Below are 144,179 nucleotides of genomic sequence, written 5' to 3'. Positions count from 1 at the left end.
AAAATAGGGATACCTCAGAAGCAAGGGATCCCAGCCCCACACCAGGCCCTCCAGACCAGGGTTCCAGAGCCAGGAAGATAAGTCCTCATAACTTCTAGCTGCAAAAACCAGTGGGAGTTGGGGCAGCAGAAGAAACTGTGGTATTCTTAGAAGTCTCCTCTTAAAGGGTCCACAATAGACTTAGGACTTACTCAGACCCACTCCCTCTGGGATCCAGCACTGGGGCAGCAGTTTGAAAACACCAGTGGCATACAAGAAGAAACTGAAGGGTCTGACATCAGGGTGGGTGCCAGGGGACAGCTTCCTCCCACACAAAACTCCAGATGCCAGACAGCGACCATTGTCCCTTTTCTGAGCCCTCCCCAACATAGATCCACAGAGCAGCAACACCATATCTAAGATTCCATCAATCTGGTTCACATAGGTTGCCCTGCGCAGGTCACTACCTAAGGCTCTGCCCACTTTTCTACATTAGGCCATGCTACTGAGAGTGTCAAAGCAGCTCTACCTAATACACAGAAACAAACACAGGGAGCTGCCAAAATGAGGAGACAAGGAAATATGGTCCAAATGAAAGAACAGGTCAAAATGCAAAAAAAAGAACTAAACAAAGTTGAGATAAGCAATCTATCAGATGCAGAATTCAGAACACTGGTTATTAAGATGCTCAAGAAACTCACTGGGTACTTCAATAGCATAAAAAAGACCCAGGCAGAAATAAAGGATACATTAAGTGAAATAAAGAAAGATTTACAGGTAATCAACAATGGAGTGGATGAAGCCAAGCATCAAATCAATGATTTAGAACATAAGGAAGAAAATAAATTCAGAACAGCAAGAAAGAAAATAATTTAAAAATGAGGAAAGGTTAAGGAGCATCTGAGACAGCTTCAAACATACCAACATTCAAATCATAGGGTTGTTGGAAGGAGAAGGGAAGGAGAAGAGAAAGAGCAAGAAATTGAAAACTTATTTGAAAAAATAATGAAGGAAAAATTATCTGATTTGGTGAAGGAAATAGACATACAAGTCCAGGAAGCACAGAGAGTCCCAAACAAGATAGATCCAAAGAGGACCACACCATGACACATCATAATTAAAATGTCAAAGGTACAAGATAAAGAGAGAATCTTAAAAGCAGCAAGAGAAAAGGAGAGGTTACCTACAAAGGAGTTCCCATCAGACTGTCAGCTGATTTCTCAAAAGGAACTTTGCAAGCAAGGAGGGACTGGCAAGAAGTATGCAAAGTGATGAAAAGCAAGGACCAACAGCAAAGATTACTCTATCCAGCAAAGCTATCATTTAGAATGGGAGGGCAGGTAAAGTACTTCCTAGACAAGGTAAAGCTAAAGAAGTTCATCACCATCAATCCATTATTATATGAAATGTTAAAGGGATTTAAGAAAAAGATCAAAACTATGAACATTAAAATGGCAATAAGTTCACAATTATCAACAATTGAATCTAAAAAATAAACTGAGCAGACAAGTGAAACAGAAACAGAGTCATAGATATGGAGATCATTTGGATGGTTACCAGTTGGGAAGGGGAAGGGGGAGAATGAGGGAAAAGATGCAGGGATTAAGAAGTACAAATGGGTAGTTACAGAATAGGCAGGGAGATGTTAAGAACAATATAGGAAATGGAGACACCAAAGAATTTACATGCACAACCCATGGACATGAACTAAGGGTGGAGGGATTGCCAGAGGGAACGGGGGGTGCTGGGCGGAGGGGAGCAAAGGGGGAAAATTGGGACAACTGTAATAGCATAATCAACAAAATATATTTTTAAAAAGAGAGAACACTCCTCCTTGATTTCAAAATCCATCAAAGCCCTGGCCAGTGGCTCAGTTGGTTGGAGCATAGTCCTGTACACCAGAAAGGTTTTGGATTCAATCCCTGGTCAGCGCACATATGGGAGACAACCAATCTATCTCTCTCTCTCTATCTCCCCCATCCTTCCCTTTCTCTCTCGCTGAAATCAATAGACGTATCCTCGGGTGAGGCTTAAAAAAAACTTATCATGAAGCTGCACCATCAAGACCAAAAAGTGCTGGCATTAGAGAGACATAGGCTGTGATAGTCAATTTTATGTGTCAGCTTGGCTAAGCTAAGATGCTAAGACAATGGAAAAAGAATAGTCTTCAACAAGTTGTGCTGGGACAACTATGTACATAGTCAAAAGAATGAAATTGCACCCCTACCTCATACCATATGGAAAAATTGAACTCAAATCAATCAAGGACCTAAATGTAAGCTAAAAATATAAAGCTCTTAGAAATTTTTTTTAATGTAAATTTTGTGACTTTAAATTAGACAACGGTTTCTTAGATCTGACATCAGGAACACAAGCAACAAAAGAAAAAAATAGGTAAATTGACCATCAGAATTAAAAGCTGCTATATTTCAAAGAACACTTTGAAGAAAGACAAGCCATAGGATGAGAGAAAATACTTACAAGTTACATACTAAAAAAGGTCTAGTAACCTAAATATATAGTGAATACAGCTCAACAATAAAAAATAATTACCCAATTTAAAATTGGACAAAAGGACTGCAGCTTCAACCTGAGTCTCGGCTTCTCGCCTTTCTCCCTGAGCAACATGAGCTTCAGCACACGCTCCAGCTTCTCCACAAACTACCGGAGCCTGGGCTCCGTGCAGTCTTCCAGTCACCGGGTCCGGCCGGCCAGCAGCGGGGCCAGCGTCTATGCAGGCGCCGGGGGCTCGGGCTCCCGGATCTCGGTGTCCCACTCCACCAGCGTGCAGGGCAACTGGGGATCCGGGGGCCTGGCTGCAGGGATGTACGGAGGTCTGGCAGGCACAGGGGGCATCCAGAACGAGAAGGAGGCTATACAATGCCTGAATGACCGTCTGGCTTCCTACCTGGAGAGGGTGAGAAGCCTGGAGGTTGAGAATCGGAGACTGGAGAGCAAAATTCCGGAACACCTAGAGAGGAAGGGACCCCAGGTTAGAGACTGGGCGCATTATTTCAAGATGATCGAGGACTTGAGGGCTCAGATCTTTGCAAATTCTGTGGACAATGCCCGCATCGTTCTGCAGATTCACAGTGCCCGTCTTGCTGCTGATGACTTCAGAGTCAAGTACGAGATGGAGCTTGCCATGCACCAGTATGTGGAGAATGACATCAATGGGCTCCGAAAGGTCATTGATGACACCAACATCACTTGGCTGCAGCTGGAGACGGAGATTGAGACTCTCAAGGAAGAGCTGCTCTTCATGAAGAAGAACCATGAGGAGGAAGTAAATGGTCCACAAAACCAGATTGCCAACTCCGGGCTGACTGTGGAGTTGGATGCCCCCAAATCTCAGGACCTCAGCAAAATCATGGCGGACATCCGGGCCCAGTATGACGGTCTGGCTCGGAAGAACCGAGAGGAGCTAGACAAGTCCTGGTCCCATCAGACTGAGGAGAGCACCACAGTGGTCACCTCGCAGACCGCGGAGATAGGAGCTGCTGAGATGACACTCACGGAGCTCAGATATACAGTTCAATCCTTGGAGATCAACCCGGACTTGATGAGAAATCTAAAGTCCAGCTGGGATAACAGCCTGAGGGAGGTGGAGACGCGCTATGCCATGCAGATGGAGCAGCTCAACAGGCTCCTGCAGCACCTGGAGTCAGAGCTGACCCAGACCCAGGCAGAGGGGCAGCGCCAGGCCCAGGAGTATGAGGCCCTGCTGAACATCAAGGTCAAGCTGGAGGCTGAGATTGCCACCTACCACCGACTACTGGAAGAAGGGGAGGACTTCGATCTCGTTGACGCCCTAGACAACAGCCACTCCTTACAAACCATCCAAAAGACCACCACCTGCAGGATTGTGGATGGCAAAGTGGTGTCTGAGGTCAACGACACCAAAGTTTTGAGACGTTAAAGGCAGCAGAAGTAGGGGATCTTTTTGCGGGGCAGGAGGCCAATAAAAAGTTCAGAGTTCAAAAATAAATAAATAAATAAATAAATAAATAAATAAATAAATAAATAAAATTGGACAAAAGATTTGAATAAACACTTCTCCAAAAAAGATATTCAAATGGATAATAAGCACATGAAACGATGCTTGACATTTTTAGTCATTAGGGAAAGGGCTGTCAAAACCTCAATGAAATACCACTTTACACTGAGTAGAATGGCTTAAGTTAGAAAAAAAGACAAGAACAAGTGTTTGTGAGGATATGGATAAATTGAAACCATCAGGCATTGTCGGTGAAAATGTAAAATGTAGTGTCAATTTGAAAACAGTGTGGCAGTTTCTCAAAGTTTAAACAGAGTTAGCATGGCACCCAGAAATTCTACTCCTCAGTATATAACCAAGAGAAATTGAAAACCTATGTCCACATAAAAACTTGTACACAAATGTTTGCAGTAGTATTATTCGTAATTACCAAATGGAAACAATACAAATGTTTATCAAATGACAGACAAATAGATAAACAAAATGCAGCACACCTTTGCAATGGACTATTATTATTCAGCCATAAAAAGAAATGAAATACTGAAACATGTACAGCACAAATAACTTTGAAACATTATGCTAAATGAAACAAGCCAGACACTGCAGGCCTATATAGTATGATTCCATTTATGTAAAATGTCTGAGATAGGCAAATCCATTGTAACAGAAAGATGAGTGGTTTCTAGGGACTTTGGGGAGGGAAGTATGAGGAGTGATAGCTAATGGGTATAGGGGTTTCTTCTGGGGTTAATGAAAATACTTTGCAATTAGTCACAATGGTTGCACAATTCAAAATATAATAAAATCTACTGAATTGTATACTTTAAAGGGTAAATTTTATGGTATGTAAGTTATATCTCAACAGAAGAATAACCTTACTATAAGTAAGGTTACTATAAGTAGCTCTTACTATAAGTAGCTCTTCATGCTTTTATTAAGATTGACATGTAAAACACACAGTGGTTCCTATGGGGATATCCTATGAACTTTCTTTTTTCTAAGGGTATAATTATCACCAGATTTTTTTTTTAAGATTTTATTTATTTTTATATATAGAGAGAGAAACATCAATGTGTGGTCGACTTTTGCATGCTCCCAGCTGGGGACCTTCCCCACAACTGAGACTTGTGCCCTGACTGAAAATCAAATTGGCAAACCTTTGGTTTGCAGGCCAGCACTCAATCGACTGAGCCACACCAGCCAGGGCACCAGGTTTTTAAAAAATATAGAACTGTCCAGACACGTACGTGATACAGAGCTAAGAAATTTCCAAACTTCACTGTATAATACAGAACATTTTTGACTCTAGGGCAGTGGAAACATCTGCCCATAAGATAACTTTGACCTGATAAAAGTATACCATTGAAGGTCCAAGATGCATTCGCTGATACTTTCTTAAGCATCTACCATGTGCTGTGCACTTTATATATGTAGTGTCATTTAATACTCAAAATAACCCTCTAAAGCTGTTATTACCACATTCTACCAATGAGAAACCTAAAGATCAACAAGTTAAAAGGCTGCCTCCTGTTGCTCTTTAGTAGAAAGTGACGATGGCTGAGCCAAGATTCAAAACCTCCAAAGCTCAGGCTGTTTTTCCAGTGAAACACTGACTTCTCAGAGATGGCCCATGGATGTGGTCACTTCCACTCCACCCCATACACTTGCGGAGCTGGGATCACTAGAGGCGTGGTGGATGCCTGCTGATACTAGACACCAGAGACAAAGGTAGAAAAGCCAGACTGGGCCATCTTCTCCTTAAGATAGAGCACTTCTTTCTTGAAAAGCGTGCTCTTTTACAATCCCACATAATGAAGTTTTCTGTGTGTGCTTTATCCAGGACCAGCATTTCTTAAGGAATCATAACACATAACAAAACTTTTCTTATTTATCATTGACTCAGCTAGTCAGTGTCAGGCTGTGGACTCAGTCTTGGGAATATAAATACGAATATGATACATATGAATAAGACTTTTCAAGGAGCCCAACCTGGTGGTGAAGAAAGATAAGAAAAGAGACAGCTATGATTCAGTATGGTACATGCCAGGGTAGAGTTTGATGGGGGAGCAGTGATAGATATGTCTTAACACTGGGATGTTGGTCCAGGAAAGGTCTCACGAAGATTATCTCAGTAGAATCTTAACACATTAAGCGCCCAGCCTGTTTTGTCTTTCTTTCTGTTTAGCTCCCATATCTGATTTCACCAATAGCTGGTGGCCAGAGATCTGGGTAAGGTTGTGATAAGACTGCATGTTTATCGTCAGATATATTTCTTGTATGTATTTATCGCAATCTGTACTCTGTATTCTTTTAGAAATGCTTTCTAAATACTTTAGAAAAGTGTCCTGTCAGTCACCAGTGACTGACATGGTCCAAACGGAAAGTACAGTGCCAGTCACCGGTGACTGACATGGTGCTTCACATGTTAAGGATGAGCAGGAATTACTAGGAATCTAGCTATGCATAGAAGGAGAGGTTAGTTCAGAAGAGGGAGGGAAGAAGATGAAGGTGTTCAAGACTGCAGGAACATGTGCAGAGTGATGGAGCTCATTGTATTTCTCTCACACCAGCTAAAAACTACATCTACAGGCTATTGAGTCTGTCACAGCAATAATTATCCTCCATTCTTATTAACGGAACCTCATTTTTGTGATAATGAACAGCCAGGCTCTAGGAGGTGAATCGTGGCTGTTCTAAACCAATCATGACAATGGCCTTCTTCTTTGACAGGCATTCATCTTCCCAGCCTCTCTTAGAGGTTGGGGTGATCACATGAACCAGTTCTGGCCCAATATGTGCAGTGAGAAGTTTCTCCTTTTCTGAAAGAAGAGGCAGAAGTGGCTAGCAACACATGAAATGACAAGCAAAAGTGGAAAAAGTAACATACTATGAATGAGGGAAAGAAAATATAGAAATATCCTATGTCCTTGATGCCTCTCAGAAGTTGTCGTAATCACAAAATCTGCCCATGTAAGACCTCTTGTCATAGAATAAAATAATAAGTCTTCATTATTGGGTTTGCTGTAAGTAGCAATCAAGAACTCTTCCAAAGAAAACAAAGAAGCAAAATTTCTCCCTACCCATTTTTTAAAATCCCCCCATCAACAACTTTTCTTAATTTGGTGCATGAAATTCATCTCTGATTGACCACTCCTGAGAGAGGCTGAGCTCTGTGGGTATTCTTCTCAACATCCACTCATTTCCAACTCCATTTGCTCTGGGACGTTACAAGAAGAACATGGCCATCCTGCCTTGACAGGTTTGTGATAATGTAGCACCCATGGCAGCCATCATATGGTACAAGGTCCCTCGATAGATAGATAACAAATGGCTGTGGTGAAGATGGCCCATGATCCTGGGGCCTTGCACATGTCAGGTTGTAATTACCAGAAAGAGTTCAGCTTTTGCTCCTGGCAGAGGACCTTGTTTATCTTTGTCATTGGCACTATTGCTTCCATTGCTGGGCCAAAAGCTTATTAGCCACTGAAAGTTGGCAGAGGCACGCAGACCAGAGCAGCTGACTGTGACATGAGGAACTGATACTCTTGCAGCCTTAAGAGTGTCTCCGTTGCAGCTTTCCATGGGTCGTATTTGTGATGACCCATCTCTAACAAGGGGCAACTGACTAGATTTAGTCATCTGTGCCAAATCCGTCTCCAGCCCAAAAGTCAGAAATAATTTGATACCAGACTTGGATGTTTTCTGTCACTTTTTTTCTTTCCACCTCAATGTAAGAAAAATGCACAAGAAAATCAGCCCCAACTGACTTTTATCCCTGAGTGGAAGCCACCTAGTTTGTGTTCATCAGTAAAACTTCTGAGAAACGGCAGGCTTATGAAAATACAGATACTTTTTCTTATGAGTAACAGAGACTTGGTTATGTGTAATCTTTAGGAAATTGTAAGCTCATCAAGGGTAGAAGCAAGGCTTTTTATTTTAGTACCTGCCCATAATTCAGTGTCCCCTCCTCATAGCTTTAATTTGTGCTGATTTTTGTCCTTACTCCCTGACTCTTCTCCCTTGCCTCCCTCATCTCCACTTCTCGGATCATTTCTTCTCTTGGAGGTCTTATGTTCCTATACATAGAGATTTTTCTAGTTTATCTAGGTTTCTCCAGTTCTGCATCTCCACCCACGACCCTCTAGTACAACAAAGGCTGGCCAGCCAAGTAGTGCAAACAGGGTTTCTCTTTAACAGTCCAGGGCAGGGAAAGTCTATGAACATGTCTCCATGTAGTTCCTGTAAATCGCGATACTGATCGATTTACTGCCTCACTTAAAAACTTCCTGCATTTCTCTTTGACTGCCACGTGAGTTCCATCCCCTTCACCTGACATTTAGAGTGTTCCTTGACCAAGACCACACTTCCTTAAAAACAGGGTTTCCCAATAATGGCAGTTATTGACATCTGGGACTTGATAGGTATTGTTGTGGCAAACTGTCACGTGCATTGTAGAACATTCAGCAGTTTCTCTGGCTTCTACCCACTAGATGCCAGTAGTATTCCCCATTCAGTTATGAAAACCAAAAATATCTCCAGGCATTGCCAAATGTCCCCTCAGTGAAAACACTGCATTTGAAGCTTTATTACTCCCCACACTTAGACTGTACTCTCTATATATCCTGCACACTCTGAATTGTCTCATCTTTGTACCTTTGCTGATGTTGTCTCTTTTGTTTGGGAAGCCCTGTCTTTAATCACTCACCCCATCAACCTAAAGATTCAAATTATCTTTTTTTTTTTTAATTTATTCATTTATTTGTATCTTTCTTTATTTTGTTTTTTATTTTATTTTATTTTATTAGAGAGAGAGGAAAGGAGAAAGAGAGGAAGAGAAACATCAATGTGTGGTTGCCTTTCACTTGCGGCCCCAACTGGGGACCTGACATGCAACGTAGTAATGTGCCCTGACTGGGAATCGAACCAGCGACACTTGGCTCACAGGCTGACGCCCAATCCACTGAGCCACAGCAGCCAGGGCCTCAAATTATCTTTTAAGATCAAAGTTGTTGCTCCATAAAATATTACTTGATTTTTTCTCATTGGAAGTTTTAAGGGTTTTTCCTTTGAATTCCCCATAAAATTTTGTTGCTACCTCTCAGTACTCCATTTCCATTTGACTCCTTGAGCATAGTAACTATTTTGCAGGTAATTCGACAAGTGAGTGTTTGCCAAATAAATGTATGAAAGCATCTTTTGTGGAGAAGAATTTAGAACATGAGGGTAGACCATAATGTTCTCTCCCCTTAGTGAAGGAGGTCACAGGGGGGATCATTCTGATGTCACTGAAAATATATTGTAATAGATATGATGATTCAATAGATCTGGCCCTACTCAAAAGAATTTCAAGAAACAAATAAGCTGATCTTGATTATTCCCTCCTCACAACCCACCTGGTCGGTGCGCTAGACCACTCACATTACTACTAAGTGACTAAAAGAGCTTAGGCTACTCCCCTCCTCCACTGAATCCCTAGAAATCTATAGTCCCAGCTTTATCTGACCAAACCCACTCCCGCAGCCATTAGCACTCACACTTGGGCAGCCTGTCTGCCACACTAAGTCACATCAGCAACGGTATAAAAATTAGGCTTCACCTATATAGGCTTGAACTTTTCCCTAAGTCATTTCTCCCCTCTAGAGGCAGAGCAACTAGAAACTCGTGGATTCCAATAAGCCTTGAAGTTGTCATGGTGACTGACCCAGTGCAGTTTGGAGAACTGTCCTTACAGCCAACCCACCACCAAAGGAGTCCTTCACCAAAGAGTAGACCTCAGAGTGAAATTCATTTCAAGTATTTCTACACTGCCACCTTGAGTTCACTGAGAATATTGTGTCCTCCTTCCTCTTGTCACTGAACAGACAGGCTAGTTGTGTGATTGACCATTTTCTGTGCTTAAATGACAGGCATTGCGGTAGGCTCAAGAAACAGAGACCTGTCCTTATCATAACACTTCAGTCACTCAGGCTATCCTGGCCACCAGGTGAACCTGTCCATGGAAACATTTGCTGTCTCGTTGCTTGATGGCGTATCCTGGACATACCATGATGCTGTCTTTAAAAGATAAGCTTAGAACTAAAAGTTCAGAATAAAATGGAATTAGAAAAAAAAAATAATCCTTTTCAGAATCTCTATTCCCATGAGAATGAGTAGGATTAAAACTTTAAAAAAAATAACTTTTATTGATTGATTTTGGAGAGACACTGATTTGATTCTGGAGAAACACTGATTTGTTATTCCATGGATTTATGCATTCATTGGTTGATTCATGTATGTGCCTTGAACTTGCAACCTTGATGTATCAGGGCAACACTCTAACCAACTGAATGGGCAGAGCCAGGCTCAAACTTTCAAAACCAAATATAAGAATAGTGACCAAGGAGTGTGTGTGTGTGTGTGTGTGTGTGTGTGTGTGTGTGTGTGTCTATAAAAGACAGATAAAATATGCTATTGCTTAATTTCTCTCTGACTTCTAAAACAATTTCATATCGCTGAAGTTACTACTTTGTTATATCACATCACAGAATGAGATTTTATTTACATTTCAATAGCATCTTTAAACACAAAGTCTGTTTAAAATTTTTTCACTGTTTGTAATCCTGGAATAAGGTTTTCTGCCTGAGCTTGTACTGGGTGACTGGTTTAAAAATCTAGAGGATCTTTTTTTCCCTCTCCTCCTTTTTATTTTGTTTTGGTTTTTTTCTGTTGTTGTTTGTTTTTTTTAGAGTGGGAGTGTTTTTCTTAAATATCTGTTATATTACAACTAAAATTAATTAAGTTTATCTTGGAAAGTGGTATAAAAAAAAAAAACACCAGTTTTCTCATTCCAATTAGGTGATTTATTGCCCTCTAGTGGTGTGATATGCTAAATAGTGATTCCAGAATAAATTTGAATTCCTTCACTCAATAATTTATTTACTACTCTGTGCCATGCATAGTTCTAGGCTCTCCATTTACAGGAGCAAAGAAGATAAGTCTGAATCCTAACTTCAAGGAGCATACATTGTAATGGGGGAAAACAGAAAGTTAAAGTTTAAGAAAAATCTTAGCGGTGCTTGCTCTAAAGTAAATTAAAATAGGGTGCTATGGTCAGGAATGATTGAGTAGCTCCTTTAGATTGGGGTGTCTAGAATGGCCTCCTTAAGATCGTGATATTTATCTCTTGAGCTGAATGTGAAGACAGCCGCCACATGAAGGTCAGGAGATAGAGTAAACCAGGCAGAGTCAATAGCTAGAATGAGAATCTTAGGACAGAAATTAGCTGGGGTATTTAAGGGACAGAAGGATGGTCAGAGTGGCTGTAGCCTGGTTGATGGAGAGAATGGTACGAGATAAAGGTGGGAAGAAAGGTCATGGACAGATCATATAGGGCCTTAATAAACTAAAGGAAAGAAAGCTGAAGGACACCAAGCGTGGAATTACATAATTTGATTCACACTCTTTACAAAGTCACTCTGGTTCCTGTATGGAGCATAAATTGTAAGTGAGCAAAGGAGGAAGCTGGGAGACCAGAGAGGAGATTGTTATATTAACCCCCACATGAGAAGTGATGGCGGCCTGCTCTAGGATTGCAGTGGTGGAAATGGGCAAAAATGACATTTTGGATACGTTTTAAAGGTAGAATCACAGGGCTTATTGGATGGCTTGGATGTAGGTGGTGAGGGAAAGTGAGGACTTGAGAATGACATCTCAGTTCTTAAATCATTAACCGAGTGGGAGGACATGTATGCACCAAGACAAGACGAGACGGCTGCCTGAGGATTAGGTTTGGGAAGCAAATCAGGTCATGACCTTCAGGGCCTGGATACAAAACACAGTCCACCTTTTTAAAGAATGGTATCATTTATACAATGATATCAGGGAAATGAATATAAATAGTTAAGTTTCAAGCGATATGAGAGAGCTACAGAGTTTATCAAAGGAAATTGGGGAGAATAGCTCCCAGACTGCATTGTGAGGCAACACAAACAGGCAGGGAAAGAGAAGTTAGTGTGGGGCCAAGAGTCAATGGCTTCAAGACCTTCTTTGGGGAGCTCCTCTTCCAGATCCTTCTCTGTGTTTGGGGGACTGCCACGTGTAGCATGAGAGAGTGTTGCAAGAGTCCCAGGACACTCGAAGTGAAACAACCGGAAGAAAAACTAGTCCACCCCCCACCACACACACAGTTAAAGGAAAAAATATTTATTTTTAGAGAGAAGGACAGGGAGGTAGTGAGAAACACCGATGTAAGAGAAACACTGACTAGTTCCCTCTCATATGCACCCCTTCCAGGGACCCAACCTGCGATCCAGGCATGTGCCCTGACCAGAAATCAAACTGGCGACCTTTTGCTTTGTGGGGCAACACCCAACCAACTGAGCCACACCGGTCAGGGTTTTTATTTTCTTGATTAACTAAAGCTGTTGGAGGCAAAGGCAAGGGGTGGAGAGCTCACCAGCATTTGTGGTACTCCTGCAATATGCCAGACACTGTATGAAGAACTTCATGTATTTCACCTCATCAGCTGGTTGAACAATTTTACAAAGAACAGTATATAAATTCCCTTTTATATCCTATATATAAACTAAGAAAACTGAGGCCCTGGGTAGCCAAATGTCTTGAAGATGGCTACTAGCAGAGATGAAAACATCAATCTTGAGTTCCAATGCTCTAGAATCCATGCAATAATGTTATAAAAGGAAATTTTTGAGTATGTGAAGAGGAAAATGAAACTTATCTGAGTAAATATTCTTAAGAGTTGAACATTCCATCCTTACACCCAAACACATGGGGGCAAGCCAGAATATGATGTTTCTGAAAAGCAGCCAAGCAGATTTTCCTGGAAAGGCCAGAACTAGACTTGGGAATAATCATGGTGGTGGTGACCTAGCTACCATTGACTAAGTTCTGTCCATGTTCCAATATTTCAAACACACTCTCTTGCTCAATCCTTGAAGCAAATTGGCAATATGCTATTATCTCCATTTTACTGATGAAACTAAGACATAGAGAAATTAAGTAATTTGCCCAAGGTCACATCTCTAATGACTCAGGGAAGAAGTTTGGAAATGAATACAGATCTATCTTCCCTCTAAGATCACGTCACCCTTTTAACAGCTCTTCTTCTCTTGGGTCCCAATGCAATGGCTCCCACAGGCCTGCCCTCATTTGCAATGCTAAAAATATAAGGACATGGGATCACTGCTGGGGCAAGGTTTGGCCACCACTGAGCATCACACAAAGTATAAAATCTTATCTAACATTGTATTATGACTCTACAGGGAAAAAGAAAGGAGTAAATGTGAGCCAGCACAGGGTCTGTCTGTGAAGCTAGGAGCTCTGAGTTGGAGGAATTCTCTTTCTTCTGGTAGACAGTGGGTATCTCTACAGGCTTAGAGAAGGCTCCTGGGTTGTCCTGGGGAGCCAATTATACCCAGTTTAGTTAGTGGAGTTGGAGGCTGTGAATCTGCGAACAGAAAGCAGGTGAGGGTGTAGGCCTTTTCCGAACAGAAGTCTCTACGGATTGTAAGATAGAGCCTATGGCTCACCTAAGAGCCAGTTGACATAATCCAGATATACCAGAGTGACTGACTCTTGTTGCAGTTCTGTAATTTAGGAATCAAATTAGACTGCATTAGCCAGAGACACCAAGAACTAAGTTCAAGCCTGAGTATGTTGTACCCTCTGGGCTCTGCAGTCATGTTGCTGGTTACATATGCTGAGACTACTGAGATGTATCAGATCCAAAAATGAGTGGTTGCTGCCATATGTCCAGATGAGTTAATGTGCAGAACTCTCCCATCTCATGAAATTGGATGAACACATTTCATCCTCCTGCGATGTTCAGTCACAAGGATATTTTTAGCCTAACTATGCACTCCCCTTTGTGAGGATTTGCAGATCTGAAAATTGTATGTCTGCTGACCTCCCTGGGTACCTCTACTGTTTATCCTGACTGCCACATTGTTCACTGTATCCAAATGGTGTCTAAGTCTGGTCTTTCCATCAATCCAAGTTTTCCATTGACATTTGTTCACATAGTCACCGTGCACATGAGAGGCAGAGGTGGCAGTAATGACATTAGGAATGAAGGAACCCTAACAAAGATGAAGGGATCAAGATGATATCAGTGTTGGATTAATCAGATGAGCCTCTGTGGTTTGAGATAGCTATGGGATTGGGATGTGTAATAGGAAGAAACATGTGTGAAGCATGTCCCTCTGTTCCCTTGAATCTGGCCCACAAACTAAAAATGGAGCAAAGCTTTTTTCCCCCACATAAGTGTAAACTAGACATGCCTTGCTATTGTTTACGGCCCAGGCGATAATCATTGAGCCAATAGAGGGAGCTGATGAAGCATAGATGGAACTTCTGGACACAGAGTCATTGCAAAGAAATTCCCAATTACTTGAAAAGGGCTTAAAGTAACCTTATTGCAGGAAATTTGGGGGTGCTGTAGAAAAGAGGCAAAAGCACAACAGAAACATTGCTAACAAGATTCTGTTGGTAAGTTGTGATTATGCCAATATTTAAATGATTCATTAAAATGAATAACATGAATGACAAAACTTCTTGGCTATCATCTAGGTGACTAGGAGACAAAAAAAAAAAAAAAAAAAAAAAAAAAAGAAGAAGAAGAAGCCCCTTTCCCTGTTTTAATTGGCCACACTAAATGAGAATTTATGGATTTATTAAATCCCTGGATTTACCAATACTGAGAGGTGTGAAAGTTTAAAACAGTGCAGGCTCTCAGAAACAATAGAAATAGAACTTTTAATTGAAGAAACAGTGAGTGCACCTGCCCATTGCTCCCCTTTTGAAAGACAATTTTCTAGTATTGATCATTAAAAAGGACACCAAAATAATTTGAAGATCAGAAATTCCAAAACTGTCCTGGATAACACTCAAAAGATATTTATAAATTGGAGGGGTCACTCACAAAATGTTATTGATTAGCTAGAAATGGCCTAGTAAGGAATATACAAAAGAAAGTGAATTGGTTGCAGCCCTGGAGCCAAAACTGTCTTCATTGTACAATCCACCTCCGGCAATAGGGATTTATTAGTGTACAAGTATATGAATTCAAAAGAACATGGCCACAATCAGGTTTGGCTTACTGAGCACTGCCCAGTTAACTCAGAAGGGTAATAGAAGGTTGTGATCATACACTTAGTCACCAGAAAGATTCAAGTAGAAGACAACTATAAGTCTGCTCAGAGGGCTAAGGAGAAAGTGTTTTGGTTGACTCTTCCTACCTCTCAACATGAGAAACTCTCATATTACTGTGTATTTTCAGTAGCAATGAGTTTCTATGAAATCTTGGGTTAGAACTTCTTTTGCCTTGTGAGTATTAAAAATATACAACTTTAGGGACAAGATTTATAGGAAAAGCTATGAGCTTCTTGATCTCAAATATGGGTTGCTCGCGTTGATGCCTACTTGTTATATAAGGATGAGAAAGATGGTAATGATTGAAACATCAAGATAGATCTATGGGTGAGGGTTTTAAAGGTGATAACCAGGGTCCACAAGATGAGTGAGCACTGGAGGACCATGAGCTATGAGACATTGGAGTCTATCATGACACGTCCCTTTGACAACATCTAAAATGACTTATGTCTCCCAGGATTGCTCAGGTGGCCAATAACATAAGAAAAATCTATCTTTGTTCAAAGGACCAAGACCAAAGAAGTGTAAGCCATTACACACTGACAGGTTGACTATATTGAGACTTTATCTATAGTACCAGGTAGTTTTAAGTTATATTGCCTGCTATGAACACTTTTTTTTTCCTGGCTTAAAGTTCATCCACCCTCAGCACAGTCTACAATTAATGGACTGAAATTATATACTTCCATTAATTCTGACCCTCAATTGCTGTATTGGCAGATAAGAGAACACATTCTATAGAATAAAGAAGGTATGAATGGCCAAGAAATACAATACAAAGTAGTCTTTTCATTTGCACATTCCTCCCAAAATAGCAGCATGACTATAAATTAGAATATGGGCAACTGAAGCAGTTGTTGCACAAAGTGACGCCAGGGATGGGTCGGCTGGCTTTTCAGACAAGGAGAGTGAGGAATGAAGCATGCTGGGCTGCGAGAGCGGGCCATTAGCTGAGTGTATTTCCCAGGCATGGCATCAAAAATGAGGTGAAGGAAACAATTATTGGTTCATACCTACTGTATGCTTTTGGGGAGGGGGCGTATTTTATAATCAAGTCTCATTAATCTGGGAGGGTTTTTCTGGCACCCTCATATTACCACCATGTGCTGCTGTATCTATTCTGGCGACTTTTATTATTATTACCACCAGTAATAATAATAATAACAAACATTTAGATAGTGGTTTTTTTTATATGCTTGGCACTATTCTAACACTTTTCATGTCTCTTTGTATTAAATATGAGATTAATTGACTGTGGGAAGTCACTAATTTTCAGAGAAAATTGGCTCCTTTCCTCAGAGGTGATAGAAAAAATGCCTTTAAACACCTCTTGTGAGTGGAAGAGAGGGAGGAAATAAGTAAGGGAGGAGTATGTGGAGTGTAGTGAGGTGCTGGTGAAGATGCTTTGGTAGATTACAGAAACGTCAGCTTAAAGAAGCTGAGGCCAGGTAGGAGATGCACTGGCTCAGGGCACTGAAAGTAGAAAGAGAATAACTCAAAACCACCTAGGTGAGGAAATGAACACCAGGTAGACTCTTTCCTCACATTTTGTCTTCTCCCTGAGTGGCAGCTTCATTCTCCCCAACCACAAATCAAGTTTCTCCTTGGGGCTAGAACCATGTCTTTGGACAATTCCTGGGCTCACACCTTCCCAACTTTGCCATCCAAAAAGGAGAGGGTTTCTTGGCCTCAGGTCCAGTTTCAAGAATCCCAGACAGGGACTGTGACTGGCCCAGATTGGGTCATGGGCTCGCAGGCTAAAACAAACTCTAGAACCAGGAGAATGGAGTGCAATGATTGGGAACCCCCCTTCCCCACCAGACGCACCTAGGTGGTTGGGTGTGGGGGATGGTGTTCGGGGAGCAAAGGGTTCCACCTGGACGAGGATGGCATGCCTGCCAGACATACCAGCTGATGTGCATTGTAAAGTGACTGCAAGGAAATGCCAGACAGGTAAAGTTTATACCCAGCACCCTTCCTGCTTTCTTTGCTTCTCTCACCCTCAGGAATCAGTCCCAATGCTCGGCATACAGCCTACTGCCATCCAGAGACCAGGAAAGGGAGCACATTCTTTCTCATCTTCCTTAGTGCCCTTCCTGAAGACTATGCCTTCTCCTGCAAACTTGACTCATGGGATTTTTACTTTGTGAAATGACAGCAAATCAGAGAAAGTAAGATTCCATTTTTATGAATGGCCATACATTTTCTCTTAACTGTCCACAAAGAGAGATTTTCATGGGCAAGATAGGCAGAACTTGCAGCCTTGCATATTAAACCAACTACCTGTGCCTACTCATCTTTTAACAAGAACAAACTAACCATGGTCTCTGCTGCTTACCTCAGGGACTATGGGATAGCAGTGAAACCTTGGAGAAGCTCTGTTCTGCTGCAGAACTTGCTGGAAATCCTGAGATACAGTGGAATTATTGGTTGGCCCTTACACACTGGAACCATGCGTGTGTGTGTGTGTGTGAGAGAGAGAGAGAGAGAGAGAGAGAGAGAGAGAGAGAGAGAGAGAATGGAAGAGAGGAATGAGAGAATCTTGCATTGAGTTTGGGGTGGCTGTCCTCATGTCCTCTTGAATTAAGGAGCTCACAGCAGAGCAGTACTAATTTTCTTTAGCTTATCTGCTTCATCTGCTTTGCGGGGGGAGGGGTGGTGGCTCTTTATAATACCAATAATGTTAATGATAACAATAATAGCTAATATCTGTGTGTCTGTGTCCCATCAGTTCTGATACAAAACTGTTCTTCATTCACTGTTCACATAAATAAAAACACATTTATCAAGCATTTGCCATGATGTTGAGATGTGAAAGAAAGAGGGAGGACAGGAGAGAGCTATGCAGACAAATAAAGGTGTAATAGAGGTAGGCACTGGGCGTGGCCATACATTTCCTCTTAACTGGCAACATATTCTTGCCTCTTTAGGCAAAGACAGAACTAAGTGGTGGGGTTTTTCATTGACACTCAGAACCTGAAGTATCATGGAAGGTAGCTTTCATCTGTGTGGTATTAACTTCGGTCAAAAGATGGCAGCAAATTTCAGCTGGTTCTTCAGAAGTCACTTAAAAGCTAGGGAAGTCCATGGCTGTTCACATCTTTTAAAGGTTAATGTGTAAAATTACCTTGGTGATTACACATGGACATTTTTAAAATATTAAAATATTGTTAGTTCAATGTAAGCCAAGTTACAATATTAAAATAACATTAATTTATTCGTTAATTTGCAAATAAAAATATCCATCCCTGGCTGGTGTTGCTCAATGGCTTGAGTGTGGCCTGTGAGCCAAAAGGTTGCCAGTTTGGTTCTCATCAGGGCACATGCCTGGGTTGCGGGCCAGGTCCCCAGTTGGGGCATGAAAGATGCAATCAATCAATCAATGTATCTCTCACACATTGATATTTCTCTTCCTTTCTTTCTCCTTCCCTTCCCCTCTCTCTAAAAATAAATAAATAAAATCTTTTTAAAAATTACTTTCCAGTGTTTGAGAACCTGCTGGAACCTAGCATTGTGCTGAGGGCTGATGTCAGCCAAACAGACACAATCCCAGCTGTCATTGAACAGAGCCCTGCGTGAGACAGATATTAAAAAGATAAGCAGAAATGAATTTATAATTATTTATAGAATTACTCATAGAATGGAAGTGTGATGAGATCAGGGATTTTTGTTGAGTTAGTTCCCTGATGGGCCTCAAGTGCCTAGAGCAGTGCCTGGCAGAGAGTAGGTGCTCACTAAAGGGTTATTGACTGAATGAGGAAGTTAATTACAAATCTGAGACACATGTACAGAAAGCATGAGTCTGTGTGAGCATCTAACAAAGGAATATGACCTGCATTTGAGAAAATGATGCTTGAGAGGAGGCATGAAGGGTAAGTAGGAGGTAACTGTGCAGTTGTGTGTGTGTGTGTGTGTGTGTGTGTGTATTGGGGGTGAGGAGTCCCCAGACACAGAAGACCATGAGTAGAGGCCCAGTAATGGTGGTAGTTGCAGGGGGAGGGAGCAGAAGGAGGGATTGGGAGTGTGGCTTATTGCAGGGAAGGAACAGTCAGTGTGGCACAGCACAGAGAGGGAGGGGTGTTATGGTGATGCACAGTCGAATCAGATGAGTGGTTTGAAGGGCCTTGGGTGTAAAGAATTAACAAAAGAGAGGAATCAAAGTGGATTTGAGAAGAACTGGTAGGAGGCTATTTTCCCCAAGTTCAGATGAGAGCTGACAGCAGCTTGGGCTGGGGAGACGCTGATGGAGTGGAGGGATGCTGTCAAAGTCACTAGGTACTCCACAGGCAAAACCAGTAGGGCCTGGTGACATATAGGCTCTAGAGGGTGATAAGAGCGGTTCCAAGGATGACTTACAGATTCCCGACTTGTGCAATTGGAGGTGTGGTTGATAGGACATCCTGGAGGAAAGCAAGTTTGTGGGGAGAGAGGAGATCCTGAGTTCAGGCTGGCACATTGGGAATTTGGGACATCCTAATAGACATATGAATTTAAGGATCAGAGCTGAGATAGGTCAGGGTAGAAATGGATTTGAAGGTATTGGCATGTAGGTGACATCTGAAGGAGAGAGTATGATTGAACCCACTTAGGGAGAGAATGTAGGGGAAAAAATGGGGTGCCTAAGACTAGGCTTGAGGAGTTTCCACACTGAATGGCCAGGTGGAGAAGGATAGACTTGCAAACAAGAGAGAAGGCTTAGCCGGAGAAGAAAGGAGAAAAACCAGGAAAGAGTGTGTGGGCCTGAGGGACAGAATTCTCCAGAGGCCAGAAGACGGACCTCTGCCTGCGCCCTGAGACAGGTCTGCATCTTCCTCCACCACCAGTCTTTCCCTGTGGTATGCCCAGGCATTCATTTAGGTATCAATTTAACAGTGGCTCCTATGAGGCCCAACACAGACATCCTTGGCTCCTGGTAGAGCCAGGCCCTAGGATATAATAATCTTAGAGCCACCGGAATCTTAGGTCAGGGCAAACAGAAGTAAGGAATAGTGGCGTGGGCAGCAACTCCAGTTAATTAGTGAAAGAAATTAATGGGAGACTTATTGACAGATACAAAAGGAAAGACTGCTGGACCAAGAGTCAGGAAACCTGAGATCCAATCCTAGTTCCCCCACTGGCTGCTTTGCCAGCTTGGGGGATCTCTGTCACCAGGCTTGATTTCAGTGTTGGCATCATTACACTTCAGAGAAGGGGACTGTGGGTGGGTTGGGTAGGTGGGGAAAGGGACATGAGAAAGGGAAGATAGTACGCCCCCTGCATACCTCATGGGATTCTTATAAAGATCTTAGAAAATCAACTGTGCAAGCATGCTTTGGAAACCATACAGCATCAGATATGTTTCTTTATGGCATAAGGAATGTTTTATTAGTCACATAAAACAGAACCATATAATTTCTGAAGCTGGAGTATTTCCAGGCATTTATTCCTAAAAAGCTGTGTGAATGCCTTTTTATCCCTTTTTAGCCTGCTGCCAGCTCCTTATTCTTTTCTAACTAAAAATAAAAAGCAAAACAAACAACCCTCTCCCCGCCCCCCCCCCCCAAAAAAGGAAAAAGAAAAAATCCCTTCTAAAATCTATTACTGATGCAAGGAAAAGACAAATACAGAATTTTAACAAAATGGATTCCAGACCACCCAAGCTAATGGATTTCAGGCCAAATAGTGAAAACAAAAGGATTACCACTAAATCCTCAAATCAGTTGTAAAAGCCGAGAAGGGAGAGGCCTCATCCAGCCATTACCTGGAAACCCTGCCTGCGTGTGCCAGCTATTTGGTGACCTCCTTTGGGAGGACCACCTGGTGCCTGGCTTTTAAATCAGCTCTCTTTGGAGCAGTGCTGGTGGCACTGGCCCTGGCAGGGCAAAGCCCTTTCTTTCTTCCTTTCTCCCTTCCTTCCCTCCCTTCCTCCCTCCCTTCCTCCCTCCCTCCCTCCCTTCCTTCCTTCCTTCCTTCCTTCTTTCCTTCCTTCCTTCCTTCCTTCCTTCCTTCCTTCCTTCCTTCCTTCCTTCCTTCCTTCCTTTCTTTCCTTTCTTTCTTTCTTAGATTGTATTTATTTATTTTCAGAGAGGGGAAAGAAGGGAGAAAGAGAGGGAGAGAAACAGGATGTGCAAGAGAAACAGTGATTGGCCACCCCTCCTACTCCCCCAACCAGGGACCCAGCCCACAGCCCAGACATGTGCCCTGACTGGGAATGGAACCGGCAACCCCTCAGTCCGCAGGCTGGTGCCCAATCCATGGAGCCACACCAGCCAGGGTGCAAAGCCCTTTCTTAGGGTGGGGAATGATCTCTAGAGCAGCATCATGTCAGCCAAAATCAACACTACCTGGGAACCGGAACCAGGCCCCAGCACCTCCGATCAGAAACCCTGCGTTCGAACTGCTCTGGCAAGGATTCAAGCTTTCCTTTCCTCCATATAATCTGGACTTGAGAGGTTAGACATCTCATTCATTTCCTTAAATTCTGCTTTAAAAGTACCTGGAGTCCAGAGGCTAACAAATCATGACGCAAATAAACCTTCAGTTTCAGGGCTTTTCAGTTGAGGGGCCCCTTCTCAGGCCCGGTACCTCAGTTTAGCTTCGTAATTTGGTACCCTTCTTAAAGACCCAAAACCCACTGTACCCCTGCCCTGAACTAGCAAAGACACGCTAGATATGAGAATTACCGAAACTGTAACTGGGTTGCATTTAATGGCTTCAATCCACACTTCGTGGCCCATTTTACTCCAGGTTTTTAAGGTATATTTTTATAAACTGGATTCCCAAGTTCTCCAGGATTTGGGGATCATTCTTTCTTCTAATCAAGAAAAAAGAACGGAGCCCCCTTTCATGTAAATGTGGGGAATCCAGCCTGCTTCCCCCCTTTCTAACGTTTCTTGGGAGCAGGATAGAGGAGGTGGCTTGCTTTTGTCACCTGTCAGGCTGAATTTCTCCTCCTGGCCATCTCTACTTCATCCCCTCCTCTCAATACTTCTGTGAGAACTCAGCCCCTCCTCCTTCAGGCCCCAAAGCCTCCTTACAGAAGACTGTTGCTTAAGGTCACAGATTTCTGCAGAAAGGCAGAAGTAAATTACGCAGCAGCAGGAAAATCTAAATCCAATACCCGACATGTTTCTTCAAGGTCATTCTCTCCAGGGAGGGGGATCTGCCTCTGCCGCCCCGGGACCTGTTCTCACACGGAAAATGAGCTCTTCTCGGGTCTCTCTGTCCCTCAGGGACCCCACACTTCCTCCCTCCAGAGACACTGTGGGAAAACTCGTTTACTTCATTACACAGACTAAATTATCTCCCTCGATTTTAATCTCCCCTTCCCAGTTCAGGTCTAGGGAGCTTTTCCTTTCACAGCCAGAAACAGCAAGTCAGTGGTGAATCTCATCATGACTCTTGAAAACAGAAGGAGTACTCACCGTTCTGTGCCTTTCCCTGCTACCTTAAATATAAAATGTTCTTTCCATTATATTCAAGGTGGAGTTTTTAACAGAGGTCCAGTATTTGAGGTTATGCAGTATAACACATCCCTTCCTGGGTTTACATTTGGAACTATTAGTTAGCACACTGGCCTTTACATTCTGGTAACTTCGTGAAGTCATTCACCACAGGTGGTCTTTTCACGCCGCTCCCCCTCCCCACGCACCCTCCTTTACTGCTCACACAACTATTTTCCCCTCTGATAGTAAACTAAGAATATCTCGCAGTTCAACGTTTTGGCAAGTTGTTGGCAATTTTAAACGCATCTGGACTTTGGACTTGTGGAAAAACAAGCAACGTTGATATGTCATGGAAACTCATTTTTTTTGTCTCTGACGTTCACTGAGAAAAAGGTGGCTGCTAACCAGTACTGTCAGTCGACCATTGGTTGCTTGCCTTCTCAGGCTTTGAGAAGCAGATCGGTGTCAAACCTCCACAAGGTTAGAAATATGATTGTCATACAAAAATATAGTGAGCACATACTAAAGACCTACTTATCTCATTAATGAGGACCAAAACTGGTTCAGAGGAATATAGGAGAAACAGATGTACTTGCAGTTGCTGAAAGAAACCACAGTGGAACAAATGACTGAATTACACACACAATTGGTTAGTGTCACACAGGGCAATAAAACGTAAAACCTTTGGGCTATACTCTTCTTTACCAGGCAATAATAATTAATGTCTTTGTGGACAAGACCCATTTGTATTGCTATCAGTTAAGAATCACTGGTATTGCTTTAAGGTTACTACAATTTAGCATTTACAAATCACTAGTAAATAAAAAGTCATGCAAAGCTACATATCACACCCCTAGGGAATTAAGTAATCATTAGGTGGGCTCATTGGACATTGCTCCAGTGCGATATAGCAAGGGTGTACAGTCAGCCTTTTCCATATTTCCAAGTTTTGAATTTTTTTTTTTCTTTAACATTAGAAAACAACTGCCCTGGTTGGTGTGGCTCAGTGGATTAAGTGCTGGCCCATGAACAGGGGAGTCGCTGGTTCGATTCCCAGTCAGACCTCATGTCTGGGTTGCAGGCGGGGTCCCCAGGTGGGGGCGCGTGAGAGGCAACCACACATAGGTGTTTCTCTTCCTGTCTTTCTCCCTCCCTTCCCCTTCTCTAAAAATAAATAAATAAAATCTTTTTAAAAAGAAAAAAGAAGAATTGTGTCTTCTCCTCAACTTTTCTAGGTATACCAATCACTTAAAAATTCTTTGCTCAACAATGGTGTCTATGATAAAGCCTGTTTTAGAGAATAATATGTGTAACACAGTTCTGAGTTTTAAACCTTCCCTAACCCTATGAAATACTTATTTAGAATAGTCTATAAATGGGTTATATGTGAGGTATTTATGTACATGCAGGAAGTAGAATAGCCCTGGCCGTGACACCTAGCATTACCAGATACTGGACTGGAGGTATTATAATTATGCTTTCGTCAGAGAAACAAAGACACAGTGACAATTCCTCTCCATTAACTTTGACGTATTAAACTAAAGTTATAAACCTTAAGAAGAGTTGAAACAATAGATTCTATTGTGTGATGCGCATGTTTTTAAACATATTGAAGGGAGGAAAGTGTAAACCGTGCTGACCTTCTGACCGCTCATCTTCTGATGGTCAGTCGATCACTATAAAGCGAGTGCACAGTCCTGAAAGGGCGAATGGGAGCTGTGCTCACTGCAGCGGTGCCAGTTGCTTCCCAGGGGACCTCCTGGGATGCTGCCCTGTGATGTGGAGACATGGAAGGTGTGTCCAGTTGTTCCTGCATATTAGCACTACATGAAAGAGGTTATTCAGAGATAAGGAACCATAGGCAGGAGGTAGTTGTGCTGTGGAAGCATTTAGGTAACAAACAGCCCAAGTGTCCATCTGCAGCATCCCAGCCTTGGCTCCGGAGTTTCAACTTCCAGCTCTAATCCTACTGAATTCCCACCGCTCCCCTTTGGCAGAGCTATCATGGAAATTCTTTCTGCAGCTGTTGGGGAGGCCCGTCGCAATCAGGGGAGAGTAACAATGACAGCACTGAGCTACCACAAATCCAAAACGTAATTCCACAATCACTGAGGATAAGTAGGATGAGAAAAATTTGAAATCTACTGACAATCCCCAAACTTAAATGTTGATTAGGCTGCAATTAACCCCATGTTCCAAGAGGGCCATAGATTAGGCCAATAATCAGCAATATTTTAAGGTCAAGTTTATTCTCCATTTATTTTCCTTGCTTATTCTCGTTGAGCAACAAACATGGAAAAAAGGCCAAAGGGTTTGACTGGGGGCTGGGGGTGGGGAAGTAAGTATCTCTGAGTTTTACAAAATTGCATAATGTGTCTATTTATATAATTTGGAATGTACTGGCATCACACAGAAAATACTGCTTTTTGTATTTTTTTTATTGTGGTAAAGCACATATAACAAAGTCTACCACTTAACTATTTTTAAGTGTACAGTTCAGTTGCAGTAGGTACATTCACAATGATGTACAGCCATCTCCCCCATCCATCTCCAGAAGTGTTTCATCACCCCAAACAGAAACTCCGACCCAATAAACAAGAACTCCCCCTCACTCCTCCCCCAGCCTCGGGCGACCACCATCCTACTTTCTGCCTCTAAGAATTCAACTATTCTATGTCCCTTATGTATGGTAGAATCATACAATGCATGTCCTTTTGTGTCTAGTTTATTTCATTTACCATAATTTTTCAAGGTTCAGTTGTGCTTTGTTTTTAAACAAGTTTACTTTTAATACTTCATTTGTGAGTCTCAGAATAATTTAGTAGTATCTTGTGATATGATATACTATATTGCAAACTCAAAATCTCCGGTTTGCCTTATGAAACAGCTGGCAGTTGTGCTCTGTTACTTTCTTTTTTAATTAAATTTTTTTTAATTCTTAAAATGTTTATAACTTATATTTTTTATCAGTTACTCTTTTTTTAAGCTAGATATTGACTCTGTAAAATATGAACAGGGAAAAAGAACAGTTAAGAATCCTTACCAAGTGATTAATCTTGGCTGCAAGTGTGACTGGCAATTCAGTAATGAAATGATATCTTCTCCTCATACCTAGACTGAAAAAATATCAACAACAATATGTTCTGTTCATTGCTCTTCCCTGTGAGCTCAGTAAGATGGGACCATGACTGATGCCACTTGTTAGATGATAATGAAATGCAATCAGTGTCCAGCAGACCCAGCAGAAATACTCCGAGACACAAGAAAAATATTCCCAGATGGTAGTCTCCATTTTTCAAACTAAAAAAGCCAATTGCCTGTCCACTTCGTGCCCAGAAAACTGCCTTTTCTAGATAGAGACTCACGCGTGGATTTCATGTCCAATGAACCAGTGTATGTATTCACCAGGCAATCAGAGCTTCTTTCATTCCAGGCCTCCACTCACTCACACGGTGCCTCAAATAATGAATTGGGGAAGGGGAGGGAATGGACTGAGGGAACAATATAATGGGAAAATAAGATCAAATATGATTGGGTAGTAACCCCAACCTAGTTCATCCCAGCTATACGCCAATTATAGTCAGTAGCTCCCAGGTGTACCACAAAACAACCGTAACAAAAAAGTAAATTCTTCCTTAGGATAAGCTTGTCATGAGCAGTTCCAGTTGTACCTAAAAAAAGCCTCAAATTGTGTGAAGCTTAAAACACAAACACATGCAAATACATACACAAGACCAAAATGAGATGGTGAAGAGAATAAATTAGCACCAGCTGCAACCCAATTAAGCAAATTCCACTAGGGAAAGCTTACTTATAATTTACCTAAACAGAACTTCTTCCTTTTTATTGAAATTCACTGCTTATTAATTTTTCTTATGAAAATGATGACAAAGAGTAAACAAGAGTATTATCACTTCACTCTTTCAATCAAAAGAATGCTTGCCCTGTCTTGTGTGGCTCAGTTGGTTGGAGTGTTGTCCCATAACCAAAGAGTTAAGGGTTCAATTCCAGTCAGGGCATATGCCTGGGTTGTGGATTTGATCCACAGTCTGGGTACCTATGATTACAATTCCTAGTCTGGGAGCGAGCGAGGGGGTGGCCAGTCAGTGTTTCTCTCTTGCATTGATGTTTCTCTCCTTTCCTTTCTCCCTTGGTGGCTGGGGTGGGGTGGGGGTGCTTTAGAAGTATATTTTTAGTCAAATCTTTATATTTGTAACATTTAAAAATCTGTGAAATGTAAAAAATCAAAGTTACACATGCACATAGTTAAGAGTCCAAGTTTATGGTGAAAAACAGTAATTTCCAACCCTGCTTATCTCCTCAGAGGCTACAATTTTCAAGTCTTTTGGCTATTTCTTCTGGTATTTGTCTGTATTTCTAGATAATATGCTTGTACTGTGATTTCTGTATTTATAAATTTTTAATTTATCTGTTGACTTCCTATATGATGAAGATTTTGCGATCTTTTATCATGAGTCCTACTACTACCAACTCCCCTCCCTCCCCCAACTCCCAGCGTAATTATATTGAGGGTGAGGAGTGAGAAGAGAGTGCAGAAAGCCTGAGGTCTATTCTACTGTGTATGGTGAAGGGCCTATAGATAAGCAAAGAAAAAAAAATAAAACAATAGCAAGTTCTCACACACATAGTGCTTGCTTTGTGCTGGGCACGTTTCAGAGCACATTAGATACATTAACTCATTGAACCCTCACAGCAATCCTATAAAGTAGGTACTGTGATGATCCCCATTTTACAGATGACAAAACTAAAACACACAGAGTTTAAGTAACTAAGAGATGCTAAGTGTCATTTGGATCGCTAAACTACATCGAAGATTACAGATGTGACAGCTCTTTGAAACGTCAGAAGCACTAGATGGCTGCAAAGGAGACCATGGTAATGTTGGTGAGGACGGTGTTGACCATCCTGGGCACATATACAGGTGGCCAGGAACCAGAGCAGGAGGGGCAGGCATGCAAACGCTGGTCCCACTTCTGTGGGGAGAGGATGGATCTGCCATCTGGGGGGAGGTCCCTCTTTAAGTCAAAGAGTATGAATTTAGGTAGCAAAATGAATATTTGGAATGAAAAAAGAAATCAAAGCAAATTAAGTGTCTAAAATAGTGACAAATACCAAATATTACAACATCCAGAAAAAGAACACAACATATTTATTAACAGCCTGACATCCTCTCTAGTTCTTTGTTTCCTGTTTTAGCTGCATGCTCTTTGATCGCCTCTACCTATAGCAACAATTTTGTAATTTTGTTTGCTAAAGAGAGCCTAGAAAGCAAATTCATTCTTCCCTTTACTGTGATAGATAAAAACGTGTTTTCAATATTTACAGTTTAGCACTTCATTTCAGTTTTACAACTTGTTATTGGAAATATCATGTGAATTTTAGGATGTTGTTCATTTGAGAAAATCTCTAGTCTATAGATCTTTCATTCTAAGCTGACAATTTCAGGCCATTTCCAGTGTTATTGTGTTGTGACTGTCTTACCTATGTTGGAATTGAGACATTCATAAAGCAATGACTAGAAAGGGACCCAAAGTGTGGAGACTTCCAGTTCACTGCCTCTGAGGGCGGAGACCCCAAGGCCTTAAGCCCCTGACCTCTGCTGCACAGGCCGTCACCTCACGCTCTGATATTGCAGCTCAGTTCTAGTGACAGCGTCTGTTGTTTCTCCAAGAAGCTGGCAGTTCTGGTTTCCCCTCCCAGGTTGAAAACAGAAGTGCATTGAGACGATGGCCCTGCGATCCCGGAGGCCAATGCTGGTACCACTGGCAGCAGCATCACAGGGACAGGAGACTCGGGCAGCCCCTGGAGCTAAAGCCATGCCTTATGCCAGGAAAAGGGCTAGGGCTTGATGGGCAGAAACTATGTTGAACATGATCATGAGAAGACTTGCTGGACTGTGCATGAGCTGAAAGGAAAATATACATTTCATCATTCAAACCAAACACCTGAAACATCCCACCAAAATAAAGACAGAAGCCAACATTTGAACAAATTTCATTGTAAATCCACAGAAAGAACAAAGTGCGGTTGCTAACTCAAGTAGCAGTCAGGAGACCTGGGTTTCGCTGCCTGTTCTAGTCTGCAGTGAATAAGCCATTCCAGTCCCGGCCTACAGTTCTTTACTGGAAATGGGAGAGCTGGAATGGATCACCAACTAGGTCCCTCTCAGGGCCCTGGACTAACCTGACAAGAGTGTAAATGGGAATCCCCACCTCTCCTCTGCTAAACCAAATAGGCAATTAGTACAGTGGGAACCCAGCTCTGGCCAAGTTTTCTACGTGCACCTCAGAGCAGCCAAGGTCAGGCACCGGTCTGGGAATTGAAAAGGAAAATCCTAGAGAGGGCAGCATAAACCATTCTATAAAAGCAGAATAGTTTCCACCGTCACCAGGAGTTTTGGAAGTTGTACGGATTCATGGATTCGTGAAACCTTGGTGCCACTGCTTTCCTCTTCTTCCTCTTTCTCCTCCTTCTCCCCCACCCCCTCCTTCTAATTACTATAAACTGCAGGGAGGTTTGTCACTTTCTGAATACTGTTCATGTCAGCATCTTAGCTGTGGGCTTTTCCAGTGAAAATCTTAGGAAATAAGCTATTAGGCCACTGCTTCTCCGACCAATGGAAAAACTATACTTTAATGATGCACAGTGGCATCGCTCACGTTGGAGCACCCTTGCTCGAAGCAGGGAAGAACCTTCTCTTCTGAAAAGGTGAGGTTGGTTGTTTTTAAAACCTAGAATGCAGCACTTTTTCTTTGTTCAATATATTTTTCTTATTTAAAAAATCACTATTGATATCCCTGATGGTAAAAGTAACACATGTCTGTAATAAAAATTACAAAGTGTATGCCATGAAACAGTAAAGGTCCCTATAACTCCAAATATAAACTCTGCTCAGTTTATATTCTTCCAGATATTTTTTTAGTGAATGTTATTATAGATCTTCATAGTACATATAAGTTGAAATAAGAACATACACAATGTGCCTTTTCTTTTTTTTTGACCTTGGCTCTTAATAGTGGACCTTTTTCTATGTCAACACATGTAGAGCTGCCTCCCTTTTGACACCACCACAGTATCCCATTGTACGGAAGTATCGTGATTGTTTAATCTGCTCTTGATATGCATTTGGGGGGTTTCCAATATTTCTGAATAGGAACAGTAATGAATAAAATTCTTGTGTAATGATCTTAGTGCACATCTGCAAGTGTTTCTGCAAGAGAAATTCCTGGAAAGGGAATTGCTGGGTCAAGGACGATGCGTGTCTTAATTTGAACAGATCCTGCCAAACTGTCTTCTAAAAGGATTGAGCCAAATTATATCCATCACCACTACTCCACAAATTAACCTGCCTTTTCCACTCATACTTTTGCTAACACTGTACTCCCAAACTTTTAAAGCTTTACCAATCGGACAAAGGAAGATGTCTTCTTGTTTAAATTTTTCTCATTTGGATTTATTGTTGTATAAAATACAAAAATATTATATAAGAAATCACTAATAATAAGCCCCTAAGTTAAAAACAAATGAATAAATGAATAAAGCAGTCATGAAAAAAATTAGTTCAGTATTTTAAGCTTTCTCTAAGTATCTTAAACCTTTTCTAAGTTGAGGCACCTGAATGAATGAATCACCAAATGAAAGTGCAGGTGCCTGAGGGAGCAGACGACTGTCAGGGCCAGCATGGGCCCATGACAGTGTTCCAGGCCTAGGAGGGTCCAGATTGATGATGTGCTCTGGGTCTGCCACCTTCCGAGTTTTTTTCACTCCTTTTCTGCCTCCCTATCCCCTTCTACCCCCAACTCCCAGAATGCTTGTGTCTCTCATCACCCCTTTCTACTCTCACCTCAGTCACATCACAATGAGGTCAATTTTTCTATTCTTCAGCCCACATCCTGACATACAGGGGTTCTGGAGCACTGCCTGCACTGTTTCCCATGAGCCTGCTCATCCAGAATAGAACTAGAACTATACCCAGAGAGGCAGGCTGGGAAGAGTGTCCGGCAGCACATCTCACCAAGAGCATGAGGGGAAGATGTCTCTACTATCCCTTCTTTTGAATTTAAACAGAACTCCAAATGCTATGTCTATTCCTTCCATCAGTGGACACAGCTGGTCTTTTAATGTGCTCAGCTAGAAGGGCAAATGGCCTTTCCTCCAGAGAACCAGAGCTGCCCATTTCTGTTGGCAACAGCATTTGCCTTGGAAATGGTGGCCCCATTTTGAAGGAAGGCTATCTGTTTGTATTCTAGTGTTTTCCCCTAGTTGAAAGAGAAATGCATGAACAGCATAAAAAAATTTAGGAAGGATGAGAAGACCTAATGAATAATAAGCTTCTCTCTGCCCTGAACTCCCGTCTGGCTACACTTGTTAATAATTTCTGGTCTATGCTTCCAGTAATTTTCAATGTATATTCATGTATCAGTGGTTTTTACATAAGGAAGCATCTCGTGCACACTGTTGTGTACCTTGTTTTTTCACCTAAGGTATAATGTGGGTTATTCCAAATCTTCACATCTGCACGTACCTCAGTATCCTGTGGTGGCTTTGCTCCATTTTATGTCACCAGTGCTCTGCTGCAGTCCGGTCCATCGTCGGGTGCTGTAGACACTCACAGCCCTTTGTGCCTGTGCTAGTCTATGGGCAGAATCTACTTCTAAAATGGAATTGCTGTGTCATAGGATCTTTGCTTTTTCAACTTGGCTCAATAGTACACAATTGCTTTCCAAAGAAATGTTCCCATTTCCCATTCCCACCAGCAGTATATATAGGGGCTTCTCCTCATTCTCTTAAGAGAAGCACTTTAAGGATTAGCAATCCCCATTTACTGAGATCTTTGTGAATCACACCAACTCTGGCCATTTTACCCGTTTTGTCTCTGAAGGAGGGGGTGGTCCCAAAACCACTTAAGTGCTCATTCTGAAGAATTTTTCAGCACATGCTCCTATTCTAAAGCTTAAACTTGACCTCCTCCCCCACCAAGTCACTACAGAACCATTTCCCATGACCCCTAAATATCCACTGCTGTAACTGAGCCACTGGTTGCCCAAGGGGGAAATGGCCACATACACTACCTTTGATAATAATGCTGCATTCAAGTTCTATGGAACTTCTCCACCAAAGCATTACTACCATTTCAATGCACATTATCTCCTTTACCTGCATAGCCTCTTACCGAGGTGGGGAAGGTGTTTTGAAACTGGAGATACAAAGAGAGGTCATCTTGATGTCCTCTGCAGTGGCCATGAAACAAGATGTGCCAAGGTCCCTGAATAAACCAAGGTGGACCCGAGGAAACTAGATAATGGGACTTGAGAAAAATCCACTAGGTGATATTTCTCTTTTAGTCTTTTTAAAGGTTGACCTTTAAAAACACAGTGTCAGGGAGAAAGTGGGCTACTGGGATGCCAGACCTCCTTTCAGTGGGTGGGAGTGAGGTTGGCAGATGGTCACACGCTCTGGTCTGGCCCACCATAAGCCTAGGCACAGCTAGGGGTACCAGGGTCCATGCTCTTTCAACCTATGGATAAAAGAGTATAGCATTGTGAGGATGGTTACGGAGGGAGAGCAGGTGGCCATGGGAAGGACAAATTTGGCAGTTTTAACCCTGTCACCATCTGGGCAGGCACATGATTCTAGTCTTTTTCTGCCTCCCTATCCCCCTCTACCTCCGAACTCCCAGAATATTTGTGTTAAAGGCATTTTTTCTAGGTCAGTTTACACTGTGAATTCTAAAGAGTCCTAAGTCAATTCAAGTAGTGAGTGGTCATTTGGGTAAGACACCCACAGGTCTGTGAGGGAATGTGTACCTTGGACAGGGCCCCATTTATTCAGGAGGGAGATGTGACCATGGGAGGCCTGGTTCTGCATTCCCACGAGTGACAGGAGAGCTGGCTGCATGGAGCCCTCCTGTGCAGGGAACTACAGACATAGCTTACTCTTTGGAAGGATTCACCAGCTCACCTGGATGTCCCAGGGCTGAGCCCAACCATGAAATCTCAGAGCCCCGTCATGCTACTGAGGCCACCGTTCCCAAGGAGAACCAACCCCTGGCAGAGGAACCCCCCTGAGTCGGTTCTGAAGTTTTCACACTGTCCAAAGCTTCTTAACCTGAAACTACATGACATCTTCAATACCAGTCAAATCACTTGAACTTCTCCAGGCCTCCAGGAGGGGACCAGGCCAGGGAAAGAAAGAAGGGAGGGAGTTAACAATTATTTTACCTCCATTCTGTGCCTTCAGCTATGCTAGGAGCACATTTTGTATTTGTTCCTCCTTTTTAAGTAGCAGCACCATCCTTCCCAGGTTGACATGGGACCAACCCCTCAACTATCCCATCAACAACCTCACCAAGACCTTTATTGTGCCTCAGCAAACACTCCTTCCTTCTCCACCCACTCTTAGTGCTAGGGGTCACGTGAGTCTGGAGCTGCTGAGAAATGATCAGAGTGGAAAGAGAGAACACAGATTTCCAATGACATCTTTTGAGTGCCTCAGTGTTGCTGTGCCTGAAAGCAAAAAGCTCCCTGGCTTTTTAGTTGCATGAGCTAATGAAGCCCTTGCCTATACTATTTTGATTAATGCAGTAAAAAGCTGGAATTGAAACCCAGCTTTGTGTGACTCCAAAACCAATGCTGTTTCCACTACACAGAACAGCTTCCCCAAAAAGCAGCACTCACTGCGCCAGCATTTCCTAAGGTCCACACTCTCAACCCCCAGTTGCACGCTCTAGAGTGAGGAACGAGCCCAATGCAGCCATGGGGCTGAGGATACTTCTAGCACTGGCCTTTTGCAAAAGTCACCCCTCCACTACAGACACACATACTCACACCTACTTATCCCTCTGAGGGCTGGTGGCTAGAAAAAGCTTTCCTTGGTATCCGGTCCCCAATCCTACTTTGGGCTTTGGGGCTCTGCTGCAACCTATCCAAGCTGGGTGGTGGTGCGGGCCTTCAGAGGTGCCAGCTGACATCTTACTGGAACACCAAGCACTCCTGCACGGGCTGGGGCGAGGAGGGAGCTGCAGCAATTTGTTGTCACAGTGTTCCTGGGAAAACAATACCAGGAGATTGATTATCTTAGTGTGTTTGGGCTGCCATACAAAATACCTTAGGCTAGGTGACTTAAACGACAAAAATTTATTTTTTCACAGTTCTGGAGCCTGGGAAGTCCAAAATCAAGGTGCCGGCAAGGTAGGTTTTATTCTGAGGTCTCTTTTCTTGGCTTATAGGTATCTGCCATCTCTCTGTGTGCTCATGTGGTCTTTTCTTGTGTGTGAGGACAGAGAGAGAAATGGGGGAAAGGGAGGGAGGGTTAAGGAAGAAGGGGAAGGGAGAGAAGGAGCTAGAGCTCTCTGATGCTCTCTCTTCTTATAAGCTTACTAATTCTATTGAATCAGGGACCTATGCTTATGACCTCATTTAACCTTAATTACTTCCATGAAGGCCCTGTTGTCAAATATGGTCACATTGGGGTTAGAGCTACAACCTATGAATTTGTGGGGGGGGGGGTACAAACACTCAGTGAAAGGAGATGTGGAGGAAATACAGGACTGGATATGCAGGAGAAGTTGCGGGCAGTTGCGGTTTTTTCCCAGAGCCCAGGCTTAGGCACTTTGCGAAGCTTAGGATAGATATCCTCTGGAGCTGTGCTTCTTTGCCACCTCATTACAAGACAAAATGTTGGGTTTTACTTTTTTGTTTTGGCAACGATGTATGTCAGACTTCCTGTTTCAAGATAAATCCACATGTTATGATTGTGGTTTCCCAATTGGGAAAACTAAATTAGTTGACTGAAAATGAAAAATAGGAAAATTAAACAAGCAAATTCTCCAAACATATTGGGCCATTTTAAAACCCAGGTTAACATTGATTTATTGTTTTAATAAGATTCCAGTGTAGAGAAAAAACTGGCCTGCAACATAAATAAATGTGGGGAATGTGTTTATTTGGCTGCAATATACAGGAGCAACAGGGCAAATAACTCCACATTTTCTGCATTATTTTTTATTTTTAAAATCATTGGGCCATAAACCATTATTATTTTCCAACCTAAGACCAATGTCCACAGAATAATATAAATGATAGTTAATGTTCTGAGTTTTCTCCTCACTAAAAATGACCCATGAAGGCACCAGCTCACATCTCTTCAGCCAGGATAGTCCCACAGCTGACGGAGAAGCTGTGTTCACAAGAGGCCAAGTGGAGGGACAGATGGACCTGCCCTCTACCCAAGCCCCAGTCCAAGCCAGGACCACCCTGCAGCACATAGATGTCACTATAGGGCTAGGCTTTAGGAGTGGCACCCCTCCTTCCTCATTGAGTCAAGTGTACCTCAAGTTCAGGAGTGTGGTCAGTTGCCCCCTGGCCTTTCTGGCCACCCACATGCAGAACTGTGGTCAAGGGGTTTGGGGCCTCTCATTGAATACTCTGGAAGAGATGGTCATGTGTACTTCTACCTGACCACAAGGCCAGAGGAAAAGTACTCCAAAGTCAGAGCCAAAGTCCAGACATTGCATGGCTAACCCACAGCCTCAAAAATCACATGGTCATCTCTGACTCTGACAACACAGAGGTCAGAGACATAGGGTCATTTCCAAGTCCTTGCAAGGATGGGCAGAGCCAAGAACCTACATCTCTCTGATCTCTCAGGAAATAACCTCTTAGGAAGTAACAGGCTCTATTAAGAAGGCATGGAGCATAAAATGGATTTAACTGTGCTCCCAATGTTTTATTTTGTGAACTCAGTGAGAAATACATGCTATCTCATATTTTTTCTCATTCTTTTATCTAATGTCTTAAATATTGCATGATTCATTTAAAAAATAAAATTACATTAAGAAGGCACTGATGCAAGAAGTAGGGATATCTTTTAAAACCCAATATACTTGATGAATGTGAGGGGGAACTAAAGAGTTACATGAGCATAAGTCCAGATAAAATACTTCCATTCCAGGGCCTATGATGGTTAAATCTTCATCCAGGGTAACTAGAACTAGAGTCCATCAGCAATTGAGTCAAATCCTAAAATATTAGCAACAGACCATTCTGTTTCTTCTTTGGACTCAATGGAATAGAAACTTTTTTTTTTTTTTGGTCTTTTTGCATGTAGAGTGCATTTAATCCTTATAAGACTCATTTTCATTCATGCGGTTCCCACATGTAGCCCCAGAAAGGAGATGATGGCCTTTGCCTCCTCCTTATGAAGTATAACAGTTGGCCACATGACATGAAGAGGCTGGGAGGAAGCATGAGAGCCGGTGACAGCAGCAAAGGCATTTTGCTTCACAAACCTTCACTCCCTACCAGAAAGGCTTTACTCATTGCCCTACCATTTAGCAATCTGGTGTGTATCAGCTGTTAGATAAATGTCTGTTCCCAATTAACTTTATCATTATTGATTTGTCTTTGATGGGTATTTATAACACCACATTATCAACAAACGGTAGAAGATAAAAAGGCTGAGGAGCAATGGGAGTTGGAAAGGTTCCATGAAAGGACCTAATCTCTAGTGTGAGGTGCCTGCTCACATTAATAAGTCACTGAAATTGATTTCCGTGGAAAATGCTTTGGAGAAAAACCCAAGGAAATCTTTCAGAATTACTGCAACTCCTATCTTTCGGGGAATGTCTATGTGTATGTAAATACGGATGTGTTTTAAATTGAGCTATGTCTTCCTTTTGATAATAAGGAGCCCGAAGTGAAAGAGTTTAAGCCAAAGGTTTTGTTATATGTAGTAAGCATGTATTTCAAAGAAGTTAAATGTGGTTTTATTTATTACATGAAAACTGATAACTTCAGTGCGATTAGGTTGATTAGTGAGTTACTAGTTGAGTTAGCAAATGAAAATAAAATGAATATTGTTGCATAAGAATGGTTGATTTGTGGGGGTTAAAAATGATACAATGGATTTGTTAGATGAAATATAGAGTGCTAATGCCAACCTGGAGAACTGTATCCACAACCAATTAACAAGGAAACCTTAAAAATCATGTGATGTGGTGGGAAGGAAGGACAGCAGCTCAGGAGTCTGGTAGATTTGGGTGGAATTTGGATCCATCTATTACTAGATGTGTGACCTTGGCACCTGGCTCCTCATCTATAAGATGTGAATAAAAAAATACCCACCTAGTGGTGGCTGTGAGGAAATGTGAGCCTGTGGATGTAAACTTGGAGCCCAGGGGCAGGCACATAGTAGGCACTCAACAGTCATGTCCCTTTCACCTCATGAAAAGATGCTTTTATCTAGAAGTTTCATCCTTCTCTCAGCAGAAGAGAGTCTAGGTTTGAATTTGCTATAGCAACAGTGAGAGAAAAATGAAGGAATGAGATTCTATCAATAATTTCTTCTGATGGCTCTAAAACCCTTTTAGAGTTCTTGATTACACACATTAGCAGTCAATATGCAGGGGCATAGCTTCCGTAGTTGTTAAAAGTTGAGGTTCTTTCTTACCAGTTGCTAAATTGTCTCTGCCTTGAGTCCCAGCATGACCATCCGAGATGCCTTGGAACCTTCTGGATTAATGCCTACTCATTAGGGTTGGGGATTGGAGGGGTGTGCTCAGGACCTTCTTAAGAGCTCTGGCTAGTTGTCCGTTCTGATGCACTGAAATGTATGTATCACCATACCCTCCTCATTACCAAATATTTTATCACTCAGGTTTCTAACCAGTTCTCTCTTCAGACACCTCTTCTTTGGTTCACAACTTATTAGCAGGATAGCAGAGAACTTGACATCAGTCTCCCCAGGGGAAGTCCCTTTGTGGACTAGAGCTGGCTGTCCTGGCTGGTGTCATCTACTTGGATGATTCCCCCTCTTAGCTCCAGCTGCAGTGGGGTCACTTTTCCTGGTAAGGTTTGTAATGCAAACCAAAAGGGTGTAATGAACTCCCAACCTACAGTCTAGCTTTGTTTGTTTTGAAGGATTCTAAACTGTGAAAAGAGGGATTTCAACAATGTGTGTTTCTGTGGGTGGGCCTGCTCTGAACAGCAATCTTTCCTCTTTCCCTTGGGGCGTATACATTCTTGTTGAGAGCTGACAGAGCTCCTCCCAGCCCCAACCCAGCACACACAAAACTGGGCAAGTTTGGTCCCTATGTCCTTCCAGTGGTACGCCCTCCTGAGCCACCACCTCTAGGTTGTCAAGTTATTGTAATGAGTCCCATGAATCCATATTCAGAGTGAGCACCATCTTATTCATTTCATTAATATCACAGGCTTTGCACCAGGTACTGCCAAGGTCTGTGTCTCCGCTGGTTTTTAAATGTTATTAGATACTATTGTAATTAATAAAACACAGATTTATCCAAAACCTCACTGAATTCAGATGCATTTTGGTCACACATTTAAAGAATCAACTAATAAGAAAAGTACAACAACTATCATGTGGGAAGGCTGAAAAATTTGACATAAACAAGAAGTCCTCACCCTAGAAAAGTTGGACAATATCATTGTAGTGCTTATGGAAAGGAGAAAAAAAAGTACATAAACTGTATGATTAGCATATGAGTAGAGACATAAGAATACCAGCTCATCACTCTTCTGTATGGGAGGCCATAATTCCAGCCAGTGGGATGTTCTTAGTTCTCCATAACTGCAAAATAAAGAGAAAGATCAGGGCCATTCTAGAGACTCAAAGCTCAGGAAAGCATACCCACATCTCAATAGGACTTATACAAGCAACATCAGTGAAGGCTGCTGAATTCAAGTATGTCACCACCTCTGGGAGCATGGAAATCTAAGGGGAGCTGAAGGCCAATGCAATTAGACTTGCATTTTCTCTTTCCTTCCTCCTCAGTTCCTCACCCTCCTGTTCTTCCCTCCTCTGGCTGGTCTTCAGAAAAGTGTTGGCAGGTAGCAGCCAGCTGGGAAGGCTGCCAGGTTTCTAGATGGAGGAGCTGTGCTGCAGCTGTGTTGGCAGAGAACGCCATGGAGGAGCCAGGGTAAATGAATTAAGTTCCGATTTTTCATGGTAAGCTACGGGACATTTGTAACACACAGGGGCAGCTGCTGGCTGCGTTGCATCAGCTGGTCGAGTGCTGTAATAGACAAAAACCTGCCGTGGTGACCAAAATGAAGAGAACCACCATGCTAGAGCAACGCTGGAAGGGGCACACCTTGTTTCAACAAAACCCCAGCACAAAGGTTTTTTTTTTTTTTTAAATGTCCTTTTTCTTATTATTTGCTGATGAAGCTGTAATATATCTTCAGTCAAGCCGCACTACAGCCTCACTACTTCGAGCAACTCTCTCATAATCTTTCTCATCTAGTTCCAAATTGGCAGTATTTTAGGCAGTGGCTAGTTGCCAAGGGCAATGTGCCAGATCTCTACAGAATTAAATAAAATGAAGAATTGGCAAAGTGAAGGTGACAAATGTATGTAGTCATCTCTATGTCTCAGATCCAAAAAACATTACATTTTCCCTCAAGAAATTGAATGAGTCGTGACTAAGCAATGGAATAGTAGAGGGTTGTTCCTCTAGAATAACCTTGACCAATCTTTAAAACTTCCTCAGGATTTAATTTCTGACTTATAAAATGAATGAAAACTCTTAACAAAAAATATGTAGAATTGTTTATGCTTTAGTACCATTGTAGTAGGCAGTATAATGCCCTATCACCACCAAAACGTCCACCTCCTACTCCTCAGGACCTGCACACATCACCTTATATGGCAAAAGGAATTTTGCAGATGTGATTAGGGATCTTGAGATGGGAAATGATTCTGATAACCTGGGGCCTTGATGCCATCACAAGAGTACTCATAAATAAAAGTGGGAGACAGGACAGTTAATGTCCATGATAGGATGTGAAAAAGATTGGACCAGGCATTGTTGGCTTTGAAAATGGAAGGGGGTCATGAGCCATGGAATGCAGGCAACTTCTAGGAGCTAAGAAAGGCAAGAAGACAGATTCTCTCCTAGACACCCCAGAAGGAACACTGCCCTACTACCTTGACTTGAACCCAGTGAGATTCAAAGATAAAAATGTGTGTTATTCGAAGTCTAAGTTTGTGGTCATTTGTTACAGCAGCAATAGGATACTAGTACAGTCACAGCTGAACAATGTCAAATAGTAGCTTAGAAGTTCTGTATTTCATTTAGGGTTAAAAACTGTCTATAGTCATACCTCGGTACTTGCCAGCTTCAGAACTCATCAAACTCTGTACTCGCTGGATTTGGTGAGAAAAAAGTGTTTCAGTGCTTGCTTGGGACTCGTTGTGCTTACAAGAACTTGTATGGGTCACACCGCTTCCCCGCAGGAAGAGAATTCATCGTTCAGTACTTGGCGGTTTTGGCACTTGTCACAAGTTCAGGAACAAGTTAATGACAAGTACTGAGGTACCACTGTACTTCATTTAGACTAGATACTCTGGCAATATTTATTTACTAAACAAATATATGTGAAATATTTCAACTGTAATAAGATGCTATTTTCTCTTAGTTTCTTTTCTCAACAGAGCAGTGAGTATTGAACCCTAATTATATTCTAAAGTTTGATAAATATAAAAGAGGGGGTGTTCATGAAACTTAAGGCACACAAAAAGTATAATGACAACAGACAGAAATGGACCCTGAGGTTTCAGATGGGTCACTGTAGTGAGAACCTAGATCCTGCACCACGCTGGCTTCGGAAAAAAGCAAATATCTAGATGAAACTCTTATTTTTCAACCACTGGATTCTGAAATACATTACAGTCAGACTTCAGAAGTTGTTAGTACATCAGTCAAATTAATATCCCCAATAACTTTAAGATTCACAGTTTTACTGTCAGTAAATGAAGGCACGAAACTTCTCTGAGGTTACAACTTTCACAAGAAGAAAAAGAATAAAGACATCTTTTACTCAAATTGTTCAGGTTAAGCTACTATTTCCCAAGCTTCATTTCGACAGCCTTCTAGGGGCCAAGTGTGTATTTCATGTGACATGATCTCTAATTTCAAAAGGTTCTGGGGTGGGAAATACATATATATAATCATTGGAGTCATGTCTTAACGTAACAATCCATCTGTCTTCTAACTGAAAAGTACAAACCTGGGTAAGATTTGCATGGGAGCATGCTTTCCAAGTTCTATCCATATTGGAGTTTATATGGAAGTCAATTGTGGATAAACTGCATGTAATCCTAGAACCCAAAGGTGTGTGGCTGGAAGCATGAAAATAAGCTGGAATTGACAGGATTTAAGACCAGAGAAACAATCCAGCTATAGCACTGGCCTCTCAGGAAGAGGACCAGCCTCCAAAGAGTTGGGAACATGAGAAGCTTGGGTATCACCCAGGATGGTATGATGGTATTATTATTCAAATAGTCTTACTGGTAAACGACAGGCCGAATAATACCTCCTGTCTCTGGATGGAGAGAATATTCCTTAGCCCATGGATAATCACAGTGCCTTCTAAGAAGGAATGAAGTCCATGTGAACTGAAGCAAAACTGCTTTAAGCTGGGGTAGAAGGGATGGGTGTGTGTGTAAAATCAGTGTGCAGCTCTGCAGGGAGAAAGGGTTAAGCAGATGGTCATGATGTTGAACTAAGTGGCTGGGGTTCATGGCAGCTCCAAACCAAGGAGAAAAGTTCATGAAGCAGCACAAAACTCCTTGCTATGTAGAGTGCACACAAAAAGTTATTCAAGAAAAACAGCAGCGCTTTGAGCAGCAACCACCAAGTGTAACAACCTCATTCCAAACCTCACGCATGCGGGGTGTGGGACCCTGGACAGACTTCACAACTTGTTTGCATTGGCTAAGGGACTGCCTCTTGTTGGACCTTCCTGTTCAAAATCCTCTGTCCTCATAGCTGGGCAGAGCTGAAGGAGGGTGGGAGTGGCATTTCCCGCAGTGTTGACTTTATCTGAGTGGATCATTACTTTTTTTTTTCTTTCAGTAAGAAGCTCCAAGAACTTGAGTTTCACATTCCTTCTCCAATCTTAAAGCTGCTGAATCCCCATCTCATGTACATTTCACTTGGCAATTCAATGAAGCGAGCCTGAAATTAAAAACGGAAAAAGTTAAAATAAGTCACTGCAACATTTAATCCCCAGGTTTTGCCCTGCACTTATTTTGCCCCCAAGCAGCATCAGGCAGCTAAAAAAGAGATGAATTGGAAGAGATGTGAGCAAGAAAGAGAGGAAACAAAGTGAATTCATTGAACCAAATCAGAGCAAATGAGTCAAATCACAGGAGTAAGAAAGATCTAAAAAAGAGGATGAACCATTGCTGTTCAGGGCTCCTAAAGATGCCTGAAGAAAACCCAGCACCACAGAGGAAGCCCGTAGAGACCTGAACACAAGGCCATTACATATCCCAGCTCTTCTGAGACATCAAGCAGCCAGGTCCCCCACAAAGAGCACTTGCTTCTGCAGACAGGGAGGCAGGAGAGCATGCTGAGAGTGAAGCAATCAACTCTTGATGTTATTAGGGTAAAGCGAAGAGGTTTTGGTCTGCAGGAGAGGCTTTTTAGGTTTCAGACATGATATATTCCTGAACACAAGGGTAGCTAATTGTACATTTTAATTTATGGAGGCAGAATGCACTGGAGCAGCAGAAGTCTGCACGAGGGTTTCCTCAGGAGTCCCATTTCATGTGGGCTCCTGGAAGGAAGGAGGGTGGGAAACATTTGCACAGAGGCTGGACTTCATAGCTGGTACAGCCAATTAGCGATCTTGTTAATATCTGATTGCTGCTATTTCTTAAATTCTCTTTTCTATTCCTTCTTACCATCTCTTAATACACCCTGATATGCCAGGGGTTAGAAGTGGGGTGGAAAATGGGAGAGGTGGGTGCAGAGAAGACTTGGTGTCAGACTATGGCCCTCTTGGGCAAACACTGACCTTGAACTTGAATGATAGGCAGGGCGCATGGCCTCATGCATGATTTGGCCAATGAATTATTAGATGACAGGTCAAATAATAGCTCTTGACTCTTTTCAGGTTCCCTATCAGTTTCACTTACGCTAGCCTACCTGTCAGACTAAAAGTGGTAAAGCTTTGTAAATAAAAACAGCAATTATGAAAACCCATGTGGCAATTGTCGCAGGTGGAGCCTCCAGGAAACAGAATCTGAGATGAAAATTGAATGCAGATGATTTATTGGTGAGTGCTGTCTGTGGAGGAGTGAAGGCGGCAGGGTTGGGTAGGGGAAGAAGTTCAGCTATGATGCAGTGATTTTTTTAAAATCCCATAGCTAATCCCAGAGGGAGCCTTAAGGCTGGATGGCCCTTCAGGGTTGCCCTCAGTTGGAGTGAGCAGACCAGATCTTTATGCTTCTGTGCTGCTATTTAATGGTAGTTGACTTAGGATATACCCTACATCACTGGGTATTATCCCCCTCAGCTGGCCTCTCTCCCTCAGACCTTCTTGTCCTCAATCTTCTCATTTTTCTCTTTCTAGGTCCCTGACTAACCAGCCAAGTATCCACCACCATCTGAGTCCAGGGCTATTCTAACATCAGACACTTCTCTTTCTACCCAAAGTGAATAGGCAGGTGAATCATCCAAAGCTCTGCCCACTGTGATTTCCAGCTTGTACCTACCTACTAAGCAGATACATCATGAACCAAACTTGATCTGGGCCACCTGCTCTATGCCCTGTGGCCTTGTTTGTTCCCAGATGCTTGACTTTCATCTTATTTATGACAGAGTGAACAGTTAACATAGTCCTGGGAAAAGACCACACATGTATTTATTTTTTTGCTTATCCAAAGTGACTATGAACTGTTTATCTGACTTTCTGATTGAAATGAAAAAATATGTATCCACCAAGGCCATGTTAATTTGTTGTGGTGAAGGTGCCACATGGGGCACCACATTTGAAACTGGGCTATTGGGTTGCAGCAATTCACTTTCTCATTCTTCAAGCTCTTTCTGGCCTTTGTTGGGGCTGACTGGTTAATTAATGGGGATATGATTGGGACTGCCCTCCACCCCCTGCATCCTTTAGGTTTTTAAGGGTAACACTAACCTTTGCCATCCCCCTCCCCCTTGATTGTAAGTTTGTTTTTTATTTACTGTCTTGGTCAGTGGAGGAAATGGGTAGTTTCTGTTTGACCTTCATCATTACAATAGCTCTTACCCAGCAGCGGAGAAACTAACATGGATGTCCTGCCAACTACCAGTTATTTCTCTTCCAATCATATATTCCACCTCCAGGGAAGAGAGCACCTAGTAGGTCTGTGCCCCTAGTGGACACACTGAGAGTTGGACCTAACCAGGACCTGACCAGGACCTCCTTTATTACCTGGCCTCCATGTCCCACACTCTTAACAGGAAACCTAGGTGACACCTCTGCTCCCCAGGTATCAAGATCAGCACAGACCCTTTGTCCAAGAGTGTCTGAAATGTTTGGATATTCCTCTTTTGCCCAGTGTATGAGCACCAGGTTCTGGAGGCAGCATATTTCAAGGAGCTTTCTGGCCATACACATTAGTCTACTCAACTGTGTCTTCTTCTGAATCTTTTGGTCCTGCCTTCTGCCATCTTCCGTAGTAGTTCTGGCATGTCCACTTCATATAGTGTGAGCCATCAATTTCTCCACCGTCCAAAAGCCTTCCTAGCAGCGTGTTAGACGGTTTCCCTTGGGTCCTTGCCAGGCTGTTACATTCTCTGTCACTGGTGAACTGTCCCACATCCATAACCTCTCCTTTGTCCAAGTTATTTTCTGTCCTCAATGACAAGCACTCTCAAGATCCAGTGCCATCATTAATGTCCTGGTTATTGCCAGCCCATGTTAGCTAGATCCTGCAGCCCTTTCTGAGTATAGCTATTTTTTCTTGTTGTATTTCCCCGGCCTAGTTATGCTGTGATTCAACCCTCATCATTTGTCTCTTAGCCAGAGAGGGGGCCGTGAGTGGATTTGGGAGGTAGGAGTGTGTTGTCTTGCAAAGCAGAGACCTCTGACCATTTTTAGGCAAGGGGGGGAGCATTAGCCTTTAACTGGGAGGAATCACCACATCTGTGGGTCCAGTGGGTTCAGAAGAATCTGGGAGATCATGTCTTTCTAGTGCATCAACCCGTGTATATACCTAACCCACATTTCCAGGTCCCACTCTGGCTGTGGCACAGCAACCTGACAGAGCTGAGAAGGCAACCTTTTCCAGAACTCTGCTACTTTCAAAAAGCTGTTCCTCAGCTCTGCTGCCCCCCAAGTGCAAATGATCTCTTTGTATGGTGGCCCTCTGGCTTTTGCACGTAGCCTTTAGTTTGTGATGTATCACTCTTAGTACCAACTGTTTGCAGATCTGGTTCCCAGGGAAGCAAAGTCTGAAATAGATTTGTCCACAGAAAGCTTATTAGGAAGTGGAAGGGCTCTTAGGATCAATCCTTGAGGGGGGAGTAAAGGAAGCAGATTGGGCAGAGGAAGAAGGGTGAAGTGGTCATAACAAAGGGTCAGCTGATCCTCTGGGGAGCTCTGGATCTAGGAGGGTCCTGCAGGGTGGTCCCAAATTACGAGGAGGGGGCCAGGCCTTTATACCCTGCCTCAGACACCCAATGAGGGCTGCCCCTAGGAAGGAAGCATGACCTTGAGCTCACTGGCTGGCTCTCTTCAGCTCAAAGCAAGGCCTAGAAAAGTTCTTAGCTGAGAGCTGTCAGCTTCTGGCATGGAGCGAGGTGAAGGGGAATGAGTGCCTGGGTCCTCCAGGGAGATCTGGACAGAGAATCCTGACATCTGCAACACCAACCTACCTACTCACTTACATAGAGTTTCAGAAATCTTAACTGTACAACAAGAAATTACTTTCGGATCTTCAGGTAAAACTTAATGGTAAAACATGCCTTTGTAAGCCTCAATTTACACAGCATCTTAGGTTTATCAGAGGCCCCAAGTTTTAAACCAAGATCTTTATTTTTCCTTTTGGCCACAGACGACCAAAGGGGTCCATTAGGCATGTGGTATAGACAGCTCCTCTGATGGTTCTGCAAATGGTCCTAGAATTTCAGAACCATTTCTTGTCTATCCTCCCTTTCTCTGCTTCTTAGAGCTAAAAGCCACACCGACTCTCTAAGCAGCCCCAATGTTAACAGCCTCATGGCAAGCATCTATGCATTCTCTGGGCCATGCTGGGCCATGCTGGGCCGTGCCTTGCAGTCCTGAGCGACCCAGAGCCATCCACTATTTTCATGGGGTCTGCAGACAGCACACCGACTGCCCACACTACAAAGAAGCAATGAAACAAGCATGGCCCATCCCTTAGCAAGGGAAAGCAGCGGAATTGTGTGCACCGAAGACAAATTGGCCATAAACTCTACAAGCCACGGAGGTTATTTCAGTTACTAAATGATTAAAGTCTCTAATCTCTGGAGCGGTGATAAAGAATACCGGAGAAGGGGGCTGGATTTTTAATGCTGGGGAAGGTGCAGAACATCTCTCCTGAGACCATACCAGAGGAAACCTACTCCATAAAAGAACCACAGATAAGTAAGACATCATTAATAAATCAATGACAGGAAAATGGAAACGGAAGTGAAAACGGAAGCAGGTGAATCAGCCATCGGATCAGGTGGTAGGTGAGAAACAGCACATCTGTTGCTACTGTCGGTACGGTAACAAATATGTCTGCTGGATGAGGCGGTCTTTCATGCTTGTACTTGGAATAATGAAGCTTTAAGAGTGATTAAACATAAATCAATTTTTAAATGTATCTTGAACCTCCCCAAACACCAGAAGGCATATTTTTCCTTGCTTTGAATTCTTTTTGGCAGGCAACAGGAGGTGCAGAGATAAAAAATGCTCCCTCATTTTGGCTCTGCGGTGAGGTAGAGGTACACAGCTCATTTAGTGTTTAGCCTCACGCTTTGATTCTTATCAACTGAAGACATTGAGCTGTGCTTAATCAATATGTTAAATCCAAGCCCGTGCATTTCAGCTCCAGCAATATCCACGAGTCTCCTCATCCAGGACAGCTCTGTACTAGCTCTCTTTCTATGTCATGCAGATATTGGTTTACATTTCATTTTGTTTTTTATTGAGGACTTCAGTGAAATTAACCATTGAGGTAGTGAAGCCTTTTTCTCTTTTGAAGCATAATTTCTGTTTATATACAATAAAAAGAAGTTGCTTCTCCCCTAATGGCAAAGTGGCCAGGTTTTAGGACATTAATGACGGACATGAGCAATTTATTTGACGAGTTGTACGTCCAGGTACAAAGCAGGAGAGACATACTCTCCCCATAATAATCTCTGGTTTAGAGATGTTGGGACAATCAGGTGAAGCAGAAGGATATGGCTCAGGGTGAGAAAGGGGGAAAGGGCCAGGAAAGACATAGGGCAACACAATTAGGAAAGGAAATTAAATTTACATCCAAAATTTCTCTAAAAAGCAGAAAATCCTCCAAGCTGGTTAATAAATGAGTTCTCACTCAGTAAGATAAATGGGGAGCATAGGAAGAAAAAAGAACAAAGGAAGGAGACGTAAGAAATAAGATGAATAGAAATGATTGGAGGAAACCCCAGAAACATTCTAAAAGTGATTATCTTATTGACTGCACATCTTTGTGGCTGAACTGTACACTGTAAATGGGTGACTTGTATGGTGTGTTATCTATATTTCAATAAAGTTGTTACTTGAAAAAAAAAAGAATAAAAACTCCTTTATAGGATGAAGGTGGGGGGGGACAAGGATGGAAAGTGTGTCTCCAACCACACTGCCATTTTCCTAGCTCTATTACTATAAGGAAGAAAGCAGAATGGATATTTGTGCACAATTATCAGACTCTGCCACCACCCCCATCCCCAACCATGCTGTGCTCTCTGACAGGTTTCATGTGCAGCGCATGGCAGAAGTCCCCCAGGACATTCTTTCTCAGGATTGGGGAACGATGGGAACCTGTTAGCTGATATGGCCATCTTCCATGAGAATTTGCTCAATTGTACTACCACTCAGGAGCGTCGGCCTGCGAGCTAAGTGTCGCTGGTTCGATCTTCCAGTCAGGGCACATCAGAGAAGGAAAACTCTGATTCCAAAAAACCTCCGCTGCCTTGCGGCATACCTCTTCAGGGGAAAGGCTAAGGGAGTAAACCCCGACAGAAAATCCGGAGCCGGAGTCCCTAAGGCGGTTTGACATTGTAGTCAACACCGGCAACTCCTGCGGCGCACCTGAAGCCAAGCTGTATTGACTCCGTCTTTCCCTTGGACCCTTCAGCTGCGAAGAGAGGGGGGGTCTGCTGCATGGGCAACAGCAGACCCTCCATATCACCCTGCCCAGGCTCTGTAGCTTCAGCTTCACTGGAGAGGACACTCCAGCGTCATCGCAAGATGTCGATTCAACACGGGAGGAGACAGATACCGTGTCACTCCCGAGTCGGACTGCACAGCCATTCTCGGCGGTGCAGATAGACTCTTAAGAAGCTACACCATCGTCTCTCGAGACGGACGGCTGCCGACGACTACCACTCACTCACCACTGAGTTTACCTATTTTTCCAAGATAAAATTCTTTGATTCAAAGTGGGAGGGACATAGCCAAATCTAATTAGACATCTCCTTTAGCCTACATCCAACATCTTGGCCTATGCAAGGTAGAGCCCATCTGGAGCTTTGGAGCTAATACTTCTTGGACAGAAAAATTACTCCAAGTTTCTGAGGGCTTCAGTCATATGTCCTGTAGATAAGTGTCTGGTGTCAAACTCTCCATTTCTCATCATTTCTCACCCCACATCTTCAATGACCTTCCACCTGATGGTGAGTTCTTTAATATTCTATGGGGGTTGGAAGAGCCTCCAGCTTAATCAACACATCAAAGGCCTTTACTATCACATTATGCCTAGGGCAGAAACATTCTCATTTCAGAAAGACCCAAAGTCCCTTCTTTCCAATGGTGGGTCCTTCTGTAATCCTTGCTACTCTTGGAAAAGGAAATTTAGTAGGTGTCAAATAAATGCTTGTCAATCTATTCATTCATCCTCATGATAGAACTGGTGAAAATTTAGTTTTAAAAGAAATGAAATAGTGCTGATGGTCTACAGTAAAGGAGAGATTGGAGGTATCACCAGGGTGCCTCAGCTTTTCCATTTGTTAAGTGAAGATGATAGTCTTGATGTGTTTGAGCATGTTCAGGTAAATGTAACACATCAGGAAAATGGATTCAGCATCTGAATACCTGAAAGTGACCAGAGTTGACAGGAAAGCGCCTCCTACTCAGCAGTCCTCTCTGCAACACAGGGGATGTTGTTCTTTTTCTCTCTTCTTATTTGAACAAGGTTAAAATTAAGTGTCTTTGCTGAGTAGGTTTTCCTGAAGTATTAACTTATGTGGTCAGTAATTGGGATACATTTGTCCATGTTAACACTTGCGATTTCAGGAAGCAGCCAAGTTCAAACTAAAATAAGTATGACATATAAATGTCTTTCGTAATATTTAACCCAGACCATAATTAGACTCCTGGAATATGGAAAAACCAAAACAATTCAATGAACTCACATTATGGTGTAAATTCATTCCCATTCCATATTCCAGCAGATCATGCCTGGGTGGGCTTTTCTTTTCTCTGCTTCTTGAATTCTTTGTTTTACTAATGATCTCTGTACTCCTTAGAAACTATTAGCACATTACAATGGCATTTATGAAACATCAAGGGGTGCACACTTGTCCCATATTTACTCTTTCATTCCTGAAGCTAATTCTCAAGGCTTTTTTTGTTTTGTTTTTTTTTTCCATGTTGGTTCTCTTTCCAGCACAGTCAAGGCCAGCCTCACAGGGGTATAACTTGTGCAGTCACGCAGGGCCCTGTGCTTAGAAGGACCCCACACTTAGAAGGACCCCACACTTAGAAAAGCCCCGCACTTGGTTTAATGTTTTGCTGTCATCATCTTGAAATTCTTAATTTTTGAACAAGGGGCCACATTTTCATTTTGCACTTGGCCCGCAAAACATGCAGTGGAACTAAACACAACACTTGGGGTTTCCAATCTCAGCTTTGGTCCTTATTAGCTTTGTGCCCTTGGGAAAGTTTCTCAACCTCTCTCTTTATTTTCCTCTATTGTTAAATACAGAAAGAACAACACCTGTCCCACAGAATTGTTATAAGAATTGCATGAGATAGAAAACCCGTTAGTGCCTGGGACATAGTTCTAATAACTAATGTTCATTAATTGCTTACTCTGAGCCAGAAAGTGGGCCCAGCAATTTACAAAGATCAGCTCATTTATTCCTCACAACCATGGCCGATGATCCGCCAGCACACTCTAGTTTGCACTTACAAGTCTTTTGGTAGCTGGTGTCTGTTCCTATTAGTCCAACAGCTATTCTGATTGGTCAGCCTCCTTGGTCACAGTGATTATCACCACTGTTCTCAGTTCTCTATGTGGTCAGTAGTATTTTACAAATGAGAGAATGAGGCAGAGACTTTGAATAACTTACCCAAGTCCACAGAGCTTAAAGTAGACACTTAACTATAAATGTGATAATCTCTAGTAAAGAGCAGAGACTCTAGTAGAAGTGAAGTCTTTGAACTTGAAGTTTAATGTTCTTTCCTCCGGCCCTCAAATTTCTCTACCCCCAAGGAGTTACTAATCAAGTGAGGGTGGTAAGGCACATATGAACTTGGCCGCTGCATGAGGTCGTGTGCTCCGAGCGGCCCAAACTCACAAGCAAACACATGTAGTCTAGGCTGTTTGCAGTTGCCTTTCCAGGTCTGTAAGCCTTTAAGTTTTTCCCTCATCTGAAGGCTTCTCTAGTTACCAGTCCTCATCACTTTCTACCTAATCTCTCATTTTCCTTTAAGACTCAAGTGAGGTCCTTCAACCCCCTCATAGATTTTGAGTCTTGCACATAGCTCTATCATAGCATTTTCCACATATATTCTAATTGCTACTTTTCTTATCTGCCCTCCTTCAGGCCTGAAAGATCTTTCTTTTTAACTTTAAATCATTTTTAATTTTTTAATTACAGATGACATACAATATTATATTAGTTTCAGGTGTACAACCCAGTGATTAAATATTACATAACTTACTAAGTCATCATCCCAATAAATCTCATACCCATCTAACACCATACATAGTTATTACAATATTATTGACTGTATTTCCCATGCTATACTTTATATCCCTGTGACTATTCTGTACCTACCAATTTGTACTTCTTGATCCCTTCACCTTTTTCAATCATCCTCTCCAAGCCACTCCCATCTGGTAACCATCAAAATGTTCTCTTTATCTATGAGTCTGTTTCTGTTTTGGTTGTTTGTTTATTTTGCTTTTAAAATTCAATTATTGATATATACGTGTTTATTTACATTTTATTTATTCATATTTTTTATTGTTTTTTTATCTTCTTTTTATTAAGTAAGACTCTTAAAATTTTATGTAATACTGGCTTGGATGAGCCTGAAAATTGGGTGAGGCAGGGACTCAGGAAACCTCTGGTGAGGAGCAATCAGTGTAAGTTGGGTTGATGGAGACTCAGATATGGTGCCCGCCTGTCGGCTGTGTGGGGGTAGGGCTTAGAAAGGGAACAATGGCCTCTGCCAGCACTTCTGTCTGGAAGAAAGATGCCCCTCCAGCTCTTGCTCTAATGCCAGACAATTGAGTTCCTCTTGATATGTCCCTGTTATCTTTCAAGCTGTTGCCACAGTGCTGGAGCTCAGAGCAAGTGAGTAAGTGTGAGTAAGTCCATGGGTGGGCCCTTTGAAAGGACAGAAGTCCTCTGTCTTACTCAGTCTCAGTCCCTGCTGATTTTTATAGCCAGAAGTTATGGGGACTTCTCTTCCTAGCACTGGAATCCTGGGCTGAGGGGTCCTGGTGTGAGGCTGGCACCACTGCTCCTCAAGGGAGACCTCTGCAGCTGCGATATCCCTCCTGATTTTTATACACCACACGTCGGTGTGGGACCAGTCTGTTCAGAGTCTTGCCCCTCCTACCTGTCTCAGTTTGGCACCTTCTTTATATCCTGATTCATAGGACCCCTGCATAGCTAGATTTCAGGCAGTTCTGAATGATGGTTGTTCTGTAGTTTAGTTGTACTTCTGAGGTGGTTGAGGGAGGATGTAAGTACTGCATTTACCTGTGTTGCCATCTTGACCAGAAGCCCAGGCCTGAAAGGTCATTGATGAGGGAAGATGACATATTTCTCATCTTGGTGTCCCTAGCACTTAGGAAAATATGCCTGACACATAGCTGCTGTTCAAGTAACTGTTGAAAAAAGTGGTGCTATATTCCAAGGAGCAGCAAGAGCTCTATTTGTTCAAAGGAGAGAGAAATGAACTCAAGTGAAGGACAGAGTCTTAATGGAGGAGGTGATCTGAATGCTAGCTCTTAAAAGATGGGGAAGAGTGAAATAAATTGCATTGTGGATACAGCCAGGAAGTCAGTTCAGACAGAAGGAAGATCTTGAGCAAAAGTGGGAATACGGGAAGGATTAAGACAAAGCTTGTTTAGAGAACAGCAGGTAGACCATTTGGCCTGAAACTTAGGATTTTTGTTGAGCAATGAATTTGAAACTCAAATGCTTCTTGGAACCAGGTTTATAGTACAGTTAATAAATAGAACATGGCCCCATGTAGCACAGTAGGGAGACAGAGGGACTATGGCAAACTGAAAAATGCATGCCCCACTTAAAAGGAGGTAGCTGCTGCTTCATGCCAAATGTTCATGTGTGGACCCTTCAATTTCCCAGATAACATGAAAATCCAAATTGTGTGTGTGGGTATGTGTGAAATAACTTGATTTCTAAAAACTTTAAAAAAAAAACGTTATTCATTATGCTATTACAGTTGTCATAATCTTTCCCCCTTTGTTCCCCTTCACCCAGTACTTCCACTCCCTCAGAAATTCCCCCACCATCGTTCATGTCCATGGGTCATGCATATAAGTTCTTTGGTTATTCCGTTTTCTATACTGTACTTTACATCCTCATAGCTATTCTGTAACTACCTACTTGCATTTCTTAGTCCCCTCACCTCTTCACTCATTTTTCCATATCCTCCTCCTATCTGACAACCATCAAAATACTCTCCATATCTATAATTCTGTCTCTGTTCTTCTTGTTTGCTTAGTTTGATTTTTAGATTCAATTGTTGATAGGTATGTATTTATTGCCACTTTCTTGTTCATAGTTTTGATCTTCTTTTCTTAAATAAGTTCCTTTAACATTTCATATAATAATGGTTTTGGTGATAATGAACTCCTTTAGTTTTTCCTTGTCTAGGAAGCTCTTTATCTGCCCTTCAATTCTAAATCATATCTTTGCTGAGTAGATCAATCTTGGCTGTAGGTCCCTGCTTTTCATAACTTTGATTATTTCTTGCCAGTCCCTTCTAGCCTGCAAAGTTTCTTTTGAGAAATCAGCTAACAGTGTCATGAGAACTCCTTTGTAGCCACTTATCTGCTTTTCTCTTGTTGCTTTTAAGATTCTTTCTTTATCTTTAAACTTTGGCGTTTTAATTATGATGTGTCTTGGAGTGGGACTCTTCGCGTCTATCTTGTTTGGGACTCTCTGTGCTTCCTGGACTTGCAAGTCTATTTCTTTCACCAAATTAGGGAAGTTTTCTTTAATTATTTTTTAAAAGATTTCCAATTTCTTGCTCTTTCTCTTATCCTTCTGGTACTCCTTTGATGCAAATGTTGGAATGCTTGAAGTTGTCCCAAAGACTGCTTACACTATCCTCATTTTTGTTTTTGGATTCTTTTTTCTTACTGTTGTTCTGATTGGTTGTTTTTGCTTCCTTATATTCCATATCATTGATTTGATTCTTGGCTTCATCCACTCTAATGCTGTTTCCCCGTAAATTGTTCTTTATTTCAATTAGTGTATCCTTCATTTCTGACTGAATTTTTTTTATGCTGTTGAGGTCTTTACTAGGTTCCTTGAGTATCCTTATAACCAGTGTTTTGAACTCTGCATCTGATAGATTGCTTATCTCCATTTTGTTTAGTTCTTTTTCTGAAGTTTTGATTTGTTCTTTCATTTGGGCCATGCTTCTTTTTCTCTTCATTTTGGCAGCCTCCCTGTGTTTGTTTCTATGTATTAGGTGGAGCTGCTATCACTCCCTGTCTTAGTATCATGGCCTAATGTAGTAGGTGTCTGGTAAGGTCCAGTGGCACAGCCTCCCCTGTCACTGAAGCTGGGTACTCGAGGTGCACCCTTCATGTGGGCTGAGTATACCCTCCTCTTGTAGTTGAGCCTTGGTTGCTGTTGACAGGTCAATGAGAGGGATTTACCCAGGCCAGTTAGCTGCAAGGACTGGCTGTGATCACTTACCACCAACCTCCACCCTCCATGGAGGATCAGCTGTGCAGAGGCAGGGTGGTCTATAGCTGGCCACTAGGTGCACAGGTCCTGGGGTTTCTCAGGTGGTACAGGTCCAGGTCAGCACCCACCTGTATTTTGCCGTGGGCCACCCTGCCTGAGCTACAGAACAATCTGAGGTGGTTTCTAACTGTGCTGGGCTTGGAGATAACCAGGTGAAGCCAAGATGTGAATCTGGGTTGTCTGCTGCTGGTGCCATGCCTGGGGCTACTTAGCAAGAGGTATGGGAGCTCACTGAGGCCAGCTGTTGATTGTTTGAAAGTATTTAGGAAGTTGGGAAGCTTCAGCCTAGACCAGCCATTCATATGGAAAAGCTGCTGTTAACAGCTGTAAATTAAGTGGGAGGGAGCCTCAGGTTATCTTCAGGGTGGGGCAAACAGTGTTAGGTTGATGGAGTCTCAGATGTGGCACTGCCTGCCAGCTCTGAGACTCTGCCCACCTTTCTGCCTGGGAGAAAGCTGCCCCCCAGCTTTTGCCTTGATGCCAGCTACTTCAGGTCCTCCCTGTATGCCGCTGGTGCCTTTCAAGTTGCTAGCCTGGTGCTGGAGCTCAGAGGGAGTGAGTCTGAGTAAGTTTGTGTGTGGGTTCTTTAAGAGCAACTGCTTGAGACTCCAGAAGTTTCTTCCACCAACTCAATCCCTGCTGGTTTTTGCAGCCAGAAGTTATAGGAAGTATTTTTCTGGCACTGGTGCCCTAGGCTGAGGGACCTGGTATGGGGCTGGGACTCATCGCTCCCAAGATATCCCTCCAGAATTTTTATCCACTGCATGTGGATGTGGGACCAGCCCATTCTGCATCTCCACCCCTCCTACCAGTCTGGATGGATGTGGTTTCTTTAATTCCTTAGTTGTCAGATATCTGCCAGTTCTGAGTGATGATTGTTCTATAATTTAGTTGTAATTCTAATGTATTTTTTACTTTTTATTTATAATTTTACACTTATAAAAAACTGAAAATATAGTACAGAGAGTTCATGTGTAACTTTTACCTAGCTTTCCCTGAAATTATTAACTTATATACTCACAGTATAATAATAAAAACTACAAAATTAGCATTGCTATAAGATAATTAAACTATAGTGTATATTCACATTTCACTAGTATTTTTTCCCCCTAACGTCCATTTCTGTTCCAGGATCCCACATTGCTTTTAGTGCTTGTTTCTTTGGTCTCCTCTAATCTGTGACAGTTCCTTAGTCTTTTCTTGTCTTTTATGATCTTGACAGTAGGGTGATAACCGGTCAGTTATTTTGTGGAGTATGTTTCAATTTTGTGTTTGATGTTTTCTCATGGTTGCGATTATGTATTTTTGGCCAAAATACCATAGAAGTGATGTTGTGCCCTTCTCAGTGTGTCATATCATAACATCGATATGTCTTATTTACTGGTGATGTTCACTTTGATCAATAGCTAAGGTGGTATCTGTTGTGTTTTTCACTGTAAAGTTACCATTTATATTTCTGCAAGTGATAAATATTTGGGGGAGATACTCTGAGGCTACCCAGACATTCTGTTTCTTCTCAAACGTTTTGACAGATGATTTTTACCACCCATCAGTTAATCTTGCCTACAACAATTATTACTGTGATGTTGCCTAATGATGATTTTGTATTTTCCTCACTCATTTTATTTTTATTAGTTAGAATTCTTCTATAAGGAAAAGCTGTCCCTTTCCCTTCATATACTTACTTATTCAATTATTATGTTAGTATGGACTAACAGATATTTATTTTGTGGGTTATAATCCAATACTATCATTTTTATTTTGTTGTTCTAGTTGTCCAGATTTAACCATGGAGAGTTTTTGACTTGCCCCATCTTTTTTGAGCACGTCCTTATTTTTCTGGTACTACACGATGTACCAGGCTCATTGGCCACTTCTCCAGGGAGCCACGACTATTTTCCTTGGAGAATAAGTATCTTGACTATAAAATGTAGAAAATGAATTCAAATATCTAAACAACATTGTGGATGCATATTTGGTCCAGAGTCTTTCACTTAGTGACATCTGATGCTAGAGATCAGTTAGCTCAAAGCAAGAGCGATCAGTTAGGGTCAGGGCAAGAAAAGTCTTAAAAGTCCAATGGAGAGTTTGGAATTTATGCACCCAGCAATGGGACATGGGACACTATGGATGAGTTTTGAGTAGAAGTGTACATAATATGCTTAAAGTCACGTTTTGGGGAGAGAAGCAGGAAGACAGGAAGTTGATTTAATAAAACATTTAGAAGTAAAGTAATAAAAGTTTAAATTAGGGGCTGCTCTCTGCTGTCCTCTCATGCTGGAGGGCCTTTCTCCTGTTCTCCTTCAGACCAAATCCTTTTTACTTCTCAAAGCCTCCTTTTCCAGGAAGGCATTCCTGACTCCCTCCCAGAATTTGCTCTTCTCCCTCCAGGTACCCCTGGCCCAAGTTGGTTGGTACCTCGCCTCTACCTGTATTTCATTCTGCCCTGTATGCTGGTGCTTTGTTCCAATGCTTGTTTCATCACTTGTTTACAAGCTTCTTGTAGACAGGGATGGCCTTAGTCATCATTACCTCTTCCCAGTGCCTAACCTAGTTCCTCTCACATAGGAGAGATGCTCAGCTCAGAACCGAGTTGGTTATAGGAACCATTTATATGGCTCTGAGGTGCTGGATAAATAAAAACAAAATGCAACTACATGCAAATTTCTTTGAAGACATGCAAATTTTCAGTTAAAATTGTACTTTCTGACAACTTACTTCAGCTAAATGTGTGAGGAGCACAAGTGTTTCAGAGCACACGAGTAAAAACATTAAACACACACACACACACAGAATATCTGAGCCCCAGGGTAAGTCTGTTCTTAAGATAAATATTAATCAGATCTATATTTAACATTGAGAGAGTTTCATAATAAAATGATTGTCCTTATGGAGGAGAAAGGGCTGTCTTGGAAAGTCTATTTAGAAGGTACCTCTTAAAACACACTGAGCCTTTTGAAAGCACAGGACATATCCCTTTCCTTTTTGAATGACAGCATTCCTAAAGGTCTTAACAGAAATGAATCCTCTTTATAGAGTTGTGCTCTTACAGAAATAGCTTTCCCCTCAAAGTATGATTTAAAGCTATGCTTCAAGCATAGAGAGTATTTTAAAATCAAATTTCACCTCCAAAATTTTTAAAAAGAGGATGATAGTCAATAAGGCAATTATGCTATGGAAAAGAGAATTCTGTGACGTTTGTCAAGGAGATGGCCTGAAGGCTACTGCCTCTGCCAGGCTCCTTTCCTGGGTTCCTGCTGGATCTGGCAGCCTCCTTTCTCGAAGCAGCTCTTTCTGTTATGGTTGGCACCTCAAGTCAGGAAGGAAGGAAGGGAAGGGGAAAAAAGGAAGGAGAAGAGCAGGAGGGAGAAAGCAAGGACCCAAAGACAGCAGTCAATAACTGCTTCTTTTGCCACCAGGCAGCTCCCACTGGCCAGCACAGAGTCAGGTGGAGAGAGAGGCAGGACTCTAAAGAAAGAGCAGAGATGCAGCTCAAAGAAAATGCCAAAAGAAAAGGCTACAGAAGCAAGGCCTGTGAAGAAAGTAGACCTCTGCAATATGGGGAGTAGGGGACAGAGCAGAGGACTCAAGTGTGCGTAAGGAAGGATCTCACCAGAGAGACTGGGATGGAGTAACATTTTGTCAAACTAACCAAAGTCCCTTCATCCTGCTCCTTGCTGCAATGACTTCCTCTCTGCCCTGCCTCCTGAGTCAGCTGCATTCTTTAGGATCAGATGCATCTTTATTATGGATGAGGTGCGCCATTTATTGGCCCCAGAGAAGGAAAAGAATGGAAAAGAACAAGAAAATCCACTTTCTGCTTTTGAACTTTCAAATACATGTTCTAAATTCACAGCACAGACAATAGCTTCATTACCTAGAGCCAACGTCCTGGCACCAGCGATTGATTTTTAAGACAGCCCAGGCAGCATGGTACAGGAACAATACAGAAGGAAAGATGGAAACAAAAGAGAAATTTTACAGTCCTCAGACTCTTGCACACACACAGGAGTAAGTTTACCTTATTCCTGGGAGTGTCAAAGGGGTGACTAAGGAGAGAGGAAGGGCACTGGATCTAATGAGGCTTTCAGTTGGGGTGAAGTAAGTGTACGTAGTGTGTGGGCCAGGTAATCTGATGCCAAAGAGGAACTGAAGACACTGGGCTATGGCCAGAGACCACGTGGTACAATGTTTGAAGACCTGATGGTACGAGCTACACCTCAGTGAACCCCAAGTTATACTGAAGGCCACCCACTCCTTCCCACCACTTAGACGCCTTAGCAGACCCCCCCTTATAATGTCCCTGGAGAGTGGTGGCAAGGTACCTAGATACACTAAGTTTGTAGTTACAGAAAAATTGTGTTATATTTTATGTGTAAGATAACTTGGATTTTTAATTAATCCTCACCTGAGAATATTTCTTTTTTTTTGTTTGTTTGTTTGGTTTTTTAGAGTGGAAGAGGGAGAGAGAGAGACAGAGAGAGGAAGAAGGAGGGAAAGAAACATCAACATGAGAGAACCATCAATCAATTGCCTCCTGTATGTACCCTAACCGAGGATTGAACTAGGAACCTAGGTATGTGCTCTGACTGGGAAATTGAATCCACAATCTTTCTGGTGTATGGGGATGATGCTCCAATCAACTGAGCCACCTGGCCAGGGCAATAACTTGGATTTTAAAAATCTTACCTGCTACATAATTGTGAAGCTATATTAATACTTATATATCAAACTTACACTGAATGAGGTTAATTGTATGTATAAGTTCAAACTTTTAAGAGCATAACATCAGTAGAGCTGTATTGAAGGGCAGTAGAATCTTCTTTTTTATTCTTTTTGTTTTTGCATTTTCCAGCTGTGCTGAGAGGTGTAGGTCCCCTACCCTTTACCCCAGGTAACCCTATTTAAAGTAATTTGTTGGGTCATAACTCATTAGATAAGGACATTTTCATTAGCCTCTTGTGCATATTAGAAGTCCCAATCATCTAAGGTCAAGACTCAAAGGAAAAGCACATAGAGGTGATGCAGTTATACTGACTTCAGAGCAGATGGCTCTTTTCTGGAGGGAAATTGTGCATAAAACACACAAACAAAGACTTGAGAGAGAAATTCTCCATGGCAATCGTGACTATAAAATCAACACACAGTGACCAATTCATAGAATTAATGCAATGTTGAAAAGCATTAGGGAAAACAAGAGGTATCTGGTGCGCCAATGAGGCATCCGGACTGTACTCAGAGGAAGGAGGGTATGAGGTGGGGTGCAGGTGTGCATACTGCTGTATTACTCAGAACCAAGGTCCTTCCTGACACTGACTATTGATTTTAAGAATATGTTACTCAGCCCTGGCTGGGTGGCTCAGTTGGTTGGAGCATCGTTCATACACCAAAGGGTTGCAGGTTCCATTACTGCTCAGGGCACATGCCTAGGCTGTGGGTTTGATCCCTGGTTGGGGTGCATACCAGAGGCAACCGATCAATGTTTCTTTCTCACATTGATCAACGTTTCTTTCTCACAGCGATGTCATTGATGTTTCTCTCTCTCTCTCTCAAATTAAAAAATGTATTTTCAAGTCAGAACTTTTTAAAAAAGTACTCAAAGAGCGCAGACAGCATGGTGCAGGAACAATATAGAAGGGAAGATGGAAACAAAAGAGAAATTTCACAGTCCTCTCACTCTCTTGCACGCACACAGGAAGATGTTTACCTTGTTCCTGGGAGTCTCAAAGGGGTGACTAAGTGGTTGGGGTGAGGGGCACTTGATCCAAAGATCCTTTCAGTTGGAATGAAGTAAGTGTACATAGAGTGTGTGAGCAGGATGATCTGATGCCGGAGAGGAACTGAAGACACTGGGCTATGACCAGAGGCCATTTGGTACAATGTTTGAAGACCAGATGGTACAAGCAACACCTCACTGAACCCGAGTCATACTGAACCTCAGTTCACAAACCCAGTTGTGGACAAACTAAACCAATTTTTTAAGTAAATGAAGTTAATACTTATATTGAACCCCTTTTTCCAAGCACTAGAAACTTTATTTTAGTTATTTTGGGGTCCCTGCCTTTTCTCTGTGATTGCCTCTCAATTTGAGGCTTACAAAACAATGCCCGTGAATGAAGGTTAGGGGTGTGGGGAGCATCTCACTTGAGCAGACAAGCACTCTTCATCGGCACGACTGCTTCAATGGGGTGTGGATTCTTGCTCATCACAACTAAGTCAGCCTTATAAGATCCATACCGCAGTATCATTGCGCCTGGCTCTGGGTCAGCTAACTCTCAGGACCCTCTTGAGCACACAGGATAATTGTTATGCTTCTGTGCCACTCTGCGACTAGAGAAAACTTGCTCGGGCCACCCACAGTCATTTGGCACTTCTGTGGCACTCTTGGGTAAAAAAGAATCCTTCCATGCCCCCGGTACTCTTTTTCACCTCTCCCATTCATGGGTCTTCTGTGAGGGTTTTTCAAACTCATCAGCCAGGACAGAGTAGACAGCCATACTTACTTGGGGGGTCTTTCTTCTGCCCAAGAGTCTATCTGGGAAAGTAAAACCAGGTGTCCTTTGTAGTGCTGTTTCCAAATGTACCTGGAGTTTCTGTTGTGGAACCTTCTCCTGGCTTCATCCGTGGAAGGGAGCATAGTACAGACCCTTCTCATTAAAGATTCATCACCATCTAAGCTCTCCTCCATTCTCCTCGCTTCCTCTGTTTTCCTGAGTGGTGGAAGGGGCACTTCAGTCAAGAAGAGGGGAGGTATGATTGGGGGAGTTCCTTTGTTATTACTCATCACTTCTCCCACATCTGTTATACACATTCCAATTCTTTCTGCTCTCTTGAGGCCAAAACATTAAAAACCAAAAAGCTAATAATTGGGTCCTTTTGTATCATTTGCTTTCTGTGGAGTCATCTCTTCCCTGAGGTAGTGGTGCTGACTAAGTCATTGGGGAAAGGATTACAAGGTTAAAGAGAGGTAGAAACTAGTTATGTATTCCAGCCACAGGTATATGTACTGCTCTTCCCCAGCCCAGACCTTGCTAAGATTAGTCACAACCTGTAATGCACCCTGGGAAGAAATCAAACACTATGGTGTAAGGATTTAGCAGCTGAGGTCAGCTCCAGTGATCTTACCTTAGATACTTATTCTCAGGTCTTATTCATTCTTCTTGCAGAGGCCCAGTAAGTATTTTAGAGAGCATGACTGAATCAATTAGAGGTCATACTAAAATAAGTTTAGTCCTTCCCTTGTCTTCTCCCACTTTGCCTCTTCTCCTTTCCCTCTTTTTCTCCCTACATCTCCACTTTTCTTAGTCCATTCTGCTCTGACCGTCTTTCCCCAATGGCAAGTGCAAATGACAGGAATCCAGGACCCCTGCAGGAGACTATTGTTTGCCTCATTAGTAAAATGATTGCAGGTCCTGCTTGAGTCTTATATCCAGTTAATGGCTCCTTTCACTTTCAATAGTGCTCAGATTTGAAGGAGGAATTATATAACCGGTCCAGTCATCAGAGACAAGCTCACTCTCAAAAATATTTGACCTCAGCTAAGGACAACTGTTTAAATACAACGAGAATTTAAACAAATAAAATATACTATTTAGGGTATGCCAAATGCTTCAGTCTTCACAATAGAGTTAATACTCCACAGTGCGATGGTCGAGGAGATACCTGGGTTAAGTCCTGCTGCAGTCCACAGGGTTAAGTCAGAGCTGAGAAAACGTGGTTATGGCACTGAGGTGGGAGCATCAAGTGTTGACCAACTTGACGTTGGAGTCCTGCTCCTGGGCATGTGAATCTAGCTGGGAGTGTTGGGAGTTGGAGTTGGGGTGGGGACAGAAAAGGAAGAAAATGTTGGAGTGTCTTCCAGCCTGGAGACTTGACAAATGTCAGGAGCAAAAACAAAGAGATGAAGAGAGATGCTGGCCAAGGACCTGTGTCTTCTTGGCTGATGGTGTAGAAAGATTTAAATCAAACTGCCCTGCTCTTAAAGGGCCCACTCTTCTGTGTTGGGTACATTTTGAAAAGTAAAATTTGAAGAAGTTTTGTCTTCCCCCAAAGCGAGAACACTTTATGTCACTTAAATAATGAGTGGATTAAGAACCACTTCCTAATCATCTTAAGTCATTATCTTTATGAAAGAAGTAGAATAATAACACAAACATGCTTGCTTCTGCAGCACATACACTAAATTTGGAACAAAAACAAAAATATGTATAAAAAACTGTATCTTTCATCTAATATTGTGAACAATGATTACAATCAATAGCCCTTAATTGAAAGCCATAGATTTGAACCAAAAGTATAGCAAAATGTGAAATCCTTATTTATGTAGCAAATGTACCTGTTCAGTCATGTTTAGCTTAAAATAATTGGGAGATGTCAACCTTGCAGGATTCAGAGCACTGGGGACTTTGAGCTTGGAATAAAACATTTAGAAAATCCACAAAGGGAATAATCAAGAATTTGCTCTATATTAAGTTTATTATCCTTCAGGTTTAGGGATATACATAGAATACACAAAAGAAATTACTAATATTACTATGCTTTTCATAGTTATATTAAAAGCAGACTCGATTAGTATATGGGGAGTTCGTTTGTCTTGTGACACATTTCCTCTTGCCCCAGTAAAACATTTTTTGAAGAATAGAATAAAGAATATTTGGTATTCATAGCCCACTATCAGCAGTCACTCTGAAAGTGACCAGTATGACCCTCTTGGGGAATAGTCAGTTTGGATTACCAAGACCCAAACTGAGTCATCATCAAGTGGCCAAGTGGAGCCATACATCATCCTAACAATCAATGCTTCTAAAACCTGGTTAAAATACTCTTCTTTTTTAAGAGAATATTTTAAAAGACAAAGATGATTCCAGCTAGAAAAAGAAAAGAAAAAGAAACTGAGATGGTAGTTTTTAAATTTGGAGCATAAAAATCTGGGTTAGCATAAGAATGATGGGGGCGGGAGGGGGGAGGGCTTGTCATATTCCTGGGCCCTGCTTGTAGAGATCCTAATTCCTCGGAACCTGGGTCTGATAGAGGTGCTATCCTGGCTGTGGCCATTGGATGCCAAGTGCTGACTCCTATGGGTTGGGGCTGAGAGAGAAGAGGCTGCTGAAAACTCAGGCCTTATCAGCCAACACTGCCATGGCTCTGCCCCCCCAGTCAGCCCGGCATCGGCCACAGCTGAGGCAACACTCTGTGTCTTAAAGAATTAACTGATTCTGTAGCTAAATGGACAGCAGCAGTGGCATTGTCCACCCAGAACGCTATCAGGGAAGGAAAAGAAAAGCTCAGATCACAAATGTGGGGTCTACATTTCCAGACATTCACTCCAGAAAACGAGAAGTTACCCTCCTCCGACAAACATCAACAAGTTCAATGAAATTTGAGCTCTTCATTAAAGGTAGTCTCGTCTCCTCCTCCTATTCCTTCCCCCCATGTGCCTAATTCCTTACCTAGCTCCTTTCAACCTATAATTTAGGGCTAGGTGGATGATCTCTTTGGGTAATCAGGAAAATACTACTTGGGGATTTTGTTTATTTTATAATTTTGCAAACAAAGAGCAGGCAGCCAGAAACCCAAATGATCTTTTTTTCCTATTGTATTCTTTCTCATTATAGCTAAGTAATATTATTTTTTAAATCACTAAGTAGTGGGATCAACTAATAGGCAATGTGAAGCAGCATAAACCCCATCGCCAACATATACACAGGCCATATGCCACCTTCAAAGTGCCCTATATTTCTTTAAGAAATATCCTCCCCCCTACTCCCCCCCCCACACATGTTCTCATATTTTCTCACTCTCAGCTTTGGTATGGAGTCCACTTTTTGATTTTGTCAGGATATTAAGGATCTTGCCAAAGATTATCAGATCTACTCCTATGAGATGCTGCTAATAAAGGAACTTGAGTAATAAAAAGTCTCAACAACAAGCAAAAGAAAAGTAAGCTGCAGATTAGTGAGCCACACTCCACAGATGGTCTTGGTGGGCTTAATGAAAGGAGGCTCAAGCTGAAGACCTTAGGATCTACAAATTGGCTAAACAAACATCAAGTAATCCACTAAAGTACCTCTGAATTACAAATGAGTAAAATTTAGTTGTCTTGGGATCTGAGTAATCTGGCTTTGAACTTGGCTAGCAGTACCATTAACTATTGATCTGTTAATTTATAATGGTTTAGAACAAGGCTTTGATGGAAGCTACAAGAGCCTTGACCAGAAAGTCAATGTGTTTTACAAAACAGCCTTAGCCATGTATTATCCATGTGCTCATTGGCAAGACTTCATCTGGGACATTTCTCAGGCAGGCTTGAATTCACTGACTATCCATAATATTGAAAACCTCCTATTAAACCCAGGCCACTTAAATTTCTAATTATCAGACCATTATACATTACCTTAATACTGATGACTCTCTAATGTGCTAATAAAAAGCAAGTGTGAATCATTTTCATATGTTTCCTTTCCTGGGAAATGAATCAAAGACTCTTGTCCCAATGCTTGTGTTCAAAGTTTATTTCAAGACTAGAGTAATTGGAAACATTTCTCTATATGGAAAATGTAAATGTTCTTATGCTAGAACAGAAACATAAGTAAGTCTCATGTGGCAGCGGATGAGGACCACACCGGTGTGAAACTGGGGGAGACAGGACCAAGTGAAGATAAACACTGTATGTGCTCCTTTATGGCAGGTCCTTAGTGCATGTTTGTTCTTTCAACCTTTTCTTCACTTTCGTAAGTCTTATTTTTCTTTTATCTACCATACCCACCAGACCTCCTTCCTCCTTGTTGAGAGACAGTCTTTCCCAAGGTCTGGTTTTCTATAAGCAAACAGTCCTGAAAGATTGACCTTCATCATTACCATATTTTGGACAGAAGACCTTCTCATTGGGTTGAAGACACTTTGTAAGTTGAAGGAGTATTTGTATGAAAATGAGCAATAGGCCTCTTTGGGTATCTTTAGACTCATTCACAATATGACCTTGACTGTTTCTGTGATATCACACACTGCTCAGTCCAGCATGCAAATAATCCTCTTCCATGAACCACTGTTCTTTGAAAAAAATTCCCAGATAATTTAGAAAAAGGCAATGCAAATTATTAATAAACAGATGAATAGTTAACATATGATCTTATCAGGAATTAAAGAACGGCAAATTCAAACAAAATTAAGATGCCTTTTTGCATGTGTGAATTGACTTGGAAAAGGTTTTCAATAATTATAATTCTGGTCTGCCAGTTAGAATGCTTTTAGGCTTCAGTAATGAAGCAATCAAATCAAACTTCTTAAATAACATGTATAAATATATATTTCAAGTAAAATGAAACTGGAGAAGTCAGTGTTTATGCTGCATGTCACTACCAGAACCAGTAAGTAAAGACAAGGATGGAATCTGTACAGGTGCTTTATTCAGATGCTGGCAATCTGAGAAGATGGTGGGTTATGTACCCTAAAAACCACCTTAAAATTTCATCTTAAGCTGACCTTTTTATAAGGAGAAGAAAGGGGTAGAAAAGGGTTTTGGAAAAAAAGGTTAATCAGATAAGAGTCGCAGTCCAGCAGTGATTTTCCTACATCTCTTTATCTGCTGATCAACAATTCTTTATCTGCCCCAGGAAGGCACTCCCCCTCACCCCAGAACACAATGGCTCAGATACCATCTCTGGGCTTACAGACCCCCTGAACATAAAGGTTGAATTGTTTGTCAGCCTCAGGGAGTCACTAGGTTAAGTATTCCAGTTCCTGGAATAACAGCTTTCCACATGCACCAATTACTTAAGCTTATCAACTATAATTGCAGCTAAAGTCTTTAACTGTTGAGTTGTCCTATAAAAAACAGCTCCATACAGTGGCTCGTGGGTTGATTAACCCAGGGTTTCAACAGTTGAATTAAGCTTCCATTCTTTGCTGGTATTGTCCCTGGGCTGGCCTGGTTCCAGGTGTTACATGCAGACAGGATAACGTCCAGAGAAAAAAGTGAGAGTTTATTTCTTGTCTCTTTTTAAGAATAAAAAAAAATTTACCCAGGAAACCTCACATCTCATCTCATTAGCCAGGACTGGGTTGTATGGCCCCCTCTAAACCAATCACTGGCAAGAGAAATGAGACGAATCCAGATTTATTCCCAGATGGAGCATGGCCATCTGAACAAACCAAGACTCTCTTAACAGGGAAAACGAAAAAATAATGGCTCTTGGGTAGGCAACCTGTGGTGTCTCCCCTGACTGCTAAGGTATGGGGAGACAGGCCGCACACATGGCTATGGGAGTTTTGGAAAGTAATTTGGCTAACTATGTATCAAGATGCCTAAAAATGTCCGTACCTTTTGACATTGTTACCAGACAGCATTTGGGATCCCACTGCTAGCTGTCACCCTCCAGGCAAAATTCTTGAGGCAATGGTTTTATGATAAAGGAAAGGAGTCTCTATACAAAAGCTTTACAATTTTGGAATAGCAGCTTTCTGCTTGCATTAGTGGCTTAAGCCTATCAGTTAAGGGCAAACTCTTTAACCCCAGAGTTCTCCTGTCATTTTCCCTTTAGTTTTTAATGAGCTTCTATGGGGTTAGTTTACAAACTAAAACAATATAAGGTACAAAAGCTACACAATTTTGGAACAATGGCAGACTTCTACTTCAGAGCCTGTTCCCTCTAGAACACCCAGAGAAGAATAACCCTGTCACCCTGTGCCAGGCCAGCTCAACCCTGGGCTGAGCCCAGCCAGTTTCTTCCTATCCAAAATACTGTCCTTTGGGAAATGCAAGCAGCTGCAGCATGATCATCCCGGTATCCTCAAGGAAGAGAGCCAAGAGCCAGGGAGAGCCAAGGCAGCCCGAGAGCCAAGAACGCTTTTTTTTTACTTCAAATCTTCTTGCCCATAATTGCATGCACTCTAGAGGCATTCAGCTTCTCAGCCAATGCTGTCCTAGGCTGTTTAACATTGCTTTGGCAAACTCCTCCTACGGTCCCTCCTACTTCTCCCCAGTGATCTGATCAGATCTCTCTGTATCAATAGTAATCCCACTTCTAGGAATAAAGCCCATGGAAAGTGTACCTAAATGGAGACAAAGTTTTATGTTCAAAGATGTAACATCTTTTATAATAGAAAAAAAAAACAGCAAAAACTTAAGAATCCCAAAATAAAGAAACATGTATGTAATTACAGTATATCTTTTTGATGAACTACTCTAGCATTTTTAAATGATGTTTACAAAGAGTTTTGGAGAACATTGGAAGATGCTCATATTATAGTGTTAAATAAGAAAGCAAGATGTCAATTGTATATAACTCTATGTAAAATATTAATAGCAACCCTCTCCTTAGCATTTACTATGAGCCAGGAACCTACACACTCCTTGCAGCATCCCTGAAATGCCCAGTTTGCAATCTAGGCAACCAAGGCTCAGAGATGTTCAGTAGGTTTCCTAGAATCACTCAGCCAGCAAAAGGCAGAACAGGAATTCAAAGTCAAATCTCTCTAGCGGTTTCAACCATGGCCTTACAAATTAGCAGCAATCCTCTTTCTTTCCCCTTTTTTCTCTTCTCCCTTCTCTACTATGGTTGGGTAAGTTATTCATGACTCTAGCTGCATGAGGGAGCCATACTTCAACAGTATGGATAAACACACAAATTTAGTGACGTGGAATTGAATTAGGACAATGCAAAATTGTGGGGGCAGACAAATAGGAAAGCAAGAGAAGGAGAAAAGGGAGGTCAGTGGAGTACCTATCCAGAGAGCCAGGAAGTAGCCATTTGCCAAACCGACCATAACTCTTTGACTTCCTTTTTAGCTGACATTGTTCTCCAAGTGCCTCATTCAGTGCACAGGCCTTGCTGTCGTGGATGGTCCTCACCAATTCACAGAGAGCCTTTCAGGCCCCAGATGCTTCTCTAGAGGTTAGACTCTGGTCTAATCCCTATGTGAATCAGATGTGAATCAGAAATCTCCCCTACCATGGCTGGCCATGTTAGGAGAGGACGGTGGCCATGTGATCACAGGGACAAAGGTAGCAATTGAAAATCTGTGAAAGATGGGGGTGGGGAACCAGTACATTAGAGATCACACATTATTCCCCTTAGAACGATAGTTACAGCCCCAGCCTGGGGGTATAATCGCAACTAATAAGTGCAAATTATTGATTTAAGGAAAAAGAAAGGGAAGACAATCCTCTGAACATCTAAGGTTTCTCTGGTTTCTTACGGTTGTCTTTGCTAACCTGTACCTACGTGGAACCCTGTTAGGCACGTTGGCTGAAGACACAAGCTGCTACTGCAGAATTGATCTAAATTTTGATGAGTTTTGTTTTCATATTTATCTGATGACCTAGAGGACCCTCCATCAGGCCTCAGTGCTGTATTTTTGCCACTGCTTCCATATGGGAGTTGAAAAGCCTTGCTGTCAGGGTATGAGAGGGCTACAGAATGATGAGCATCCCCAGGCCCCCAGGTTCCCTTGTGTGTTTGAGAAATGATAGAATAAAACAACCGTGCAAGAATAATGAGCATCATGTCTGATTTCAGAAAGCCTATTGCAATAACAAATCAGAAATGTCTTCAATAAAAATGACTGGAGATAAGAATCATGCAAAGATCAGTTCTTTTGGAGGAAACAATGTATACTTTGTGTGGGGGTGGTTTATGCTGAGGTTTTTAGAAGCCTGTTTTCACTTTCTTTTAATATTCTCAGATGTATTTACTATGTCTGATATTTCACATCTAGCAATGCATTAAAACAGGAAGAGAAGAAATCCGTGTGTGGCAAAATGGTCCTCTGGGCCATCTTCATATGCTGTGTCTGCGCAAATCTCCCAGTCGCATTTTACCTCAAAAGCCCTTCACAGTCGTCAACCCAGACATCACAGAAGCCGAACAAGAGTTCTAGGGCACCCTCCCACAAGTCCAAAGGAAAGTTCTTTGGAGCTTGGGAAAGTGAGATTATTTTTGGGTTCCAGACTCCAGAGATGTCTCTTATTCCTGCCCTTGAGAAGAACTGTGTCAGGGCCAGTGACATGCTGAGGCAAGTGGTGGTGACCAGAAGAGCTGGAAGTGGATGGAGCCAGAAAATAGGGCAAAACCATCTCTGAGGAAGTTGCCAAAGGAGAAGAAGGGAGGCCAGCTCTGCCTTCAGATCCAAGGAATACGTTTCTGGCCAGGAACAGGAATAAGCCCAAAAGGTCAAGAGACACTGGGCAATTGTAGTGATGGAGTAAGTAGTACAGGTGGGAATGAATCTTGAGGGTTCAGGGCTGGGTTCTCCAAAGCTCTCTAAAAATAAAATCATATGCCAACTACAAAGAGCGTGAGTGCCACTGATTTAATAGCCCTGTGTTCTTGGCAGAAACCTTTAAAACCACACACAAAGGATCAAGTGCTGGGTGCTCACACAGAGAATGTTCCAGAGGAGACTGAAATGGCTACTCTCAGCCAGAAGTTGTCATAATTTGTCCTTATATTTTTTTGTCTCCCTGCAGTTGTTCCGAAATAGAAAAGTGTAGGTCAATGGGCTTTGGTACAGAAGACAGCAGTGAGCAGCATGTCTAGGGCCTGAGCTGAATAAGTATTCTGTCAACTCCTGCCTATGTGAATTGTCACCATCAGTAATATTTTTGACATTTCTGCCTCAAAAAGGCGTGCTACCATCAACAAATACCATTCCCAATGACTCATTGGCTGTGAAGCAAATGGAATTATCAGGTGTGAAACCTGAGAACTCAGGCCACTCCTCAAAGGGTAGAAGCCAGAGGGGACTCCCCCCTCCCCCCCCCCAACCAGTATTTTTATGCCTGTGGAATCTGTTGAAATGAGCAATGACAGCTGCCTTGATAACACACAGGGCTAAGAGACAAACACAGAGAAAGGAAGAAAGGTTGGGAGGCAGGGAGTTAGGCTCTATTACCTTAAGAGTGGTCCTTGACTTCCCATCTTCTGCAGTCTACTCAGAAGAAACTTATCATTGCTGTTCCAGTTTCCCTCTCTCCACTCTTGCCCCCCAAAAGAGTTTTTCTTTGCCAGGCAAGATTTTTCTGGCATTTCTGATGTTGGATCAGCAACAGTGGGAAAAGCCCACAGAGGTAGAAGAAGGATTGTAAGGACTTCTTAAAAGAAGAATAGTAACTACACATAATCAAGAGCTGGAAAACTGGGGAAGAGGAGAGACAGTGAAGTTTCATGGGCTGGGGTAAGGGAGGTGTTTCTGATTTTGTTTTGCCAGTGAAGTCTGAAATGTTTCTGAGATCATGGTATTCTACAATATTGGGAAAATGAGGGAAGAGGAGGCCTGAGGTGGTCACTTAGGTGCTCTTTGATTTCATTGAAGAGATTCAAGTAAACAATAAAATGCCTTCTGGGGCACAGCTTCTTCAAATGTGCCCTGGTTCTGAGATGGGACCACATGGGTCGTAGCTTCAATAAGGCTGTCACGATGAGACCCTGTCTGATCCAGCTACAGACAAACTGATCTTATCCACGTCACTGGAATACCTGAGCCTCAGTCTCTCATTTGTACAATGCAGGGGATAAATAGAATTAGTGTTTCTAAATTATGTTCTGTAGGCACTTAATAAAAATTATCTGAGAAAAAAAGGACCCTAAATTAAATACAGTTTGGAAACAATGGGTAGGACATGTTTAGACCAGCTTGTTACTCCAAGGGCTTCTGAGAGCCTTTGAAATTTAGCCAATGTGACTTTGGAATTGACATGAATCTTCCCCAAATTTGTTTGGCGGTTGTTGTGGGCTGAATTGTGTTCCTCCCCAAATTCGTTCATTGAAATCCTAATACCCAGTAGCTCAGAATGTGACAGTATTTAGAAATAGGGTCTTTAAAGGGTTTAAGGTAAAATAAGGTCATGAGGGTGGGCCCTAATCCAATCTGTCCAGCACCTTTAAAAGAAGAGGCTATTAGGGCACAGGCTGTACCCAGAGGGCAGACTGATGTGAAGTCAGCCGCAACAGCCTTATCTGCACGTCCAGGAGAGCGGCCTCTGAAGAAGCCAACCCTGTTGCTACCTCGGTCTGACCCTTCTAATTTCCAGAACGTGAGAAAATAAATGTTTATTGTTTAAGCCACCCAGTTGGTGGTACTTAGCTATGGGAGCCCTAGAAACCTAATACAGATGCATCACATCCCTTTTTGGGGGGGTTTCTTAGATTATACTTTGGGTATATGCTGAACTAGATGCTCTTTAGCTTTTTTCAGCTCTAAAATGCCGTGATTTTAATCATGTCAATTGATGTAAGACACCAAATAACTGATCATTAAGGAAATATATTCCTTAATTAGAGATTGGTGTTGCCTGAGTTGTTAGTTAGATTTCATGAAGCACGTGGCAGAAAAGAGGGCCTGGAAGGCAAACTGCAGAGGAGTCTGGCAGAAGTCAGTAACCCTCCCAGAGGTGTGGGATTCATTTGCCTTTGGAGTGGCCAGAATCCTCATGGCTGCTAGGCGCTGGTTTTGTTTTTTTGTTTGTTTGTTTGTTCGCTCTTTTTTTTTTTTAATTAATTTATTATTTTTTTTTATATTTCTTTTTTGTTTCTTTGCTTTTTAAATTTAAGTCTAATTAGTGACTGGGAGCAGGAGCCCTTTTTAGTAGGTATCTTCTTTCTCAGGATCCACATTGTCAAGTAAAGAAAGACTGTATTTCACAGGCTCAGGAATTCTGCAACCAAGATCTTCATTTACCAAACAACACAAAGCACCCTGGCTGGGTGGCTCAGCTGGTTGGAGCTCATCCCATACACCAAAGGTTGTGGGTTTGATTCTCCAGCCAGGGAACATACCTAGGTGGTAGGATCAGGTCAGGGCATGTATGAGAGACAACCAATCGATGTTTCTCCCTTACATGGATGTTCCTCTCCTTCCCCCATGTCCCCTCTCTCTAAAATCAATAAAACGTATATTCAGGTGAAGATTCAAAAAATAATCATAATCACACAAAGTGAACAATGAAGAAGACATTATTTAAGATGCTACAAAAGGAGCCCAGAGGGACGAAGTTTAAAAAGCAACAGGTGAATTCCCATACCTCTCTCTGTGGGCACTTTCTTCATGCTTAGAAAATCCACCGCAGGAATATGGAGACTCAGGAACATCAGAATTTCTGGAGTCTCAGGTTCAACCTTCACAGGATGAACCATGTAAAGGGCCTGTAGTGGCATGTATTTCCTGTGGGACACCACAGCTTCCTATTGGCAGATCTAAACAACTAGAGTTACTCAAGAAAACAAAAACAAATCAGGGAAGTGGACACATGCTGCTTTATGCACTTCCTCCTGGAGATTCCTTCCCTTTTTCAGAGTCAATTAGAGGCCAGTCCACAAGAAAAGATAAGCCAGTTCCCTGACGGCTGTTACAGAGCAGTTTTACTTACCCACGTCCTTGTTATCAGAAGTAATTTTTTCTAAAATGCATGTACTAGATAGTTTCTCAGTTGTAAAATCTGGCAAGATAATCAGACACAATTACTCTCTTCATTTGCTCTGTGGAAAGATCTTGTTTCTGGCATGCTGAGGGCCTTGCTGAGCTTACAGAGCATCAGACACTGTACCACCCTCGTTTGCTGCTTTGCAAACACATGCCCTTAAAAAAGGACAGCAATTTCATACCAACATTCAAACAGCAACTGGGGAGCAAAGCCCTGTGGCCGAGACTCACCCAACCAGACTGCATTGCTATTTTTATCGCCCAAGCAGAATGTATTGGGGGAATACAAAATTACTTTTGTGATTAAATGTGGCCAAAAAAATCTCACAAGTGTTAATCTCTGGAAATCTGTTACAAATTGGATGGTAAGTGCCAGCAAACTGCTATTTTTTTAAGTCTAAAAATAATTCTTGACACTCTTGTCTGTAAGTAATGTAGCAGGAAGAAAATTTAATTTAATTGGTTGAAGGGATTTGGTTTTTAGCAGTCAATTTCACAATTCCTAAATAGAATAGTGGCTATGGTTCTGTAAAAGCTCCCAAATGGAGAGAGTCATATGCTAAGGGGATGGACAGAGGTCCTGGCAATTCTTTGAATTTACAAATCATAGTCATTCTAGCCCAGAGAGCTGGGCTCTGGAACCTGAAACAACTCCTTCTCTTCCTCCTCCTCCTCCTCCTCCTCCTCCTCCTCCTCCTCCTCCTCCTCCTCCTCCTCCTTATCCTCATCTCCCCCTCTCCTCCTTCTCCTTTTTTTTGAGAATTTATGTGATTGTGATGGGAGTAAGGTCAGACATGGGCAAAACATGATGGAGGATTTATTGACCAGGTAGTACTGTTTGAACCAGTGATGAATGTGTTGGTGATATGAAGTCAGTATGGCCCCATTTTCTCTGGTTATGTCCCTTCGGAAATCAGGTCCTTTTTGTTCTCACAGAAAGGAGTGGAATTTTCAATCAGGGTCCATGGGAGTGACTGGTGCCAAACCAGCTGAGGCACAGTCATCTTGGGACCCGAGTGGGACAGCACAATCCTTCAACCATCCAAATGCCGGCCCTTCACTAGCACCTTCCAGAACACTCACTCCTGGGTTCTCTCCCACATTTACTGCTTATTCCCTGTCCACCACAAGGAGCCCAACCACACTTTGACAGTTTCCTTTCTGCTTGGGCCAAGAGCCTACACCTTCTCATGTCCATTGATATTCTTCTTCCTCCCTCTTTCAAACATGTCCAGTGTGCCTGGTCCATATTCTTGGGGTCTCTGCTGTATTTCCCCATCACGCTACAGTTCTGTGCCTGCATTAGTCTCCTAGGATGCACCTGAAACTCTACCTAAACTTTGGCAGCCTTCTTTCCCTAGAGCTGGGGCTTATCTTCTCACTCCATCTTCCAACGGCAATCCTGCTTCAATCTGGGTAGACTCTCTCGGACTAAAGGACAAGAACCTCCACTGCTTAGAGCCTTCCGATGCCAGACCTGATCTATCAGATCACCTGGAGGAAAGCAGTAATTTTCCAGGACACCACAGTGGTGAAAGGGTGGGTTTTACAGCTATCCTGCCTTTGCTGTATGAAATGTATTTTAGGGCTTCCAATTAGTTGATAAGGGCAAGCTTTTCTTTATAGATTTCCAGCTAATAAATGGTTAGGGAATAGTAGAATTTAAAAATTATCATTTTAGAACATCGAATTTAACGAGTCCATTCTTGACAATGGTCAATGACTACTCAAAGTATTAGGTAAAATTTTGATGAGGTGTTTTTATAATGAATTAATCAAGTCTGATTTGACTGGTGAGTCTTAAAGGTATTAATGGAAAGATAGGCAGACATGAGGATCCTTTTGATGTCATTCAATGGGAATTCATAGCCCTGCCGACAAGGTATCTTTAAAAAAAACTGAATCTGAATTTAATCAAGCCTTTATATGTAAGTACTAGTTTACGCATTTATGTGGAATAGATAAATATGTTAAATGCCATCATGTGGACTCATCAGCCACATCTAGATTGAGATTCTACCACAAAGTGAATCATCTAGTTTCTTTAAAACAAAGAGAGTTAACTGTTACAGATTTTAAAAGACTTAAGATCATATCAAGCAAATGAAATATATGGGTGAATATGTTCCATAAATGGTGAAGTTGCTAAATATTAGGTACCATTTTTATGACTCTTTTCCTACATCTCCAGATGCCACCATTAGAAAAATTCATCATTAACATAAGCTTTAAAAAACTGTACAGTTTTTTTTTCAAAACTTGTGTCTAGAATATTTGAAGAACCTTAGACTTATGAGAAAAACACAATTTCCTGATGGGCAAGGGGAAGCTATGGCAAAAAGATGAGGTAATATACCTAGCCTGAATCATTAAGCAATGGCAAAACTAAAAATCTAACCAGATCATAATATTTAAACTTTCACATGCTTTATAAACCTCTGTTCACAGAAAAATTTGGATGACCACTTATACACACCCATATGTACTCACTTCAAAAAATATATGTCACATATACGTTGATAAAATTTACTAGCATATGTTCATATATACATATACATTGTAGCCATGAATAGATAATACATCTTTTAATTTTTTCCTCTTTCAAGTAAAATCTCACATAGCATAACACTGATTATGAGATGCTCATGGGAAATGAGTTCATCTGGATGATTTTACCTCTTTAATTGCCAATTTTAGTTTTTGTCTTTCTGCATGACAACCTTTCGAAAATGTGCTTCGCTCTTTCTTTAATCTTAAAAAGAGAATTCCTAGCTCTTTCTGATACCTTAGGGTGATCATTGTGAACAATATCTTACTAGGATGTAATATATGCTCTTCAAGTTTATTTGAGGAATTCGAGGTACTGGCCATTTTCCAATATATGAAATGACTTCAGCCCATTATGTTCTTTGAATTCTTATTTCTACATTTTATAACATTTATTTCTACTCCTGGATTTTAATTTGCCTCTGAAGTAACTACTGGCCATCTCTTCTGATTGCTGCTTCCAAATTTGTTTTACAACCAGAGAAACAAGTTCATTGATTTGTGGGCGACATAAAGGTGAAGAGGTTCTGCTGAGCACCTAAGAGATTTTTTTTTGTAGGTAAAGTGCATGCCCTTGAGTATCTGGACTTTGTGAACATCACTTCGCTGCTAAGCGGTCTTTTTGTTTCCCATCAAGTTCTGAGCCGTGTTTCACGTAACTGAAAGAGGCTGCCAAAAGAAAAAAAAGATTGTTCACAAACACAAGATAAAAATGTATTCTTGGATTGTACTTGAATTGAAGGCTTCCATTAACTCCTTTTAGGAAAACTATGACTTATTCTCATGGAAAAGTGAATATTGCTTTTCTTAGATTTACAATGAAACTCCATTATGCTGAGACCCCAAACTCAGATTGCAAACTAGCCTTTTAAAGTGAAAACAGATTTAATATCTTCCTTAGATCTTATTTGTATGAGTTCTCTGTACATACCAGGTTTACAGTGACTATGCATATTGAAGTCTCCTTCACATACAAATACCTGGCAGTAATAAGAGCATTTGGAATACTTGAATGTTTTTCTGATTAAAGAGAATTTTCTTGGCCCAATTGGAGTGATGCTTAGAAATAGTTAGGGTAGGCCTGTGAAACTGATTTTTATGAAGTACTTGGCTGAAGTGTGATTCTAGCCTTCTTCACCCTGTATGCATCTCCCTCTCTCCCTCTCTCCCTCCTCCACTGTATGAATCAATGCAGGTCCCCAATCCCAACCACTTTCGATTTGATCTTGGGTGCCCTTAGTTCATCCAGATGAGATAAATAGGTTAAGTGCTTGGAAATAACAACCAGAACTCTTCAGGTGCTCTCCATAATATTCACTAGTGGTTTCTGCTACATCATACTTGAGTACTCATCCTAGTTACAGTGGGCTTACATTGCTCCTTGCAGTCTGAAGTGGAACATCTGTGATTTTAGTGTGTGCACGGAGCAATGGATGCATGGTTTAAGAGCACCAGCTAGGTAATCCCTAGGCTTTTCTGAGCTCAGTAGCTCAAACGCACACAGAATCCTGAGTACGTTACTGCAGAAACAAAGCATTTCCATCTAAAATGAGATGTCCATTAGCACATCCTTACAGCACTCTCTCCGTAAGATGGGGGAACTCACAAGAGGAAGCTGAGCTGATTTGATGAAACCCAAATCCCTTTTAATTATGGTGAATAACCTAGCTCCTATTAATATTTGAGTCAAACAAATGTAAAATAACCACCACTCATAAGTTCTATCTCTCAAAATGATAAATATATTTATAGGAACAAACTGGTCTTAATCTGGGGATATAGAAATTCTCAAAACATATCTTCTGCATCATTGCTCACTTCTGGGATATTCTTCTTTTACTCACATTTTAATAAAGTATTAGTGGGTGATGGGAATATGAAAACCATAAAAGATTTTTGTTTTCAGGATCAAGAGTGTTCCCACTATTTTAATCTCAAAAAGAATTTGTGGGCTCCCACTTATCTATCTGGATATATTACACCAAGTTAACTGAATTTACTTTTTGAGATCTATAGACAACTGAGAGCTGGTAGAGTAATCTGAAGGATTCCAGTTACCTTATTCAGAGCACCTTGGTTAAGGAGATTAAGGCAAAAGTTTAACCTCAGTGGAACCCACAGTTCTCATCCACTCATCCTGAAAGCACCTTTTCTATTGCTGGTGGAGCAGTCTTTGGTCTACCCTTGAATATTAAGGACTGAATAGTCTACATTAGTATGAGCTGGTTTCAGATGGAGAACAAGAATCAGTAATGTGCAGTTGCTAAGCACCTAGGCCTTGGAGTCTGACCGATACACCAAGTTCAAATTCAGCTCCACCCCTATTATCTGGATGACCTTTGGTATGGTGCTTAACCTCTTTGAGCCACATTTGCCTCATCTATAAGGTGGAAATGAGACTAGCGTACATGAGTTTAATATAGAAAAAAGTATAGGTATTTCAAGCAGAAATGGATCTAATAGAGGGAAAGAGTGCTTAAAGAATTGGAGGGTATATTGGAGTGGTGGAAGTCAGGTGAGCCACCAATAGACCATGGAGTTCAAGGGCACACCACCATCGCTGAAGCCCAGAGGCGAAGAAGATGCTCTGCTGCTGCCACCAGTGCTTCTCACCCCCACAAAGCTGATAACCTGATGTTGAAAATATGAAATTCCCATGGCAAACACACATATCCATCTGACTTTACTTGCTAGCACCAACAGTAACAAGCAAATAGTCACCACCTCACTTCTACCTCCCATGTCTCGAGCCATTGACTCTCACAGGTGAAACTTTCTTGCATCAAGAACCCTAGCTTCAAGGAAATATGGAAAATGTAGTTTTTATATTTCCCATACCAGCAACATAGGAAGAGACATAGAAACAGATGTGAATGATGTTAAATGATGACAGACCATATCCAGCACATGGTCTTTACCTTCTTGAGTTGTTGCAATGATTACATGAGACAATCCAGATGGAACACTTACCACACTACCTGAGACATAGAAAACACTCAATAGTTACGTGACTGTTTATATTTATGTGGTTGTTGTATTATAGAATCTGAGGCAACTCCTGAGCATGAAATGCCCCTTACTACACAGTTCTTCCCTACTAGCAGGATCTCTCTCTTCTTGGACTTCTCCAACATCAAGGAACTGATACACCTAGCCATCTCATTTTCCTCTGGCCCATTTTGACCTTGTCCTTAATCCTCAACATACCTCACCTGGTAGATATAGTCTCTTGTTCTTTACCAATGGAATCAAATTATTAGCAACCCACCAACCAACCAAACAAACAAAAAGGGACCCATTCCTTCAAGGCAGAGACCAATCTTGAAATGTTCCCAGGGTATGGAAAATACTTACTTTCTATCTGTCTAATGCAGGCAAGACAGGGAAGGAAAATAAAACAGTTACCTATTGAAGCATATTGAAGCAGGCAGAAAGGTCACATTCTGCCAAGTAGTTATAGTCAAATCTCAAAGGGCAAGTATTGCTAAGGTTTCTAAATCAGAATTTTAACCATGTTCCCTGCCCAAGAGTTTAAAGTCCTGAGAACATCAAGAGTTCAGGTAATATCTCCCAATTCCAGATGCTAAATTGAGCATATACAATTTCCTTCTCTCCCTCTCAATATTTGATTGAAATCATGGTAAAATTTAACAGGAAAAAAGAACCTATGGCACTATTGAAAACAGTAAGGCTACTATAAGCAGATCAGAGATTTTAAATGAATTTCCTGAAGAGAACATAAATGGGGAATATATGGATGGGTAAATGGAAGTAACAGAAGAGAAATCAGGAACATTAATAGAAGAAGGCTTGGCAGGGAGGAGAGCTGTTCTTCTGGTGGAGAAGGGAGCAGCTTTCTTGGCAGAGCCAGGCTGTGAGTTGGACAACCAAGACAAGGGGATGTGCGTCCTCCTTGGCACTGCCCTCACCCTCCTTCCTACCCAGTTAAAAAAGGGATCTGCAGGAAGTCATTGTAAACAGAACAGGAGCTCTTCTTGGGAAGGGACCATGGCAGGAGGGCTCCTGAGGGAATTCCGGATCTCCACAGCACAGCAAAGAACTTCCCACACCTTCAACACCTGTGTGAAGTCTGCTTTTTTTTAAAAAAAATATGCTTTATTGATTATGCTGTTACAGTCATCCTAATTTATTTTCCCTTTGTTCCCCTCCACCCAGTGACACCCCTCCCTCCAGTTGTCCCCCTCCCTTAGTCTATGCCCATTACTTATCCATATAGTTCTTCTCAACATCTTCCTGTCTACTCCATTCCCTCCTACTATGCATCTTAATTTTTGCATCATCTCCCTCCCTTCCCCCTTCACCCTCCCCACTTATCTCCCCCCAAATATTTCCCATACCTATAATTCTTTTCCCACTCTCATTGCCTACTTAGTTTGCCTTTGTTTCAGTTCCCTAGCTTCTGTTGTTGGTTGTAGTGATACAGTTTTCATTTTAATGTTCATAGTTTTGATCCTTTTTCTCCTAAACAAGTCCCTTTAATATTTCAAATAACAGTGGTTTGGATCTGATGAACTCCTTCAGTTTTACTTTGTCCTGGAAGCACTTTCTCTGCCCTTCTATTCTGAATGACAGCTTCACTGGATAGAGTAATCGTGGTTGTAGGTTTTTGCTTTTCATTCCTTTGAATATTTCTTGCCAATCCCTTCTTGCCTGCAGAGTTTCTTTTGAGAAATCAGCTGACAGTCTAATTGGGACCCCTTTGTGCATAATTCTCTTCTTCTCTCTTGCTGCTTTTAAGAGTCACTCTTTATCCTTAATTTTTGACATTTTGATTATAATGTGTCTTGGCGTAGTTCTCCCTGGGTCCAGTTTTTCTGGAACTCTCTGTGCTTCCTGGACCTGTAATTCTATTTCTTTCCCCAAGTTAGGGAAGTTCTGCTTCATTATTTTTTCACATAATTTTTCAATTTCTAGTTCTTCTTCTTCACCTTCTGACAACCCTGCGATTCAGATGTTGGCCCACTTATAGCTGTCCCATAGGTTTCTGAGCCTCTCCTCATTTTCCTCACTTTTTGTTTCCTCTTTCTGCACTGGTTGACTGTTCCTTCCCTGTGTTCCATTTGTTGATTTTATTCCTGGTTTTCTTTCCCTCACCACTAGTTTTGTATGTGTTTTCATTCATTTCAGCAGGACTAGCCTTCATTCTTTCCCTATCTTGTTTAAGATCTGCTGTTAGGTCTGTAAGCATTCATATAACCAAAGTTCTGAACTGTGCCTCAGAAAGTCCCCCTATCTGCTGCTTTGTTAGATTAGATATTTGCTGTGTGGTCAGCTGCGTCACTGGGATCTCTATCATGATCTGTGCCATCCTGACAGTTTTTTGTTTACCTTTGCATCCTGGATGGGGCTGTCACACCTCCTACACTATATGGGGCTGAGCCCCATGCACTCATCACAACTGGGTGACCCATCTTACCACACTGTGGCATTTTCCGTGGAAGTGGGGTTCCAAGATGGATTTCTGCCGTTCACTCTGCTGAGAGACTGGGAGCCTCCTCCTCTGTCCCCACCCCCTCCGGCCTTCACAGCCCAAGGCAATGGGGGTCTGCCTTCCTGGCATTGGAATCATGAGCTGATGGGTTTGGTCTGCAGCTGGGGGTGCTCCCCAGGCACTTCCCGCCTCCCCTTAAATACGGGTGTCTGTGCTTACTGCCATTCTGCCACTGTCGCCACAGCTGCCAGCACAGCCTGACCTCTCCGCCCTGGCTTCACCCCTCCTACCCATCCGGATGAGCACCACTTCTTTATAACTTCATATGTTGGACTTCCATGTAGCTTTATTTTCTGGAACTTCTAGTTATTTCTGGTTTTGCAGTAGTTGTAGTCCTTCTTAGTTGTGGAGGGAGATTAACTGTGTCAGTTTAGGCCTCCATCTTGGCTGGAAGTCCATGAAGTCTGCTTTATGTTGGCGAGTGTGGCCATGTTCTTTACCCTCGCTCCTTAAACAGAGGCCATTTGTTGAGAGGACCCCTCCATGTTCATGGAAACCAAAGTCAGCCCAACTGCTCAGGTGAGGAGCCAGAGAACAGAGAGAGGACCCTGCATACTACCATGGCCCTTCAAAGGTCACCAGACATTTGAGAAAAACCAATAGTATGGATTAAGAAGAAATATTAAGAATAAAAAGAAAAGGAGAAGGAAGAGGGGAGGAGAGAGGGAAGAAGAAATAACACCTGTTCTGGAAAAAACAGAGATACTGTCAGATACAGAAAACAGTTGGAAAATTCAAATTAGTATGTCATAGTGTTGAGAGAATTTTGTATCCATAAAAAAAAAATATGCTGCTATGGAAAAAGGAGAAATAACAGAACAGAAAACATTCTTAGAAATTAATATTATTACTACAATAAAAATAATTTATTTAAAAAATTGGAAGGATATCACTGGGTACAGAGCAAATACACAAAAATGTAAAATATGAGTGAAAACAATAAACATGGCAGATTACTCTAAGAACTTCAGCATTGCACTAAATAAGACTTTAAGATGGAACAGAAAATTAGGACGGATAGTAATTTTTAAAAGTAATACAAGAAAATTTCCCAGAGTTGAAGACTTTTGAAATTTTTATACCATCAGAAACACAGCTATCATGGAGGGACAGAAACAAGAGAGAAGATGAAATGAAAAGTTCTCAGACTCCCATATTGTTATTTTATAATGCTATTATTTCTATGATAACCAGCTAGATACTAGTTGTATAGTTTTACTTTTACCCTTTAATGTAAATAATATGGTTTAGATGAACACAGTGGAGTCAGTTTTATTCCTGGACCCTGAAAAGCACCCTCCAGCTCTTGCCTTCAACCTTTGGTGGTCTGTCTTGTCAATGATTTCCAGTCTTCATAGATCTTCCAAAGGTAGCCCGTGCTTTTGGCTTTGCTACCTTTCTTCACACAAGTACCACAGTAATAAAACAGGCATGTCTAAGAAAAATCACCCTGCATCCCTGTTGGTCATGAACCTGTGCCCCATCCCAGGATTCAAACTCATTAATCCCTCTACTGAAGTCTACATTTCTAGCCAATGGGGTTGCTTAATTAACCCTCACTTCCAATGCCCAACTTCAACAAGAATAAATTAAGCCCCAGAGATGTTGAATGTGTATCCAAAATGCATAGTAGATTTCCAAACAAATAAGAATAAAGCCAACCCTGCAATGCTGACTCCTAGGCCCATGTTCTTCTTAATGACTGTCACTTCTCAGGGCCAGTAAGGAGTCTTGGCACCCAAGGAAGCCTGGGTGCTAGACTTTTGGCCACCTGATCCTCATACTTACAGCAACCTCCAGTTAAGACATCACATTCATTCAAGCCTCGGCTTTGAATAACCTGTCTGAAATAGAAATGTGAAGGGTTACTCCAGGAGAGACTGAGGTCCAGAATTGCTGTACTCAAGGGCCCGTGATGCTACGCCTGATATCACCTGCTCAGCATGACACACTGGCTTCAGGCTTAGACTTTGGGCAGACAGGCCTGAGTTAGAATTCTTGACTGCTGTTTTTAAGCTATGAGATTCTGGGCTTCCCTGGGCCTCATTTTCCCATCTGTAAAATGGAGACTATTAATAGCACCGATTTCATGAATTCATTATGAGGATTAAGTGGAATAATGTTTATATATGCATCCAAAGTGACTGGAATGTATTCACTGAATGTTAGCTTTTAATATCCACAATGTAATTTTTGTTGTTTTTACAATTGACATACTGATTAATCAGATTTATTAAATTGTCAAGGAGACAGAAGTAAATGCATAAGCTCCTTAGAAATAAGGAGAGTTAAATCCAAACATTGATCCCTTCAATGGAGAAATCACCTCAATGCAGATGGTTTGGAAAGAGCACTGTGTCATTTGGATCCCATCCAACTTTCCATAATCACAGCGACTTTGCTTGGGTCATAAAAAGGACATCCCAAATGAAAATCGAGAAGGACCAACTCGAGCAAAAGCCAGGGTGATGTGCGTTGTGCTGAAAGACCCTCGGAGCGTTTAACCATCCTGAGGGCAGAACAAAGCAGAGCAGAGGTTTCCCAAGCAGCTATTTTTATCTTGTGTTTTGAGCATCTGATTCAAACTGGGTAAAAAGGGTTTATTTTCTCACTTGGAAAGTTTTCAAAACACCAAAAGGATTTGGTCAAGAGGGAAATAAACCCACTGTAGCCAAATCCTTTTCAGTGGTCAAAACAAACAAACAAAATTTGAAAAAAACAGCAAAAAATTAATGGCAAATCTGTTTGAGGCCACATGGGGGCCCAGTCCGGGGAAGCTGTCATTTGTTTGTCAGTAGCAGACAGCAGCTTCCCACAATCACCAGCAGCTGTCACCTTGCAAAAGGATATATTTCCAAAATATTTGACTGCACTTATCTGTCCTTTGGCTATTTTTACCCTTGTGCCATGCAAATGCCCTCTAGACTTCCCTGACAACATCTTACTTTTTATCTTTATCCTGCTTAGTGAGCAAGGTACACACCTTTACATTTTACAGATGGAGATGCTGAGACCCTGAAGTTTAAGTAATATGAACACAGTCGGTACAGGGAGAACTAGAAGCTGCAACATGCTTGGCTTAAAACTACCCTAAGTCCCAAGGGAGGGACAATGACCATGAGGGAAATGGGAAAGAATACCAAGTCCATGAATACCAACCTGGAGCAGGGCACAGTGGTAAAAGTGGTGACCTAGAGAAATGTAGAACCTAACTGATGCTTTCTTCCCCAATGAAGAACTGGATATAGAACACACACAACATAATCTGTTTGCAATGTATGAATTTTGTTTTCTTAGCTAAGAATAAAGTAGGAAAGCCTATGTTTATTGGTGCAGTTTACTCCCCATCATTTCTTTTTATATATTCATAATCTGGGTGATGCTTTATATGTGTTTCTGCCAGGCTATAGAGTTATTTCTTCAACAAGGCTTACCCTAATTGTTTTGCTGAAATGCCTGAACCCATTCATTCATTTATTGACCTTATTACTGAGTCCCTGCTATGGGCACAGGGCTGGGAATCTGGTGACACAAAGACGAATGAGTCTCTGTTCCTGGCATCAAGAAGTTCAACGTCTACCAGGCAAAACTGTCATAGAAATAAGTAGGTAGGTTTATAAAGAAATATTCTAGGGCTTGTGGAAGCGATTCTCTCTGATGGGCAAGGAAAGGCTCTCCTCTCACTTGGGCACTCTTGGTGGTTTCTCTTTAACCTCTCATCTCTGTGCTGCCCACTTTGCCCATTCCTCCTTTGGTGTTGATATTTCTTCTCACTGCACTTCAGATCAGTCCTCCAACACCCCTGAAATATATTCTTCCAGGCCACAGAAAACAGATTTGTCCATATAGTACAGATTTTTCCAGATGTCTTCACCATAAGTTCTTTCATAGATTTAATCAATGGTTATTCTTTAAAGAAAAGGCACAGTAAAGTCTCTCTCTCTTTTTTTTTTTTTTGAGCACATTCCAAAGATTATGATCTACGAAGAATACTAAATTGAGAAAGAATTCTGAGCCTAGCTTGTTACTAATTTTTATTCATCTGATTTATAGAGTTGATAGGTGAGGCAATGTCCTTCTCATCTCAGGTTTGAGGATATGCTTGACAGCTCCATCCATCAAGCAAGTTGTAAGAGCACAATGCTTCACAGAGGTCCAGCCAGTAACACCTCTAGGAGATGAGAAAGAAGCAAGTTCACCTTAGTGCCCATAGAAAACCATGTCACTCAACCAGCTGAGAAATGCACATGGCAATAAAATCAGACATATTCAAACGTAAAGACAAATTCTGAACATATCTCTATAATTTTGCTTCCTTTATGATCCTGGAATTGATCCCCAGTGAAAACACACTGGTAGATAATCAGGCAGCAATGGTAACCTCACCAAAAGGTAGGTCTGTCTTCATTGGCAAGTTTAAAATAAACTTGTGTCTGTAAGTATGGGGCAGAGCAAAAGAAGGAGCTATAATTCCAAGGCCACGGCTATAATGGTGCACTGAAGAGCTAGACTTCAGCCAGACATCTTTGACAAGTCGATGCACAGGAGGAAGACAGTGGCCATTTACACAATCACATTAGTAGTTTCATTAGTGGTCCTTTTATGGTAGCTTAAAGAATTTTAAGCATATGCAAAACATCAGAAGGACATATTTTAGCTTCTAGGTTTAATATATTTTATTTTATTTTATTTCATCACCTTCAGCACCTTTGAATAGTTTTAGATCCTTCTGAGTTTTAGATAATAAAGTTCCTCAGGGACAGAAAGAGTTTCCATAAGGGTATGAGAGAGACTCACAGGATGATCTCTTCTGAAGTCTAGTTTAGGGAGACAGCCTCCATGAATAGTCTCCTATGGTCTTAGAGACCTTGACCATGCTTGGGGCTCAGAGACTAACTTCCAGAAAGGGGCCAATGCAAGAGGAATACTACAAGACAAGTAATAAGTGTTGCAGAGGTTGTAGAGAAAAAGAAGCTCTCATTCACTGCGGGGCGGGGGGAGGGGCAGGGATGTAAACTCTTGCAGCCATTATGGAAAGCAGCACAGTGGTGCCTCAAAAAATTAGGGTTACCATTACCACGTGACCCAGCAATCCCTCTTCTGGGTATCTACCCAGAAAACTTGAAAACATTTATTCACAAAGATATATTCATCCCTGTGTTCATTGAAGTACTACTCACAGTAGCCAAGACATGGAAACAACCAAAGTGGCCCTCGATAGAGAATTGGTTAAAGAAGATGTGGTACATATATACAATGCAATACTACTCAGCCATAAGACATGACAAAATGCTGCCATTTGTGACATGGGTGGACCTTGAGAATAGTATACTAAGTGAAATAAGTCAGTCAGAAAAAGCTAAGAATAATATGATTTCACTCATATCTGATGTTGGATCACTTCAGGTCAAAGAATACAAATTAAATTGGTTGGGGAGGGCACCTGAATTCTACAGGATCAGGAGGAAGAGACTAAGAAAAAATTTGGGGGGGAGATGGGGAGGACAGAAGAGAGAGAGAGAGGGAAAGAGACATCGATGTGAGAGAGAGAAACATCAACTGGTTGCCTTCTTGTACATGACCAGACTGGGGATGGGACCTGCAACCTGGGTAGGTGCTCTGACAGGGAATTGAACCCACACCTTTTGGTTTCAGGAATGATGCTCCAACCAGCTGAGTTACACTGGCCAGGGCACAGTCAAATTGTTAATGAGTACTTTAGTGCCTCTCATGCACATTCTAGTTTGGAAACCACTGGTCACTGAGTTTGTATAAAGATCGGCTAGCATCCTTTACATTTTCATAAAAAGCACCTAGAATCAGTGGAGTTCCAGAACCAGAAGCTTTGTCACCTGAATGGAGATACAAAGAGGATCCTTGTTTTGCTTTCCCACCTTAGGAAGAGCAAAGGGTCATTGGCTGTGGGTGAGTTCATTTAGAAATTGTTGGTTTCCACGTGTAGGCAAAGCACTTAAGTTAGGAGATATGTACTATGTAGGTTCTAAGTACATTAAACTTAAAATATCTCTGTGGTAAGAGTGCCTGTCTGGTATTTAAAATATTCCCAAGAGTGCTGGGAATGTAAGAAAATGCGTAGCCAGCAATATGCCATAAATTTCCTGGGGGAAATTGCTCTGATATAGCTATAAGTATGAGATTTCCCATAATATTTTATTTCTTCATTTCTTGTTCTTTTTGTTAATCCCATTTCCTTCTGGTGTCCAGTTGAAAAATTCATTAAATATTTAAAAAGAAGTGAGCAAGGGCACGTGTTGGAGACAGCAAAGAAGGGATGCAATTAGGAAAGCTGGAGAGTCTGTGTTCCCTCTGTGGGTGCAGTGCGGGGTGGCATGCAGGAGGAAGACCAACTGGGCGAGGAGTCAGGAGGAGGAAGTCAGGAGGGAGGGCCAGGCCAAGGAAAGTGTGCCCGGTTCTCCAGGGCCCCTAAAAGTGACTAATGGGAGAAACGGTCCAAGCTTCCCATTGCTACCCCCACACAGTTCTTCCTAAAAAAACTGGCGGATCTGCATTTTAAATCTCTGTCACGAGTTACACTATTCTAATAGTAGGTGTTGGAATGCATGTGTCTATCAGAACCCAAAGTTTTGAAGTAATCAGGCACCTTCCCTATTTCCCCCCTAAATATTTACATGTCTACTTCTATAGTAACCCTGGCTGGTTTGGCTCAGTGGATTGAGCGTCGGCCTGCGAGCTAAGTGTCGCTGGTTCGATCTTCCAGTCAGGGCACATCAGAGAAGGAAAACTCTGACTCCAAAAAACCTCCGCTGCCTTGCGGCATACCTCTTCAGGGGAAAGGCTAAGGGAGTAAACCCCGACAGAAAATCCGGAGCCGGAGTCCCTAAGGCGGTTTGACGTTGTAGTCAACACCGGCAACTCCTGCGGCGCACCTGAAGCCAAGCTGTATTGACTCGTCTTTCCCTTGGACCCTTCAGCTGCGAAGAGAGGGGGGGTCTGCTGCATGGGCAACAGCAGACCCTCCATATCACCCTGCCCAGGCTCTGTAGCTTCAGCTTCGCTGGAGAGGACACTCCAGCGTCATCGCAAGATGTCGATTCAACACGGGAGGAGACAGATACCGTGTCACTCCCGAGTCGGACTGCACAGCCATTCTCGGCGGTGCAGATAGACTCTTAAGAAGCTACACCATCGTCTCTCGAGACGGACGGCTGCCGACGACTTAGTCACCATGGGTGTCCTCTAGCCTCTTCCCTCCCTCCCACCTGTCTCCTTCTCTCCTCCTGTGTCATTCATAAAATCTGGCTGACTCTGCCCCAGAAACACCTGCGTGCTCACCACTCCCCTCCACCACCAGAGAGTGCTTGGTGTTCCTCTCACCTCGGCTTTAGCAATGGCTTCTCTAAGTGGACATCAGCTGTTACCACGTGCACCCCACCATTTTCCCATAGTTCTCCAGATCCTTCTTTCTAAAACCAGGCACACACCCTGCCAAAACTTTGGTGATGTTATTACTAAAGAAAGAAAGAAACAGAGTGTAAGGACTAGGAAACAGAGCTGTCTTTGTCACATGCGGTATGTGAACGAAAAAGGGGTTCTAGGAAAGTAACCTCACAGAGTGATCTGATCATAAATTCCCCAGGCCTGTAAGTTCTTTAGTAAAAGGTTTATCTTTGCCTTAAGCAAGCCCATTTAACATACCCATTTAACATACCTTTGAAATGCTTCTCTTTAGACCCCTCCAGGGAAATCACCCTCAAGAGAGCACATAATCTTGTTAACTATTCTGGAATCTAATCCCCACCTTGCTTTCTCCCACCTTCATGTAATCTTCCTTACTTTCCCTCCTTAATTAAATAAATGCATGAAAGAAGCTGCAAACTGCTATTCTAAGAAATATTTTTCTCAGTCCTTCGAGATGTTGCTTCCAGTTGCACTCTCTGTTTGGCTCAAATAAATTTTAATAAAAATTATCTGTAAGTTTGGACATTCTTATGTCTACAAACAGCAGCCAGGCACTCTGCTAAACAATTTACATAAATCACTCACATAATCATCAGGCTTTCATGACATAATGCACAAAGAACCCGACTTCAGTGCCATTGCCTTTCCTTTTCCTAGTAATCCTTTCCTCAGGTGCAACTTCCTCCTTGAGGCAGCAGACAAACATCTTTGGTCAGTGGCTGATGAAGTTCCCTTATGGAAAACATTGTCATTATTTCTTATTTAACAGATAAGAAAAGAAGGGCTCAGAGAGGTTAAATAACTTTCCAAATGTCACACAGTAAATGATGAAGCTTTAATGTTATTTTAGGTAATCTGGCTTCCCAGGCACATGGTTAACCAGTTATACCATACTAAGGATGAATAACAAGTTCCTTGCACTTAACACTTGGGCTAGCAGGAAGGAGAGAAATAAACACATAACTCCTATGAAACATGATACCTTACATTAATTAGGTATCACAACTTCTGGAACCTTGAGGAAGCAGTGGGCTAGTTGTTCCCTTAGCTTCTCTATACACTGCAGAGCCTGGATTTTGCATTGTATCAGGACAGTCTTCACAATCTAAACATTTCCTTACAAATATTAGAAGACACTGTACATCTGCAGACTGGACCCAGTGAAATGGTTGTTCCCTATCTAGCTATCTACCCTGGCTGGTTTGGCTCAGTGGATTGAGCGTCGGCCTGCGAGCTAAGTGTCGCTGGTTCGATCTTCCAGTCAGGGCACATCAGAGAAGGAAAACTCTGATTCCAAAAAACCTCCGCTGCCTTGCGGCATACCTCTTCAGGGGAAAGGCTAGGGGAGTAAACCCCGACAGAAAATCCGGAGTCGGAGTCCCTAAGGCGGTTTGACGTTGTAGTCAACACCGGCAACTCCTGCGGCGCACCTGAAGCCAAGCTGTATTGACTCCGTCTTTCCCTTGGATCCTTCAGCTGCGAAGAGAGGGGGGGTCTGCTGCATGGGCAACAGCAGACCCTCCATATCACCCTGCCCAGGCTCTGTAGCTTCAGCTTCACTGGAGAGGACACTCCAGCGACATCGCAAGATGTCGATTCAACACGGGAGGAGACAGATACCGTGTCACTCCCGAGTCGGACTGCACAGCCATTCTCGGCGGTGCAGATAGACTCTTAAGAAGCTACGCCATCGTCTCTCAAGACGGACAGCTGCCGACGAGATCTAGCTATGCTCCTGTGCCCCCAGTCGCACCCCGGGCCAGTGGAGGGCCTTTGGAATCATGAGCAGATTCTGACAGGCTCTGTTCCTGGGTCACTGGTGAAGTTCCAAAGGTCCTCCCTTTGGAGTATAGCAGACAGTCTGACAGCTCACAAAAGCAAACCCCCATAGGTCCATCCCTCAGCTCTTCTTTCTCAGAAAAATGCAGCTGGCTACTGAATGGGCCTTGACCTTCATTTCCATGGTGAGCGCTCTGTGGGTATGTCTCTGAAACTTGTGTCCTCCCTCCCTCTCTCACTTTCCCTTTCCCTTCTCCTTCCTCCTTGAACATGCATTAGGCATCTGTTTCCACCAGGTACAATCTTGGGAGCTGGGATGCAGGGATGAATAAGATGTATTGATAGATCTTGTCCCTAAAGAGACAACATTACCCCTATAGTAAGAAAGAACATGGACTTTAGGATTTGAGCGTGTCAATCACAATTTCAGCTACACTACTTATTAGCTTAATGTGTTATTTACTCACTTACAAGGTGCATTAATTACTAGTTGTGTACAATGGCACAATGAAAAACCATAAGGACTTAGAAAAGACAGGGGTGTATAGGCAAGGCTGAATGCCAGGTGTGTGGCCCAGCTTCTGTGCCCTGAAGAGCAGACTGAAGGTCACCCTAAATGTTCCTTGGGTAAGTTTCAGCAAAGAAAAACTAAAGATCATAAGTGATCATTTGCTGCTCTTGTTGTGTATATGCAAATGAACAGAATAAATTAAAAATGGACTTAATGCAGTCCCTTTAATGACAAGGAGGGTAATCTTAGGGGAAAAAACCATTATTCAAGGAAAATCACAATGATCAGCGGTAGACTATAAAGTAGGGCAGCTAACCGTCTCTAAAGTTTCTTTTCATTTAAAATATGTTTTCACTTGAAAGTTAAACCATGTCTGTGGTATCATCAAAGATATTTAAGTTACAGGCAAGAAGAATTGTCAAGTGCCTTGCAACTGGATGTCTTTCCAATAAGACAGTCTTACAGATTTAGGGACTTGTTTGTAGGTTATAATACATAAATTAACATGTGTTTTCTGTTTTCAAAGGGCATAAGCCTATGACTGCATTACCCGACTGATTGTCTGTATGTATAGGCCTCATTTAATCCTGTCTGCAGCGCTGCCTCCTGAGACTCAACGGTTTGGCTGAACTAAGTGGCTGGGTTGGCGAAGAATGGGGTGGTCTGTGGGCTTCACTTTAAAACTGGTTTCTCTTTTCTATCCTAATGGCGTGGACTGAAAGGGCCCAGAGGTCGGAGAGGGGGGAAACCTAAAATATTTCCCTCAGCCAAAACTAAGTATAATGAGCAAAAGGGTTTTGGACAAGTGAGATGTGCCTAGCACACCTTCCTCCAAAGAAGCCTTTTTTTTTTTTTTTTTTTTTTTCCCCTAATGTGGAACATTGAAAAATTAATCCCTGCCTTTTGTCATCTAGTGGTTATGGATTGAATGATGTCTTTTAACCCTTTTTGCCAAATATGTTGCCCCCAGAATACAACAAGGATGCCAGCCTGTTTAACCAAGCACGCCGTTGTCCGGAGACAGCCAACTGACCTGGAGTCTGCACGATCCTTCCCCATGTGGGAAGGCCACCCTCCCCTCCACACCCCCACTCTTATTAGGGATTTCTGGACCCAAGGGTAGGTAGGATGATGACCATGTCCAGCTTGAAGCAGCTAGAGGAGCATGAGACCTTCGCCCATTGTCCTTTATAAGATTATAAAGGGTCTTAATATCTAAGAGGGAAGGGTTGTTATTTTTTATTCTTAAAATCATTAATTATTTATTAAAAGGGGAAGAATAAGAAAAAGAATAGAAGGGTGAAGCAGGAGAACTTGTACGTACAAGCCATGGGTATGGACTTGGGGGCGGATTGCTGGGGCGGGGGTGCTGGGTGGAGGGGAGTAAAGGGGAAAAAGTTGGAACCATTGTAACCATATCATATCAAAACACTACTTGAAGGACATCGATCAGAAGCCCAGTGCCCGCATGAACCAGGAGCGCCGCCGATGGCAAGTGGGCAGGTTCTCATCATTAGGACTCCCGCGATGTATGATGGCTGAGTCCCCATGTGGCAGTGGCGATGAGTTCAGCCAACAGCTGGCCAGGATGTTGTCCTGGGCCTGGGCCGCACAGATACATACTGAGGCTTCTGGGTCGTGTCTCAAGTTTTTCAGAGCTGGGTCATGGGAAGGAAAGGGGCCACTTGTGAAGACCAGGTCTCCACATGGGTCTCACACCTTACCTTCCTTCTCACTTCCATGACATGGCTTCGGCACCCTTTGTTCAACCTCCCCTCATCTTACCTTCCTCTCAGCTTCTTCAACGCCTGAAGCAAAACCTGCCTCCTCCAGGAAGTCTTCTTGGAGTGCCCCAGCCTACCTTCAGTTTTCCCATCAGCTTTCCCAGTTACAAAATTAATCTGCCCCTTTTAAGAGTCTGAAGTGCTTGCCCTGAACTAAGTGATTTTGAGTCTGGTTCTCTGAGTCTGGTTTCTTAGACTATAAGCTCCCTTAGGATGGGGCTATGTCCTCTGTCTTGGCGACTCCATGGTACATAACATGTACTCATCTGCATAAAGACTTAACACAACTGAATTGAGCTGAGGACCCTTCCCTTGGGACTTATCCCTTTCCTCTTCTATGACCCACTGTGGGCTTATGCATTCTCTCACTGGCCCCTGAAATCTCACCAACACAGAGCACAACTTACCGGCGTTAACTTCATGCAGATGCTCTTCCGTCATTACGCTCTTCATGAAGGGGACCAGCGACCCTTGAGCATAATCCGAGAGGTTAGCATACCTACCTCCTTACTCTGCCCCACCCCCATCCCACCCTCGGACCAGACCTCCTCAGAGAAGCTCTCCCTTGCCCTTCTCCAGCCTTGCCAATGAGGACACAAAAGGAGAACTTCATTCTGACCCTGCAACAGAGGCCCTGGGAGAGGTGGCAGGCTCAAAGGGCAGGGATGGCACTAGGACAGGGGCACGATGTGGGCTGTAGCCAACTCTGACAGACAGCCCCAGGCAGTCACTTAGTCAGACTGGCCCTTAGTATCCTCACCTGAGACTGGAGGCGGTGCTGCCCCAGCTGCCCCTTCTCTGGGGAGTTTGAACCACAATAACATGAAAGACACCAAGTGCCTGGCATACCCTCCAGGCAGGCAGTTGGCAGGGCCCATGGAGGGGCTGAGACCCAGCTCCTCAGCGATGTTACTTAGCCCTCCCCTGCGCCCAGCCTGCATGCCTGGCTCCCAAAGTGCCACCAGATCCTTAAATGGCCTATACCTCTTGCAAGGCCCTTCCTACACTTTCTTACCTGGCTAATTCCTATTTATTTTTGAATATTCAGCTCAACATAGTTGCTCCTCCAGGAAATCGTTCCTGCCCCTGCCCCCAAGCTAGGTTAAATGCTTCTCTGGGTTCCCAGAGTCCCTGTGAGTCTCTCTCTATCTGTATATGGTCTGTTGTATTTTACATGTGACTTATGAATCTCCCATCAGACCAGGGGTTTCTTCAGCTTCAACTCCCTGGGGAGAGTTAGGGCAGTCTCCAAGGATCCTAGAGCATGGGCACAATTGTATGCAGATATGCATTTTCCTAGAATAGGTGTTCCTAACTTTCTTCAGAGTCTCACAAAAGATCAGTCACCCATGGAGGCTGGAGTCCTGCCCCACAGTGGGCGCTGTCTGTGGGCAAGGCTGGCACTGCTCAACTCTGTTCCCCCAGCACAGCGCCTGGCAGAGAGGAGACTCCTGCGGTGTTAAACACCAACACTTTTAGAAGTGATTAATTTGGAACAAGATTGAGGAAGTAATGTCACTCCCCGGGAGAAGCTGCCTCTGAACAGGCCCCCACATTCTGAGGGCTCCCCCAGTCCGGGCATGACTCCTCTGTCCCATCACTGATCATGTGAACGGCATCACCCCCTGAAGGGTTCTTTGTTTCCCTGGACTAAGCATAGTGACTGACACAGAGTAGAGGGTCAACCACCATTTGCTAAACAAACCACTGAAGGGATCCACGGATGGATGGATGCATAAAAAACTGCAACTGATTTGAGGAAAGTCAAGGAAACATCACTTTACAAAGTACAGGGCTGGGAGCATCATCCTCTCTAAGCCTCTTCGCAGCAGGGCTTCCTGGTCTTCGGTGAAGGGTATGTAATTATTTTGTGGGGAGCGGGAGTATAGCTGGGAGAAGACATACCCAGCATGTCATCAGAAGGGTCCTGCAGGGGATTCTGGGTGAGGGGACTCTGCTATTTGTTTTTTCCACACAGAGACAGAGGCTGGCACTGTGGCGAGAATGAAGGTAACTAACATTGAGTGAGTACCTTGACGTGCCAGGCTTCACATTAAAAAAAAAAAAAAAAAAATTCTTGTCTAGTCTGTGAAACAGGAGTTGCTCCCCATCTCACAGGTGAGAAAACTGAGCTCAGAGAGGGGGCATCATGGAGCTGAGATTCGACGTCACTTTTCCACGTCCACAGTGGCAGGTCCCCGCTGCGCCTGGGCCCAGGCTGCACTCCAGGGGGAACTGTTCTGCTGTGTATAGTTGTCAAGGTTCTGACCTGCACAAGGACTCCAGGCTGAATTCAGCCTGTGGTCCACGCAGTGATCTCAGAGGAGAGAAGACCTTTCTAATTTGCACCATGACTATCTGCTAACCAACCCTCAAACCCCAGGGGAGGCACCCATCCAGGTGCCCAAAGGGCTGGCAGCTTCCTTCCACGTTGGAGATTGTGCAGAGCCCCAGGAGCAGCACTAGTGCCCAGGTAGGTTACCTATGAACATGACGGAGGACTTCCGGAGAGAGGCTCGGGAATTCTTGGCGTACTCCAGGCTCTGGTTGAGAAATGTGAAGGCGCTGTCTCGGTGGGTGTTCACCTGGGACAAAGAGAACCCCCAAAGTGCTGAGCCCTCATGAGAACTAATTACTCATCCACTCCTCCCGAAGCTGGGAATGGTGACTGTCAGGCAGCCAAGCCCTGGCCTCTTGCCTCCTGAAAATCTCTGCCTGAGCCCCCAGAGGCCAGGCCTCATCTTCTCCTGGCGGATTACAAAAATCACTTTTGTGGTCTTTCTGCCTTGAGTGTCTCCTCTTCCAACCCACCCCCCTGCTGCAGCTGGAAGGAAAATTCTAAAATGTAAGTCCATTCAGAGGTGAGGATGCACATGACGTACAAGGGACATGATCGATAAGGAGAAAGGTCTGACCAGGGTGAAGGATTCAAGTGGCAGAGCAGGTGGGAATAAACTGGAAAGTGAGGAAGTTCTTAAAGGCCCTTAAAAGCCAAGCAGGCAGAGGGCTGACTTATGCTTTAGAAAATAGGAAGCCGGCATTCATTCATTTTTTTTTCTTATTTTTAGATTTTATTTATTACTTTTAGAGAGAGGGGGAGGAAGGGAGAAAGAGGGAGGAAAACATCAACATGTGGTTGCTGCTCACGCGCCCCCAACCGGGGACCTGGCCCTCAACTCATGCATGTGCCCTGACCAGGAATTGAACCAGAGGCCCTTTAGTTTGCAGGTGAGCGCTCAATCGGCTAAGCCACACCAGCCAGGGCCCAACATTCATTCTTGATAAGGTGATGGCAAAGCAATAATTTGGGCAAAATAATCTGACAGTGGTGCTTGGGATGAATTTGATCAAGTAGAAACTAGGGGGCAGACATCTTGCTAAGAGGCTGTTGTGGGAAATGAAGAGAAATCTGATCTGATCACTCCCCTGTTGACAATCTCCACATCAGGGAGTGAACTCCTGGGCATGATGCAAAGCCTTTATGATCATGTTCCTTCTCGGCCTCAACTTCCGCACTGCCTTCACCTGCCATGCACATTATGCTCCAGTCCCAGGATGTAGCCCAGTTCTCCTCAGATCTGTGCCTGATACAAGCAGTTGCTCCTAACTGCAGCGCCCTTCCCTCTCTTCATCTGAGGAATTCCCTCTCATCCCTTGAGGCTCAGCTCAGAAGCCAGCTCCTCCCTGAAGCTCCCGCAAACCTCAGGCAGAGCTGATCCCAGCACCTGTGATGTTTCTGCAGCATCTTGCACAATCTTTGTCACAGCACCTATGACATTGTGTTGCAATTATTTATACCCGTTTCCTCCACCGGAGCCTAAGCTCCCCAGAGAGAAGGAGCCGTCTCACTGCACTCAGGGCCTCAGTGCCCTGCACAGGACTTGGCATGCTGCAGGTGCCCAGAAACTGTTGGATGATGGATGGATGAGTGAGTGAGTGAATGAATGAATTGATGACTAGGTTCCCAACCCCTTCCTAAACCAAACGGTAGAACTTAACCTTCGCGTGAGCAAAACTAGGGACAGAGAATCCTGCAGAGTCACAAGCTGGCAGCCCACGGGCCATAAGTGACCAGCCAAGTGGTGACCCACACAGTGTTTTAAGCAAGCTAAACTGATTACTGATTAATGTCTTATAAAAATCTGGGTTTCACTCTGGCCAAGTAGCTCAGTTGGTTAAAATGTCTTCCCAATATGCCAAGGTTATGGGTCAGATCCCTGGTCAGGGCATATACAAGAATCAACCAATGAATGCATCAATTAGTGGAACAATAAATCAATGTTTCTCTCTCTAATAAAAAAAAAAAAAATCTGGGTTTCTAGCTTCTCTTGTGAAGGCGAGGACCTGGCAAGAGTGGCTGCACAGTGAGTTGGAGCACTCCACTCGGGCTTTCAGCAGGGACTGGGCCCTGCAGGCTGCCACAGGCACTGCCACTGCCACGTCACTCGTGAGCATGTCTGCCCAGTCCCTGGGCACTGCAAGTATTTGAATTAGCGCCCCGGCCAAGCACTTCCTCCAGGGCGTTTTCTCTCTGTGTAAAATGATGGTAACGATATTAGACACTGGGTGAGGAGATTCTGAGCATTCCTGAGAATGGTGGTCCTGAAACATCTTCCCAATCTGATATTTTGTATATATTTGTTAGGTTGGTATGGGGAATACTGACATGCTCGGTCCAAATCTCCCTTTGGGTTTGAAAAATGTATTCTCCCAGCTATGGAGATTGCTTTGGCTGAAGAAAACCGTTAACCCAAGGTCACGTCCCTTCACAGGGGGGCTGGCGGCCAGAGACAGGCAGGATGTAAAGATATGACCCCCGACTCCAATTTGGGGAATCTCACGAAGTGCTGGCTGAGGCCTCCCTGCAACCACGAGGAGGCTTGACTGCTCTGCCACTCTTGCTCCTCACTTTCCCTTCTGCAGGTGTTAACCCCAAGGGTGCACCCTCTTAAACCCCGTGCGTGCTAATCTGTCTTAGAGTCTGCATCCAGGGGAACCCTGCCCATGACAACAGGGAAGGTAAATGGGACCAGATGGCAAAGCTTCCTAAATGTTATGCGGAGGTACTGGGCCATATCCAGCACTTTACTACCTTAAGATGTTCTCAGGTGTTACCTAGAAAAGGGGTTCTGTGTGGTCAGATAAGTTTGGAAAACCGTAAATTAAACAGCCATGAAACGTGCCCTTAGCACGGAACGTCTCAGAGACTTCAAAGATCTGATGGTGCTGCAAATACCCAAGAGGAAGATGACAATGCAGTGTTTCCCAAACCTAGTTTGGGACGTCTGAGAACGTCCTTTCTCCCCAGTAGGGCATATCCTATAGAACTGGTGTCATAGCCCTGGCTGCTGCGGCTCACTTGGTTGGAGCATCATCTCATAAACCAAGAGATCTTGGGTTCTATTCCCAGTCAGCGTACGTGCCTAGGTCTGGGGGCCGGGCCTGTCAGGGTGCATACAAGAGGCAACTGATCGATGTTTCTCTCTCACATCGATGTTCCTCTCCCTCTCTCTCTCTCCCCCTCCCTTCCCTTCTCTCTAAAAACCAATAAGCATGTCCTCAGGTAAGGATAAAAAAAAAAAAAAAGAATTGTTGTCATAGACAAGACACTCTGGGAATTACTGTTGTAGAAAAGGGAGCCGGTAAAGCCCTTTCAGCAAGATAAACAGATGTGTGTTTTCACCAGACCACTCTGGTGGCCTGAGTGGGGAACGGATTGGAAAGGTGAGATTAAAAGCTGGGAGACCCACTGGAGGGCTAGACCCAAGTCCTAGCTGAGAGACATCCATGACCTGAACTAAAGGCAGTGACAGTGGGGGTGGGGAGGGAAAATCAGATTCAGACGTATTTAAGATATTTAAGATTGATCCAGTGTGGAAGGTGAGGGAGATGAAGGCATCTAGGCTGATTCTGGGTTTCAGCTTTGGGGCTCAAGAAGGACAGAGCAAAATGGCAACAGGAAGTCATAAGTTCGGAAGAGACATGCTGAGCTCGCAGTGCGTGTGGTTCAGTTTGGGGTTGGGGGTTGTGTCTGGTAAACCCCTGGAAAGGGAACACTAGGAGTAAGGAGAGAAGTTAGAGACCGAGATGAACATTCAGGAGCCAAAAACTCATGGGTGCTATTGGATTTCCAGTCAAGATGTAAAAAAAAAGAAGAGGAAAGGAAAGAACTGCCCATCTCCAACATACTCATAAGGAACCACTGGCGTCTTGGAAGCACTCACAAGGTAGTTGCAAATCTTGGCCACCGTCCGTTGCTGGCTGTCCCAGGGCTTCTGGCTATAAGCTCTTTTTGGCAAGTCCCACGCCATGAAGCAAGAACAGCGGGACAGGGTCTTCACACAGCACTGAGGACCAACAGAAAGAGAATACCAGAGCTGTGGAGTTCCGGGACCGCCAGAACATGTTCCAGAAGAAAGTCGTGTGAAACGGCACTTTGGAAAATCAATTCCCATTTGAAGTGGACAAGCGCAGCTGGTGTTTGGAAGAGGAATCCTGACACAGGTGCTTTCGGAAAACAGACTTCTCACCAGAGTGGTTAGTGACTCCGGATCAGTTTCCATAAAGGGAGAGGCGCCCGCAGGGCCAGGGGCCTGCGCACACTCACCGGGCCCACCTTGGCGTTGCCCTCTTGCATGGTCAGCAGCAGGGGAACCAAGGCGCTGATCAGCTGTTCCTCCATGGCAGGGGTGCGGGGCAACGACCGCAGCTTCTGGACCACCTTGCCGTACAGCTTGATGCAGGAGGAGCGCACATCTTCTCCTGACTGGGAGAGACGTGGAGGCTCAGGCACGCTCCCTCCTCCAGGAGGCAGCCTGGGCCTCTGCGCCTCACAGGGACACACCCCGGCCTTCCTTCCACTCATTCTGAGCCGCCCTCCAGGCACAGGAGGCACAGAGACAGAGAACAGCAGAGCCCCCTGGTGGGCCTGAGCTGGGGCCAGTGTCTCCCTGCTGGAGCCCAGGTCTGGAGCTCCTCCCGCTCTTCCCAGCCGGGCCTCCTGCTCACCCAAAACATGTCTTAGAGTCAAGTGGGAAAATGAGCCCTCTGCCTGGACCAATAAGAAATGCACCACCTGCAGGTGGACCAATAGCAATGAAGCAAGTCACTGGGAGACTTGATTATAAAAGAAGAGCTCCCTCCATGCGAGCCAATTAGAAAAGGACCTTTCTCTATGCAAACCTATTACAAAAAGATGCAGACAAGTTGGAATGATGAATGAGGTACCCCTTCCCCTGGGCTGACTTGGCCCTGCCCACTTGGCATTGCCCAGGTGCCAGTGGGCCATGGAGGTATTGCAACCTGCTGGGCAGTAAAGAACCATCCTCTATAGCCAACTCCCACCCCTCCCACCCACACCCAAGGGGGTCCCTTACATCACTGAAGTGTGGCAGCAGGATCTGCAGCAGCTCCACATAGGCTGAGCTGTCATTCAGTTTCCTGCGGTCCAGCCCCTTGAAGATGGTCTTGAGGTTTTCGCATGCCTCCATCAACAGCAGCCCATCCACATTCTTCAGAGCCTTCACCATGAAGGGCAGAAGAGCCTGCACCTTGGTGGTCTGTGGGGCAGGAGCATTTGGGATGGGGCCTCCTACTTGGGCTAACAGGTGGGAGACCCAGCCTCTGCTTCACCGAGAAGAACTCAGTGCAACAAGGCTCACTTCCAGGCCTTTGCTTCTGCCATCCCGCCGGCCTGGGACACCCTCACTCAAGCTCTTGCTGTCCCCAGAGCCTTCTTTGGCCCTGCTGACTCCTTCCTGGCCTGAATACCCGAAGCCCTTGGCTGTCTACTCCCTTCTTTGTATAATTATCAGTTAGCTTTAGAGTCTACATCTTGCCATTTCACCTGATATATATATATCATGAGCTGTAACAGTGCTTGGTAGAAAAAACAAAGCACTTTAAGAAATGCTAATGATGTCCCAACAATCCTAGCCTTGGTTTTCTAATCTGTAAAGCAGGAATAATTACTGCCATCCCCAGCCCCTCTCACACACGCTGCTTTTAGGGACATTGTGAAAACTCTGGATTACAAACTACTTCAAAACAAATGAAGTATTTAGGGAATTATTAAGGGATATCTATTTTACAGATGGAGCAGCTGAGGCACGGACAGAAACAGGCTCCGATTCTGATTCCAGCCATCGGCACCTGAAAGTCGATGACAGCCAGCTCCGTCCTTCCTCCAACCCAGAGTCCAGCTGGGCTGGGCTTTCCTCTGCCCTCGGCTTACCTTTCCAGTCTTGCGGGCCAGGGTGGCCAGGCCTCGGATGGACAGAATCTTCATGATGGGATCGCGGTGGTTCAGGCCTTCCGCCATCCGCCCCAAAGAGTATTCCTCAGGAATCTGCTGCACCTGCTCCATCTGGAGGAGCTAAGGGAGAAACAGTGATTACTCCCTGGACGGAGGGGATAGGCAGCCCTCTGGGTCCCATGCACTGGTAGCACAGGCCGGATGACCAGGGGCCGGGTGTGGGGCACGAACAATTACTGCCCAGTCAGCACCGTCCAATGCAAGCCACGTGTACAGGCCTAAATTTCCTAATAGCCACATTAAAAGAGTGAAAAGAAATAGGAAACATTAACTTTACTAATACATCTTATTTAACCCAGTATATCCAAACTAGTATCATTTCAGCATGTAATCAATATAAAACTTATTGATATATTTCACACTGAAACTTGGTGTGAATTTTATACTCCGGACACATTTCAATTCAGACTGCATTACAAGGGTCAACTAGGTCCCATGTGGCTGGTGGCAACCGTATTGGACAGTCCAGGTTTGGTTGGTGAGAGCCACTGGTCCTCTGTCTCCACCCAGCACTCAGTGGTGACGGCCCTGCGCCCTGTCCTTTCTGCCCACTCTTCCCAGTGAGCCCCCCATTCTCAGAATCTTAACTGCTGTCCCCGGGTAAATAACTCCTAAGTCTGTGCCTCCAGCTCAGCCTCCATCTGGAGCTTCCAATTTGGAAAACCAACAGTTCACCGCACACCTCCACCAGATGTCCAGCACCTCATGTCAGAGCTAAACATGTCACTACCCAGCTCAGAGCCCCCATTCTCCCCCATTGCCTTCCTCCATCAACCCTAATTGCTCTGGGGCCCCATTCATGCCTGCCTGCCCTCTAGCCCCACTTGCTATAAACCAGCTTCTAAACAAGCTGCGCACCATTCATGGAATGACCCAGACTGTTTTGTCCCTTTAGGGTGGACAGGATGCCCTTCTGCCACAGCAGCCACCTCCACTCTAGCCCCTGCTTACTTTGCATGACTCCATCTAGAACTCAGCCCCCGAGAAGCCACGTCTGACGGTGCCCCCAAGACTCACCTCGGCTGCTGGCTCCCTTCTCTGGGCCCCCTAGGGCCCTGAACATGGAGACCTTAGGGCTCCCCTCTGTTAATGTGTCTGCCTGCCCTCTCCCATTGTGGGTTTCCTTGAGGACACAAACAAGTGTTTCTCCTTTGGGTCCCTTTGAGACAGCTGTGGTGTGGCATATATGCTTAGGGGACACTTGTTGCCTGAAACATGAAATTTGGTTCCTTTCCTCATTAGAATTGCCCTTCCTCCTGTGTCCCCATTGCAGGGTTAGCAACCGCCACCCCCCCAATTCTTTTCCCAGCCCCAAACCACACATCACTCTCATCTCCTTCCTTTCCCTCCTCACCCTCCCCACCCACCACAATCACCGGTCTTCATTTTCTGCCTAGTTGTCCTCATAAACACTTCTCCTACCTGTTACCCTGCCCTATATCTACTGAGACTAGTGAGACCGTGTGTCTGTGTAATGAGAAGAGAGAGCTGGGGAGAGGGGCTCCTACCCATCCGTACAGGATACTCAGGCCTGCTATGCACCAGGTTCTGTGCTGGGCACTAGAAATACAGAAAAGAGTCAAGATGACGATGACGGTAATAATAGCAACAGAGTTGACTCACAGAGAGCACTTCCTGTGTCCTGGCACTGTTCTGAGTGCTGGATGTAAACTCACTGAATCCTCATCGAAACCCTATGAGATGGGCAGTTCATTATCCCCACATTACAGGTGAGGAAACTGAGGCACAGGCAGGTTCAGTGACTTGCCCAAGGTCACACAGCGCCCTAGAGGAGTTCCCTGGCCATTGGTAGAAGCAAGTACACACACGACACACACAGCATAGGGGCCTGGGGAGCCAGGGAGGAACATCTGAGCCTCATCAAAGTTCCAGAGTGTATGCAGCAGGCCTGGCTCTGGCCAGGAGCAGACCACCACCTCTTCTGGGAAGTAGGAGAGCCTAGGGGAGGACCCTTGCTCCTGGAGGGAGGGCCGCTGCTCAGGGTTCCAGGCGAATGCTGGGGAAGATTAAGTCTAGAGTGGTGAACACAAGAGCATCCCCCGAGATCTGGCAAGGTCCGACTTCCCACCCCCTCCCCGAAGAAACTGTGCAGCAGCCACTTAAGACTAAGGCTGATTGCAATAGAAGAGCCAGTCATGCAGACGTGGTCTGAAGCTCTCTGGACTCCCTGAGGTGCATGACCTGGAAAAATGCCCCTAAACTTGAGCCTCACAAGTCTTCTTTTGCAGCACTGCTGTGCAGATTAGAAGGGTAACTAACAAATGAAAGCAGTCAGCACAGGGTTTGGGACATAGTAGGCTCTCAAGAAATGATATTTTCCCTTTCCACACCAGAACCATGCAGAAAATTAGAAGTAAGACCCATGCTTATCATCCTGGAGGTGATGTTCTGCTGGTGCCTGCAAAGCCAGGCAAAGTGTCCATTCTGACCCTCACTTCTCTATTCAATCTCCCCATCTGGGAGCCCTCCGAGGACTGGGTCTGGGGCTGCAATGCATGGCCCCTGTTCTGCAGACTCACAGTCCAGAAGAGGACTTCTGCAGAGGCAGAAAATATGCAAGGAGTACCTGGAATGCCATGCTGCCTCCTGTGCACCTGGCAGACTTGGCTCACCTGTCAAGGCCTGTCTCAAATGGCACCTCCTCCAGGAAGCCTTCCTTAACTGAGCCTCCTGCCTCTGAGCCCCACTGTACAGACCCCAGTGATAGCCCTGACCTGCCACATGACAATCAGCAGGTCAAAAGAGGCACACAGGGGTAGCTTAAGAGAGTGTCCGTCAACCGATGAAGGGATAAAGAAAACGTGGTATATACATACTACAAAATATGATTTAGCCTTAAAAAGGAATGAAATTCTACAACATAGGTGAATCTTAAAAGCCTTATGTTAAGTACAATAAGCCAGATAGTGTAGATTTCACTTATCCAAAACCTAGAAAAGGCAGATTCACAGAGACAGGAAGTAGAAGGTGGTTGCCAGGGGCCAGGAGAGGGGGGATGGGAAGTTTCAGTTTGGGAACGAAGATGAAAAAGTTCGGGAGATGATGGTGGTGATGGCTGCACAACACTACGAATGCACTTAATGCCACTGTGCTGTACAGTTAAAATGATTAAAGAAGCAAGTTTTGTGATATACATGGTGGGGCAAAAGTAGGCTTACAGCTGTTCATATGGAAAATAATACAATAATTAATAAATAATAATACAAAAATAATGTACTCACAAGTGTAAACCTACTTTTGCCCCATGTGTATTTTACCACATGCACGCACACATACATACACATACACACAGTGTTCTAAGAGCTCAGATGTCTGGGTTTGAATTCCAGATCTGCCACTTACAGGCTGCATGGCCTTAGGAAAGTTATTTAAATCTGTGCCTGTTTATTCCTCTGAAATGGGAGATAGAATGGTATCTGCACCACTGGATTGCGTGAGGATTACATGAATCAGTATGTGTAAGGGTCCTAGAATGTGCCTGGAAGCTAGTAAGTGCTCAGTACGTGTTCTATTATTATAAGTAGGTCTCCCCTTCTGGGTCTGACCCTATCCATGTCCTGACTCATCTTTCCCCAGCAACGCCCTCCTAGTACCCCCACACACACTCGCTCAGCTTAGATGTCACTTGCTCAAGGAAGCCCTCCCTGATGATCCCCATCATAGCACACATCACTCTACAGCACCCCATGTTATAATGGGGATGTCCTCTCGCTCCTTTGCTGCACCAAGGATTCATTGAGGGCAGGACAGAGTCAAACGTATGTTTATACCTCCAATCTGGTGCTTGGCACACAGAAATGCCCAGCGAAGGATAGCGGTTGCCTGGGGAACAGAAGGGGTCTGAGAAGAGTGGAATGGGGTGAAGGAGTGGAAAGAGGAGGAGAAAAGGGAGGGAAGAAGGAGCTCTTCCTATTCAAGAGAAATCATGCTCACCACAGACTGTCAATTGTTAAGTACTATTTGCGCAGGACAAAAGACCACTAATGTGAACTGAAGCCTATGCTCAGGGGAAGGCCTGGGAGCAGCCCCACCGTGCACGCAGTGCCCCATTGGTACCTCCACTAAGAAGGCGGTGGCGGTGATCTTGTGCTTCTCGTCGCCTTGCTCCAGGAGCCAGTTGAGCAGGCAGAGGATGTGGTACAGCTCCCGGCAGGAGCAGTGCACCATGGCCCTGCAGGTGGGGAAGGGGAGCAGTCCGTCAGGCTCTCTGGCCCCAGGGAGGCCTGCTGTGTGGGAGTCTGGCCAAGACACTGGAAACCATGAACAAGACAGGGTCACCTGGGCTTCTGCATTCCCAGGATTTCCCACCTGGACAGGACCTCAGAGGCCATCTAGTTTAACTATTTTGTTTTACAGATGGGGAAACTGAGGCTTAGAGTAGGAATGTGGCTTGCCCAACAGCACAGGGCAAATCAGTAAGACAGCCTGACTTCAGACTGCCCACTGAACAGGACCACCCCAGGAGGAGGAGGCCGGAAGGAGAGGGTGTGAGGACCCGCTCCTAAGCGCCCAGCAGCAGCCAGGTGCTTTCACATTGTTATTGCATTTGATCCTCCCCATTAAGCCCCGAGCACATTGCCGTTATTATTCCCATTTTCATAAATAAGGAGACAGGGACTTCAAGTGTAACCTGCTCAGGATCACAGAACCGGAAATATGGCAGAGCTGGCGCCCCAGCCCAGGGCCCCCCACTCCAGCTGCCTTGTTCGTTGTACCAAGTCAGTAGTTCTCAAAATGTGGCCCCTTGATCAGCAGTATCAGCATCCCTGGAAACGTGTCAAAAGTGCACATTCTCGGGCCCCCATCCCAGACCGACTGAATCAGAAACTCTGAGAGTGGGGCCCAGCAATCAGTGTTGAAACAAGCCCTGCTTGCTCAAGTCTGGGGACCACTGCACTATGCTCCATTATCAGCGAACCCAGGAAGTGTGGCAGCTGTGCCCAGAGACTGGAGTAAGGCAGCTCGGGCTCAAATCCTGGCCCCACCACTAGCTGTGTGACTTTGGCAAGTCACTTAACTTCTCCGTGCCTTGGTTTCCTCTTTGGTAACACTGGGATAACAGTAGTACTATTTCATCGGTCACGGTGAGAATTAAATGGAATAATCCACATACATACAGCTCTTTGCACGGTGCCTCAAGCATAGTAAGTGCTCAATAAATGTGCTTGTATGCTGAGACCCCAAGGAGACCCCATCCTGGGCACTTGGTGCAGGGCTGAGGCAGGCATTCCTGCAGGACTCACATCTTTAAAATCAAGGTGTCTGTCCTCTCCTGACCCCACGGGAGGCTGTGTGTAGTTGCAGGGAAGAGCCCCAGTTGGGGTCAGCAGGTCATTTCCCAGCTTTGCCACTTCCTGGCTCTGTGACCTTTGGTACACAACTGTCCCTCTCTGGCATCCTCCTCTGCATCAGTAATTCCTGCCCCACCAGGCAGCATGACGATAGTAAGAGCTAACCTGTGTGTCTGAGCTCTGACCATATGCTAGAGGCTGTTCCGAGTGCTTTACTTAACCCTCACCCCAAATCTTGGCCGTGGGTCCTATTGTTACTTCCTTACGACTGAAGGGAAAGCCGAGACATGGACAGGGATGTAACTTGCCCTGGGTCACACAGATGGGACGCAGCAAGCGGGCATTCAGACGCAGGCAGACCACCTCCAAGGCCACACTCTGACCCTCTCAGCCATCCCATCATTTCTGTAGCACTGGGGGTATTAAATTCATGATGCTGTGAGGAAAGGTGCTTTATAAACAACCTAAGTGCTCTGCGGTTGCCAGGTCCTGTGATACCCGGTTTGCTCTGAAGAGCGTGCACCGTCGTTCACATCTGTGTTGTCTACCCACCAAGGCAGACGGGATCTGCTGGTTTTAGAGGAGAGGTGATGGGCTGAGGGAAGGGTTTTGCCCAGAGGCCTGCAAACCCAAGTGTGTCTGAAGACGCTGAGGTCCCTCCCCTCCTTCCAACCCCTGCCTTGGGGGCCCCTGGCCTCACCTAGCCAGCAGGGACACTCCTCGGTGGTGGTTCTCCGCTTGTCCCAAGAGCTCCCAGCCGCCCTGGTCATCCAGAAAGGCGGCCTCAGACGAGCAGCCCATCTTCAGCAGCAGGGTTTTCACCACTTTGACCACACAACTGCCAAGATAAGGGGGCTGAGACCTCATGTCACCCCGCCCCCAGCAGGCTGGGCCGCCCTCCACCCAGGACTCTCCCACCATCAGCTCCCATCTAGCCAGACAAGCTCCTCTCTGTCATGCTAATCATTAGCTAGTGGTGTCCAGTGGATCCACAAAAAGTGGCTTTTTTACAAACAATTATTAGCTTTGAGAACAAGAGTGTAAACAGAAGCAAGATGTCCCTCTCTTTGGAGCTGCTGCTTTACCCTCCCTTTTCCCCTGAGTTTCTTTACTGAATGGAGAGGTCGGATTGGAGCCTCCCGCCTCCCAGGTCCTGCCTCAAGCTTGCCCTCCACCCCCATCAAGCCCATGGCGGGGGGAGCTCCATGGGACAGTCCTTTCTGCTCCTTCACACACAGTCTCCTGTCCAACCCTGAGTCCTTCATTCGCTCAGGACACTTAAGGAGTGAGTCCCAAGTCTAGGTGCACAACAAAAGTCCCTGGGGAGCCTGCACCACCCGGGGACTATCAGGCTGGGACGCCGGTCTGTGCTTTGAAGGCCCTGGGTGAGCCTGAGGAGCCCTGGTACGAGGGAACAGGAGGAGGGCTCCGCCAGGGGCTGTCATCCCCCTGCATGCACGGCCCCGGCTGCTCATGGGTATATATTGTATATGTGTGTGTGTGTGCGGACATGCACGCGTGTAGATCTGTGAGTGTGTGTATGAGCCTTTAGTAAAATAAAAACTGACAATGTGTGGAATAAAGTTTACATTTAAACACAGTTTTCCAGAAAGCCAAACACTTGCTTTAAGAGTTTAAGACACGGTTTTGTGGGCATAGTTCAGCTGATGCTCAGGGCTGGTGGTTCTAGGATCCAGGACAAGGCATCAAAGCATTTTGGAACTCAGGTGATGTTCAGGAATTTGCTCTGAATTTTTCTCTTTGGGGTTTTGTAATGAATATGAGTCCAGTGTAAAAATTCAAGTCATGCAATCTTTGTGTGGATTCTTTGAAACACATGCTGTCGGGGACAGTCCTTCACTAGCCATGCTGTTAAGAGTTTAAAGTTACACACACATGTGCATACACGCACACACATGCATACACACACACACACACACACACACACACACACGAGGGGATAGAGTGGGGCAGGCCCCAGGTGTTGTTCACCCTAACAGCCGAGGGCTCACCCTCCCCAACTCTCCCATCCACTGTCCTCCCTCTGCCCCTGAAACTCCCAGCATGGGCTAAGCTGAGACTTATGCATTTTGTTTAGAGAAGGAAGGTTATATCTTCCAGTTCAAGTATTAGCAGCACCTTTAACTAAAACAGAACGAACCACCTGCGTGTGCTCTCTGTTATGTGTCTCCATCTCCAGTGGCAGTTGGTCACCTCTCGCTAACTGGTTCGGGGACGGCATTGAGCTCAAGGCTCAGAAGCTCCACAGGAAAGAATGTGACTTAGAGGTTTCAGACAGTCACAGCAGACCCCTGACCTCATCTGTGCAGCCCACAAAGAATGTAGATTTAGGCCAAAACTTCCAAACACAGAGCTACATCATTCATAGTTTGTCTTCTCCCACTTCACCACTTTCTCAATAAGGCTCCAAAGTTTAACAAAAATGACCTTCTCCATCACCCTTCCTCCCCACCTCACTCCCGAAGAGACACCTGGAAAAGCCCAAAGAAGGCCAGCCTGCGCTGCTTTGTAAAAAGGCAGAGGTACACTGTTGGGAGAAAGCTGCGGGGTAGGGGGTGCATTTCCTTCAGCTCCCCAAACACCAACTCTGCGAGCTTCACCTTCCTGGAAGGTTCCTGGCTTTTCCCAGCAAATGGAGCCAGTGTTGCCCTGTTCCTGCACTGGGATGGGGGGTGGGAAGGCGGCAGGGAGCAAGGATCTAACACCAGCTGCTTCAGAGCCCGAGGCTGCTGCAGAGCATGGAAGCTGAACTGCACGGGATGCACTGTCAAGCTCTATCTATGGTTCCAGCGTCCTGCTGGAACACCCCCACCCCCTTCAAACCCAAGTCCGTGTGACAGAGCTGGGGCCCACACTCATCGCCTCCACCCACCTCTCCTCACGGGAGGCTGTGACAGTCTCTGTGCACTTAGTCATCTCCTTAGAGCTTTTCCTTTCCTTCACCGGGGCCTGGAGCACCCACGACCCACTTGGCTTCCACGCCCCGGTGCCTAGTTTCCTCGGGCTGCCCTAACCAACGGCCAAATAATTGGTGGCTTAAAACAACAGAAATTTATTCTCTCTCCATTCTGGACACCACAAGTCCCAAATCCAGTTGCCAGCAGGGCCCTGCTCCCTCTGAGGGTCGAGGAGAGGACCCGTCCTGGCCTCCGCCTGCTTCCGGTGACTCATGGCGTTCCTTGGCTTGTGGCTGCGGCTCTCCGGTCTCTGTCTCTCTTCACGTGGCCTTCCCCTCCATGTGCGTCTTTTCCTCTTCGTATAACAACACTTATTGCTGCATTTAGGACCCACCTGGCTCATCCAAGATGATGTCATCTCAAGCTCCTCAATTATCTTCAAAGACCCTTTTTCCAAATAAGGTCACACTTGGAGGTTCCAGGTGGGACCCGCCATGCAGCCCTCTCCACCCAGGTACCACCTTGTGGCTTTTCTGGTCCCCTTCAGCGTGGTACTTGCCCACCTCTGGTTTTCTGTCTCAGATGATGCCTCCTGCGAGACAGAGGTGAGGGTGGACGCTCAGGCTCTCTTCCAGCTCCCTGGTGCAAGCATCAACAGATTGAAGCCCTCCATGTCAGGAGTTTGCACCTTCACTCGGCAGCCCAGGACTTTTCCACGATGTGTTCCTCTTCTTCCTCTTCCACTTCCCCCTCCACTTTCCTCTGGTTTTGTTTTCCCTCCAGCCACCAGCTTTCTGAGTCAGGGGTGACACCCTCATGGCAGCACCTGTGAGCGCCAGGGGAGTGAGTGCCAGTGTCCCGCTGTGATGCCATCCTATTTAGTCCTTACAACACACCTAGGGGGTAGAAATCTCTTACCCCAGTTTATAGGCAAAGGAACAAGCCACCAAGACGTTAAGGTAGTTTCCCTAAAGTACAAAGCACAAAGTGGTGGAAGCATGACTCAAATCCAAGCCCAGCTGCAAAACTGCTTGCCCTGTGCCCCTCAAAGTGCACCTCTGTGAGCATAACACGCAAGAGAAGCCAAAAAGGAAAAAGCTAACAAACTGGTCTACATACATTTAAAATTTCTGAGTGGCAAAAACAAACAGACAAAAAATAAATAAACAGTAAAATCGTTGCCCGTCACGTAACAAACTAGAATACGAATGACAAAGAGTAGTGTCCTTAATATATAAAGCACTTCTACAAATAATTAAGGAAAATTCCCAACAGTTTTGTATAAAATTGGACAAAGGACAAGAACAAGTGGCTCACAGAAAACACAAACAGCATCTCACCCTTAACCCCACTCACTATAAGAGAAACACAAACTAAAATTGCAGCAAAATACAGTATTCTCTCACTTATCGCAGGTATTACGTTCTAGACCCCCCTCCCGTGAAGTAGGAACCTTACATTTATTCTACACTCTTAAATCTACGTAACTTTAACACCATACGTATACAGTACCGCAAAATCCCATGATACAGCGAAAAATCCGCGATAAATAATTAAATATAATATTTTTTTTAATTCCGCGATGCAGTGAGGCTGCGATAAGTGAACTGCGATATAGAGAGGGACTACTGTGCCTTTTGTTCCCCAGTTCTCAGACTGGCTGAGATGAAAATGTTTTATACAGTATTGTGCTGGCAAAATGCGAGGAGACAGACACTCATACACCACTGGTGGCGGTGCCCTTGTTGGAGGCTATTTGGCAAGTTCGGTGCTTTAGGATATATTGCAATTCCTCTTCCATCACATCACTGGTCAAGAACCCTTTTCCCCAGACATTCCTATTCCACCTGACTATTTAGATGCAGAGACCTTCTTTGCTGCAGCCATCCTGCTGTCAGGAATTCCTCCTATACATACGATCGCATGTGTGCACATACAGACATGTGGACAAGCAAACTCACTGCAGCATTGTTTGTAATCACAAAGGGCTTCAAAGTGCCTAAATGAAGAGGACTCTGGTGAAATAAATTACGGTACATTGAAATTAATATTGAAATTAATTTTTTTACATGAAAATATTATGCAGCTGTGAAAAATGATGGGTGGCACTATATGTAGTTATCTCTAAGACATAATATATGCTAAAAGCAAAAATGTGTAACTGCGTACGGGTCACAGTTCCATTGGTAGAAAAACAGAGAAATAAATGTGTGCTTATCTTTGTACACACCACCTCTGAAAGGTCATGAAAGAACTCTGTCCTTCTGGGGAGGGTGACTGGGTGAAGAAAATATCTTTTGAGATTTTTACCATGTGCATATATTACCTATTCCAATTAACCATTTAAAACTGGATGTCCAGGCCTTAGATAAAACCCCCCTGGGGAGGGCCGATTCTCTCCCGCAGCCCAGCACTAAGCAGAGTCTGACACACAGCAAGGGCTCACAAATAGTTGCTGAACAGATGATTGCCTCTCACAGAAGTGTGGTTCTGTTTTCTCTTCCAGTCTCACAGCTGATTTCTACTTATCGATTGCCCTAAAGACTTTCAGAAGGGCCCTTGGCGGGGTGGGGGGCGAGGGAGTGGGTCGGGGTGGCCCTCCCTGAGCCAGGAACAGCAGGAGCATACCACACAGGTACGAAGGCAGAGAGCTGTGCATCCTTCTTGGCGTCCTCGTGGGAACCCACGAGCTCAGACAGGTTGAGGCCGATGTGGTGATGGACCTGAACGAGCAAGGCCAGAAGCAGATGGGGATAGATGTGCCTCACATGGTCCAGGCAGCTGTCGACGGACAGGAGCGCACACAGGCCGCTGGCTGCCTGGGGGCAGAGAAGAGGCGTGTGAGATGTCCTGGCCCACTGTCTCAGCATTGCTGGCAGGGGGTGGACTGCTTCTCTAGGAGGTCAGACCTGGATCTTTGCTCTACTCTGGCGTGGCCTGGGAAAGCCCAGATCTCCCTGAATCCCGACTCCCACTCCTGGCTTTGTGGGTGGGCCCTGCACTGGAGCAATAACAAAAGCCTGCCTCTTTGATGTTGACACACCCCTGGAAGATCATGGTGGTGGTCTTGATCCCACTGTGCCAGTGAGAAGATCAGAGGGGTGATGGGACTTGCCCAAGGTCACTTAGCCCCTGGGGTGCAGGGCTGAGTCTTGAACCTAGGGTTTCAGATATGGCTGGAGCGTGCCCTTCCTCTTCCTCTTCCTCTTTTGTACCACAGGCACACAGACCGCAAAGGGGCACCAGCTGACCCTTTACTTTGGGCCATTAAGGTGGACTGCCCTCACTGCCTCCCCATGTGGCCAGCAGCTAAAAGAAACAAGCCACAGCCTGGAGCAGGAGCCAGGAAGGACCTGTTCTGAACTCCATGACAACCTGCCTCACACACCTTCCTCGACACCAACCCTCCCAAGCCCTGGGAATTTGGCTTCGTTGGCATTTGTCCCACCAGGTTCCCAAGGACCAAATTTGCACTCACTGCTGCCCCCCTCCAACTTCCCCACCTACATTCACTCTGGTCCTGGCCTGGGCCCACCCCTCACACTTGGCCCACTGAGTCCTCCCTAACTTGAAGGACAAGGTGGGGGCAGGGAGCAGGCAGTGATGGGTTGGGGTCACAAGACCTGATGGCTCATTCTGGCTCCACCGCTCCCTGCCCCGCTTTGAGCCTCAGATTCATCCTCCATAAGGTGAGGTTACTGGACCTCGTCCAGCCAGCCCCACAGCTGTGGTGAGAAGTGACTGAAGGAGAAGGGAGACTCCTTCCTAAAGAAATGATTGAAATCTGTGCCACCATGCAGCTGGCCCATTTAATTGTGAAGTGAAAGAGCCCATGACTTGTTCCCATGGAAATAAATGGCATAATGTGGGCTGGAGGAGAACAATACACAGCCCTTATTTGTAATTCACGGCTTAGGAAACCCTTTCACATCCACTATCTCACTCTTCTCAACAGGTAAGACAGAGAGGCAGGAGTTATTACTACTCTTTTTACAGATTTTACTATGAAAGCTAAGGAGGGGGAAGTGACCGGCCAAGGTTACACAGAGAGGCAGTGGCAGAGCTAAGATGAGTCTCTTGGATTCAAAGCCTTTCCACTTGTCAGCAGCCCAAAACTAATACTTTATTCAAAGAAAACAGTCTGCGGTGTAGAGAAAAGCCTCTGGTGATGTGCCATGAGGCTCTGCTCTTGGCTTAATCTTGCTCAAATGGTGTATTAATGCCACAAGGTAAAAATCTGCCCACGCCGTATCTATGCTCAAACTATGCTTGTTCAGCAAGACGCATGGATGAGTGACTGGAGAATACATGGGAGGAGTGAATTAAATGCCAAAATCATGGAGGGCACGGGGTGCCTGATCCATAGAGCTCGATGCTGGGAGAGAGAGGCAGAGAGACCCGATGGGGAAGCACGGGATCTGGGTTTGAGTCTTGCCATCGCCACTCAATGGCTGTGTGACCTTGGGCAAGACGCAGACTGTTCCTGAACAGGAGGATCTCCCTCTGTAAAGGAGAATAGCACCCACTCCTCCATTCCCCATATCTTTGCTTATTTGCTTCCCTCCCTCAGAATGTCTTGCTCTCTGCTGAGTCTCCAGAACTTACGTGCGCTCAATAAAGAATTGTTAAATATATGAGTTGAAATTTCTTGAATATCTGCTCTGTGCCAGGTAAATGTTAGACGTTTACTATTCCAGGCCCCTGACGTAACTGTAAGTAGCAGCACTGCTGCCATCGATGGATCACAATCAAGAGCAGACAGACAGACACTTATCCAAGGCCACACAACTAGCTGCTCGCAGAGCAGCACCCTAGAAGCTGGGTGGGTTGAGTCTAGCAGGAGGAGGGAGGAGAAAAGGGCAGGCAGACAGGTCTCACCGCTAGTGGCTTGCTGGAGGCCCCGCCCTTCTTGGTGACAGGCTCCTCCTCCAGGATGAGCAGGAGCAGGTTCAGGAGTTTTTGGACATCACGGCTTGGCTTGTGCAGTATCAGCTGCCTCCACATCTCTGCTCCATTGCTGGGAGGTCGGGCGTAAGATAGTTATGGGGACCAGGCCCAAGCTGGGGCAACCCAGCTTCCCACTGGTACCCATGGGCATGCTAGCAAATTCCTGGAATGGTCCAGAAAACACTCCCTATGAGGCAGGGGGCTAACAGCGATACAAAACCCTATTTCCCAGGTATTATGCCAGGTGCTTTACAGACAATTTATTACTTCAGCAAATATCGATCATCTGCTATCGTCCAGGCACTGAGCACATCTCTGGGGATACAGATACGAAAAGACATTTAAGACATTCAGGGTCACTGAATTCTCACAATGACCCTCAAGGTGGGTTGTTATTGCCATTTTAGACATGGAGAGTTGAGGCTCAGAGACGTGCAATCACCAGTATAAGACAACACAGCTCATGAGTTGCATCATCAAGAAGTGACCGGGTCTGGTGTCCCAAAGCCTGTGCTCCTTCCCCCAGGCCAAGGAGCCCTTTGGGGCCTGGACCCTGCATCTGTCACATGATATCAAGAAGCCCACGCCCCTGCCCCTTGGGAGGCAGTACCCCAGGCAGGGGAAGGCACCTGCGCCAGGCGGCACCGGCCTGCGGGCATTCCGATGGGCCAGTGAGCTATAGAGTTAACCCAGCCCTTTCTACCTTCTGCAGGAATACCTGAGCCTCCCATTAACTTTCCAGCTCTGTTCCCCTGGAAACCTGATAAAGACAGTATGTCAACTATGTTGCTAGGTAACATTGTTTATGGTAAAAGTGACCCAACTGGTAAATTGCATCTGAGCTGGGAGGAACTATAAATTAACTATAAGAACCGATGGGGACATTGTAGCATTGAGCTTCCTGGGGCGACTGGGCTTGTCTCTGTGGGGACCCTGGAAGCCAAGTCTATAGAGTTGTTAGAAGAAATGCTAGTTCCCGTGTGGCCTGAGCCACTTAAGCTAAGGCAGCTCCCACACCTTCCGCCTGAGACCCACGAGACCAACTCTTGGAACCAGGGCCAAGGCTGGGGTAAGGGAAGTGAAGCATCCAGGGCACAAAACGTAAGGAGTCCCTCACTCTCAGGCTCACACAAGTGCAGGCAGGCATGTCACCTGAGAGCAAGGGCCTCCTTGAATTTTGTTCCTGCTCCGTCTGGCCAGCTTCATGGCCTGCTGCAAGGTCTCCTGCAAAGAGGAGCCCCTGATGCCATCCTGTCCTATATCCTGAGTGACTCTGATTTCAAGTGTGGCCTCCGCAGCCTTGTGAGTCTGCATGTCTAGTGGCTCCAAGAAGCAAACCCTCTGGTGGGCAGTGCAGTCACAAGGTTTAAATTCTTGCAGGTGGGAGGACAGATATGTGTCACCCCAGCCCTCACCACTGATGTCCTTGGCTTCTGTGAATGACACCAACTCTCCTTCTTAGAGACACACCCCATTTGCATAGCTCTGCACAATTCTGTTACCTTCACTCTCAACCAACCATCTTAAGATGTGGACCACATGCTTTCTGCCTTGATTTAGTCATTCAAAGGTGTGGGAGCATTTCCAGGGCCAGGAGGCTGCACCAGTCACACTGGTCTCTCCTGGCCATGAGCTCACCATTGGCCACAGTCCCCTCGGCCCATCAGGCCACCTGCTCCCTGAAGGCTGAGGACACGGTGCGCCCTCCTGCACAGGCCCGGCACAACTGGCTGCATTACTCGGCACAACCACCCATATGGAGTGGGAATGCAGGGATTATTTCTTCCTTTGGCCTGTGGGGGAAAACTGAAGCCCAGAGAGGACAAGCAGGCTGCCCAAGACCACACAGCAGCTGAAAGCTGAGTAAGGACTGTCACTCAGGCCTCCTTTCTATGGCATCATTATAGAGCTCTGGGCTTGGAGTTGGTCAGATCTGAGTTCAGGTCCTCATTTTGTTGCTGGCTCGGTGGATCCCTAGGGTAGGAAACTTCCCCTGAGCCTCAGTTTCCTCATCTGTAGAATGGGGTTATTGCACTATTAATGCTGAGCAAAGACAGCTAGCAGTGTTTGGGAAGTGCCTAATGGTCGTCGTAGTACCACAGATCACAGAAGAGGGGCCACCTAGAAAGGGCAAGGGATTCCTCTGGGTAGAAGGAGAGTCCCAGGCCAGCGTGGGGGCTGCTTCAACCCTCTGAGGCCAACCCCCACCTTGGTACCTGTCTAGTGGGAGAGGGCACAGGAGCAGGGCCTCCACGACCTCAGGCATAAAGGAGCAGGCCAGGAGAGAGACGGGCAGCAGGGCCACCTTGCGGGCCTGTGGCTCCTGGATGTGGCTCAGCTGCACGTAGACAGCCTCCGTGATTTCTGGGATCTGGAGGATGGCGGGAAGCCATGAGCACGCAGAGGGCCAATGGCGAGGCCAAGAGAGTTGTGGGGGCAGGGAGACGGAGGAGGAAAGGAGTGAGAGGATAGAAGGGGACACACAGGAGAGAAATGGGGAAGTGGGCAGAGTGCCTGCTCCTTCCCTGAAAGCGAGTTACTTTGTCTTCACTGCCCACCCCCACTGCCCCACACTGGATGGGTGAGTTCTTCCTCGCCTTGAACTCAGCCACCACCACCCCTGCCTTACGTGAGGGACCAGCAGGCCCTGTGGGGTCTCCCAGCCCAGCCCCCACTCCCAGGGGCCTTACCACTTCCCGTGTCCTGTGTTTGTACCACCGCAGCACTGAGTGGAGTGTCACCTCTGAGGCCAGCCGCATCGTCTCCCCTGAGTCTTTCCCCTGAGCCTCCGAGGCACCCTTCAGCCCTTCCAGGGCTGCTAGCAACATGTCCTTTACCTCCTCGGGCCCCAGGAAGCTTCTGAATTCCTGAAACAAAGGCACAGAGATGCTGGCACACATGGACAGACCCTGAATGAGCCATACACAGATGCATAAACACCGCCAAGCACACCCAGAGGTCAGCAGGGAGAGCCCGCAATCTCTGGGGAGGAGCTGCAAAACAAGAGGCGACGTGGCCTCAGAGCTGAGTGACTCAGCCCACTCACTGTGGCTCAGACCAGAGGGGTCGTGGGCACTCAGGATGGCCCGTGTGGTCAGGGAAGCCTTCCTGGAAGATGGGATAGGAGGGGAGGGCATTGGGCAGGCTGGTGCTGCCCTTCTCCCCCATTCCCGGGAAGGCCCAGGGCTGGCAGGCAGCAAGCAGTCACCATGATCACACGCGGAATTTTCTGGCGTGGGCTGACGGGGTTGTAGGGCCCCAGGAAACGCTTGTTGCTCTCATACAGTTCCACCTTGTTGATCTCGTTCTCATCCCTGGCTCCTGTAAAAAGAGGACCTTCTCAGTGAGGCCTGATCACCCTTTCTCTAAAACTTCTTGTTAAACATAGATGTAGCAAGTGCATAAATCATAGGTACCCAGCTAAATGGATTTTCAAATGCTCAACCTATCCACGTAACTGGCGCCTAGGTCAAGAAACAGAACGTGATCAGCACCCCAGAAGCCCCTCGCATGCCCTCTTTCAGTCCACTCTGTCCCTCTCCTACCCTGGGGTAACCACTATTCCGACTTCTCAGCCCACAGATTAGATATCCTTACTGTTGGACTTCTACAAATGGACTCATATATTATGCGCTCCTTGATGTCTGGCCTTCACTCAACATCATGTGGGTGAGCTTCATGGCCCCTGTTGCAAGCAGCATTGCTCCATTCATCCTCAGTGCTGCGCAGTTTCCCATGGTATGAATATACTACAATTTATGTATCTGTTCTACCTCTGATGGACATTTGGGTTGGTTCCAGCTATTGTGCATAGTGCTGCTATAAACACTCTAGTATGTCTAGTCATGTCTTTTGCTGACTATATGTACACATTTGCTAGGCAGATAAGTAGGAGAGAAATTGCTGTGTCCTTGGGTAGACATAGATTCAGCCTCAGGGGATACTGACAAACAGCTCTCCACGGTGGAGGCCAGTGATGCTCCCACCGCAGATCCCGAGAGCTCCAGTGGCTCCGGTTTCACCAGCGTGCGGCACCGTCCCTTTCATTTTTGCCATTCCGGCAGGCGTATGGCAATGCCTCTTAATCGGCAATCCCCCTGCTCCTGGCATTCCCAATTCCCCTTTTCCACTTCCTTTTTTCTTTAGGACTCATCATCATCTGACTTACTATAGGTATTACTTTTTTATTTTGTTGTCTACTGACAACAAGAAGGTAAGTTCAACAGGGTGGATTATTTGATTAATTGAATTGATATTTATTTCTTCACTGCTGTGTCCCAGGTCATAGAATAGTATCTGGCACATGATGGTTTCTGTTTTCTACTGAAGGAAACACATTTCAGATGCATTTTATGAGCCCTTACTATGGCCTGGCCTGGGTCCTTCCTGGATCTGCCAGTGTAGGCAAGACATAGGCATGAGAAAGGTCCATCAGGTGGAGTGACCACATGAACCAAGTGTGTGGGTTTTTGTAAAGGGAAGGAGCTTGGGACCTGGAATCAGGCAAACGCACGTTTTGTATTCTAGCTTTGCTGCTTCCTACGGTCAGGGGGTCCAGACAAACCACTTTTCTCCTGCAGAATCTAACAGAGTGGATTTGGCCTAGGCTTGCCAGATAAAATACAGGATAACCACTTAAATATGAATTTCAGGTAAACAAATAATTTTTAGTGAAAATATCTCTCAAATATATAATACTTTCAATCAGATTATTCATTGTTTATCTGAAATTCACATTTAAATGAGTGTTCTGTGTTTTTATTTGCAAAATCTAGCAATACTAACTTGGTTTATGCTATTCCTGACGTTAAGGCTGATTATTGACATGACTTATATCACTTTTACCCATTACACAGGAGGTCTGAGTGGTTCCTGGGCAGCAGCAAAAATAGTCCGGGGGCCAAATCTTTGTCCCAAATGTTAGAGGTCAAGAAAAGCAGGGACACCAGACAGATCCCAAAGGCCTGAAACTAATAAGACCATCATTGTAGGCATGGAGAAAAGAAAACTTGCCCTGGCTGGTGTGGCTCAGTGGATTGTGCACCGGCCTACAAGCCAAACGGTCACTGGTTCAATGCCCAGTCAGGGCGCATGCCTGGGTTGCAGGCCAGGTCCCCAGTTGGGGGTGCGCAAGAGGCACCCACATGTTGATGTTTCTCTCCCCCTCTTTCTCCTTCCCTTCCCCTGCCTCTAAAAACAAGGAAATAAAGTCTTTAAGAAAGAAAAAAAAAAAGCTCTATTTGACAAGTGCCATATATGATCTCATTTAATTTTTCAAAAAGCTTGCGAGTTATATGCTATTTTACCCTTTTCTACAGATGAATAAATCTAGACCTGGACAAGGAAAGTGCTTGTCTGAAGTCATACAGCTAGGGAGGGCCAGAGCCAGGTCTTGTACCTAGGTCACTCTGCCTCCAGAGCCAGGGCAGTTTAAACAACATGCCAAGGTCCCTTGGTTTGAGGCAGTGTTGGGACTGTGCAAAAAAGAAGGACACAAGTAATCGATGATACGGTGCACTTCTAGGTGCAGTGCCTTCTGGGCACCTGTGTCAGCCCATGCTGCAACACTAGCTCCCTGGAAGAACATCCCAGGAATGTTCCCCACTTACAGGTTTGAACCACTGTGGTTCTAAGATAGAATCTGTTCTTTGTTCATTCATTCCATAAATATTCACTGAGCACCCACCACGTGCCTGGCCCATGGCTAGCCCTTGGGGGTTCATCGGTGAACAAGACACAGCCTTGCCCTGTCCTCAAGTGAGATTATAGTCTAGTGGAGAAGACAGACCAGGAACTAAGAGATTAGGGCTATCATGCCTGAGTATACATGGTTCCATGGGAATGTGAAAAGGAGAGTCACAGATTAAATTTGGAAGGATGAGGAAAAGCTTAGATAGAAGGATTGCTTCAATCAAAATAGGTTTGTTTATAGCCTTTGTCCCTGGTCCTGTGGGGACTAATTCTTTGTACCTCCGCATACCCCATCAGACCCTGTGCTGGTCTCCACCACCTCCCACCAGTGCCTTACTACTACTGCCTTAGTCAAGTGCCTAGCTGAATGCCTGCTCAGAAGCTTTGCTTCAGAGGTGCTCTAGACTTACCTTTTCGGAGGTTCAGGATGGTATAAAGGATGGTGATGCCCTCCAGAGCCTCCCGGCCAATATCCTCATCGGGATCCCCGACGCGAAGGGCGAGTCTTCCCAGCACAAGCCCCAGGCCCGTGGATCCGAAACATACCTATTTGTGTTGTAATAATCTTAGGGACTAAGAATTTGCAAGTCATATATATGATATATATATAATATATATATCATATATATATACAGTAATACAATAGCCCTGGCTGGTTTAGCTCAGTGGATTGAGCGTCGGCCTGCGAGCTAAGTGTCGCTGGTTCGATCTTCCAGTCAGGGCACATCAGAGAAGGAAAACTCTGACTCCAAAAAACCTCCGCTGCCTTGCGGCATACCTCTTCAGGGGAAAGGCTAAGGGAGTAAACCCCGACAGAAAATCCGGAGCCGGAGTCCCTAAGGCGGTTTGATGTTGTAGTCAACACCGGCAACTCCTGCGGCGCACCTGAACCCAAGCTGTATCGACTCCGTCTTTCCCTTGGACCCTTCAGCTGCGAAGAGAGGGGGGGTCTGCTGCATGGGCAACAGCAGACCTTCCATATTACCCTGCCCAGGCTCTGTAGCTTCAGCGTCATCGCACGGGAGGAGACAGATACCATGTCACTCCCGAGTCGGACTGCACAGCCATTCTCGGCGGTGCAGATGGACTCTTAAGAAGCTACACCATCGTCTCTCGAGACGGACGGCTGCCGACGAATCTTAGGGACTGAGTCTTAAAGGTTCAATAGTGCTATACAGTAAATGGTAAAAAGAGGTGGAATGTCTGTCCCTGATAGCGGAGCCCTCTGAGGACGGTAAGGGCCACCTGGGAATCTCTGGACAGGTTGGACAGGTGCACAGGCTCCCTCAGAACTGGGAATATTCTCCCCAGGAGGCCCCCCGCCCCACCTCCCAGAGGCCACTCACAAAGTAAGGCACGGTGAGAAGCGCGCACTTCAACAGAGAGACATTGCTGCTCACAGCACGAGCTCGTTCATGGGCCTTTCCAGAGTTCATCCAGGGCCCCAGGGGCTGTGAGGACAAGGGTAAGGCTCAGAGCTACAGGCTGGCTGCCAGCCCCTACTGCCTGGGTGGGCAGGCCAATCTTCACTGATCAGCTTCTGGGGAGAGCATAAAGACCACTCCCCGCAGTTCTCTTCTTCTTAGAGCATAGGGAGTCATGGGGTCCAGAAGCTGAGAATAGGACTGAAAGACCAGAGGGAGGATGGTCAATGAGGAGAGAGATGAAAGATGGAGAATCATGAGGCTCAAAGAAGAAGACAGGGGCATGAATGAACGGAGCAAAGATACGGGGGCCGCTACCATGGGAGTATGGAGGGGAGGGAGAGAGTGAAGAGGCACGGGTCTGGGACAGGGAGGCAGAACACTGGCACAAGATCACGTCCTGAAGTCAAATCACTCCTTCTGGGTCCAGCCCCCACCACCCCCTCCTCCTAAGCCAATCCTCCTTTCTTCTCCACCCTTCCCCTCCTCCCCGTCCCCTCACCTCCAAAATGCTCGTCAGCCCAGCAGCGATGGGACACTCAACAAAGAGAGCATTGAGCAGTGTCTGCAGGGCTTCCAAGGTATGACAGTAAAGGGTCTGTAGACAGGAGAAGGACCAAGCTACTAGCAGGCCTCTGGAGCAGACCCTCACCCCAGGCAACCCCTTGTGTGGACCCAGGAAGCTGCTCTTTGGTCCCACCCGAGACTAACTTAACGTATGATACTGGACACATTACTTCCCCTCCATGGGTTACAGTTTCCTTATCCACAAATTGGTCGTTATTATCCCTGCACTTTTTACCTTATAGTGAAGGAAGCAGACACCCAACATTCACTAAGAATCTACCATAGGCCAAGTAAGCAACAAATGAGAGGGTGAGTGGGAAAATGCTCCAGAACTCTAAGAGCTAGGTAAACTTTTATTATTGTCTCTAGGGAAGCGCTCTGCTTCTTTTTTAATTTGCTACTCCTAGACTTAAATAGGTTTTCCAAGTCGCCTCTTCAGGGCCGCCATTTCTTCCACGCCCGGGCTCCTCCCCTGTCAATCACACCACAGGCCTGGGTTTTAGGAAGGTGCGGGCATTACACATACACAAGGCTGAGCTATGGGTTTGAGCCACTCTGGAAAGGCCCTCTCTCCTCCGCCTTCCCTTGTCCTGCCAGTTCCCCATGTCTGCCTCTCACATTGTTGTTGCCCAGGCTTCCTGAGTCTGTTCATTCACACCAGGGTTGCACCACAACCACCAAGCAAACCTCACTCTCCAGCTACGCCCCCCGGTCCTTCTCATCTGCAGCCCGGCACTGTGCAGCGCTGACCTCTGCTGGCTGGACCTGTTACTACAAGGGGGCCTCTGTCTTCCTGGGCCCAAACAAGGATTGCCCGCCCTTCCTCTGGGTCTTATCTCAGGGCACCACCTCTGGGACCCAGAGCCCTCTTACCACCACATGCTCTGCCCCCACAGCTCTCAGCCTCACTTCTCAGCACTCTCGCCCGACCCTGGGCTCCAGCCACACCGCCTCAGTGTCATCCTTGCTGTTGCCATGTTCTCTCCATCCTCAGGCCTCTGCACAGGCTGTTCCCTCTGCCCGGCATGCTTTTCCTTCTGCCAGTGCCACTCCCTTCAGCTAACAAGCTCTTCTTTAACCTCGCAGCTCCAGCACCAAGAATCCTGAACCTCCGCCCACCTAGGCCAGGTCCCCTCCATTCCAGGCTCTTCATAGCAGCAGTACTGCTTGCTCGCAGCATTTACCAGTGTTGTAATTTTGCATTAACTGCATAATTCTCTGATAAGGTCTATCTCACCCCTGCCCTTGCCCCTACTCTATCCCACCCCTGTGCTTCTAGTAGGCCCTCCATTAATATTCAATGAATGAAAGGATGAATGAATGAATGAATGAATGAGCTTTACTCTGAGCTGAAACACCACTCCCTTGACTTCCCCCACTGACCCTACACCCTACACTAAAGGAAACCTCTGACCGCTCCTCCTAGGACAACTGCAGAGGTTGAAAGATTTCCATGTGTTTGAGCTCCTTGAGGTCCTGCTTCTCTGGGCCACAGCCAGTCTTTCTTCCTTGTGACCTAGCCCTCAACCAGCCTCCTGTCAATCCTGGCTACCTCCTCTGGCCATGCCAATGCCTGTCCACCGGCCTCTCACTGGACAGGGCTCAGAAGTCAATAGAACCCTCCAGATGAGGGACTGATCCCTATTCCAAAAATCCGTTCACTCACCAAACATCCCTCTCACACCAAGAGAGGGTCAGCACATTGCCCCAGGCCCTGCAACTCGAGCAAGCACCCTTCCTTTCCCTGCTGGGAGTCCTACCATGTACCTCACTCTGAGGACCCTGGACCACCCTAGGACCCACCGGGGAGGGCCCTGCTTACCCGTACGGTCTCAGCCTTGGCCTCATCTTTCTCCTGCATGGCCTGCACAGAAGGCAGGGAGAACACACTCTTCACACACGTGTTCACCAGCTCTGACATTTCCCAAAGATCCAGCACAGGATGGCTGTGACTGGTGAGGAGACAGAAAGCAAAGGCATAGAGTGAGGGCGGCTGGAGCTATGAATGCAGGGCTGGGGCGAGGCTACCTCGACGGGGTGCCAGGCGTGGGCCTGAGATTCAGATCCACGAAGGGTGAGGTGAGGTGGGGGGAGGAGGGAAGTGGGTGTGGAGGGCAGACAGCCCTGGGAGGGACTGGGCACGGGGAGAGGAGAAGACCCAGGAGTGGGGTTAGGGCACAGCAGAGAGGCTCCAGAAGACAGAGGCAGAGCCCATGGCAAGAAGAAGAGGAGATGGGGGTCGGGGAGGGGCTGTGGACACCTCAGCTGCGTCAGGGTCTCCATGGCCTGCTGGCGGACGGGGCTGGAGAGGGAATCCAGTGGCTCCTCCTGAATCTGCCTCTGAGCAGGGCACACAGAAGGGCCGATGAGGGGAGCAGGCCGCTGCAGACCACCAGGGCTGCGGCTACCCCTCCAGGAGCAGCTACAGCAGCCCCTCAGCCTGGGCAGAACTCCCCACCTCCACGCTCTGGCAGCCTCCAGTCGGGGGGAGCCAGTTCACTGCTCAGACCTGTCTGGAGCCTCAGTTCAAAGTCACCAAAACACCCCACGTTCTAACCAGCTGCGTCTCTGAAGCCTCATGGTGGGGAGGTTTATTTAAACCACAGACCAGCCCAAAGCAAAAACACCACAAAGGGCCCTCAAAAGAAATCCAGTTGAATTCCTTTTAAAATGTTCTTCTAATTACTTCTCATTTTTGATTTAGTACCTACAGACAATAGGTGCTCAATTAATATTAGTTAAATGAAGGTATCAAGGGCAAGGATATTTTCCCTCTTTAAGGGACTCAAAGCTAAGTATGATTTTGGAAACTTCTCTGCTTATCCCCACCCAGCACATGCTGGTGGATAACTGAGAAATGACTGTATTTAGCAAAATGATAAGAAAATTCCCCACCAGAACTAACTTTTGGTATTAAGTAATAAAACTGCTCCCAGGTACACAATGCTTTACAGTGGACCATTGGATTGTATCCTCCCCCCCGCCCACTCCCCCCCCCCCAAGCAGTGACACAGTCATTGTCACGGATGAGCAGAGTGAGGCCCCGAGAAGGGACCTGACTTGCCTGGGTTCCCTCTAGACAGGCAGAGAGCAGTTAGAGGTGGAGCTGAGACTCAAGGCCAAGTGCCCTGCCTCCTCGTCTCTCCTCTCCCTGCCTAGCCCCCTGTCTCATCAGTGGGTAGACTCAGGACTTCCGCTCCTCCCACCCCAATGCCACAGACCAGATGTGGCTCTCGCACCATCATCTTCTTCACCATAGTCTTCTTCTCTCCTTCACCTTCCAGCACATCCTGGCTCTTCTGGAGGGTGACGACATTCTCAGCCTCGGGGGCAGCAGAGGGCAAAGACACAGGGTGAGAGGCGCACTGAACCCAGCTTTCAGGGGCTGTCCTCACCCCTGCATCAGCCACCCGCCACCTGCAGGCATGCCAGCTTGCTCCTCGCCAGCTGCCAGCCCCAGCGTTGCTCAAGAGAAATGAGAAACCACAAAGGGAACATCTGGGGAGTAGGTGAGACTTGAGAAGGTGACCGCAGGGGTGTGTGGATAATCCTTGAAGTCCAGCGTTTGGAAGAGGACAGATATCAGGGGCTGCAGAACTCTCCCCCTTTGCCAGTCAACTAAGGGAGAAGCAGCGGCTGCGGGGACAGAAAGGGTCCCCCACACCTCAAGCTGAAATATCACCATAAGTAATACCTCCTATGGGCCTTCTGCTATCTACCCTTCTTAAGGACTTGCCCTAATCAGATTAAGGCACTCTGCTACCTGAGAGAGGCAACACATTTACTAATGTCCAATTCATCTATTCATTCTCCTTATCTTAGGGCAGAAGAAGGAGAAAAAAACATGAAATAAATAAAATAATGAATAACATAACTTCATATAGTAAAGAAAGCAAAACCAGGTAATCAGATGAACAGTGTGGTGGGTTCAAGATCCCACAAGTTCTTTCTTACTCTGCCTATCAAGATGGCTCTGGGCTCATCCCACCACTCGTTTGGACCAACATAAGGCCATGCCAGTGCTGCTGTGCAGTTTCTGGCCTGACCCTTACAGGAACTGGCAACTCTTCCCCTCTGGAACCCAGCTGCCATGGAATGGCAACATCAGGTACACAGAGACTTGGGAAGATGGGGCCATCTTGGATGTTCCAGGCCCCCTCCCCCAGTGATCTCTGTCTACACCACACAGAGCAGAAGAACCACCCGCTGAGCCCACTCACACTTTAGAATCATGAGAAATTGGGCCCTTTCCATCCTTACTTCCTCGGCTGTCAGAGTGAACTTTTAAACCACTAAGTGTTGAGGCAGTTTGTTAAACAGCGATTAATGACTTTGGCTACTAAAGTGACGGGAGAGGGATGGCTCACTTAGAACCAACTGTCCAGGAAAGCCTCTCAGGGCAGATAATATTTCGACTGAGTCCTGAATGACAAGAAAGAGGTAGCCATGTGAAAAACAAGAAGGAGCGTCTGTCTGTCTCTCCAAAGTAGAACATCATTTCGCTAGTATATCTCTAGTGCCTGAAACAGTGCCTGGCACATAGCAAGGGCTCACCTAAATTTGCTGAGTGATTGCAGTAACAAACTCTTTCTGTGCAGGGACCGTGCTCAGTGCTGTGCCTACATTATGTAACACAGACCTCACTTACTTAGGCCTATCTTATAGGAAGAACCTTCCTGACAGAATAACAAGTGCAAAGGCCCTGAGGTAAGAATGAGTTTGGTATGGAACAGAAGAAGGCTAGTGTGGCAAGGGCAAGATGGACAACTGGAAGAATGCCGTGGGGTAAAGACAGATGCTTCCCAAATGCAAGACCTCTTCATAGTTCTGTCACCTTCTCCCCACCCCCACCCACATGCTGCATTGAGCTGGCCTCTGAATCAGCCTGAGGGCAGGGCAGGGCCTCCCCGCTATAAGTCCTGACCTGGGTGGATCCCCTACCTCCAGACTCTGTCCGTCAGCCAGCCTTGCCCACATTCTGTGTGTCATACTCGTGTCCACCAGCCTGTCCCGTCTGCCCCAACTGGCCCTCAACAAGTCCTGCAGACACTGGCTTTCTCTGGCCTCCCGAGGCCTGGTGCGTGGCCAAGACCTGGGTCAGGCCTATGTCCTGAAACAGGCCATTTCCAGCCTTTCTGTCTCCATTACAGACCCTCTCACAATTCATTTAGTTGTTTAGAAAACTTACTGAGCACCTCTGATATGCCAGGCACCACAGCAGATGCTGGGAATACAGCTGGGAATAAGACAGATGAAAATGCCCAGTGCACAGGAGATACATATAGCGAGAGAGACTGATAAAAGATGGAAAGCATCTTGTGCTTTGGATGGTGATGAACACCATGGAGAAAAGAGGAGCTGGGCAGAGAAACAGGGATGGCTGGGGCTGGGGCTGGGGCTGGGGCTGGGGAGTGGGGGCTGGGGGGCATCCCAGGAAGTCAGCTGTTTGTTGGGCAGGATGCATACCAGAGTCATTTTGTTGCCATCCTCTCCCTTCCCTGCCATGTTCACCAGGCACGAGGCCACTTCATCAAAGGCTTCTGCATGTCATTGTTTCGATGAGGGAAGAAAATAGTAGAAAGATATAACATACCTAGGGGGCCACAGTCCCTTCTCCCCTCCCCAACTGGGCTTCTCTAATCCTCACTCTCCCGGCAGTCAGACTGGGCTCCCCCTACCCTAACCCTTCAATTGCGCCCCAGTTCACTGAGCATAAAATCAGCATCCTTGTCAGTGTCTTCAAGGCCCTGCCAGGTCAGCCTCCCTGACCTCACCCCCAGCCTTACTGCCGCTGCTCTCCCTCACTCACCATGCTCTGGCCACACTGGCCAGACAAGCTTCCAGGCTCAGGGCCTTTGCACAAGGCAGTTTCCTCTACCTGGACCAATTCACTGCCACGCCCCCTTGCCCAGGTCCTACACCTGTCCTTCAGGTCTAAGCTTGCCTGCCTCTCCTCAAAGAGGCCTCCCCTGACCTTTGGGTTAATGGGGGTCCCACTGTGATCCTCTTGTGCATCATCTTACTCTCTTTTTTCAACCATTATCACAATTTATAATTAAACTCTCATTTGTTATAGTAGATACCTGCTATTTTGTCAGCCCCAGGTTTGCTCATCTTTCCTTTGGTAAAAAAGAATTCCTGCCTTCCCTGTGGGTTACCCATTCCATATAGTTAGATGAAGCTGAATCCTTCAAGCCCCACCTATCCCCTCTTCAAACAGGCGCGGGCCTGCAACCCAAGCTTGGCCAATAAAAAGAGTCCTGTGCCCACAGCCACAGTGACTGGTCCAGGGATGGGCTCTTGGGTGAGCAGGGCAATAGAGCTCTTTATTTAAGAAAGTGTGTGTCTTCTCCTTCTGAGGACCTAGGAGAGCCTAGAACTTCAGGGCCCTCTTGGCCACCAGAGGCTGCTGGAGGATTAAGCCAAGAGAAAGAAGCAGAGACATCCCAATAGTAGTAAATACAGCCAGCACCAAGATCTTGGCTTCTAAGTACCATTCTCCACTAAAAGGAACAAGGTTCCTTGGGCTGATTCTAGGACTTGGGCAGGAAAAATATAAGATGAGCTAGAAGACAAGAAAGAGACATCTTGAAACGGAGAACAAGAGAACTCAAGCAACAATGAGGCTATGTCAAAGGGCACAAAAGCTTGCTTGAAGAGGAGTCCACTGGTCAAACTGCGGAAAGTTTCGGTATCACAATAAATAATGGCAGCAACACATGATACAGTCCATTGAATAAACTAGGAAGCCACAACTCCATACTAATATAAACAAGTAAATGAATAAATAGAAAGTTTGATGAAGAATGGGGTATTTACATAGTTTCAGATAATCTCCTCACAGGATATTTATTACGAAGGGGTAAATAGTGACTTCACAGTGGTGACCTTGGCAGCAACCATCTCACTCACGTGACTGAAGTGAGCATCATCAGTAACGGAACAAGCCAAAATCACACACCAGCAGGTGGGACGCCATGAGAAAAGGCTAGCTTCCCTTCCATGCTCTTCCTGCCAAAGGCGCATGACACGAAGGTGATCATGGGAAGCATCAGACAAACCCAAACCTGGGTACAACTTACAAAACAGCTGGCCTGTAATCTTCAAGTGTATCAAGAACACGAGTGTCAGGAGATCCAATGTGGCTTCAGCTACCCTTGACTCCTCAGAGGCCCCCTGCAGCCATAGCCAGCAAGGGCTTGCAGGACCTGAAGCAGCAAGTGGAAGGGGTAGCCCAGGCTGCAGCCATGGACGGGGTGGCCAAATACACCCAGAAAAGCATCGACAAGACTGCTAGCCAAGCCTCTGACACTTTCTCAGGGTTGAAAGGAAAAAAATAGGCTTCCTGAGGTGACAAAAGGGAGCCATGGGTGACTCCCCTCTATGCCCTGAGCTCTGCTCAGCTGCTGCCCCCTTGGCCTGACAGCTCATTAAAGCACATGTTCAGAAAGAAAAAAAAAGAACATGGAAGTCAAGGAAAGGCTGAGGTGAGGACTGAGGAAACAAAACAAACTAGACAAAAAAGTGCAGTGAGTTATTCTGCACTGGATCTCTTTCTTCCAGAAAAAATTACCGGGACAATCAGTGACATTTGAATGGGGTCTGCGAATTAGATGGTAACAGTGTATTAATACCGATTTCTTGATTTTGATGGTTAACCTTTGTTCTTTTTTGTAAGAAATAAAAAACAAAATTCAGGGATGTGGGACATCACTTGGCCACTTCATCAAATTATTCACAGACAAAAAATTTTATACTGTGCTTTCAATTTTTCTTCAAGTTTTCATTGTTTTAACATTTTTTAAAGGAATGAAAGAGAACTAGAGGCAATTTTTTTCAGACAAAAAACGATAAAAGTTTACCATCAGCAGAATTCACTAAAGGAAATTCTAAAGTATGCCCTTCAAGCAACAGGAAATCAATGTCACATGGAAGGTCTGAGATGCAATAAGCAATGAAATAAAAGAAAGATTAGTATTTGGGTAACTATAAGAACATTAACTACATAAAATAATAATAATGTTATAGGATTGAGAAAATAATGAATATGCATTACCAGGACAGCATATAAATTAGGGGGAAGGAATTAAGTGGGGTTACTGTGTTTCAATCACAAAGGACCACATATTTATATGAAAAGTCCAAAACAGGTAAATTTATACAGGGAGTAGATTAGTGGTTGCCTAGAACTGGGGGACAATGGGTTTGGGGTGATATCTAAGAGGTTTGGGTATGTTTTTTTGGGGGCGGGGGCGTTGATGAAAATGTTCTACAATTGATTGTGGTGATAGTTGCACAATTCTGTGTGTATTTTAGTACCATTAAATTATACACTTAAAGTGGGGAAATTTTATGATATCTAAATTATAACTCAATAAAGTTGTATTTTAAAAAGTTCAACATACAGAAACAAAATTTCTCTACACCATCAAGCATCATCAGTACAAAAGAGGAATTGTATTAAAAAATAAGATATGATTCATGCAAGCAATAAAAACTATAAAGTACATAGGAATTAACCTATCGAAAAATACAATAGATCTTGATGGAGAATTTTTCAGTTCTAGTAAAAGCTATATCCTATATAAAGGAAAACTTCAATAGATGGATAAATCAATAGCATTCCAATAAAAATGCCAGCAAGATTTTTCTGAAGACCTAGACAAACATATTCTAAAATATACATGGACCCTGCCCGGTGTGGCTCAGTGGATTGAGCACCGGCCTGCAAACCAAAAGGTCGCCGGTTTGATTCCAGTCAGAGTACATGTCTGGGTTGCAGGCCAGGTTCCTGCTTGGGGGCACGAGAGAGGTAACCACACATTGATGTTTCTCTCCCTCTCTTTCTCCCTCCCTTCCTTTCTCTCTAAAAATAAATAAATAAAATCTTTTTAAAAAGAGAAATACTTTTAAGAAGAGAAATATCTACAGAATAGAGAAAATATCTGTAAATCATATATCTCACAAGAGTTTAGAATCCACCACTTGGCGTGGTGAATACACAATACAATATACAGTTGATGCATATAGAATTATACACCTGAAACCTATATGATTTTATTGACCAATGTCTCCCCAAGAAATTCAATAAATAAATAAATAAAAATATAGAGAGAAAATTAAAAATTAAAAAACTCTAACAACTTAACAACAAAAAGATAAACAACCCAATTTTTAAATCAGCGAATGACTTAAACAGGACACTTCTCCAAAGGAAGTGGGGGGGGGGGGTATATACACACACACACACATACACATATATACTTGAAAAATAGTCCGTCTGGAAAAAGTCCAGCCATGGTTAAAGAACAAGAAAGGTTTGTGCAACATCAATGTAAGCTGGTAGCCAAGGCAAGTGGACTGGAATACACATGTGTAAATAATGACGACTTCACTGTACTAGTCAGTGAAGGTGGCAGCCACCGCTGAGGGAGCATGTGTACTGCGTGGCTGTCACATCCAAAGGGACTGAGCGAGTAGAGCATGAATCTGCATCGGTTCTGCATTCAGCTTGAACACGCCTCCAAAGAGACTATTCAGATGACTCAGAAGGCTGCGGCTACGAGCGGCAGGTGATTGCAGCTTCAAGAGGACGATGTGCTTGCTCATTCATCACATCCTGTGCAGAGTTTTTGGTGAAACATCAAATCACCCAGGTGACCCGGCCCCACTACAGCCCAGGTTTAGTACTTCTGGCTTTCCCCAAAACTAAAACCAATGAGTTTCAGGAAAATACCACAGGGCAGCTGATGGTGATTGGGAGAACTGTGTGAGGTCCCAAGGTGCCTACTTTGAAGGGAACTGGGGCATCATTGTCCTGTGTACAATGTCTCTTGTAACCTGTATCTTCTTCAATAAATGTCTCTGTTTTTCATATTACATGGCCAGATATCTTCTGAACAGGCCATATATATAAAATATTTTTTTAATATTTTATATATATATATATATATAAGCAACAAGCACATGAAAAGATGCTCAACATCATTAGTCATTAAGGAAATGCAAATCAAAACCAAAAACAGATACTACTTCACACCCATTAGGATGGTTATAATTTTTTAATGGAAAATAACAAGTGTTGGCAAGGATGTATAGTAATTGGAGCCCTCAAATTGGATGTGGGAAATTGGAATCCCACTGCTGGTGGGAATGTAAAATGATGTAACCTCTGTAAAAACCAACTGGGTAATTCTTCAAGAAGTTAAGCATAGAATTATCATACAATCCAGCAATTCTACTCTTATGTATATACTCAAAAGAATTGGAAATTGGTGTCCCAACAAAAACTTGTACACACATGTTCATAGCAGCACTATTAACAACAGCCAAAGGTAGAAATACCCCTAATGTTTGTCAGCTGGTGAATGGATAAACAAAAATGGTATATCCATACAACGGAATTTTATTCAGCCATAGAAAAGAATTAAATACATGCTAAACATAAACTTTGAAAATGTGCTAAGTGAAAGAAGCCAGACACAAAAGGGCACATATTGTATGCTTCCGTTTATATAAAATAACTAGAATAATCAAATCTAGAGATGCTGAAAGCACATTAAAGCAGACAAAAAAGTTGCCAGCGCAGAGAAAGGAGGGACTGGGAAGTGATGCTTCATGGGTACACGGTTTCCTTCTGGACTGACAAAAAACATCCTGGAACTAGGTAGTGGTGTTACCCAACATTGCGAAGGTACTAAATGTCACTAACAATACATTTTATGCTAAGTGTATTGTATCACAATTTTTAAATGCTTGTAACAGACAACAGGGGATAGACCCACTTTTCCCTACTCCTGCCTCCTAAATACAACTAAATACCCTGAAAATAGCTCAACAGACAAGTCAGTGAACTAGCTAGAAACCTCAGGACTTAAGGGATGACATGATAGTGAGTGCTCCCAGGTTTCCTTTTTATCTCCCATGAAACCCAGACAGTTCTGCCAAGAATGCATACAACCACACACACACACATGCACACAGAGAGAGAAAAAGGAGAAGAAAAGCTTGCTTTCTGGCCAAAAGATCAGGAAAGGAGAAGTCCAATAGAGGGGAAGTCCCAGTGAGGTGCCCCAATCCCCACTCTTCATCTACATGTAGGCAGTGACAGGCCAATCCAACTTCAGTGTCAGTGTTAGCAGAGCCCTGCATCTCTGGGCCCTCCACCCAGTGGCAGAGAACTTGCCAGGTCCCACAGTTCCTGGATCTCCAAGGACAACATATGTCCCAGGGAAGCACCGTCTGCCCCTACAGGCAGCCCCAGCAGTGCCAGAAGAACAAAGCAGACCAAGGTTGACTCCCTGCTGAAACAGAAGATTCAAGTAGGGTCGAGAGCCTTTTGATGTCCAAAGCACCAACGATACAATCAAAAATCACTCATCATACCAAAAAATAGGAAAATCTTATCTTAAGAAAAGGTAATCAACTAATGCCAACACTGAGATGAATCAGAAGTACAGAATTTGTGAATTTAGAAGTGTCAAAAATGCCTCAAAAAGCAATTTTGAGTATTCTTGAAACATATAAACATACAAAATCTCAATCAGTAAATAAAGTTATTAAAAATACAATAACTGGAATTAAAGTAGAAGTTATTGTAAAGGCACAATAACTAAAAAAGAATTTTTAACTCACTAGATGAGCTCAATAGCAGAGTAGAGATGACAGAGGATAAATCAATGAACTTGATGAACAGATCAATAAATTTACTTAATTTCATTGACAAAGAGAAAATAGGCTGAAAAAAATAGAGACTCAGAGATCTGTAGGAGGAAATATATATATATATGTATATATATATATATATACATATATATATATATAAATCATTTTTATCATGAGAATTCCAGATGGAGAAGAGAAAGAATGCTGAAAAAAATTTTTTTCTAAGAAATAGTAGCTGAAAATAAACCAAATTTAGTGAAAGATACAAACATACAGATTCAGGAAGGTGAGAAAATCCAAAATGGGATAAACCCAAAGAAATCCATTTCAAAACATCATGATTAAACTTGTGACAACTAAAAGAAAAAGAAAAGAAATAAAAAACATCTTCAGAGAAACCAGAGAACATTACCTATAAGAGAACATCCCTTTGAATGGCAGTGGATTTCTTATGTGAAACCATGAGGCCAAAGAGAAGTGCTATACATTTTTCAGCTGCTGAAAGAAAAGAACCGCCAACTACAGATTTTCTGTCAAGACTCTTTCAGGAATTAGGTGGAAATATTGATATTCTCAAATAAAGAAAAAATGCTTGTAAATCCAACTACACCATTTCCCTCTCGGACCTCCTCTGTGACTTCTCATAGGCTTTCAGATTCTGGGGTGGGGGTATAGTTTATATATTTTTTAAAAAAAGACAGATTGCTGGACCTTGCTCTCAGAAACTCTACTTTGTAGCTCTGAAGGGGCCCAGGAATCAGCCTTTTTATCAAGCTCTTCCCTACCTCCTCTCCCCAAAGTGATGATCACATAGCTGGTGGATGGACACCCTGATCTGCTGTCTGATATGTGTATCCTTTACCAGTAAGCTCTGCCCATATGCCTCACCCCTCCATCTCTTCAGCGACATCCATCCCCGTCCCTGGTGCAATCCTTGAGTCATTCTCAATTAAGTTGCACCCCGTGCTCAAGCCATTCACAACTTCTCCCAGTGCCTCAAGTGCATTGACTTGGGGACTTTGCAAATACTCTTCTTTCTTCCTATAAACTTACCCAAGGCTACCCAACTAAACTTCCGTCACTTCCCCGGCTAACATATAGTCACATATTAGATGCCAGCTTAAGAATCTCTTTCTTCAAGGAGTCTTCCTGAGACCCTCAAATGTGGGTGAGGAACCTTCCTCACATGAGCGACTCTCTTATCAGAGGATTGCTGTTTATTTACTTGTACATATACTTCTCCATCTAGAAAATGAGCTTAGTGAGTGTCTAGCTGTCCAGTTATCCCTGTTCTCCCAGAACATGACATAGTGCCTAGCACACAGGGGAAGTTCAGAAAATATTCATAAAATAAAAAATTGAATGAATGAATGAATGACAGCTCTTCAAGGTGTCATTAACCTTATTTACTGGCATATTAATTCAGACTGTTCACAGATATAAAGTGATTTTTGCAAAGTCTCCAGCAAGTGGCAGAGGCAGGATTCAAGCCCAGGTCCTCTAAACTCAGGTTTCCCTACAATATTTCAGAGATTCTCCAAGCATGAATCACTGAGTGAATCTATGTCTTCCCATTTCTCATTCTCTAATCCATCTGCCACTATTAGGCCTCTATCCTAAAGGAAAAGACCAATGAAAGCAACAAAACTCTCCCAATGCTTATAATACACAAACCCCGGGCTTTGGAATTAGATAGACCTGAATTCAAAACCTGCTCTGTCTCCCACCAGCTGTGTTAACCTGGGCACGTAGCCTTACCACAATGAGCATCAATCTTAATATGCAATCCACAAGATTACTGTAGGGAACAAAGTGAACAATGCAGAGAGTGATGCTCACAGGGCCTGGCCCCCAGCAGGCCCTCAATAAATATTCATCCTCACCATCTCTTCCTCCCCTTGGGTAAGGGTACAGTGGGGGCAGGGGGACTTGAGAAAAAGACCAAATCTTGCTTCCAGGTTGTCTGCCTTCTCTGTCCCCCAACCTATGGTACTGCCTCCTTGAGTCTTCTTCTCACTCTCTTCCCCCTCACCTGCCCCCAACTCCCACCCACCACACTCACAAAATTTTCTCTGTGAGCTTTAAGTTGCTGGTGTTAAGTTCAATGCGTTACCTCCATCTGGAGGATCCATGTGGTAACAGAAAATTCAGCTTTAAGACAAAGGTATGAAGTTCCAACTGTCGAATTAAAATCTCAGGAGAGAGACTTTTACCCAGGAAGGGTGGGGTTAAGTCCTTAACTGCCTTGTGAAGGCTGTGAAGGCTGCCCCCACTCCTGGAATGTTTCCAGAGTCACCTCTCAGGTTACCTAGGCTCCCCCAAGCCTTTGTGAGGTCGACATGATGACACGGGAGTTCCCAGCCAATGGGGCCCTTGCTCATGCCAACGCACCGGTGAAAAGCAGTTAAGGGTTCCTCTGAGACAGGCTTGTAGACCAGGACAAGTGGAACAGGCAAACTGAGATAGTTAAATGACCAAGCAGTTTACAGCCATCTGGTAAATCGTGAAATCCTTGGTTTCCTAAGCAGAGGATAAATAACTTAAATCACCCTACTCACGGAGACAGATAACAGAAATCCAATTAGTGCCAACCACACCCAAGGACAGATGAAGTCAGGGGAATAAATCTCATCTTGGCTCCTCAGCAGAAAGCTAATGAACATTCTATTGAGATCTCCCCTAGACCTCCCCCAAATCTCCCAGCCTTTAAAACCCTCAAGAGGAAGGACCCAGCACACACTCTCCCACTGCTGAGTGGCCCAGGCCTTTTCCTTTTCCCTCGTCTTCCCCCTGTAAGGGATAAGAAGCCAGTGACTCTCAAACCAGTAGGAGATAATTAACAGATGAATCGTGAAAACAGGGAGAGGAAATGACATTCCGAAGCTCCTCACACCTATCTCTGGGATCAAAAGGAGGAAGATTGTCATCACCAAACACAGAGAAATAGGAAGATGTAGCTACATAACTGCAAATAAGTTGGAGATAGACCTATAAGTAGATTACCCTTAATTAATCACACCCTGAGTTAAGTAGTTAATTGCATTAGATTGTGAACCCAGATTAACCAGTAATGGAGAAACAGGGGAGAAGGAGAAGGGTGGGGGAGCTAATCGCGTTAGGAAGGGGAGCTAATCGCATTCCTATAAAACCAGTTTTCTTTGTCTACTTCGCACGCACAGGCTCCTGGCTGGCTTTGCACCCGACTCTGCAGACTCGTGAATAACTGCCTCACTTAGCTGCTGAAGTCCTGTGTCCTGGTGTTTTACTGTGAGCCTTTCTCACACCCCTCAGGTACCGTACCTTTGCCTTTCCCTCTCCTAAGCTCCAAGGGCCTTTCTTTTGCTTCTGTAACTTGTTTCCTGAGCCTGTGCAACCCAGCTGGCTCACTTCTACTACCTCTGTAACTTTCTAAATAAACTTTCTCTTATCATTTGAGTTCTTGGCTCAGGATTCTTCACTGAAACCAAGAGCCGAGGTCCAATTTTGCTTCCAACACCACCAGTAACACTTCCAAAAGAAGGATCTGTCTTCAGACCCTCCACCACTGCCTGGCAATGACCTCACTCAAATGAAGACAAAGTTCCTTGCCCTGTGCTCAAGCCTCCCCATAAAAGCCCCACTGGCTGTATGCCTCTGTTTATCTTGGGGTGGCAGCCTGGTTCTAAGGAACATTGCAGTTTGGGGTGCAGCAGACCTGATGTGGAGCCCCGTGCATAGTGTGTGGGCAAAGGGTTTTGCAATCAAGTAGTCTGTGATGAGGTAACAGACCCACAGAGGGAAAAGACTGGCCCAGAGTCAAGAGCGAGGACACTGCCCGGGCACCTTATCTTCCTCCTACTCCACCCTGCCTCCCCAGGAGACTCGGAAATCAAACCTACATTCTACGATAAGAAAAAGCTTTTTAAAGGATGAGCAATAACGAAGCTATTAAGATAACCAGTGACTAGACAGAAAAACGAGCCCTGGCTGGTTTGGCTCAGTGGATTGAGCGTCGGCCTGCGAGCTAAGTGTCGCTGGTTCGATCTTCCAGTCAGGGCACATCAGAGAAGGAAAACTCTGACTCCAAAAAACCTCCGCTGCCTTGCGGCATACCTCTTCAGGGGAAAGGCTAAGGGAGTAAACCCCGACAGAAAATCCGGAGCCGGAGTCCCTAAGGCGGTTTGACATTGTAGTCAACACCGGCAACTCCTGCGGCGCACCTGAAGCCAAGCTGTATTGACTCCGTCTTTCCCTTGGACCCTTCAGCTGCGAAGAGAGGGGGGGGGTCTGCTGCATGGGCAACAGCAGACCCTCCATATCACCCTGCCCAGGCTCTGTAGCTTCAGCTTCGCTGGAGAGGACACTCCAGCGTCATTGCAAGATGTCGATTCAACACGGGAGGAGACAGATACCGTGTCACTCCCGAGTCGGACTGCACAGCCATTCTCGGCGGTGCAGATAGACTCTTAAGAAGCTACACCATCGTCTCTCGAGACGGACGGCTGCCGACGACGATTTCACTATGGATCTCTGACACACAATGACTTTTCATTTAAAATATAACCACGATACCAGTATCAACTTAATAAAAAACAATTCTTTAATTCATAGAACATGGTTTCTTGATTTTTCCATAACCCCCCCACCCCCCGTGACTTTGTTAGCTTGAATTGGGATCAGAACAAGATTTACAACTTGATACATATGCTCCGGATTGTTTTTTAACCTCTTAATTCTCCCATTTATTTTTTAACTAAAAAAAAATATTTAAAAAATTGTGTTACTTGCCCTATAACATTTCCTTGAGATCGAAATTTGCTGATTGCACCTCTGTGGCGTGACTGTAATGGTTCTCTGTATTGCCTGTCAATCAATGGTGGCTAGCTCTAGAGGCCTGATCAACTTCACTCTTTCTCAAGGCTACTTCATAAATTGTTTTGCTTCTCTTTTTGTGATGTTAGCAGCCACTGATGATCTTTGATCTATTTATTAATTCATTAGGGGCTGCAAAATGATATTTTAATTTTATCTTTTTTTTGTTAGCTGAATTACTTAAGCATTCCTTAACGTTGCTATCTCTTCAGCAGGTTTGGTTGCCTGAAGCTTTCTTTGATTCCTCAGAAAAGTCTCCTAGAGGTACCGCTTTCCAAGTTTTTGTGCATTCACAACAGCAGGTTTTCTGCCTTTATAGTTGAGGATCAATTTAACTGGATTTAAAATTCTTGGCTCATACTTTTTTTGAGTAAATAAATATGTCATTCCTAAATAAGTTACTGCATTGATTTCTGGCATAAAGTACTGATGTTGAAAGTCTAATGACAATTTGACTTTGTCTTTTTCTCATAAAATCCTTTTTATTAGGTTTTTTTTTTTTCTCTAAAATTCAATGGTTTCAGAGTGGAGCTGCTGAGGGCTTTTTCTATATATGCAGTGTGTCTGTTCAATATGTAGTTTTAAGGTTTTTTTTTATTTCAAGAAAGTTCTTCTGAATTTTAATTTTTAGTAATTTTTTGTTGCATTCTTTAGTTTTCTTTCTTGGAGGCTCGTATGATAAATATATTGGAAAGTCTTCGTCTCTTTTCTACATTATCACTTTTTCTCAAACCCCTTCTCTTTCCTTTTTCCTTTTCCTCCCATTTTCCAGTTTTTATTTCTCTCAAAGCACTTTTCATTTGGTTTGTTTGTTCTTGTGTTCATTCTAGTTTAGCCCTCATTTCTGAAATGACTATATTAAGTTTCCAGGTCTTTTAAAAATGTTTTATTTCTTTTTATATACATATTTTCCTAAATCATCGTATGTAAAATTTTTTCTCATTCTGATTTATGTTGTCTTTTACAATTTCTATTTTTTTAGTTCATTTTGAAATATGAGGTACAATTTTCATCTATTTTGTGGGATATGTTTTGGTATTCTTTAATTGTCTCTAATGATATTAGTTGGTTTCTTATTCTCTCTTTTTTCCTTATAACAATGTTGTTGCTTTTGAGTACAACCTTTCCCTGTGGCTCATTTTTTGGTGAAATGCATTTCCCTCTACTTTCAGGAGGAAACAATGACAATAGAGAGCTTTTCTAGTTTCATAGTTCAGAGCTTCCCCTTCTGTTGGTCTCAGGAAGTAATTTGAAAAGCATGACTTCATACGTTAGGAGTTCCTCTTCCCTGCTCCTCTTGCATTTTGACTTCACTTTTTCTTTGCCCTCATTCCTCTCTCTTGCAGTTTGAATGCTGTTCCCAGGATTTTCTCCTGAGTGAAATTTTGACCTGGAGGAAGAGCGCTTTGTTTTGTTAGCTGTAGAAATTTGTGGGGCCCAGACCCCTGGGCCCTCCAGCATGGTCAGATCTTCCCTTTATCTCCTGGCACTTACACATGAATTATGTGAATGGAAAAGAAAAAGGGGGGGGCGGGGTTCTATGGAAAGTAACCTCACAGGGCGATCTGATCATAAATTCCTAACTAGGCCCGTCATGGTGGGTAGTCATGCCCCAGGCCTTTTCTTAGGGAAGAGTTTTTAAGCCAACCCGGTCCATTGTTGGGCATCTAGGTTATCACACCTTTGAAATACTAGAAATAATGTTAGAGAGTGGGGGTGTCCAAAAATCCACAGAGCCTGTGGGTTGGGGGATGGGGAAAGGGAAGAGCTTTTATGAAGCCTTTGCATGACTATGGCTAGTAGCTTAGTGTCAGTTATGCAAATGGCTTTGGTTCTTCCAAGGCCCCAAGAAGATGGGAGGGGTTTTGACCATGGAATGGTATGGAAAGAGCATACAGAGCCTGTGCAAGGTTCTGTGAATGGTCAGAACTGGTTACCACGCCCACTGCATCAGAGGACGAAGTCAGGGGTTTAAAAATAGGCAGCAGACATTTTAGCGAGGTTCTCCATGTGATTTTGAGAGGAGCAGAGGAGATCCACTTGGTTTGCAGGAAGGAAGATCTCCATGCGGTTTTGAGAAGAAAAGAGGAGATCCACCCGGTTTCCAAGGAAGAAGGAGAATACCATGCGGCTTTGAAAGGAAAGGGAGAACTCCGTGCACTTTGAAAGGAGGCTGGAAACTCCATGTGGTTCTGCATTAAGAGCTGGAGAGCACCGAAACACAGGCAAAACCTCCCCTATCAGGATCGAATGATTGGGAGCTGCTGGTAAAGCTGAACTCTGTCTGGGAAGTAGGAAAACTGTATCTCTGACTTTTCTAAAACTAGCCTGGTTTGGTAAGGGGAGGCAGAACTATGTGTTTGTGGGTGTTTTAAAGAAAATAAGACTTAACAGCAGAAATCCGCAAATAATCTAAATCTATATAACCATTAAATAAACAATTCTTTTTCTTTTCGCTAATCTCTGGTATTGAGAGTTATGCTTCTGGCAGCAGGCAATTGGGCCCCTAATAACTAAGCAACCCGTGGGTTCTGTTTCAATCGGACAGCCTGTGGGTTCTGTTATAATCATACCCCTTGAAGGGGCTATTAATGCTCAAGAGAGCACAGAATCTGACAGCAATCAGGAGGGTAGAGGGATAGAGCAGAAAAGAAAAAAAAGGGAGAAAACTCATGGACACCGACAACAGTGTGGTGATTGCTGTGGGGAGGGAGGTGGGGAGAGGTGGAGGAGGTTACACTCAGGGTAAATGGTGATGAACAGACCTGACCTGGAGTGGTGAACACACACGATACAGTGTAGAGATGATGTGTTGTAGAATTGTGCACCTGAAACCTGTATAATTTTGTTAATCATTGTCACCCCAATAAATTCAATAGCAAGGAGAGAGAGAACATAATTTTGTTAACTATCCTATAATTCATCCCTGCCTAGCTTTCTCCAGTCTTCCTTACACCCCCTCCTTAATTTCAGTGCATAGAAGAAACCGCAAAACCATTATCCTTTTTGAAATATTGCTCCCTGGCATATGTTGTCAGTTTGACTCAAATAAACTCTTTTCAAAATTTTCTACCTGTTTGCATATTTCTTAGATTGACAATTAGACTCTTCTCCTCAAACCCCAGCTTTGCCACTGTTCTCCAAATAGCCCACTGAAATTTCCAGTGAATCCCTTTGGTGATTTGAGGGTCCTTAAGTTTTCAAGGACATTAGAAGTCCCCTCCTCTTCCTTCTGCACAGTTTCTGATATCATGTGGGTCATACAGTTATTGGTAGCATGTCCTGTTCACTCAGATTTTGGAGTTGAAGGAAATACTAGTTGCCAGATTTTGTTGTAGGTGTTATCCAAGAGTTTTTGGTTTTGCTAACCTAGTTGCTGTGAGTGCGTTGGTGGTGGGATTCAAAGACATACAAAAACTGCTCTACTACCTGGTGGCCCTGTAAGACAGTGGACAGAGCCTCAGAATTTGGGGGATGGGACTCAGGGGAGAACAGCTATTTTTGTGAGATGTATTTGCATATCTATGGCTGGTAGCTAGTTTCTTAGTTATGCAAATGGTTTTGGCAGCTTCCTGGCAATGGGGGAGATGGGAGGAGCTTTGGCCAAGGAGTGGTGGCAGAGAGCTCATGGGGTCTGTGTGAGACTTCCCATGGGTGGCCACCACTGGTCACCACACTGACTGCATCACAGGCAACGGTCAGGGTTTAAAAATAAGGTAGCAGCCATTTGGGGTGCTGGGCCATGCAGTTTGAAAGACTGTAGAGGGACCACTCCAGCCCGCTATGACATCTGGTGTATAGCAAGAGAGCCATGATGTAGCAGCTAGGCAGCTTCGTAGTGAAGCTGGTCCGCAGTAACAGGAAGGAAGAAGCAGCTATGCTTCTAGCCACGCGGCCTGGGCTAGTAAGAAAGCAGGCACACTGCTGCTTTGACTGTGCCAGCTCTAGCTGACTCTGAAGCCACTGAGGACTCTGCCTTGCAGACCTGGGCTCTATCTGGACTCTTGGAACTTGGGATATGTGGAGAGGACACTCTCCTGGGACTTGTGCCTTTCCTGGACTTCCCCATGATCCAGTGTAGCGTGGTGCATGCTTTTCTGGACTATTATACGGAGGCTGATGACATCATACCCCAGATCCTGAAGGAGAGAGCTGACAGATAAGGGATGGGGAACTTGGGTTTGGGGTTGGCTTATAGCCTTTTGAGGAACAAAGGAAGTGCTGGGTCTCAGGGGAAAACATCTCTGAGAGGGAGTGCTCCCAGCCACTGCCCTCCCCACCCTGCCCCAGGTTGGAACATTGTAAATAAAGCCCTGTTTTTCTCAACACTGTTGGGTGTTACACTAAGGTGCCATGTGAACGAGCCCCCTTTGCTTGGTAACAGCACAACGTGGTAAATTTACAAAAAAATTATTGAATTTGCTGAAAATGGGTGGATTTATAATACATCAACTACCCCTTGATAAAGTTAAGAAAAAAACCCACACAAACAACCTTGCACCATGCCATTGGCATCTTGCCAGAATTCCCCTCCTCCCTAATCATCCCCAGACATCAACTAAGGTGAACTGGTGAACTAAGGCTCCTCAGACATCAAAGAAAAGCCTCAGTGACAGAGATCACAAGGGCTCCCTGTGTCCCATTCCCTCTCCTCCTGAGCACAGGGAGAGATTACTTTCCCCAGCCCTCAGGATCAGTTACGGCCATTGAAATTTGATCAGAAGTGATGCGTGCTGCTTCCGGGCTGAAGCCTTTAAGGCTGGTGGGCTGCTCCTCTACCAGTGCAACCGTGGAAGCACTGAGCCAGTCCTGTTCCAGCCTAATCGCTTCAGTGTCTCACCGGAAAGACAGTGGTCAAGGCAAGAGGAAGGCCAGCTTTGAGGAAACGGAAACAATTCAAAGAGAACAAAAACAGGACTATCGAAAGTCTTTTCTAAACATTGCCATCCCCTTCCACTTGTTTCACCTTGCAGCTTGGAATATTCATATCCCAGATTTGCTTTTAAAAATGCACATTGATGTGGACCCAAACAAATGTCTTTTTAATTTTTAAGACCTGTATGCCCTCAGCTAGGTGTGATGGTTGCCTTCACTAACAGCTCTGCCCCACAGCCACTTCTGCAGCGCCTGCATGACACTGGCCACCACAGAGCAAGTAGATCCAATGACACCGCTACTGAGTGTCTTCATGGCCAAGACTTTCATTTTTCCAACACTGAGGGGACAGTAGAAAACCACACACATTCCTTTGGTAAAACAGAGAGGCCATATGTGAAGAACAGCAAGTGGACGGTAGGGCACACTGAGCTAGAGGACTTGAACCTAAATGACAGCAATGTTAACTGCGGGCACGTCACCAGGGAGGTGAGGTTCTGTGCTGATGGTGGAGGGGCTGATCAGCCTAGTGGTTAAGCCTTTTTGGTGAGAGAGTTTTGATTGGAGTCCCCTCTCTATCGTTTATTAGCTGTGTAGGATCTGGCAAGTTCCTTAACCTCTGTAAGCCTCATCTTCCCTGCCTTCTGGTTTAGTTCTAGGACTAAATGAGATAATACGTACCTATAAAGGATTTAGTGTAGTGACAGACACTTGCAAGCATTGGATAAATGCTAGGCTAGGCCTCCAAGGTTGTGGGTTCACCTCTTATAACTCCCTGCTGAGAAAAAAAATCAGTCTTCCTTCGGTTTGACCTCCTTTGTCTGAGGTGGGAGGATTGGGTGGCATTCTTGCTTCAGGCCCTTTGTAGCTAAACAAGACTTGGAAGAGCCCACGTGGACTTGCTGCAAAACAGAATTATAGGGAACTGTCTGCTGAGAACCGAATTGCCTTGGAGGAAGGACTGCCTTGTTAGCTGTGTGTTCAACATGATCACGTTGGCTATTTTCATTGAACTCACTTAAGTAAAAAGAAAGCTTGCACATTGTGTCTGACTGTATGTCCCACATAAGCCATTAGTGATGCAGCGGATGTGGTCATTCCGTGCTACAGATACACTCCATTTGGCTCCCTCTCCAGAGCGTGCTGTGGGGCAAGGCCAGGCTGAGCTGCCAGCTTGGAAAACAAACCTGAAAAGGCAGGTGGAGCCGCCTGAGAGGTGGCTGTGGGCTGTGCTTTGTAATGGTTGCTGTCTCTGCAGGTTGTCTGTGATCCTCCAGGCACAGAATATTCGCATGCTCTTTTGCAGAACCTTTTTTCAGGACTCATTGGTAATGAATCATTATTCCACAGGGACAGCAAACAAAGAATCTTGGCCAGACATCTAGAAGGGACATCCTCAGGCCCGTCCAGCCCTACGTGTCCTCATTCCACCCATCACTGGCCTCCGAAACCTGTTCCTCTTCCTCCATTCTCTACTTCAGTTAACTACTAATTACTTAGTCACCGGAGCGTCGGCCTGCGAGCTAAGTGTCGCTGGTTCGATCTTCCAGTCAGGGCACAAAACTCTTGACTCCAAAAAACCTCCGCTGCCTTGCGGCATACCTCTTCAGGGGAAAGGCTAAGGGAGTAAACCCCGACAGAAAATCCGGAGCCGGAGTCCCTAAGGCGGTTTGACATTGTAGTCAACACCGGCAACTCCTGCGGCACACCTGAAGCCAAGCTGTATTGACTCCGTCTTTCCCTTGGACCCTTCAGCTGCGAAGAGAGGGGGGGTCTGCTGCATGGGCAACAGCAGACCCTCCATATCACCCTGCCCAGGCTCT

General features: G+C 44.5%; 1 protein-coding gene and 1 pseudogene across 1 annotated transcript; one reads left to right on the top strand and one right to left on the bottom strand.

Annotated features, from left to right (window-relative positions):
- Positions 1-2,562: 2,562 nt before the first annotated feature.
- LOC150016811 (keratin, type I cytoskeletal 18 pseudogene) lies at positions 2,563-3,898 on the top strand (annotated as a pseudogene).
- An 87,560-nt stretch (positions 3,899-91,458) lies between these two features.
- LOC150016810 (maestro heat-like repeat-containing protein family member 7) lies at positions 91,459-123,264 on the bottom strand. The gene is made up of 19 exons (XM_090268362.1): positions 123,227-123,264; positions 122,789-122,918; positions 120,902-120,997; positions 120,322-120,426; positions 119,386-119,521; positions 116,493-116,605; positions 115,975-116,151; positions 115,501-115,655; positions 113,216-113,354; positions 110,966-111,156; positions 106,120-106,257; positions 104,185-104,299; positions 100,027-100,167; positions 99,170-99,352; positions 98,401-98,559; positions 98,018-98,140; positions 94,276-94,378; positions 92,201-92,263; positions 91,459-91,667 (listed from the first exon to the last, which is right to left on the bottom strand). The coding sequence occupies exons 1-19, from the start codon at positions 123,247-123,249 to the stop codon at positions 91,459-91,461; spliced, it is 2,499 nt and encodes an 832-aa protein (XP_090124488.1). The 5' UTR covers positions 123,250-123,264.
- Between the last annotated feature and the right edge of the window lie 20,915 nt (positions 123,265-144,179).

This window comes from Furipterus horrens, unplaced genomic scaffold (genome assembly GCF_987537825.1).
Source record: "Furipterus horrens unplaced genomic scaffold, mFurHor1.1.pri manual_scaffold_3, whole genome shotgun sequence".
Classification (NCBI taxonomy): domain Eukaryota; kingdom Metazoa; phylum Chordata; class Mammalia; order Chiroptera; family Furipteridae; genus Furipterus; species Furipterus horrens.
This window is presented reverse-complemented; position numbering and strand designations above follow the sequence as displayed.

Excerpts from the sequence above, each read along its gene's own strand:
- LOC150016810 (XM_090268362.1), bottom strand. The coding sequence starts at position 123,249 with ATGGAGACCCTGACGCAGCTGAG. Across the intron at positions 100,168-104,184 it reads CCACCGCCTTCTTAGTGGAG|CTCCTCCAGATGGAGCAGGT; the intron begins GTACCAATGGGG and ends TTTCTCCCTTAG. Across the intron at positions 98,560-99,169 it reads TGCTGCCACACTTCAGTGAT|TCAGGAGAAGATGTGCGCTC; the intron begins GTAAGGGACCCC and ends CGTCTCTCCCAG.